Consider the following 144,179-nt stretch of genomic DNA (forward strand, 5'->3'; position numbering starts at 1 on the left):
ATTTTTGGTAGGGTTCTTTTAGATAAATGCTTACTACTTACAACATATAGGAAGAGGAAAAAAAAAACAAAAAAGTGATAAACATTATAAATAGTGTATTTCTTCACTTCCTTTAACCATCATTTGCATATTTGTGCCCAGTGTCCAATACTAAGTGTTGCTTTCACCACTCAAGTGACTCTTGGGACCTGTCCTGAGAGCTGTGGTTTCAGGCTGGATGCAATGAAGTCTTTCCAATTGTTATACAATTGACTGTGAGCTACTTAAATCTGCCACTTATTAAGAATGACTGGTTATGAATCATCCCAGTTCCCAAATATGATGATGAATTTGTGATTACTCTGCAACAGTTTTCAAAACAAGATCTCATACCTTTCATCAGGAAGAGGGAAAATGGTTTCATTTTCAACACAGGAATTTGTTTCCCTGGTTGAGACATAAAACATGTGTCTTAATGGTTCTGCAATGTGCTGGGATTTACTCTGAAAGGATAGTGATTCACGAAGAGATGGAGTCGGGTTTCACATCCTTTGAAGTCTAGGGTTGCCCAATTGCAGTCATGGAGCAACATGCAGCTGAGAATAAGAGCCAACTGTTCCTGAGTTTGTCTTTAACGGTTAAACATGCCTCATGTGGTGTGTCAAAAGCTTATAAATTCATAATTGGGGCAAGGCTGCTGTGGGTTTAGTTGCCAATAATGTGTTGATGTTGGGTTCAGAGTGCCCAATTAGGATGGAACATAAAGCAATGCATGGCAACGAATGAATATGAGATCACTCATGTTTCAGTGGAATTTTCTTTGAAGATCCACAAAACTGGAGAAATGGCTGCCCGGATAACGCTGACATCACCATGTGGCCATATTCAGAGGGCTGAAGAAGTCCTGACAAACTAAAGTGGGGTGCTTCTGAAGTTCCCTAAATAGGATTGGATAAAGTGTAGGGATAGAGAGATGGTCACATGCAGGATTCCTTCCCACCTCCTTCCTGTCATATCAGAATACTTGTTACTGTGGCTGAAGTGACATTTCCATCCAGAAGCCAGGATCTGGTTTAGCTGTGCTTGTCTTCCTTCCCGGAGCTGAGTCATGAATGGCAGTTTGGGATCCTCCAAAGTGAAAGGTGTCTTTTGTTCAGCCACTCGAGGCTGCTCTCTCACTGTGCTCAGTTACAGTTTAACTGGCATTTCCTTGTCAGTACTCTGTGCTGTTGTGTAAAGCAGATTCAAGCTATTCTATTTGCTTCTTCTTATTTGTCCACTCACACAGTCACTATTTATGATGATCCTTCTATGATGAAGGCACTATTTGAGATGCCTGAAAACACAAAAGTGAGCAAGATAAACGAGGTCCTTTTTCTATTCTATTCTTGTTGAGGAGCTAGATAAGTAGGCAAATGGACAAACTAATAAAATAATTTTAGACAGTGCTATGGGATATGAAGGGGCTAAGAAGGGATGATGGTGTAACATAATTTGTGAGAGTTGCGCGATGGCCACATTAGATGAGGTGGTTCTCTCTGAATATGTGAATTTTATCCTGAGATCTAAAGAATAAGAAAGAGTCAGCAATGGAATGATCTAGAGGAAGAGTGTTCTGGGTAAAGGACTCACAATTGGAAGAGTCCTCAGGCAGGGAAGAGTGTTCTGGGTAAAGGACTCACAATTGGAAGAAGTCCTCAGGCAGGGAAGAGCTTGGTTTATTAAAGAAACAACAAGAACATCAACAGAATCTGTGTGGCTCTGCTCCATGAGAAAGAGGGTGGGGGATAGGGGACTATGTCAGAAAGCAATGGGAGCTGGTTATGCGGGCCATGGTGAGAAGTTGGGATCTTGTTCAATCATAATCCACCCAACTGTGTTTTCACTCCCTATACTTCCACTCTTCCCTCCCTATACTTTCTCTCTTCCCTCCTTATCCATCTCCTTATCCATGGTTTATCACTAAAATCACTCCCTTGAAAATATCCTGTCCTTTGGTATGAGTTATCTATTGCTGTGTAACAAATTAAACAAAAAATTTAGCAGTTTAAAATAAGAAGAATTTGTTATCTCACACAGCATTTGTAGATCAAGAAACCAGGCTGGCTTAGTTGGGTGATTCTGCCTGTAGGTATCTCATGAGTATAGTTATCTAAAGATCATACTGGGGCTGGGGGGGTTCACTTCCAGGTTGACTCACTCACATGCCTGGAGAGTTAGCCCTGGTTTTTGGCAGGGAGCCTTAGTTCCTTGTCATGTGGGTCTTTCCATAGGACTTGTTGAGTGTCCTCATGGTATGGTGGCTGACTTTGCCCAGAGACAGTGAGCCAAGAAAAGGGAAGGTGAAAGTCACTATGTCTTTTAGGATCTAGTTTTGAAAGTCATATATCATTGTCTTCATAATATCTAAGTAGTCCTAAAGGCTATCCATACTCAGTGTGGGAGAGGAGAAAATCACACAAGGGCATGAATACCAGAAGACAAGGACCATGGCAGGTCATCTCGGAGGCTTGCTAACACACCCTATCACCCTCCTTTGTTCAAATCTTGCAAAACCTCAGCCCTGAGAAATCTAAAGCATGGCGCTAACATCTAACCCATTGAAAAGCATACCAACATGCTGAGTGAACTCATTTTAAGTTCATGACCACAGACATCAAATGAAACCTTAGTGCTGTCTGACTATCCTTCTACATGCCTCTAGGCAATTTATTCTTTTCCTAGGGTGACTTTCCCATATCTTCATCTCTTTTATACCTGGTCTCATTCTTGGCCAAAGTAAAATAGAAGCTATCAGAAGAACAATTCTACATACTTCCACCAACAAATTACCAACCCAGCTATACCCATATACTCTACCTTCTCACCTGTCACTACAGATGGTCAGCTTTTGCTTCTATGTATGTGTTTTAATGTATTAGTCCATTTTCACACTGCTGATAAAGACATACCTGAGACTGGGAAGAGAAAGAGGTTCAATGGACCCAGCAGTTCCACATGGCTGGGGAGGCCTCACAATCATGGCGGAAGGCAATGAGGAGCAAGTCACATCTTATGTGGATGGCAGCAGGCAAAGAGAGAGAGCTTGTGCGGGGAAACTCCCGTTTTTAAAACCATCAGATCTCATGAGACTTATTCACTATTGCAGGAATAGCACGAGAAAGACCTGCCCCCATAATTCAATTACTTCCCACTGGTTTCCTCCCACAACATGGAGGAATTGTGGGAGTTATAATTCAAGGTGAGATTTGGGTGGGGACATAGTCAAATCATATCAATTACTTTCATGGGGCTGCCATAACTAAATACTGCAAACTGGATGGCTTAGATCAACATAAATGTACTGTTTCCCAGTTCTGGAGGGTACAAGTCTAAAATCAAGGTGTCAGTAGGGCTATACTCCCTCTAAACACGCTAGGGCAGGATCTGTTCAGGTCTTTTTTCTGTTTTTTGGTGGCTTAGGCATTAACTGTCTTGCAAATGGCCATCTTCTCCCTGTGCTCATCCCATAGTCTTCCCTGTATGTGCGTCTGTCCTGGTATCCAGATTTCTCCTTTTATAAGGACTCTGATCGTATTGGATTAGGACTTACCCCAGTGACCTCCTTTTAACTTGATTACATCTGTAAAGTCTGTATTTCCAGATAAGGTCACATTCTGTGGGACTGGAGGTTAAGACCTCAACATTTTTTGTAAGGGGGAAGGTAGATGGGGGACACAATTCAACCCAAAAGCTTAGACTAATTTCCCATTTGTATGCTGAATCCCATTCCTTTCCACCAGCCAAATGGATCTTTCGGCAATTGTACCTGTTTCCCCCTGCATTATCTATTTTTCCCTTTCTATTGATCATTCCCATCATATAGAAGCAGGATCTAATAACCCCCATCATAAAAGCTAACCAACCAATCAAAGAAACAAAAAACTTGCTGATCCCACTTATCTTATTTACAGAACTCAAAAGAATTGTCTTTACTCTATGGCTCTACTCCTTCCCCTTTGCTTTCTCTGAAGCTCACTTCAATAAGGCTTTAACCTACCATGCCATCAACATCTCTTTGGTTATGGCCAAAAGCACTCTATATATTATCAAATTCAATGGGCAGCTCTCAAGTCTTGTCTTACTTGACCTGTCAACTGTGTCATTTGACACAGTAGGCCACTCCTTCCTTTTTGAACCCATTTCTTCACTTAATTTGAGGACAGCACTCTCTTTTGCTTCATCTCCCATCTCACTGGCCATTGCTTCTCAGGGTTTAGTCTTTGAAACTCGTCTCTAGATGCTCCATGCCTTGAGTGATGTCACCCAGCCTTGCGGCTGTATACCATCCATATCTACATACACTAACAATTCCTGACCTCTTTCTTTAATGCCAGGCTTGTATATTATGTTAATCCTTCCTCTCTACTCAAATGCCTGATAGACTTCTCAATATTTTATGCCCTAAACTGACCTCATGATGATCCTTCGTGCATATCCTAGTTCTTTTCTTGTCTTCCCTGTCTCAGAAAATGGCAAATTCATGATCCTAGTTGCTTAAGCTAAACCCTTGGCATCATCCTTAATTATCTGTCTCTTTTTCTCATGTCTCACATACAAGTATCAATGAATCCTCTTTGCTCTACTTCCCCAATACATCCCAAATTCAGGCATCTATCACCATCTTCATCATTGTCAATCTGGAGCAAGCCTTGATTCACCTTCGCCTGGACTATTATAATCATCCCCCAGTTAGTTTCCCTATCTCTATTCTTGCCCACCTCTAGTCCATTCCGGACCCAGCAACCAGAACATGTAACTCAAAATCCACCAATAGCTTCCCTTCTTGATAAGCATAAAATGCCAGCTCATTTCGTTGGCCTTCAAAGCTCCCCATGAGTGCATTCTTGGCCACCTCTGACAGAATCCTGTACCACTTATTCCTGTATTCCCTCCACTCCAGTCACGCGAGCATCCTGGTTCCTTTTTTACCCTGCCAACTGTGCTTTCTGCCTCATGGCCTTTGCATTCACTGTTCCTTTAATGAGGAATGCCCTTCTTTTAGGTATCCACATGGTTTGCTCCCTCATTTCATCCAGGTTTCTGCCCAAATGTCTCCTTGTCAGAGAGGACTTTCCTGCCCACTCTAGCTAAAATAGCAATCCCTGTCCACCAATATTCTCCATTTCCTTACCCACTTTCTATTTCTTCATAACGCTTATCACGGCTAGGAACATTTTATATTTATTTGTTTTTTTCCCTTACCTCTTTAAAGTATAAACTTCAAGAGAGCCACGACTTTGTTTACTGATGAACACTTCCTTAGCTCCTAGCATGGTATACAGCACATAGTAAGTGTTGAGCAAATATTTCTTTGTCAGTTAATGTGTTAACTCCCTGTTTCTCTCTCCTTCTTTCTCTTCCATTTTCATTCTCTTCCTTCCTATCCATTTTTACTTTTTCTCTTTCTTTTTCTTCACATTCCACTTCCATCTTCATTTTTGCTTCATTTTCAGTTTAATATCAGAAAAACAGATTGATTCAAAGACTTTCAAAAGGAGAAAATTCAATGTAATCCTTAAAATTGTTATGAAAATTGTTATAAAAATCAAAGCAGAACCACCCATAATTTGGTGGTTAATTTTCAAAATAAAAAGCAGCTGAAATTTTAGGGCTAATTGCAAAAATGAATAACTAGATTAATCCATCCCTGCATTGTTTTAACCTGAGTTTCTAAGACACTGACTTTTCAAATAAGCTAATATAAAAGAGGGGCTCCAAAAATTTACCCATACCTATGACAGAAAGTAGCTTGCCTTTCTGTGTATTATTTATGCTACATGGATTAAAAATTTTATAATAAACTTCTTAGTAAAGAAAGAAAATATCTCATTTTTCCTCTACACTTTTGACTTCTTCTTCTTTTTTTTTTTTTTAAAAAAAATTCCCATCTGCTTTAATGTTTTTCTTTGGTTAATATTTTGGGATTTGTTCAACAAACTTACTTCTTAATAATGCTTGATTAAGCCTTGTTTGCAAAATCAAATATCTACAGATGTGGGCAAGAAACACAATCAAGTAGGCTCAGGGTAAAAAAAAATGTCTACAGTTTAGGGGCCTGTGACAAACTGGAGACACATGCTTTGTGTAAAGGGAATACTATGAAAGTCAAAACAAATATGGGTGCAGTACAAATTTAGCTGGTAGTTTTTTGACCTCTGACTTAGGTGACTATTATAATAATCTGGTAGCTGCTAGTCCTTATATTCCTAGTAGCTAACTGTGGGAGGAAGTGCATGGTATCGAAGTTACAAAACAAATATTAGAGTAGGGAAAATCAAACTTCTATGAAAAATAAGTCAGCAAGTGAATACGTAAAATTGAGTGGGTATGTATGTGTATGTGTGTGTGCATCTTCAAAATAATAGTCAATTATTATGCAGTGATGTACTGTGGCTCTCTGGAAACATAAGAACCACATACAAAATATAATGGGATGAATCACAAAGTCGGTTGCAGGTAGACATATGCTTGGGTACAATTATTTTTAGGGTATTTTCTGCAAATAATGGAAGTTAAAAGGAGAAATCTAATCAAAACCAGAATCAGCTTCCAGACAGCCAACCCATCTCAGATGTGAGAACTTTTTGTTAGCTGGTTATACCATGCCTTCCACTCCGTGGTGAGATGATGAAGATGCCCCTGGGTGAACTGCACCCTGGTTTTCTTCCGTTTCGTATACTTCGTTCTTGCTTTGTGCATACCTGAAATCCATGCAGACTGGAACGCACTGTGCACAGTTGTGTGGTGACTGACGCCTGACCGCTTCATCATGTGTCTTAGTTCATCTGGGCTGCTGTAACAAAACGCCTTAGATTAGGTCATTTGTATATAACCAAGATTTATTGCTTATAGCTTAGGAGTCTGGGGAGTCCAAGATCAAGGCACCAACAAATCCAGTGTCCGCTGAGAGCTTGTTCCCTGCTTCAAAGATGCCCTCACATAGTGACGGGGGCAAGGGAGCCCCCTTGGGCTTCCTTCCATAAGGGCACTAATCCCATTCATGAGGGGTTATGACTCATGACTGAATCACTTCCCAAAAGTCCCATCTATTAACACTGTCACATTGGGTATTAGGCTCCAACATATGAATTTTGGGGGAAACCAACATTGAGACCACAGCGCCATGGAGCTGTGCTAAGTGAGAGAGCGGTTCCTGTATGCGGGGGTTTTCGTTAATGCAGTACCATTTAAAGTGAGGATTGCTTGTATCAGTAAATCAAGACAGCTTGTTTTTCCATACCTTTGAACTCAAACTTACCTAATGTTTGCTACTTTGATGTTTGTTTGTTTGTTTTCAGATACTCATTTAGGGACATAAATCATCATAGTTGTAAGCCCGTGCTCCAGGGTCAAAAAGAATATTGGGTTCAAAGACCAGGTCTGCCTCTTATTGCCTCTGTGACCTGTGAGACGTTTCTTAACCTCTCTAAGCCTCTGTCTCCTCATCTCAAAAATGGAGATAATCATACCTCACAGCTTTGATTAATGTGAAGATTAAAGTGAGATGCTGCTTATAAAAAACTTAGCCATAATAGGTAGCATAACAATTCTCAGTATATATTATCAATGACTCCCTTTGCTATTACTCCTTTTATTAGTAATACAGAGCACAGCTACTCCTTGAAGTGTTTCATAAAGTTTGGTGACACTCTTAACACTCCTGAGAGGTCAAGCATACAATTGGCTTAGGTTGGAGGAACAGTGAACTTGGTGGTCTTGTTGAGCCCTGGTCATGCATAACTAGGATGCCAGATGCTTCGACCTGTAATAAAAAATTCCCCTTGAGCTTGGTAGAATTTGGCAGGCTCACCGTTCATCCTTACATGAGCCGTGTGAGTCAAGCACTGGGCCAGCTCGGCAGAGGCATCGAAGTTCAATCACAGCGCAAAATCTAATCAATTCTCACAGTCAATGAATGAACTGATGATTCAGGTATTTATAGCAAAAGGTGTGAAGAGATTATTTGGAACATGGTGGAGGGTAAGAAACAGGTATAAATCTATTCCAGAATTTCATTTCTTGTGAGTCTTCTAGGAAATGAGATGAATGAACTTTTAAAGAACATTCATTATTCAGCTGAGATTTTTGAGCATCTACTATGTGCCGGGCATTAGGCTAGCTTCTAGCAAAGGAGCTGAGAACAAGACTATGTGAGCACCAGCTCTCACAGTGTTCAAAATTTATGTCAACATCTATGCTGAGTGTGTAGCCCTTATTACTCAGCTTGGCACTTTACCTTTCTCTAAGTTGTCAGAAACTACTAGAAATTTGAACGGTTTCCATCAATGTATTCAAATGAATTGCTTTAGTGGTGGGCAGAGGAAAGATCCTGTTTTTTCCTCCCCTAACACGCACATCCCATTAATCAACAGATTCCTTGTTATTTAATAATAAATAAAAATACATTAACTTGTTGAGGCAAACATGTTTCCCAAAGCCATTATTAAAACTGAATTACCAACAACATGGTTTGAACAGTAATATCATGACCACAAGTCATTTTTCTCAGTTGACTTTCTGACTGGTGATACAAAATCCATGGGAACTGTCTGAATTGCGAGGCAAATATTTTAGTAATGAGTCGATCCCCAAAACAATTTCAACACTGGAATGGAAATTTATACATTCCTTAAGCTTTGCTTCAAAGACAGGTAAAATTCCTTCTGAATTGGGTAAATGGAATGCATTCTATAAACTGTACCCTTTTGTTACAATGAACCCAATTGCTCCCGTCGTTCATAATCTGGCCCAGCAAGCCAATTCTTTGTTCCATTGCTAATCCATAGTGCAGATTTTAATCTCCAACAATTAGTAACCCATTCCTACATATCTTGGAAAGTTCATGACTGTCAGGGTAGGCAATTTTTACGTTGTGTATATAGGTCTCCAAAGAGACAATACATGTTTGTGGAATGAATACATGCTTTTAAAATTCCCATTTCAATAAGTGGAGTTTGCAGGATACTTTAACATAGCCCAGCTGAGAAAAATTTTAGTGAAAGAGGAATCTAGAATAGTAGTTTCCAACTGAGGGTGATATCATCCCCCAGGGGACATCTGACAATGTTTGGTGTCATCTTCGGTAGTCACATCTGAAAGAGGGTGCTATTGGAATCTAGTAGGTAGAGGCCAGGGATGCTGTGAAATATTCTACAGTGCACAGGACAGCTTTCCTACGATGAAAAATTATCTGGCCCTAAATGCCACTAGTGCTGAGGTTAAGACACCCTGATCTGGAGGGAATGCTTCTCTTTCTTTCATCTCTCTCACTGGGGAAGTCAGCTGTGTTGTGAGTAAGCTCCAGCAGCCCTATGGAGAGGTCCATGTGGTGAGGAACTAAGGCTCCCTGAACAGCAGTCAGCAACTTGTCTGTCACCTAAGTGAGGCATCTTGCAAGGGCATTTTCCAGCCTCGGTTGAGCTTTCAGATGAAAGCGGCTCACGCAGACACCTAGATGGCAACCTCATGAGAGATTCCCAGCCAGAACTAGCCAGCTAAGCCACACCCAAATTCCTGGCCCTCAGAAGTTGTAGACCAGTGGTCCCCAACCTTTTTGGCACCAGGGACTCGTTTCATAGAAGACAATTTTTCCACAAATGGTGGGGTGGTGGGGGATGGTTTTAGAATGAAACTGTTCACTTCAGATCATCAGGCATTAGTTAGGTTCTCATGAGGAGCAACAACCGAGATCCCTCACATGTGGAGTTCACAATAGGGTCCACACTCCCATGAGAATCTAATGCTGCCCCGATCTGACAGGAGGCGGCACTCAGGTGGTGATGCTCGCTTGCCTGCAGCTCATCTCCTGCCATGTGGCCGGTTCCTTACAGGCCACAGACTGGTACTGGTCTGTGCCCTGGGGGTTGGTGACCCCTGTTGTATGTGATACATTCTTCTAAGTCATAAAGTCGTTAGTAATTTCTTACGTAGCAGCAGAAAACTAATATAAGTACCTTACGTTGTATCTACACCGAATGGCTTCATTTTATTTTCCTGTATTCCGGTGAGTACAAGAAGAATGGTGAAGGATATGCTTTTTGATTTTGTGGAGAAATGAAGACTTGCAGAATAAAGCATCTTGCTTAGTTAATAGAGTCACAAGCCATTTGATGGAGTACCTGTTGAGAGTATAGCCTAAGGAAGCCTTGACTTTGAAGCCCAAATCTGCCACTTTCTAGCCAAGTAACATCTCTAAGCATTGATTTTTAAAATATGGGAACAACAGGAGCACCTGTTTGATACGGTTGCTATGGAAATTACAAGAGATAACAATGTAATGTGCTTAGCACAATGAGTGGCTGATGGTAAACGCTCTACAAATGTTCATTGAAGAAATAGTTGTTATGATTACATGAGTGAGTGAGTTTTTTTTTTTTCAACTCAAATCACTCTGTTTTTCTGTTTCACATCTTTGCCATTTAAAGGTTTGGGAATGAGTCTCAAAGCCCATGATTTGTGATCTTCTGGCATTTTGCTGAGGTTGGGATTAGAATTATTTAAGTTGCAAGGTGGCGTTTGGTGGAACTCAGCGATCTCCCAGCTGCCTGTGCAGCTGTCTCACCAGAGCCAGTGAGGCACTCATTCTGGGGGCAAAATTTAGCAGAGTGCCAAAAATCTCAGTACTGTTAGGGTAAATATTTTTATATAATATTTTAAAAATCCAATTGGCAAATGATGGCTAACCACCTGTTTTTGTAAATGAAGTTTTATTGGCAGTTCACTACTCACAGCTGTGAATTCAATAATTCACATCACGCTTTTTAAGATGATTATTTTCTTAAATTTATTTTTCGTTTATATTTACAGTGAAATTTTTGCCCTTAAGCAATATTCATGTGTGCAAGCAATTGTGAGGTTAATGGCACTTATCCCCTGGAATGGGTCTGTATGAATTTGGAAGCTGTGGCAACATGTTGCAGACAGCTTATCATGAACAGTTGTGGCTGGAACTGATAATGTCTTCTCTCATTGCCAGGCTCTTGATCCTTCCTAATTCATATGATTTGCATCCATAATTTTGGAACTAAAAATATGTCTTTTAAACAAGTAATATATAAAGAGAAATGTTCCAAATCCTATTTATATTTTAATTTATTATTTTTTATTTCCATAGGTTTTTGGGGAACAGGTGGTATTTGGTTACATGAGTAAGTTCTTTAATGGTGATTTTGGTGTACCCATCACCCAAGCCCTACTTTTAATTCTAAGGTGATAGAGATCCAGGATTAAAAAGAAGGATAAACAAAAAGAAAATAGAAGTAAAAAAAAATAGAAATCAAAGCATCAACTAATGATATGGAAAAAGAAAAGCCAAACCTTTGTTCTTTGAAAAAACTAAAAACAGGCTTTTGTTGAGATACAGACAGCAAAAAAAAAATCCTAAGAATAAAGCAAAAACTTCTACAATTATAGATGTTTTAAAAAATCGTAAGTGAATACAGTTAGCAACTATGTGCCAATAGGTTTATAAGTCTAAGTGAGATTGAGAATTTTCTAGAAAAAAATGTAAATTACTTACACTGACACAGAAAGTAGAAGAAAATCTAAATAAACCAGTAACCATGAAGGAACTGAAGTGGTGGCAAACATCTGCAGGCCTGTGCCAGCGCTGGCTCCATCGGTGGGGACCTGAGCTGGGTAGTCACATGGCGGCCCCATGCTTAGAAGTACCTTGCTCAGGGTTTAATTCTTTGCTGGCTTTGGGTTTAATTCTTTGCTGCTACTATCTTAAAATTCTTTTTCTCTTTCTTTCTTTTTTTTTTTTTTAGACAAGGTCTCACTCTTCCCACAGGCTAGAGTCCGGTGACATGATCACAGCTCACTGTAGCCTCAAACTCCTGGGCTCAAGTGTCACAGCTCACTGTAGCCTCAAACTCCTGGGCTCAAGTGATCCTCCTACCTCAGTCTCCCTAGTAGTTGCGACCACAGGTGTGCACCACCACACTTGGCTAATTTTTTTTTTGAAGTTTTTGTAGAGATGAAGTCTTGCCATGTTGCCCAGGGTGGTCTGGAATTCCTGGGCTAAGGTGATCCTCCAGCCTCAGCCTCCCAAAGTGCTGAGATTACAAGTGTGAGCCACCACACCTGGCCTTAAAATTATTAGTTTGTTATATTACCATATATAAATTATAATATATGTTACATTATCAACTGTTAATTATATTATGAAAATATAGTAACATATTATTAACTAATATATTAATATATATTATAGAATTAATTATAGTATATATTAATAAGAAGCCCTCCTTTTAATTTTGTGCTTGGCCCTGCAAATTATGTAGCCAGACCTGTACATACTGGTATACTTTTATAGGTGAGTTTTTCAACTAATTTTACAGTACTGATAATCTAAAAACTTTTGAAAATAGGAAAAGAAGGCAAATTACCCAGTTCAGTTTAGAAGATCATTGTAACAATTCCAAGATCTCTTGATGAAAGTCATTCAGAAATTTGGAGATAAAATGTTATTTCATTGGACCTGCCAAAATATGAATAACTGCCATAATCATTTATTACCTAAGAAGTTTGATATTGACCCTTACAGTTGAGAATTGTTGTGTCTTCAAACGAAGTTGTTTTCTAATTTTTTGTTTTTTCTGTTTCCAGCAAAAAGTATGCTAGAATAGCTTATCCTAAATTCATTCTAGGTTAGTTGATAAGTTAACTATTTTAAGCTCTTCCGGCATTTCTACACTCTTAAAGTCTTAATATGAATTTTTTTCCAGGTCACTCGCTAGTGAACCTTGGAAAGATTTGGCAAATTGACTTAATGTTTGTCCAAAGTCAGACTCAGCTTATTTTTCCGGAAGCTCTAAGTTAAAAAAAAAAAAAAGATGGAATTAGTGTTGGAAATCTTATTAAGAATACAGTGGAAGCATACTTGTTTTGTTCTTTTGTTCTGTTTCTATATTTCTGATCCAGCTACGTTGTTTCTCTATAAGGCGGGCAGATCATTTGAGGTCAGGAGTTGGAGACCAGCCTGGGTAACATAGCGAAACCCCATCTCTATTAAAAATACAAAAATTAGCTGGGTGTGGTGGCAAGCACCTGTAATCCCAGCTACTTGGGAGGCTGAGGCAGGAGAATCTCTTGTACCCGGGAGGCGGAGGTTGCAGTGAGCCAAGATCGTGCCACTGCACTCCAGCCTGGCTAATAGAGCCAGACTCTGTCTCAAAAAAAAAAAAAAAAAAAAAAGGGGGCTGCCCTCTGTTTCTTGCCACGAGGGCCTCCCCAACACAATTGCCTGCTTCATCAAAACAGATGACTATTACAATCCTTTCTCACGTAATCACCAAGTGACATCTCATCACCTTCGACATATTCTATTGGTTAGAATCAAGCCACAGGCTCCGCCACACTTAAAGGGAGGAATTTACACAAAGCTTTGTTTGCCTCATAAAATATCATTCACGTATTATTTTACTTAGGGATCATCTTTTAAAACTTGAACAAATTGATTTACAAGTAAATTTTGTAGTAGCACCAGAACTTTAGAAATAACTGGTATTAGCAGAAGATAATTGCAAACATACATATTACCAGCAATAAAAATTACTTGTCTGTGTACCTTGAAAATTCATCCTGTGTATAACTTGTGATTATACATAAGCATCCTTAATAAAATGCTGAAAAAAATCAATGTAATACACTTAATATAATGCCAATCACACAGTCAGCCCTTAATCAATGTAAGTTATTCTTATTACAGATCTATTAGGTTGGTGCAAAAGCGATTGTGGTTTTTGCCATTACTTTTGCACCATCCTACTACAAGTTTGGTCTCCAGAATATATTGTATATCGGATGAAACACAGGCTGAACATCCCTTTTCCGGCACCCTTGGCCTATTGATCATGATCTTCTTTCCTGGCATGCTTGGACTCAACTTCAGAATGTTTCTTGATACTGTGTTTCAGGCAACTGCCACCAATCAATTGGTGTTGGCACAATCCAGAGGACCGCTACCGGTCTCCAGTAGATTTCACCTGGTGTAGAGAGATCTGGGCCAATCATAACAGAAAAAAAGCATTAACAATACATAAAATGAAGGGGGAAAATTGATCTATTAAAAAGAAAACAAATGCAGATGAAAAAGCAAAGCATTTCTTTTTCAAGTATGTCATCAACTCTCAACTTCATATTTATTTTGTCTTCCTGATCTCTTTTCTCCCACAATATGGGACATCCTCATCACTTTACCTTTCTGCTCAATGTGTGCAAAATATATTGCACACCCAGTTTTATGAAAGCACAACAGATTCGGGAGGAGAAAGTTTCCTCTGTGCAAATCTTCTAATCAATTCTAAAGCATTGGTACTTGGGAGTTGATGCTACTTGAGAAGCTCAGGTGCAAGGCATCCTGATGACTAAGGGTTCTGCAAATATTTTATTGCTGATAAAGGAGGTTCTAGAGGACAAAACAATCATGGAGAAGCATAAGTGATATTAATCACTTATTAGGTCAACTTCCAACCCAGGAGATTAGGAAAAGCTCAACAAATTAGGCCAAATCATAAAATGGCACCTTGGCTTTCAACCAACAGCTTTCTCCTGAATACTTGCTGATAGATTCATTGACTGACCCATTTAGGTTCTTTGAGCACCAAGAAGTGCAGGGAAATGAGCAAGAACTATGAAGTCAGACAGACTGGGGTTTCAGTCCGAGCCTGCTTGCTGCATTTCCCTGAGCAAGATACTTAACTTCTCTAAGCCTAATTGAAAAATGAGAAGATTCCCAGAGATTTGGCAAGGCCATGGGAGAAATTGTTGGGACAGGTTATAGAAAAGGACTAAAATACTCAAAATAGATTAGTGGCCCTAATCAGATATTTGTGCATTTCAGCTTTTTAGAGAAATGCAATGAGATGCCCTAAAAACCAAAGGAAAAAAATTCATAGATTTCTAGAACGTGCAAAATAGACGTTGAAAATGAGGCGTGCCAGGTGCTATCAAGAGTAGAGGCTGAGTCAGGACTCAATGTTGGGGACCGAAGCTCAGGCCCTGCCCCAGAAAGGATTAGCTCCAGCTGATGGCTTTGTGGGCTCAGGGGCCACACAGACCAGGACCTCTGTTTTTTCACAGAAGCCAGAAATATGAGATGGTGCATCTCATCCCACAACTGTTAAATGTTAGTAAATCTTTAAATACCTGCTATTTACTGAGAATTCATCATGTACCAGACAGCTTCTAAGAGTTTTAGTGCATTGTTTCCATTGATTCTCTCAACAACTGTATGAAATATGTTTTGATCATTATTTCTGTTTCATAAATGAGAAAACTCAAGCACAGAGAGGTCAGAATCACTTCCCCAATGCCACACAGCAGAGGAGCTGGGATTTAAACCCAATCTATCTGCTTCCAGCACTCAGTTCTTTTTTTTTTCTTGAGACAGAGTTTTACTCTTGTTGCCAGGCTGGAGTGCAATGGAGGGATCTTGGCTCACTGCAACCTCTGACTCCTGGGTTCAAGCAATTCTCCTGCCTCAGCCTCCCGAGTAGCTGGGATTACAGGCACACACCACCATGTCCAGCTAATTTTTTTGTATTTTTAGTAGAGACAGGGTTTCACCATGTTGGCCAGGCTGGTCCCGAACTCTCGACCTCAGGTGATCCACCTGCTTTGGCCTCCCAAATTGCTGGGATTTCAGGCATGAGCCACTGTGCCCGGCCTGCACCCAGTTCTTAACCACCTCGATACACTGCCTATTTTTCTTTTCTTTTCTTTTTTTTTTTGAGATGGAGGCCTATTTTTCTTTTAAATTATTTTGACATAATTTCAGAAAAGTTACATGAACAGTACAAAGAATTCCCATATACCATTCACCCAGATTCTTCAAGCATTTGCATTTTACTACTTTGGTTTTGTCCTTCTTTTTCTCTCTTTCTACATACACAGACACACAGACACACACACACACACACACACACACACACACACACACACACGTCTTAACTCTGAATGCTGAGCTTGCCTAGAAGCAGTAACATCCCAGTAGCAACAAGCACCAGGAGCCAAAATCTCGATTTCTAAATGTTCTTTTCTACTGAAACAAATTAGGACTTCTTGAAGAAACAGATGATTCCACGGTGGGGCAGGTAAAGTACAAGATCAGCCTGGAATATTTTATTGTTCCAGAAAGCAGGAAGTGCTCAAAAATGGTAACAACATGTCAAAACAAACAAACAAACAAAAAACCAGCAACAATGCACAGGAACCTATTTAAAGAGGCTCCCATTAATCAAATCTGGGGCAATCTGAATATCAAAATGAATAATGACAGTGTAAAAATTATAACCCATTCAAAAACATAAGAATCTGCAAGCTCGCACTGACATAAATAGACATAAATTATAAATAATTAATTCTTCCTGACAGCACGACTGTAATCTCAGCACTTTGGGAGGCCGATGTGGGCAGATCACAAGGTCGAGAGATCGAGACCATCCTGGCCAACATGGTGAAACTCCCTACATAGCTCACCACAATAGCAAGTTTATATGCATTTCTGTGATTATTTGATTGACATTTCCTCCCCTTGTTCTTCCCCATCCTCCGTAGTAGGATACAGATGGCGTAAGAGCAGGGACATGTTTATTTTGGTTTGCCCCTGTACCCATGATGCTTGGCTTACAGATCTTCATAGGCACTCATTAAATATTTCCTTTTACCTGGTTGTCCTAGTTGTAATGTTTACAACCACCATTTATGGTAACCAATAAAGCTAGGCAAATTTCCCAGGACTCGTGCCAAGTTGTAAATCCTCCTCTCCAAGGTCTTCTAGATTACCAGGTCATACAGTGCCTGTCACAGGGTAGATGCTTAGTGACTCAGGGCAATTGTGATTGTCATCAGTAACACACGCTGCTCAGTGCTCGTAGCTTATTATGACACCTTTCTGGTCCCTATTCTGTCTCCCTCAAGGCTGACTCCATATTTTAGCTTTAACAAAATTTCCAGGGATATTTGTGGGAAACCAGTACACAATAATATATATGGAATTCAGTCCAGTTGGCTTTTGTGATGTCCAAATAATTTTTTTGAGAGAGAGGAAGGGAAAAATAAAAAGAGAGAAAGGAAAAAAAAATGAAGGAGGAAATGGAGAGATCAAAGGAATTCCTCAACGTTTGTAGCAGGGATTCTACAGACCAGGTACTGCTCCCCCGGAGAGTAGGAATTATTTATGGGGAAATTACTTACACAGGGGATGGAGTGAGGTTGCATTATATGCACACTTAACCCAGGCACATCCAACCATCCATGCTTGGAGTGGAAAGATGACTATGGAAGGATGTAGCCCAGGTGATTCCAACACCCTCACTCAATGAGAACAGCAAGATGAGAAACGAGATCCACCTCTTGCCTTATTTCTCATGCACATCTCAAAATGTGAGCTCCTGATGCCCTTGGTGTGGTTCTAGCATCTGAGGAAGTGCATTTTTCATGTGACATGGCCCCTAGACATAAGCCAACTACTTTAGGTTGTTTTCACCCACTAGAGCAGAAAGCTTTTCCAACACCGGAAGGAATCCTCTGTGGATTAAAACCCATTTATGCCTAGTGTTCCATTAGTGGAACGCTAAGCTTCTGGGAGTTATTGAAATCCCACTGCTTAAGGTCATCGCTAAGGTCTGATTTTTCACAAAAAAATTTGCAACCTCTGGCATAAATGGGTTAATGAGGGATGAAACTATGTGTTTACGGTATACTTTACAGATAATTGAAGGGATGTAAAGTTTACCGTAACTCTAAGAAATTTTTACTCTGGTTGACTTTCAAACCTAAATCCCCAGTGCGCTTTCTCGCTAATGAAACACCTGTGAGTTCCATACCCCTTAAACTTCATGCTGATATAGCAGGAAAAATCCTAGATTTTATTTTATTTTTTGATATTGAATTTCACTTTTTTGCCCAGGCTGAAGTGAAGTGGCATGATCTCGGCTCTCTGTAACCTCCGCCCCCCAGGTTCAAGCAATTCTCCTGCCTCAGCCTCCCAAGTAGCTGGGATTATAAGCACCTGCCACCATGCCCAGCTAATTTTTAGTACAGATGGGGTTTTGCCATGTTGGCCAGGCTGGTCTCGAACCCCTGACCTCAGGTGATCCATCGGCCTCGGCCTCCCAAAGTGCTGGAATTACAGGCATGAGCCACCGTGCCCAGCCAAAAAACCCCTAGATTTTAAAGTTGTTAACTTCACCAGGTTTTAATTCTAGAGGAGTCATTTCCCAACTGTGTGACATGGGGAGTTTACTTAACCTCTCTGAGCCTTAGCTATTCAATGGACGTTAACATATGCGATGCACAAGTGTTCTCATGAAGATCAGAAAATTTGAAATGTACGTAGCTCGGTGCTGAGCATAGAGCAGGGATGGTGTCCAAATTCTTATTTCCTCAATCAGAGAGGCAAAAGTCAAACAACTCCCTTTACAGGGGCAGAACCTGTCAAAAGAAATGTGCTGGGCCCAAATGGGAAAAATGAGACAATTACACCATCTGAAAATACAAACACGATCAGTTTTACCTACTTGTGGAGCAGAACCTAAGAGACTTATGGGAAATTAATTTTTTTTTAAGTGAAAGCAAGTTTATTAGGAAAGTAAAGGAATAAAGAATAGCTACTCCACAGGAAGAACAGTAGCATGGGCTGCTTGATTGAGTAGACTTGTAGTTATTTCTTGATGATATGCTAAACAAGGGGTGGGCTATTCATGAGTTTTCCAGGAAACAGGTGGGCAATTCCCGGAACTGAGGGTTCCTCCCCCTTTTAGACCATATAGGGGAACTTCCTGATGTTGCCATGGCATTTGTAAACTGTCCTGGCGCTGGTGGGAGTGCCTTTTAGCATGTTAATACAGGAAATTAATTTACTTTTCTGTTTAGAGTCTTCTTGGGACTGATGGAGAATCACCAGGACAATTACAAAATACAGTGGACTCCATCAACCCAATGGTCTAATCATGGGAGGTTTTACCCTAAATACTGGAAACTACAAATCCACAGATTAAATTTGATACATTTGGTTTGGTTCAAATCTAGTTGCCAAATAGTGATTTTTCTAATCCCATCAATTTTGTATACTTTTATTTAATTAATTTATTTTTTGAGACAGAGTCCTGCTCTGTCGCCAGGCTGGAGTGCAGTGGCATGATCTCGGCTCACTGCAACCTCCGCCTCCTGGGTTCAAGCAATTCTCCTGCCTCAGGAGAATCTGCCTTTCTCCTCCCAAGTAGCTGGGACTACAGGCGCGTGCCACCACGCCCAGCTAATTTTTTGTATTTTTAGTAGAGATGAGCAGTACATGACGTGCATCCCACAGGTCCGGGAACCAATCTATCTTTGTTGGAATCCTGGCTTCCCTACATACTAACTGTGATTCTAAGGAGATTACTGAGCACCTCTGTGCCTCAGTTTCCCCAGGTGTGAAATGGGAAGAATGATCACATCTACTTACAGGGCAGTGACAAGGATTTGTGAATTCATATGTAGCAAGTGCACAGAGGAGAGACTGGGGCAGCAAGATCAGTCAATAAATATTATTATCATCATGACCACATTGGCCATGTCAGTGTCGGCTCCAGGCAACCTGCTCAGGGAGGTGAGGGGCAGCAGACGTGGCCCTTGCTCCACCCTGTGCTCCTCACACCCATTTGCCGGTCTTTGTGCCCTTCGCCCAGGTTTTTCATGCTTTGCTCCTCATGGCTGGCACCTGCAGCCTTCTTCAAAGACTACCTTCTGGCTACTATAGCCATTTTGCCTGGACATGTAAAGTCTAGAAGTATCTTAGAGTTTATACCCCAAGGTGCAGCCTGAACTGAAGGAGTGTGGAAGCCCTGCTCCCTGGGCACAAGGAGAACAAACTGAGCTGCAATGTACACTCCAGAGCTCCCAGAGATCAGGCTGAGGCTGGAACTTCACTCAAAACCACACGCTTGTTTGGCTTCTTTCCCTTCCTCATCCTGCTGTCCCCACAGTCGCACAGGTCTCCTTGGGAATCACAACCCTAATGAATCCCGGTGCTGGGGACAGCCCCTGTGGGATCTAAGTCATCAAGGAAGATTTCCTTCAGGAAATGAAAGCTGGGTGGACGTAGATGGTGCGTAGGAGAAGAACAGGCAGAGAAAGAGCATGCCGGGAGGGAGACGGTGGGAAGAACCCTCTTGCTAGCATTTAAGGAACAGCAGAAACTGGCAGAAGCCACTGTGGCCTGGTTCCAGAGGCCTCTGGGGGTGGATGATGTGGGCTGAGGCCTGGGGGATCAGTGGGACCTCAGTTGATAGGGCCTGGAAGTGTGGATTGCAGAATCGGATCTTTACGTAAGAGCAATGGGAAGCCCCAGAGGCAGGATGAGGCATGATCAGGTTTGGGTTTGAAAAGACCAGTAAGGCAAGTGTGCAAAGAACAGAGGGGAAGGAAGCAAGAGAGGACTGAGATCAGCTGGGAGCTCCTGCAGAGACTAGAGATATTAGTGGTCCAGGCAAGAGATTGTCAGTATTGCTCCCAGCCACGGAAAATTTGGCTGTTGTAGGTCTTTCATTGTGAAATGTAAACTTATTCTTGGGAATTAAGTATTCAAACAGTGAATGTGGTAGGCAGGGGCTGAAATGGTTCGTAACCTCTACCTGACTGCCAAGTGCCAGCCTCCCTTTCATGTCATGAAAGATACAAGAGAGAACAGGCTCCCAGGCCGTTCTACCCCCCTTTCAATCACACAACCAGTGTGTGACTGATTGTGTGATTGGAAAGGGGGTAGAGATAGAAGTAACTGGACTTGGGAAATATTTAAGCAGCAACAAAATGGAAAGTTATTTTGCAATTACAAGAATAAACTTTCAGTAAAACTGCTATTAAAGTCTAGATTTATCTAAGGGTAAATTTTGTGATATAGGGCTTGTAGGCCATATGAGAAAATTTTCTACCAGTAAAATAAAGTTTGAATTTGTTTTTATTTTGTTGTAACAAAGGCAATAAAGAGGGGAAGTCTCTCAAATATTTAAAAACTTTTATTTTTACTTTCAGAGAATTTGAAGGTATACAGATGAAATCTGACAAGACGTGAATTTATAATTCTAAAAATAATTTCACAGCAGAGAGAAAGCATATACCTAGATATGTACATATTTATTACAATATAAAGACATAAATGTATATTTCTGAAATATTCTAAAAATATAATGTAGGAAGAAATATTTATCAAATACACAGAATTATATACAGTATGCATTTAGGAAAAGCAGTAGTAAAAATATGCACAAATAAACCATCTGTAAACACAATTTTTAAGTCTTATAAGTATTGCATGCATTTCTGTGCATTTTACATTTATGAAATCATATTTTTCCTAGGAGTTCAAATCACAAAACAAATGTTATATAACAGATCTCTAACTTTTGCATGCTTTACACTTGTCCCATTTAATAGACAGAAAAATTATGGCATGGGAAATCATTTTATAATATTAAAGTCACACTGAATGTTTTTAAGCTGTGACTAAACTTTGAAACATTGCCCTGCACCACAGATCCTAAATCAAGTACTGCAAATATTAAAAAAATGACTGAGGCAAATTACCATTAGAACCCACACACACATACACGGACACACACACACAGACACACACACACATGCATGTCTGTGCTTCATATGCACATACACAATTTAAAAATTATTGCTTCATCTTTACCCTAATGCCATAAAGGAATCACATTTAAAAAATAAACAATTTTAAGGTCCTCTAACAAAATAATGCCCCAGTGAATCACTAGTCTTATAAGTTGTTTGACTTCGTTAAAGTCCTTTTAAAAATAGAGGTGTTCTCTAGTTTCCCAATAATGTTTTTATTTCAATGCAGGAAGAACGCAATTTCATGGGAGGCCTGATAACTTTAACCATCATTTAGCTTGGCTTACATTATTAAGCAGGGACATTTTCCTAAGTAGTACATTAAGCAGAGCTACAGTAAATGGATTGTCAGTATTACTCCCAGCCCCAGAAAATTTAGCTGTTGTAGGTCATTCATTGTGAAATGTAAACTTATTCTTGGGAATTAAAGATTCAAACAGTGAATGTGGTAGGCAGGGCCTGAAACGGTTTGTAACCTCTACCTGACTGACAAGTGCCAGCCTCCCTTTCATGTCATGGAAGATGCAAGACAGAACAGGCTCCCAGGCCATTCTAAGCACCTGAAGATGGTGCTGACACAGGTGAAGTGTAAACCAGCAGTGAACCCTGTAGAATGCCTTGGATCCCAGCACTCAGTCCGCTTCCCTGAGTTGGATATGATGTTAGCAAATACCACCATCTAGAAAGACAGTACAGCTTCTGGAACAATTTTGCAGAAGAAAAAGTATCAACACCTGGGCCTAAATATTCTTTATAAGCTGTTGTATGGTGTGGTGTTTGAAGTTTGCTTTCCGGTAACGTAGAAGCCATAAGCACCATTCTTGCAGAAAAGTTGAAATGGCTGTTTTGGTCTTGGTAAAAAAAAAAAAAAAAAAAAAAAAAAAAAAAAAAAAAAAAAAAAGGTATACCCTAATTGTATATCAAAGAAGTGTATTTAAACAAGACAAATTATTAGCCAAAGAAAAAATGCTAAAACTTAAAAGGTGTGGCTTACTGTGATAAACATGCATGCTCTTTGCTGAAGGCTGGGGTGTCACAATGCAGCTAGAATACTTTCCTTACCCTACTTGATTCAGTTCTGTTGGTTGGGATGCTCAGAATTTGACAAATTTCATAATAGCATCAGACACTTGGTGGAGGAATAATAATGTATTCATTTGGGCCTTGTTCAGAAATTTCATCTGTAATTGCATGTTTCTCTAAATAATCTACCAATAAGCAAATGCTCCTTAACTTGCCATTGGCAAACAGCATTTTTTTCTAGGAAAATCCTAGAAGGTGCTGCTAAAAGAACACAATGATAGAATCCGGGTTTAAACACCGACATGTCAGCCTATAAAGCCATATGTTACAAATGTCTTATTTCCACCACCAGGGGTGGTGGCTCACACTTGCAATCCCAGCACTTTGGGAGGCCGAGGCGGGTGGATCACGAGGTCAGGAGTTCAAGACCAGTCTGGCCAACATAATGAAACCCCATCTCTACTAAAAATACAAAAAATTAGCTGGGTGTGGTGGTGTGCACCTGCCTGTAATCCCAGCTACTCGGGAGGCTGAGGCAGAAGAATCGCATGAACCCAGGAGGCGGAGGTTGCAGTGAGCTGAGATTGCACCATTGCACTCCAGCCCAGGTGACAGTGTGAGACACTGTCTCAAAAAAAAAAAAAAAAAAAAAAATTAGGGCCTTCTTAGGCTAACTTTTGATCACTTCAATAGTTTTGAATTCATTGTAATGTCTATTAGGAGAACATAACTAGACTTACTAACTCTTAATTTCATTAAGGAAATTATTACTCAGGACGAGGCCAACATATGCTATTTGGCTTATGTTATTTAAAGGAAATAACTCAGTAGTATTGAAATAAATAGCACCTGGTTGGTATATGGACATGGCAAAAGTTGTGGAGGGAACATGAGAACTCCTCTATTGTCAGAAAAAGTATTGAATGGCATACTGCAGAAAAAATATTCTATTGTGTTCAATACAGGCTGATAAATATATACATTTATATTACATGTGGTTGCATAACACAAACCTAGACCCTAGGGCTAAATACAGTCCACCGCTTGTTTTTTATAAAATTTATCAGAACACAGCCTTTGTAGGCAGAATAACAGATCTCCTAAAATGTGAATGCCCTAATCCCTGGAACACGTGAATATACTACCTTATATGAAAAAAAGGGCTTTCCAGATGAAATTAAATTTATGAACTTGGAGATGGGAGACATGATCCTGGATAATATCTTGTCAGACAGAAGCAATGTAAGAAGAAAGAGAGATTCAAAGTGTGAGAGGGACTCAACCAACCATTGTTACTGGCTTTCAGTTGGGGAAGGTTTCATGAGCCAAGGAATATGGGAAATCTCTCAAAGTTGAGGATCGCCTTCAGCTGACAGCAGCAAAAAAATAAAGACTTCAGTCCTGTAACCATGAAGAACTAAATTCTGCCAACAACCAAACTAGCAAGAGAATAGATCCTCCTCTAGAACCTCCAGAAAGAGCCCCGACAACACGATAATTTTAGCCTGGAAGAGCCTCATCAGACTTCTGACCTATAGAACTGTAAGATAATAGATGTGTGTCGTGTAACTCACTAAGTTTTAGTAATTTGCGGTGGCAGCAATAGAAAGCTAGGACATCAGCTCACTCATTAGTTTACAAATTGCCTGTGGCTGCTTTCATGTTCCAAGGTAGTATTAAGAGGATGTGACAAAGACTGTATGGTCCATAAAACCTAAAATATTTGCCAACTGGCCCTTTACGGAAAAAGTTTGCCAACCCTTACTATTCACATGCAAAAACCATGAACAGCTGCTAGCATTTACTGAACACTTAATTGATGCCAGGCTCAGGAATAACTACTTGGTATTCATATTAAATTTTTGTGATACACTCTCTTTGGGTCATCATTTTACAAATGAAAAAAAAAAAGGAAGTAGAGAGTTTAGGGAACTGCTCAAGGTCACCCAGCAAGTTAGAGGTGAGCTGGGATTCAAACCCCAGTCTGGCTGACTTCCCAGCATAGCTCATCCCTCGTCATTCTCACTACCTTGCAGAGGATAATGAACCGCCTAGATGCTCACCTGAGGCGTATTATCGCTGGCAAAACGCGATGGGGAGTTCCCGGCTGGGCACCAGGGTGCCTGAGTGTAGCATCTCAACAGGCTCATTGTCTGTGGCCTGGATGTCGTATTTGCGGACAATCTGTAATGCACACGCACACAAAAACAGAATTACCCCTCTCTTCTTCTGCCTTGTGAAACAGCACAGAACATAATTGCAGAAACCGGTAAAGGTTTTACCCAACAAAGAGCCAAATGCAGTTGAAGCTCTGCTAATCGGCGACCAATGCACATTCTTTTTCCAACGCCAAATGGAAGATGCGCAAAAGGATTAATTTTTTCCTTCTCCTGAAGCCAACGTTCAGGTCTAAACTGACTTGAATCTTCAAAATTGTCTTCACTGGATCCCAACACCTGGGTATTTAGCATGAGCACTGTCTAAACACATGCAGAGACACATAGTATTTAAAATAACCAGAAGAGACCTTTGAATGGCAAAATTGACACAAGTTGTCACCTTACAAATCAAAAGCCAAATCCACAAATTTATAATAATGATGGTTGCCAACATGCGCTGAGTGCTTAAAATGTGCCAGGTAATAAATAGGTAAAGGGCTTTAGAATTGTGCACCATACTCACAACCACCCTGCGCAGCAGATTCTGTTATTAAACCCCTTTTACAGACGAAGTTGAGGCTCACAGAGATTATGTAACTCACTCAAGACAACACAGATAAAAGATGAAACTGAATGCAGGTCTCTGTCTCCATAGCCGTGAATTCTAATTCTATACTATGCAACATGTCAACTATTCTCTACCATCTCTGCATTCCCAAAATGAATATTTTCCAGTACAAAGTCTAGGGAGATCTGGTGAATATTTGCAAAGTGTATCTTCCAAGGTTTTGTAAGGTATAGAATATACAAATTCTACTTACTCCTTTGGGTAAAGCATATTCACCCAGAACTGTTGCCTTGTCAAGAGTCCGAGTTGTAAATGGTACACTCGGCGTAAGCCTGAAAAGATAAAATCAAAGATGTAAAGGTGAGCACAGTCTAAGTTCTCTCTGAAGTGTCAATGGGAATGCAGATTGGATTAAATAAATGCTGCCCAAGTGCATACTCAAAGAGGCAGCATGATCACAGATCTTCCTAAAGAAGTTGTTTTTTTCTTCTCAATAATTGTATCTCTTGTTCCTCTCATCTTCTTGAGTTAGTTAAAACCCCAGTGCAAGGCTGTTTAGTAAACTGTTAACGTTGGTTTTCCCCCTTCATTCCAGACTAAAATGTGTATGTTTCCGTGCTAGCCCTTGAAGCGTGATGTTTGTTCTATGTTTCTCCAATCTACTCTTCACAAAGTTGACAGTATCCTTCTAATCCTAAAATGTTGTGAGTTTTGTTTTCCCAAAAGGATGTAAAAAGAATTTCCAAAAAATGTTTTATACCAGAGGCTCAAAAGCAAAGCTTTCTCTGTGTCCTATTATATAATAATATAGCTCTTTTGTGAGCCTCCATCTCATAACCTTCAATCATGCCCCTATCTTAATTAGTGCTTACAGCGTTCATTAGAGTAGCAAGATTATTGAATTAAAGGGGAGGGCACTGGCTTTCCAAGATTTAATAGAATTTGCCCAAATGATTTAGGAAATGAGTGCCAGAAAAGAAATATGGCTCCAAAGATTTTTTTGCAGTGTGATAATTGTTTCTAATTAGCTAGGGGAAGCCGCCCATGAGTAGGGGACCACTTGTTTTGTGTTTACGAGAACAGTGTTCTAACACATTTATATTGGCTCAGAGATAGGCTCTTACCTCATAGATTCTTTCAGACAGGCTTTTAAATACGGCATATTCCTCAAATCTTCTGCCCGTGGCACCTGATTCTCAGGTAATACACTTTGAATTTCCTTAAGAAGCTTTTGTTGCACTTGGGGATTACGGGATAAATTGTAGAGAATCCACATTAGACTGTTTGCTGTCTGCAAGCCAAATGGACATAAACTTGAGTTTTTGTAAATAACTGCATTAAACCACTATTAGCTGAAAAAAAGGTGATGCCCACCACCTTATTCTGCAAATGTATCAGTGAAGCTCTTTCACGCGTCCTTATAGCTACGCCTTTAGACAAATCCAATATATAAAAAAGCAGACTTATTTCATAAAACATATCAATTAAGGATATATTTTAAATTATTTACTGAGGGAATCAAAGTATAATCCTTTAATCAGCTGCTTTAGAACATTTAAATACAGTTTTTTTTTTTTTTTGAGATGGAGTCTCACTCTGTCACCCAGACTGGAGTGCAGTGGCACTATCTCGGCTCACTGCAACCTCCACCTCCTGGGTTCAAGCGATTCTCCTGCCTCAGCCTCCTGAGTAGCTGGGACTACAGGCATCCACCACCATGCCTGGCTAATTTTTGTATTTTTAGTAGAGATGGGGTTTCACCATGTTGGCTAGGCTGGTCTTAGACTCTTGACCTCAGGTGATCTGCCTGCCTCCAAAAGTGCTGGGATTACAGGCATGAGCCAACTGTGCCTGACCTAAAATACAGTTTGACGCAATAATTGTTCGAACACAAATGAGTACATGTAAAATTGGTGAAATGAGAATATTAGTGGGTTAAATCAATGCCAATTTTCAGATTGTGACAACGTTTTCTCGTTAGACAGGACATTACTATTAGTGGAAAACTGGGTAACGGATGCAAGGGATCCCTTTCTATTTTTTCTTAGAACTGAATGTGAATCTACAATGATCTCAAAATAAACATTTAATTAAAAGTTGCTTGATATAAAAAACATTCATATAAAAATGGAGTAAACAGAGAGGGATGGTGATCCTCAGGGTGTTGCTAATGAGAGGCTTTAAGAGAATGTTATAGTGGAAATGGACAATAAATGGCATTTCTGAAATTTAAAAGTTCCTTTGGCCACACCCTAAAAAGTCACCACAAAAATAAACAGGCACTACCTACACTGAGGGTTACAACCACATGTAAACAGCCCTCATACGAGGGTGCCAACACCAAAAATAAGAAATTCAAACATTGAGCTGAGTACTCCAGCTACAGTTTCTGACAAAGGCCCACACCCTTTTAAGTGGCATCTTTTATTTCCTCTGCACAGGCAATGACTAGAGAAAAAATATTGGTGGAAACAGCCAATGTAGCTTTAAGCTACATAATATTCACCACTAGTAGTCATATGTATTTATTTTTTAGGCCGTACTTTGCTAATTTAAGCCAAATATTTCCTGAAAATGATCATTGTGTCCACCTCCGCAGACATGAAGACGCTGTTGCTAAGTGCCATGTGCCACTCACACAAATGAGCACCAAGTGCAAGACCATTCAGAGATGATGGTTATTTTATTATTTTTGGAAGAAGATGCCTCCAAGGCAGTCTTCTTCATGTCAGAGGACTGGCAGCCTCGGCTGCAAATAAACTGTAGATGCCATTATTATAAGAGTCTAATTTACAAAACAGGAAGAGGGTGTAGCCATCAAATTAGATACACTTTCAAATGGTTCTGATTTTCCAAATGTGACTTTCAGAATAGCCAGGACCAAAAAAGAAACAGATTTAACCATATCAGTGAGTCCCTCACCGCAAGTACCAAATAGAGTTTCCAAAGGGCAGATGACTGTAGCTTTTACCAAAGCCACGTAAGGCAGTCTGAGCCTGTAGGGAAAACTGCAGGGGCTAAGCTGCAGCAGCTGATTTGAGGGGAAGTGGCCTGGAAAACCTCAGGGGCACAAACTATCCTTGATTGACCTCCATGGAACAGACCAAGCTCATTGACTGGCCTGCTGTACCCACTCTCTTGGCTAAGTCTATTCTCCATCCACCAGCCAGAGCCCACTTTTAAAAACATAAATGATCAGGTGATTCCCTTGCTTAAAATGCTGCAAGAGCTTCCCATCACAGGTGCAATCAAATCTAATGCCTTACCCAGGCTGGGCTCACAAGGCTCTGGCTAACATGGCCCATCCAATTCTCCAGTCTCAGCTCTGACCACATTTACTAGTTCTGTAGCTCCATCCCTCTTTCTGCCCCAGGGCCTTTGCATGGGCCGTTTCCTCTACCTGCAGCGCTCTTCCACGAGGTCTTTCTGTGGCTGGCTCTTCTCATTATTCCAGAGTCAGCTCCAGTACTGCTTTCTCAGAGAGGGCTTCCCTTTAATCATCTCCATCTCTCTATATTACACCATCCTGATGGCGTCCTCCACAATCCACACCACTATCTAAAGTGACCACATTTGTTTGTTTACATGGCTACTGTCTGTCTTCCCCACTTGCATACAAGTTCCATGAGAGTGGGAACCCTTGTCTCTGGTTCATGGTGGTCTCTCAAGAACCTGGAACAGTCCCAGGCATACAGTAGGCACTCAATAGTTCCTGAATTCCTTCATTTATTCAACAAGTATCTATCAGCCGCTACTAGATGCCAAGTACTGTTCTATGTCCTGGAAACACAGCAGTGGACAACTCTAAGCCATTGCCCTCAGAGAGGTCACGTTCCAGTTGAAAAAATAAAAGAATAATGGGTGACACTGTACTTTGATCACTGGAAGGAGCCACCCAGGGTAAGCAGTTCAACAGGAAAGTGAGCGAGGATGGATTCCCACTTTCAACCGCCTTGTGGAGCAGGAGGAGAAATGAGAACCTCGCTATCTCCTGATAGAGAAAACCCTACCTTTACTTCAGGCAAGAAACAGCACAGAAGGGGAAGCACATGGAAAATAAACAACTGCTTTACATTTTGCTTAGAGACTTTAAGGTGCATGAAATGTTGGACTTAGGAGGAGGTTAGCGTGCGCCACTCCCATCACAGCTCGAACTAGTATCCAAGTCAATTAAACCTACCTGAATGCCTATGGCAGGATTTGTTTGGGGTTGGTCTCACTTAGTATCTGCTATCTCCTAGGGAGTATCGGCCACATCAGAGACAGAATTTTGGTCTTTACAATGAGCTGTTTTGCTTCAGTTAAAATCCACTTGTCCCAGACTCTTTGGGACTTTGTTTACAATTCTAAGCAGATAAAAATATTATTGGCTTGAAAGAGAGTATGCCTTTTTTTTTTTTTTTTTTTTTTTTTTTTTTTTTTACAGTAAGTAACAGCCACAGTTAGGCACTTTGGGGTAACATGTGCAACTGAACAAAATACTTCCAATTTTGAAAAATCTGGATTCTGTATCTTGCCAGGGCAGAGAACTTTACTGCTCCTGAACTCCCGTAGCAGTTTGCATGGACATCATGGCACTCATCACATCCTACTCTGGCTTTTTGTCACTGGGGCACATGAAGTCTCCTCCTACCCAGAGTTTAAGCACAGAAGCCCGTGCATGGAGGCACCGTGGCGTCTGGTATGAGGCCGTGCGCTGAGGCACCGTGGCATAGATGCTGTGCGCGGAGGCACCGTGGCATCTAGTATGAGACTTTTCATTTTTGTGGAGTTGATGCTAGTGAATCCCAGTGAAATGAATGAGATGAATTACTATTTAAAATCTGTCATCTAAAAATGGTACAGACCGTTCATTTAGCAAACTCAAATCCAGCCCACCCTTACCGTTTCCACCGCAGCCAGCTGGAGCTCTGTGACAGCAGCATACAATTCTTTCTTTGAAAGCCGATTCTGGTGATAAATGTCACAAAGGAAATCTGCACTAGGCTGCTGAGAATACTTCTCTAACCGGTTGTCGATACAAGCTTTGACTATTAGAGCAGAGAAGAAAGAGAGGAAGTCAGCTGAAAATTGGGATGAGGAAAATCACAGAAGAAAACCTCAGTCCAAACTCCTTCTTGCAATATCTAAATAGTCTTTTCAGGAACACTGACAATTTGCTACACACACTAATTATATTATTGCCTTCTTGTCAAGTCGGCAAGGATTTTTCAATACCGACATGAGCAAGGCTTCTCAAACTTTAATGTGGATAGGAGTCACCTAGGCATCTTCTCAAAATGCAGAATCTGAATCAGGGCTTGGGTAGGCCTGGAACTCTGCATTCCTAATAAGCTTCTAGGTGATGCTGATGCCACTGGGCTGCAGGTCATAGTTTTGAGTAGTAAGAGTTTAGATCTTGGGAGAAAAAAGTGTAAAAGAAGGTAGGATTTGGGTTCACTTTCAGAATCCAACTTGGACCCAGATATTACTAAGCACACATACCCCACATACATACGCACAAGTAGAGTGTCCATCCATGTTGACAATAATGGTAAAAATTTCTAATATTTATAACATAAAATCTAGGCGTGTACCTCCCTCACTATTAAGCAAACAACCACCAGGCTCATTATATGGTAATAATCATGCTGATCACATATGGCACAGCAGTTAGAGTTCGAGTCCTGGAAGCTCCTTGTCTGGCTTCAAACCTTGGCTTTGCCATCACCTAGCATGCAATCTTGGGAACGTTGGCTAACTTCTATGTGTCTCAGGTACCCCTCTCAGGGCTAATAAAAGGACCTACCTTATAGGTGTGTTGTGAGGATTAACTAAATGTGTAAGTGAACAATGCCTAGCATCAAATATTCCCCTTCGTCATGTGGCAGAAATAGATCTAGTCCACGGAGATACTGTGATATGCCAGGTTTTTATGTTAACTGTAATCTGTAGTAGACCCAGAAACAGTTACATTGAGGTAGGTTCTCTTATTATTATTATTAATTATTAGTCCATTTTAGAGACAAGGCAACTGAGGATGAAAAGGTGATTGCACATTTGGCCAAGCCACCACAACCAGTGACAGAGCTGAACTTGAACTCAGGAGTCCCTGACTCTATAAATTTTACTTTTTTATTTTGAGATGGAGTCTCACTCTGCCTCCCAAGATGGAGTGCAGTGGCTCAGTCTTGGCTCACTGCAACCTCCGCCTCCCAGGTTCAAGCAATTCTCCTGCCTCAGCCTCCTGAGTAGCTGGGATTACAGGTGCCCACCACCACGCCCAGCTAATTTTTGTATTTGTAGTAGAGACTGGGTTTCACCGTGTTGACCGGGCTGATCTCAAACTCCTGGCCTCAAGTGATCTGCTCGCCTGGGCCACCCAAAGTGCTGGGATTACAGGGGTGAGCCACTGCACCTGGCCAGATTTTACTTTTAACCACTCTTAATTCCCAAAGAAGACTACAGAAAGCTTGTTACTTAGAATTTGTGTATGCTGGGGCAATCCCCAAAACACCTGTGTTTGCAAAACCTAAATGTGGTGATGAGGCTCAGGAGATCACTCCAGACCTCCTCTCTGAAGCTCCAGACACGGGGGTGCTGGGCTGGTTCTGGCTGGTTGTGAAGGGCGGCCCTTTACCTGATTTGAAAATGGTGTCCCAGGCCAGAGTGTGGTCCTGCCAGACCTTGGTGTTGAGGCTCTTGTGCAGCTCGACTGGAGTGACCATCATCCTCCCAAACGTGCTCATCATCTGAGAGAAATGCAAATGCCTTTTTATTCTGAATTCTCCTTCTCTCAAAGACAATGTTCGTTCTGGAAGAGGAACATTCTAAACCGCAGCACCCTGCACTTTTTAAAAGGCTGGAATTACAAGGACACCCCCGGCTCTCTCTGCACCGGTCCTGGGAGCAATGCCCGTACCCCACCTCCACCTCCTTTCAATATTGAAGGTAATGTGGGGGATGATTTTCCACTGGATGTGTTTGATAAAAATTGTAATCTTATGACCTAATTGTAAAAAAAAAAAAAAAAAGAGGAAAAACGATAACTTTCATATTCACTTCAATTTCTAATAATTTCCAAACTTCAGTGATTTCCAAACCAATTTCACAGCGTTTATCCTATCTACACGCCACCCAAACTATTCAAAAAGATAAAATCTGAAAAATTTTGGGCTCTTTTTAAAAAGTATTTTTAATCAACTGATCTTTAATTAAAATAGCTATTTTAACCTTGCCTAAACAAAGAAATAATGGATTTAATGTGCTTCTTTATGTTACGTGCATATATCCAGGGGTCCCCAACCCCCAGGCCGTGAACCAGTACTGGTCAGTGGCCTGTTAGGAACGGGGCCGCGCAGCAGGAGGTGATCAGCGGGCCAGCAGGTGTTACCACCTGAGCTCTGCCTCCTCTCAGATCAATGGCTGCATTAGATTCTTACAGGAGTGTGAACCCTATTGTGAATTGCCTATGCGAGGAATCTATGTTCCACACTCCTTATGAGAATCTAATGCCTGATGATCTGTCACTGTCTCCCATCACCCCCAGATGGGACTTTCGTGTTGCACGAAAACAAGCTCAGGGCTCCCACTGATTCTACATTATGGTGAGTATATAATAATAACAGAAATAAAGTGCACAGTAAACGTAATGCACTTAAATGATCCTCCCTCCCCTGCCCCACCACCCTGCCCTGTCCATGGAAAAATTGTCTTCCACGAAACTGGTCCCTGGTGCCAAAAAGGTTGGAGACAGCCGCATATATGCACATAAATATACTAAAATATATAATGCACATTAAAATGAACACTTAACTATTGAAATAAAATATGTGTGTATGCCATTTTTTGGGAATCACTGTGAAGTTCTGTAAAAATCGATCTGTAAAACATCAATCAAGAAAACTGCTTTCTTAAAGAGGCTGCTTACTGTTTTGATGGCCATGATGAAGTTCACAGCTTCATCCCCTGCATTCTTCTGGAGAAGCCCAAATCTCTTCTCATACAACACGAGGCAGATACCTGTCATTTAAAATAATCATCACTTTACACAAACAGCAATGCTGGAGTTGGAGTCTATGTTTAGCTGGTTATTAAAGACTCAATTCTATGCCTCTTAAAAGTGTGGGATTTTCTGAGAAAAGGCAACAGTCCAAGAATATTGAGGAAAAGCAGAGTCTGAGAGAAAGGGGACACCATCACTTTCTTTTTCTAGAAATTATCTCCAGGTCCAATGACTCATCACCTCAGAGTGTCATGATCAGAGATCCACTGTCCTGATCAAGTCACACAGGAGATCCAGGGGCCCTAGCAAAGGTGCTGCAGGGTCGGGTCTGCACTCTGCCTCTAACCCAGCTGTGTTTTTAGAGTCACTTATTGGATTCTATCTCCTGACATAATGAATTGGAAGCCATTCACCAGAGGAAGAGAAGGGAAGGGAATAATTATGTTCTAAACACCCATTACACGCCAGGTACTGGGCTAGCACTTCATATAGGGTTTTTTTTCCTTCCATTTCATCATTTTATTTAGAAGGAACCTTTTTACAAATAAAATTCTCAACTCTTCATTTCAAAACTTTTTACCTAGAGAAAAGTTGAAGGAATGGTAAAATGAATACCTGAATCCCCCGAACTCATCAACATCTTGCTGCCATTTCTTTCTCTTTGTGTGTATGTATGCATACAAGTGTATACGTGGTTGTGTGTGCTGAAGCATCTGAAAATAATTTTGAGCTCTCAGGTCACTTCACCGTTAAATACTTTAGCAGTAATGTCCTAAGAATAAAGCATTCTCCAACATAACCACAATGTCATTAACATCCCTAAGAACCTTAGCGACCATTCCATAAAAAATCTACTGTGTCCCATTTTAAAATGTTCCCCATTGTCCTAAAAATTATCTCTTGTAACCTTTTTTTTTTAAAAAAAGGACACAGGGCCGAGCGTGGTGGTTCACACCTGTAATCCCAACACTTCAGGAGGCTCGGGCAGGCAGACTGCTTGAGCCCAGGAGTTCGAGAATAGCCTGGGCAACATGGCAAAACGCTGTCTCTACAAAAAAATAAAAATAAAAAAATTATTCAGGCATGGCTACATGTGCCTGTAGTTCCAGCTACTCTGGAGGCTGAGGTGGGAAGATCTCTTGGGCCCAGGAGGCCGAGGTTGCAGTGGGCCGAGATCATACCACTGGCCACTGCACCCTAGCCTGAGTGACACAGTCTGGAAAAAAAAAATTATACAGGATTACTGCAACCAACTTTTTAGTGGTGGATAATTGGCTCTTGACTTATAAAGTAGGAGACTAGCATTAAAAAGGTAAACAAATGGCCTAAAATCATAAACCTGAGGAGTGAGAGTCAATTAGCTTAGTCAGCACCCACCCACAGCTTTTCCAACTACCTCCATGTTTTCCAAACTCTACTTATTTCTTCCCAGCCTTTCAAGGTTTCCCCGTATTTGTGTTCCACAGTGGTTGGCAGGTACACCACTGGGAATATGTGAGATAGCTCTGGATGGTACATGAACTTTAAAAATAATTAGTTACTCTGCTGGGCACAATGGCTCATGCTTGTAATCCCAGCACTCTCAGAGGTGGAGGTGGGAGCATCATCTGAGGTCAGGAGTTTGAGACCAACCGGTGGCAAAACCCCATCTCTACTTAAAAAACACAAAAGTTAGTCAGGCGTGGTATCGCACGCCTGCAATACCAGCACTTTGGGAGGCTGAGGTAAGTGGATCACCTGAGGTCAGCAGTTCGAGACCAGCCTGGGCAACATGGTGAAACCCCATCTGTACTAAAAAACACAAAAATCAGCCAGGCATGGTGGTGTGCACCTGTAGTCCCAGCTGCTCAGGATGCTGAGGCAGGAGAATCGCTTGAACCCAGGAGGTGGAGGTTGCAGTGAGCCGAGATCACGCCGCTGCACTCCAGCCTGGGGCAGAGTGAGAGTCTGTCTCAAATAAGTAATTAAAAAAAGTTACTTATATTTATCTATTTATGGCAATATTTCTGACCTTGAATTTATGGAAGTGTTATAGGTTTTCCTTCTATCCCTCCCATCAGCAGCCACAGTGATCCTCCCAGTAAATCTGCCCATATATCACACTGCTGCTGAATACATTCCCGCAGCTCCCGGTTACTTACAGGCTAAAATTCAAACTCCCGCTCATACAGCCCTCCATGAGCTGGCTGCTGGCCCTCTGCCAGCCTCTGTTACAGGATATGCTTGTCATTCCGCACTTCTTCTGCAGGGACACTCTCCTTCCTCCCTTTTCACCTGGTGAACTCCTACTCAACCATCAGGACTTAGCTGAGGGGCACCATCTCTGTGAAGCGACCCCTGGCCATGTCCGGCTTAGGTGGCCCTCTCAGATTCTCCCACAGCCCTGAATGTCCTCAGCCAGGCGCTGTCCCACCTGATCACAGCTGCCTGCTCTCCTCTTGCACCCCCATGGGCAGTGAGCTCTGCCCTTTATTTCCAGAGTAATCTTTGAAGAAAGCGGTCATGTCCTCCCTCCCTTACTTGCCCCATCTGAGTCAGATGAGAGGTAAAGTCTTGCCAGGACCTATGAGCTGTGCCCTGTTGGACACCTGCCTTCTTTTTGACCTCATCTCCTTTCACAGGCTCCCCTTCCTCCCAGCTTGTTCATCGTGATCCACTCACACCAGCAGCTTGAAGTTCCTCAAACTCGGCGCTCATGCTTCCACCTCCTGGCATTTGCACTTTCTTCTCTGCTGCCTGGAACAATCCTCCACAGGTACCCTCATGATTTGCTCCTTCCCTTCCTTTAGGACTTACCTCAAATGTCTTCTTACTAAAAAAGACTTGCCCCTCTTTCATTCTTTCATGTTATTTCTTTCTCTCTCTCTCTTTTCTTCTTTATTTCTTTTCTTTTTTCTTTCCTTTCTCTTTTTCTTTTCCTTCCCTCCTTCCTTCCTTCCTTCTCTCCCTCCTTCCTTCCTTCCCTCCCTCCCTTCTGCCTTCCCTCCCTCCCTCCCTCCCTCCTTCCTTCCTTCCCTCCCTCCCTCCCTTCTTCCTTCCTTCCTTCCTTCCTTCCTTCCTTCCTTCCTTCCTTCCTTTCTCTGTCTCTCTCTCTTTCTTGAGACGGGGTCTCACACTGTCACCCAGACTGCAATGCAGTGGTACAATCACGGCTCACTTTAGCTTCAGCGTCCCGGGGTCAAGCAATCCTCCCACCTCAGCCTCCCAAGTAGATGGGACTACAGGCATGTGCCACCAACCCTGACTAATTTTTGTATTTTTTGTAGAGACAAGGTTTTGCTGTGTTGCCCAAGCTGTTCTCAGATTCCTGGGCTGGCCTCAAGCGATCTGCCCACCTCAGCCTCCCAAAGTCCTGGGATTATAGGCATGTGCCACCATGCCTGCCTTTCATGTTCTTTCTTAACTCCCTTTCTCTTTTCCTTTACTCCTTGGAAGAGTATATTTTAAAATGTGTTTACTTGTTGACTGTCACCTTGTCTAGCATATAAGCTCCCCAAGGGTACAGGGGTTATGCGTTTCATTCATTGTCATATCCCTAGTACCTAGCACAGTGCCAGACACACAGCAAGTATTCAACAAATGTTTGTTGTATGACTCATTAACAATCCATAGTTCAAGGCATAACTTAAGCACCTAAAAGAAGCATTAAAAGGGCTGCTCTGGCCTTTCCCTAGGCAGCAATAATGCCTGTTTACAAAAGAGTTGTCAAAAGAGCCATGTTTTATCCGCAAAATCACCTGCAAAATCAGTGAGCAAGTCTGTGACGACAACTTACTTTCAAACGACCATTTGTTCAGTTCGCTGTACAAGTCTTCAACGTGGCCTCTTTCATCACAGAGCTCATCTATTCTGCCCATAAAATCGGCCAAGACCTTCAAAGAAAACAACCGCAAAAGACACATTTTAAAGCCGTTGAAGGAAAACAAAACTTTAAAGCTCACTGAGCTAACTTCAGGTCTTGCTACATCGCATATTCACTGGCCATAATGTTATTCATCCTGAAGTCACACTAATTATATATTCTCCCTGGGAACCCACCTTATCCCCTAATGACCTCGTCCTGGGTTATTTCCTGAGCTTTTCCTGAAGCCACCCTGAAGCTTAAGTTTCAGCTTTTGATCTAAAAATAATTCTGGCAATTTAAGAAAAGGAAAACATTTTTTTTTTCTAATCAGAATGGGGGAATAAAACCACAAAGGAATCAGCTAACTGTCCCTGTTGGCCCAGCATCTCAAGGATTGTGTTGCAGCAGCTATCCTGAGGTGTGCCCTTCCACATCTGGGCAAGCAAACGTCTCTTTATTGGTTGGTGGTTATGTTAAGCATGTTGAACTTGGAACCAGAAGATCTACCAATTCTGGACACAGCTCCTTCCCTAAGTAGTCTATGACCTTGGGATAGTCACATAAGACCTTTGGATGCCAGTTTCATAAACCAGAGTTTTCAATAACTAATGCCTCACATTTAATGAGGTCCATATGGTACCAAACACTGTACGAAGTGTATTGGTTGATCCTCTGACAACCAAGTAGTAGTAGGTACCGTCTCTACTCATTTCCCATGTAGTAGATGAGAAAGCTGAGGCTTAAAGAGGCCAAGTCACTCACTTATGCACACAGAGCTGATAAGTTGCCATCCTGGACCCTGCCGTGAGCTGGTGTGGCCATACAGCCCACATGTGTGGATTTAGTTTGCAAGTTTAATTTGCCCGCATAGCGCATTTAAAAGTTCTTTGAATTTGTTACCATTAAAAAAAACAAGAGGTTTCATATGAACATATGGATTTACCACTACTAGTTTAAAAATGTAAATAATAATTATGAGACTTGGTGACATGAGGTCTGCATTCTGACATGGCATTCGTTTGCTGGAACTGGGGCTGCTGTCCCTCCTGGGAGGGGCATGCACTATCACGTTTCCTGAAATTTTTACTGGGTCTGCCTTATTATTTTATATTAGTCATGTGAGCCCTGGAAGCTTCTGAGTTTGCAATCCTTCACCTATATGATCCCATCTGGGGACGCATCCAGTTCAAAATAAACATCCAAAGTGAACAGAAGTAAAAAGAGATTACTTTATGCTTAAAACTCCCTTTGACTCCGTGCTGGCTAAGGGATAATGTCCAAATACCTTAGTATAATACAAAAATATTGTTAAGACCTATCCAGTATCATTTCAGAGAAAGCCTCACATCAGCTACACTAAATGACCGATTCTCTGAACACACCACGTCATTTCATGCCTCCCTGTTTTCAGAAGGCTACTCTGTCTGCCTTAATGCCTTCCCCCACTTTCTCTGCTTTCAGACTCCTCCTGCAAAACCCAGCTCAAATATCACTACTTAAGAACTTTACAATGTTATCTCATTTAATTCTCACAGCAAACCCGTGGGGTGGGAACTGTTACTCCCATTTTGTAGATGGGGAAACTGAGGCTTAGGGAAGGTAAGTGGTATATAGCCAGGTCTCATAGCCAGGGAGTGGAAAGCTGGGGTTCAAATCCAGGGCTGTAGAATACCAAAGTCCACACTCTCCATTGCTCCCTCATTGTGATATGACTTTAAAAGAGGGTGGAGGAGGGAGAAATAAGGGTTTGGTGGGGAGGAGGCTGTAGGAAGGAATGGAGAGAAAGAGAAGACCCCCACTTTGAATCACCCGAATTGCATTCTTTTTTCCTTTGTTCTTTGTAGCTGTGACTTGAAGCTCCACCAATATCCCTATGTCCCCACGAGCCCCAGGAAAGCTGGCCCCAGCCTGCAGACCTCATTGATTTTGTTGTCCAGCTTCATCACTTCCCCTGGTTTCATTAGTTTCTTTTGAAAGGCACTCCGGACCCGCTGCCAGTCTTCCCCTTCCCTGTGAGAGAAGCAGGAATACATTTAGAGCACACTGAAAAGAAAAGAAGGAGATGCAGAAATACTCCAGCTGCAACTTCAGGAACCATAAAATCAAACAAACACTGAGAATCATGCCAAGAAATAGCCAGAGAATATTAGCATCAGAATATTTGGGATAAAATAGTGATCATCTTTTGACAATAGTTTGACAATAGGATGAAAAAGCACCTTTCCTCCTAGTCAAAGATTGCACCAAAAAGTTGAAGTCCAGATAATTTGGGTTCAGGGATTTTGAGGTGTCCTTGCAGGGAGTGGGGCTGGGAGGCCTGGGGACAATTCCTAGCGGTAAAAGGGGGCATGTGAACACCCCATCACCAGCAACTCAGATCTGTTTGAGGGAAGAATCTTGTCTTCTTTCAACTCATTGGTGTGGGCTTCATATTTACAAAATATCTCAGATTTAGAATTTTGCCATCGCCTCCAAATAATAACATACAGTCAGAGAGTCACTGGAGTAATAAAAAGCCTTTTGCGATCGTGCACTTGTAGGCACCTGCCCCATAGCAGACCATACAGCCTGTGAAGCACCGTGAATTAATAGGGTTTTTAATTCCAGTCATTATATCCTGGAAAATATAACGATTAGGCATTACAGTTTGGGGGTAAATAAAGGTGCTAACTTGTTAAATGCTAACAACTAAAAAGCAGAAGAATCACATCCCATAGTAGCATTTGTCGACCTAAAACACAACTTTGATATCCCTCCTTATTCCACCTTTACAAGTAGAAATAAGGCATGTCCCCCAATCCTCTGCAGAAAATGTCACTGTAAAAAGCCAAAGAGGCTAACTCCTCGCTTTTGAGCTTACAAGGTGTTTCAGGGAGTTTTAAGGGATAATTTTGTTTGTATAAGATGTTTGCCTGGTACGCTGACTTCAGAACCTCATCCTGCCCAAGAGTCTGAACACCACAGTTGGTACAACCCTGTTTTGGCGTTTCTTTGATGGGAGGGTGTGGCCCTGCCCTGTTGCCAGAGAGAACGCAGGTGCTGGGTGCACAGCACGGCTTTTCCGTGGACCGACTCTAATCTGTACAAGAGCTCAGGGTTGCGATGGCACGGGAGAGGGGCTTTGGTATCCGCCCTACGTAAGAAGCTTCCAACCCCAGGGAACTCTAACTCCGCCTCTTCACAATTTCCAGGCGCCGTCAGGCTCATCAGGTCTGGCCGCATGCCCAGGTCCCTCGGATTGGACTCACAGGATCAGCAGCCCGTAGCCTTCTTTGCGGTAGTCGCGATAGGCCTTCCACGGTTTGATCTCCAGCCGCTGCGGGTACGCGCTCTCGGTGCGGTACAGCGCTTCCAGCAGGCATGGCGAGCCCAGGTGCACCGACTCAAAGGAACCCAACTTCATGCGGAAAATCTTGCCATACTTCTTGTGGTACTCCACCTGCAGCCGGCCGGGCACAGCGCGGTGTCAGCGCGCATCCTCCGCCGTGCCCGAAGCGCTTTCCCTCCTCCCGCCTCCTTCCTCCTAGGGGACCGGGGACCCTCCCTGCCCAGACGCCGAAGCGCACCATGCGCCCGAGGCGCGCATGTCGGGGAGGGTTTGGAGCGCCACTGGGAGGGCGGAAGAGGGAGGAGAGAGTCAGGGGCGCGAAAAGGGGTTTACCAGGGTGTCGTGCTGTTTCTTGAGACCCCCTTTCCAGAGAATCTGCAGCAGGCTGCCCAGCAGTGGCCAGCTGGTGGGGCCCGGCAGGGCGGCCGCGTTCTGAGTCTCGCCACCAGCTGTCAGCGGGCAGACTGGCACCTCTCGCGGCTGAGGGGACGTGTACGCCGTAGATGTCACCAGTCTCGGGGGCTGCCTCGGACTGCGCAGCTGCTGCAGGAAGGCGGCAAGCGAGCGGCTCTTGCTGATGGGGGAGCTCATGGCAGCGGGGGACACCGGAGCGCGGGAAGGCAGGAGGATGGGGTGGGGCGAGGTTGGTACGAGGTGCTAGTGGGAGTCGGGGCTTAACGATTCTGGGAAAAGGAAGCAAAGAGGGCCAGCTGGTGTGATGGAGCGGGGTGAGGCGGGACAGGCAGCAGAAAGGACCTCGGCGAGGATGCTCGACGCTGCACCACGCGACAGCCTCAGAGCATTGGTGCCTCCTTGCACTGGCCGCAGGGGCTGGAAGAGGGTGGCCGGTGTCTGGGGACCTCTTGAAAAGGGAAAGCTGGGAGTCCTCCTGTTGGTCCGCAAGGCTGACCTCTAGGGTCTGGCTGGAGCCACGGGGAGGTGTCAAGGAGGGTAGATGAGATGCTGCTGGCGCTGCGTTTCCTCCTGTCCCTCTCCATGTTCCTATGCCCAGGGACCATGCATTTATGGAGACAGAGCATGCCCTGGGTGGCCAATGAGCACGCAGAGGAGGGCGGAGTGGCCCCCGGCTGGCCAGACTCCGAGGGACGCGGGACCCAGGGGAGGGGGGGTGGAAGGAGGATGGAGTCAGCGAGGTGAGCGAGGGCGTCCGGGCCTGGGGTGACCGGGGCTATGTTCGCTGGGCGCGGGAGGTGGGGTGGGGGCGGCAGACTCCACCCCGGAGATAACCCCCAGGAAGTCATGCGAAGCCCGGAGTTCACCGGGTGTGCTTCGAACGCGCCTCCCCGCCCTCCCCCGGCGGGCAGGAGCCGGCAGCGGCGGCCGTGGTTGCCGCCCGGCGCTTGCACAATCGCGATGCCGGGCGGGCGAGGTCCCCGAGTGCGGGCCCAGAAAAGCTGCCGGCGTCTGCCAGGGCCCCGGGGAGCCCGGGCGCCTCCCGGGGAGCCAGATACCCCCAGCCTGGACTGAAGTGATTTTTTTTTTTTTTTTGCCTTTTTTTTTTTGGAGGAAGTTTGGCTTTCTGCGCCTCCCAGGGTGGGGAGGATTTGAGTCTTACTGAAATGCACCAGAAGAGGAGACTTTCTTAACTTGAGCAAGAAGGGGAGTTTGTAGAATTTCCTTCCTGCTGTTTCATGTTTGGTTGTTTTGCAGATTAAATGAATTAATGCACGTAAAGCGGCAACAACGAAGCCTTGTCTATAGTCAACAGTCAATAAAAGTTAGTTGCTGTTGTTACTTCTTTAGGAAGTTAGGAAATGCGCCTTGAGAGCGTGGCTTGCACCAACGATGCTTGAATTCAGGCTGGGCCACCTCCCCTATGTCCACTGCCCGCCTCTGTTCTTCTACACCGACTACCTTGTGCAAAGGAGGGGCACACAGAGCTTGAAACCACCGCCCCCAGTACTCCCCCTCTCCCCCAAGGTGCGTCCTAGGCAGGTCCAGTGACAAACATACACAATTTCTAGAGTTACCGCGGCTGGCAAGAGTAGAACTCGCTTTGCTAATTCAGGAACGGAAGTTGGAGATTTTTGTTGATTGTTTTAAAGTGGCTCGAATCCTTTCAACCTGATCCAATACAAAACTACCACCAGCCAGGGAGGAGGGGAGGGACATTCTGTTTCCTCGCCCTGCTTTTCAATTACGTGTCTCAGTCATTTTTGCCCCAAGTGTTGGCAAATCCTTCCCTGGTAAATTCTTTTGTAAGCCTCTAGTTTGTTTCTTAAAAATCTTTTGCAGTCCAACTTAAGCTTTAACACCATCATTTCTGATTTGTCTGGAGGGGCTAATGACTGTTTATGTTAATAAAAATAATAGCTATTGATATATACTAAACTTTATGAATCTTGTACATATTTATATATACATTGTATGGTATATATGTTACAGCATACACTATAGATTATGTTATATGCAATACACACTAAATATACATAATATAGTATAGATTGCATACAGTATGTAGATTCCATATGTTATATAATATTCTCATGAAAGCTTTCTAGGGCTTATGATAAGTCAGGCACTGAGCTAGACATTTTACATCATTTTTTCCGTTTAGTTCTCATCTCAGCCCAATGTCAATAAAATGAAATAAAATAAAAAACAAAAAAAAATCAAAGACAAACAAAAAAACCCTTGACTCTTACAGAGCTAAGTAATTTGCCCAATGTCACAGACGTTACCATTGGCTCAGGTGGGATTCAGACCCAATATTTTCTGATTCTAGGCTGGGCCCTAAATAGTACACCCATATACATCATGCTATGTTATGTCACTTTTTCTTAAACCAGAGTGTCTCAGAATATTGGAAGTATTTCTTAAATGAGAATTATCACCAAGAGGAAAGTGGGGGGGATCAGAATGCCTACCATGTCAGTATGTGTGGGGCAGTGTGAGGCAAACGTTTTATGTGCTGACGGTGGTGAAAAAGAATAGCTCTGGCTGAGTGTAGTGGCTCACGCCTGTAATCCCAGCACTTTGGGAGGCCGAGGTGGGCGGATCACCTGAGGTTGGGAGTTCGAGACCAGCCTGGCCAACATGGTGAAAGCCCATCTCTACCAAAAATACAAAAATTAGCCGGGTGTGGTGGTGCATGCCTGTAATCCCAGCTACTCAGGAGGCTGAGGCAGGAGAATCGCTTGAACTCGGGAGGCGGAGGTTACAGTGAGCCGAGATCGCCCCACTGCACTCCAGCCTGGGCGACAGAGTAAGACTCTGTCAAAAAAAAAAAAAAAAAAATAGCTCTAAACAGAAGGTCTATGTTTTTCACTACTGAGTACCTTGATTCTGGTGAGGTGCTTGGACACAGTGAATGGTCTATTGTTATTTCAACTATTGAGTAATTTTCCCAATTATTCTTTCTTTTCCTTCTCTTTTGGCAGATATGCACAAGGAGAAGAGGAAATAATTTCAGACTTGCTAGGTTTTTCTAAGAGTTTCATGCTATATAGCTTTATATACTCTAAATAGATATTTAAATATATGGGCAATCATTAGTTACATGATAGCTAAAAAGAAAATTCCTGTTTCAGGGATATTGGTTTCTCATGTTCAGTGGAGAAAATCCCCAGTAATTTTTAGACCGGATTGCAGAGGAAAGCAAGACTAGTTCTTTGAAACTTCATTGACCCCAATACATACCTGTCCTTGAGAAGTATGATTAAATTCAAAATGACTATTTTTGATCCCGCTTCCAGGAATTCACTATTCCTCATCTGTCCTCATCCTTCACTCACTACTTAGCCTCTATGAGTCATCCGGATAGGGATCTTGTCAGGAATTACTAATGAGAGATCTTGAAATGCCTCATAAATGCCTGCCATCATTACTGAGACAGGCTCAGGCCCTCTGTTTTGCTCTGGGAAATCTTACCAAGTCCTGGAATGGATAATTAGACTTCAGCCCTCATACCAAGGGACCACCCATGACAACATGTGTGTGTGAGTTCACACACCTGTGTACACATGTATAATGAGGGTGGGGTGGAGGAGCCTGTAGGAGTTCAAGGGCTGGTTTCTCTGCACTGGAAAATACAAAACACTTTCAAGTATATGCAATAGTAATATAGTTTTGTGCTTAAAACTGCTTAGGCCTGGCATGATGGCTCACGCCTGTAATTCCAGCAATTTGGAAGGGTGAGGCAGGCAGATCACTTGAGGTCAGGAGTTCAAGACCAGCCTGGCCAACATGGTGAAACCCTATCTCTACTAAAAAATACAAAAATTAGCCAGATGTTGTGGCAGATGCCTGTAATCCCAGCTACACGGGAGGCTAAGGCAGGAGGATTGCTTGAACCCGGGAGGTGAAGGTTGCAGTGAGCTGAGATCATGCCACTGCACTCCATCCTGGGCGACAGAGCAAGACTCCATCTCAAAAAAACAAACACAACAAACTTTGCCTAAACTGGGGCGTGAGTACTAGATCCACTTTCCGTTGCGGAAACCTGGAGGACTTACTTGCCGCATTTGTTAAATGGACAGTGTTGGTTCCAACCTCACGGTAAAGTTCAAGCTTCATGGAAACAGGAGTAGTAACAATAGCCAATTTCACGGGGCTCCTGTGAGAACACTGCAAATAAAATTCCTACCACAGTAAAGTGCCCAGCAAATATGACCTTGTAGCATTACTGTATTGCATGCCTTGGTTTTTTCAAAGTCCATAGAAGGGAGGCAATTTAGATGTCTCTGACTCAAGAAACTGTATACTTGAATAAAGCCAAAGGAAGATTAGCAATGAAATGCTGGTGAATTCAAATCCCAGCTCAGCCACTGAGCAGCTAGAAAAACCAGGGACAATTTACTTGTCTCTCTCTCAGCCTTAGTTTCCTCTTCTCAAAAGTGGCGATCAGGACGGGTGCAGTGGCTCACACCTGTAATCCCAGCACTTTGGGAGGCCAAGGCAGGCGGATCACCTGAGGTCAGAGTTCGAGACCAACCTGGCCAACATGGCAAACTCCTGTCTCTACTAAAAATACAAAAATTAGCTGGGCATGGTGGTGGGTGCCTGTAATTCCAGCTGCTTGGTAGGCTGAAGCAGGAGAATCACTTGAACCTGGGAGGTCGAGGTTGCAGTGAGCCGAGATAGCGCCACTGCACTCTAGTCTGGGCGACAGAGTGAGACTCCATCTCAAAAAAAAAAAAAAAATGGTGATCATGGTAGTAGTTCCCACTCCATAGGGTTTTTCTGAGGATGACAAAGCACTGAAAGTCCCTAGCACATGTGCTCACTGTTAATGTCATTAAGAACTACAGGAACTGGGCTGTCAAATAATTAAGGTCATAATCTTTATTACATGTGTCTTGGAGTTCTTTGCCCAATTAGACAAACCTTCTTGAAATTATAGGCATTGTTTTTTTGTCTTTGTTTTTGTTTCTCCTAAAGCAGATGACACAGTGCTGTTTATGTTGGCCAGCACCCAATAAGCAAATAATGGGAAATTGATTATTGATTATTTCCTCATTCCCAAGTGAAAAGGAGAAAGGTTAGTATCAATGTATTCTTTGTTTTCTGAGGAAATCGTTGGGAATCCTGGAGGGCTTTATGTGTGGGTCATATAGAAAATAGTTCTGTATGACAAAAACGATAGTTTTGGTCTCAAAAGCTTGGGCTGAAACCATGGCTCCACCACTCATTAGCTGTGTGATCTTGGGCAAGTTATTTAACTTCTCTGAGTCTAGTTTCCTTAATGGTAAAATTGGAGTTTACTATACCTGTGTCTCAGGAAGGTCAAGATAAATACTAAAAATATTAGACAAAACACGATTGTCTTCACTAAAATCTGTTTGGCCTCTGTACTTGCTTGATAATTTCTGAGTAGAATTCAGTCATGTTGGTAAATTAAAGTTATATCACAGGTATGGAAAAATGGACCTTAAGTGCTTTAAAATGCAGTTCCGGGTGGGGCGGGGTGGGGGGAACTTTTCAACAGATTTATCACTGAAAGAGCTGCTTTATTGCAAAGGAGATGAGAAATACAGTATGCACACTCAATCATTCCACCATTACTACAAATTATAACTTATTAAGGAACTACTATGTGTGTGGCAGACATTGTATTGTCTCCACCCACACAATAGCGCTGTAAGGTAGGTTTTGTTATTTTCCATTTTATAATGACAAAACCTCACTTTCTTACAGAGTTTAAGCCAGACCTGGGTTGAATCTGCCCTGTTACATATTACCATTGTTTCCTTGTCCTCATCTATAAAATAGAAATCATAACAGTGTCTCTCACATATTATTATAGTATTATAATTATAATAATATTATATAGTTACTGCCCTGTAACTTAAAGTCTAGCTTGCTTCAAGATGCCAGCTTCCTGAGGACAGGAAGACTGTCTGTCTTACCCTCTGCTGTATTCCTAGCACCTATAGCTATGCCCAGATCAGTTTAGGTATACCCAAGAAATGTTTGTCAAATAATACTATTGCAAAAATAACAGCGATTAAGTGCCTTACTTGTTGTAACTGTACTTGTTCAATTGAGTCTATCTTTCTGTTAAACTTAGCTCCTGGTAAAAAGGTGTGTCTAGTTGCAAATCTTATATATAAAGAAACATTTTCTTTTGTTTTTTTCCTATTTTCAAAATATCTAGTAAAATAGAGATCTGTGTGAGACAGATGTGCACTCTTTAACAGGTTATCTCCACATGAAAACAGAGAATTTATTAAATGAATTAATATGTGTAAAATATTTGGGAAGATATAGATGTAGTATAACTACTGATTTAAGAGTCAAGTGAAGCCAGCTAATGAAAAAATCCATTGATTTTTTTAAATGTTCCAATGGTGCCATACATGTTTCATAATTCAGTTTTAAAATTACATCATCACATAGATACCTATTTTATCCTTTCTTGCATGATATGACTTGGCTAATACCATCAGAGTGAAAATTGGGGAAATTCCATGACAGGATTATTATTGTTGATTAATTTGGACCCAAAGTATAGTTTGCTCTGCTCCTATATGTCAAAATCCTGCCTCCACATACCATCTTATTGGTGTTGACTTGGACAGCATTCTGCAGCATGATTGAGCTTAGGATGCATTTTTGCCAGAGCTTTAATATGAACCAACAAGCATACACCTTGATAGGAAATTGGCACCTAAAGGCACCTGGTGGAAAGTACCTCTGTGGTTAGATGAGTAAACTCCAGCAGTGAATAGGGATATCCGGTTTTTTGTTTATGAACATAAAGTGGCAAACAAAACAATTACAAGCCAAGAAAAGTCTGGAAGTGTCCTTTCATCTTTGAGAAAAAAAAAATCAGTTAGCAGAGTACTTACGCAGTCTTTGTGCAGTAGCAATTGCCAAACACCCCTCACAATCCAGATTTTATTACTTGATTTTTCACCAACAGAGAACAGCGATGTAACCTCCTTCTGATTTTTGTGCCATATGAAACAGTGGTGTTTACAGTATTGAGGAGGAAGTTTCTCAGAGTTCAGTCCTATTGCAGCTTGCATGGAATAATTTGGGATCTTACTTGTTTATGTGAATATTCACAGATTCCTTTAGAATAATGGGACTTTCCATTGAAAAAAATGTAATGTGAATTTCCAGTGATTTATTGATTTGTTTTATACTCTGTCCAGTTAGAATTCTTTGGAAGTGGAATCAGTCCAGAGACGGTTATTGAGCATCTACTATGTGCCAGGCACCATTCCTAGCACTAGGGATACAGTGATGGGCAAAGCAGACCAGGCACCTAGCTTTTTGGAGCTCAAATTCTACTGGGGAAGACAGATCACACACATGTAAACAAAGAAATAGTATAATTTCAGATAGGCATAAAACTAACATTTGAGCTCAGACTTAAATTGCGGGAAATGGTCAGCTTCACTAACGCCTGGAGGAAAAGAGGCAGGGGGCCTCTCTCAGCATCTTGAGCTCAAGGTGTAAAGAGAACCACGAAGAGAATAGCACACAGGATGCTGATCAGATGCATAAATATATTTAATATTTATTCTAAAGACAAAGAGGTCATATTCCCTACTCCCATCTCTAAATCTAATTATCAAATGGCTCCTGGTTGGCATGCTTTCATATTGCAGAGGTGTTTTATTTTTTCAAGATCATTTTGTTTAGTGGCACAGGTGTGAAAGTTAAGAGTCTAAATAGACATGAAGCTCTTAAAATAAGAAATAAACTGAATAACGTCATTAGGATTACCTTCTTTATTTCCACCAGTTCACAGGTGCAACAAGGTTCTATGGGCTAAGCATAAGAAGAATGTAAATGTTGGTCAATTTCTCAAACACTGCAGATTACATTTAGAAGTTATTTGAAGGCCATTTGATCAGCCAAACACAGCACAGACACCCTTGAGCACCTGCAAGGTTAGAAGCACATGGCTAGCCTCTGTTCTTGTCCCTGAGGAATCTACTTGCTCTCAAATCATGTGTTTAAAATGAAACAGAGCTGGAGTCTGTGTGATGAACTTCCTTGGGTTTTACCTGCCCAGCAACCAAGATCTTGTCTTCTGATTGCTGAGTGGTTCACATAGGCTAATCTCACCCTACAAGGCAAAGCCCATGATTTAGGACCAATCCACACATTCCTTCCTCTTGGCTAAAGTTGAGTGCATCCACCTGGGATGAACTCATGTTCCAGGTTAGTCAGATCAGAGTGAATGTGGAGACTTTTGCTGGAGCAACTAGGAAACAGAAGACTCTTTCCCCTGGGAAGGTTACTTGAGGCCCTTGATTTGCTGGGGCCACCAAGTAGAGAAGGCTGGCCTCACGGCAAAGCCAGCACAAAGGAGAGCAAAACTAAAAGAGGAGATGGAGGACAGGGAAGAGAAGGGAATGTCAGATCCTCATGCCATCGTTCAGGGCCATTCATCCATCTCTGGATTTCCTGTACATGAGCCAACAAATTCCTCATGTTGCTTATTCCACTTTGATCTGAGTTTCTCCTCTTGCGATTTGAAGAATACTGACTGATATAGTCATTCTAACCTATATATTGCTATTTGGATTTTATTTATTTTTAATGATAAGAAACATCATCCGGGACTAGGAAAGGGTATAATCTTTCTGGCCTCAAGCAATTTAATGGAGCATAATTATGCATGGACCTAGCTAGAGATCCCAGTCCTGAAATCAACAGTATTTTATTTCTTTATTTTTGTTCATTTTACATAGATGTTCTATCCAGTATGCTTTTCAAAAATATATTTAATTGTTGGTTTGGAGGCATAATGTGGTGGCTACACACGTGGGCTCCAGATTAGGTTGCCACCTTCATTTTTTCACTTTTCAGCTGTGTGAGCCTCTCTGAAGATTCTTTTTTAAATTGGGGGAAGCAATATTTACCTCGTAGCGTTATTGTAAGGATTAAGTAGGATAATATAAGTCAGTTACTTAGCACAGTGCTGGCAGAGGGTAGGCTCTTATTTAAATTAGCTCTTATTATTATTCAATTGATAATATATGGCCCATCTGATGTCACGTGCTTTAATCTGGTATTATTTGTGTTTATCACATATGCTTCCTTCACAAATCAACCACAAGCTATCTGTTACTTTGTCTTTCCCTTTAGGTATCTCTATTGGAGATGAACGCATGTTCAATACACGTGGCCTGCCTGAGTCATTAGCAAAGTGTCCAACAACTCTGAGGTACTGAAAAATGAAATGACTAGTTAATGTAGATTGAGAGTCCACATGCCAGTCACATCTCGTCTCACTTAAATCTCCCACCAAACTTCTAAAAAAGATGCAGCCGAGATCATGAAACTCAGGAGGACACCAAGTCACACAGCACTCAGTTGTGATTTGAACCCCCGGGGATCCCTGACTCCTGAGCCATCACCCTTGTTCACATTGAGACTGCCTGTATCCCTGCCTTTCCACAAAGAATATTCATAACTTGTAGGGCTTAAAATGCGCGCCCATGACTTGGATATGAAAAAGAATAACTATTTTCTATGACTGGCTTCATCTGGCTGTGTAACCCCTATTCCTGTTGTGCCACCCTTGGGTAAATACCTTGGAGTAGAATAGCTGGCTCCTCTTGTGGTTGGGTGTTTAGCTGTTTAAGAAACTCTTGAGCTGTTTCCCAATGTGATTGTACCTTTTCACATTCCTACCAGCAGCATAGGAAAGTTCTGATCCCTCTACATCCTCCCCAACACTCCTTGTGATCTTCTAAATTTTAGCCATTCTATTAGGTGCAGAGTTCTATTTATTGAGTCAGTTTTTATGTTGTGATTTTTCAGGAAATCTGTCCATTTTTTTCTAAGACATTGAATCATTGACATATAATTGCTTATCATATGTCTTTATTATCTTTTTAATGTCTGTTAAAGCTGTAATTATATCCCCTCTGTTATTCCTGATATTGTTTTTGTTTGTATGTGTTTCTCTTTTCTTTTTTTCTTTCATTAGTCTTACCTTGGGTTTATCTATTATAGTCATCTTTTCAAAGATCCGACTTTATGAAATTTCTCTTTGTTTACTATTTCATAGATTTTTGCTATGATATTTATTACTTCACTTGTTCATTCTGTTTTGCTCTTAAGCTCCCAATATCTGGACACTGTTATGGATATCTTATCTTGTATGGTTATTGATTTCCAATTTAATTCCAGTGTAACTGGAGAACATACTCTTAAAGCTTTTAATCTTTTAAAATATATTGAGACTTATTTTTTCGATCCAGCACTTAGTTTATCTGGGGGAATATGCCACTGAGCACTGAAAATGAAAATGTATTTTGCAGTTGTTGAGTGTAGTGTTCTACAATTATCAACTGGGTTGTTTTCCATTTATTCCTTCTGTTGTTGTTGGTACTACTGCTGTTAGAATATTGCTCTATTCTTGCCTTTTTGGAGGGGGTTAATCAAATCTTTAAGCATTCCATTTTATTTATTTGATTGTCTTCTTTGCTATAACTCTTATTTGTTTATTTTTGGTTGTCTAGGGCAAATAATTTGCATTCAGAATGTATCAAAGTCCATTTAGAGTCAAAAGATGTCATGGCCTTCAACAGTACAATTCTAGTTATGCATCCCATTTTTTTGTGTGTTCTTGTTATTATATCCTTTACTTCTACTTACGTTATAGATTCCAGCTTACAATGCTGTGAATTTTGCTTTAGTCCTTTTAAGAAAATTACAGGAATTACAGGAAGCATAACTTTTTATGTTTAGCCATTTATTGAACCTTTCTGGTGCTGCTCCCTCCCACTGAAGATCCACTTGATCTTTCTTTCAGCCAGAAGAACATCTGTTAGCCTTTCTGGGACTCTCGTCTGCTTTTTCACTTAATCCAGCAGTTTGGGAACAGCATCAGGCCTCTTGTTTTGTTTCCAGTTGCATCCTCTTAACAGCACGCTCTAAGGGTGCTTTATCCAATATTGTAAAAGGAAACTAAAGCAAGATTTGTTTTGAGGATTGCTTGGTGCCCCTTTAAAAAAATTAGACACCAACCCAGGAAAAGAGTTGGAAAAAAGTACCCCAAAATTTTCCCATTTACCTAGGCTGTCTTTAAGACCAATATCAGTCACCAGCAATTACCTTTTGTTCCCAGACAGGAAAATTGAATGACTGCATCAACGCTAAAAAGCTTGGATTGAATCAGACACTTTCCTCAGAAGTGAAAAATGCCTGACCACAAGCCCTAGTTAATTTAAGGCCACTTAGATGGCGACTCCAGGAGAATTCCAACTCAGTGCCCCAAGATTTCTCAGGGACTTGGATTTCTCCCTAACCTACTGGAAAAGAATTTGTCATCAGCAAAGCTCTTCCGTAGAGAAACTTGAGATAAAATGGGTCTTTCAACAGGGCTGTGATTGTGTGAAGGGATATAAACTGGCAAGAATTGTGCTCCTCATTCTTGATGGAAGGTTAACATGATTAGGATCTCCAGAAGTCTCATATAGCAAGATTAAATTCTATTTTGCATACTGAAGTCTCAGATACTCAAATTTCCACTAGCATGTTAGATTCTCAGTGTGCTCCCTTTATGTGGGAAATCTGTAACAACCACAAGGCACACTCAATCCTTCCTCAGGCATAGGCACACCCAGACCCACCCACATGCGCACACACCCATACGTCCACACGTGCACCCAGGCACCCGTGCTGCATGCCCTCACATGCACAGCCCCACATGCAAGCACACCTCCATGCAACTTTCCTCACCAACACGAACATGCACCCACATTACACACCCATATCTATTCCCCCACATGCACCTCTTCCCACAGACACATCTTCCACACATGCATGCCCCCCGCACTTGTGATTTAATGGCACATATGATTCAGAATGTCTGTGAAGCCATTTCCAACCTGTTTTTGTAATAACCTGTGCTTCTCAGTCCAAAAGATAGTGGAACGTATGTTTCCAGGAAAATATGAAACAGGAATTTCTCAATCTCCTAGCAGCATCCCCACCCTGCTGTACTAATATTAGTCCATGTTGCCAATAGCAGCAGCCCATGTCAGACTGGCTGCCTCTCCTCCCCACCTAATCCCCACTTTTCTTGTTTGTAATTGAAGAACAACCGACTGTATCTCATGCTCGGGCTGACCAATGAGTAAGCAAAAGTGTTATGCGGGGAGACAGCCTTCTAATTCTGCAGACATTATTAAAATAATCCAACACAGGTACCCGTGCAATCAATTTTCAGTTTCTAGGATGAGAGATATGTCACCTTGCCTTCAAAAGGCCAAACCTGGCTCGCTTCATTGGCTCCCTTCTCAATGTCTGATACAGGACCCAAAAAGGTCTATGCATCCTGTGGCAAGAAGGTGGCATCCTCACAATCTGGGACCTGACTCTGGTGAAAAGTGTTGTTTAGGGAACAGATGCTTGATCTTTTTACTTTCGCTGCTCGCCACCCTTTAAGAGGAAAATCTTCCCCAAATCTCTCTTCAAATCAAATGCCGGATGTCAATGGTTCTAAACTAAAGCTGAGCCCCTAGAATCACCTGGGCAGTGTTTTGTTTTATTAATGCTGATTTCTAGCCCCTACCTGAGACCTACTCCATGAGACTGTCTGGAGTCTCTATGAGCCAGAATTTGGTTAAAGTTACCTGGGAAATCGAGGGGAAGCCAGGTTTGGGAATCACTGGCCAATATGGTGATGCCTGTCTAGAGCCTGGACTTCACAACCCAGTGATGTCAACCACACTTATTCCACCCATCGTGCCTCGAGATGTGGGTCCACGTGCAGGGGGGGCCTCTGTGCATGGTGGTCAGAGAGCTCGCCATCCCTCTTTGTGTGCTCTTACCCAGCTCTCCAGGCAGTCAAGGGCTAAAGGGAGAGGTAGGTGGGAGCTCCCTTGAGCAGAGGGGCCTTTGTAGGGTGATGGAGGCTCAAGAGGGAATTTCCTGCCCTGTTCTGGAGCTTGGGCCCCCAGTCCTGCCTGAAGTCCCAGGGTCCACAGTGGCACAGATAGAGACAGCTTTCCGGACCTTGGAGAAGAATCTCAGTAATAACCGGGGGCAGGGCGGGGTGCTAATTACCAAAGGACACTCACTCCCTACAGAGTTCTCCTCCCGAACACAACTTGATGGAAGGTAAACACCCACACAGGACATTTAAATAATGCCCAAGCCGGAATGCGTTGATAACCAGTGGCGTGGACATTCGGCAGCTTTCCATTTCCAGAACATACTCGACTGTGGAGAAAAGACGATGGTAGCTACCTGAGGGCCTTAGCATTTGAGCCCTGGTAGGTGAGGGAATCTGTCAGAGTGAATAATAAACTCAGTACTCCCAAAGACCACAGCCTCCCTTAATGGTGTACTCCATAAACCCTCCTGATTTTTTTGCAAGAATTCCACTTGCTCTCTAGTTCTGCTACTTACATTTTCCATAGGTAGTGGTTAAGACCAGAATGAGAGAAACCTGCTTTTAAGGTATGAGACTGGGCAAGTGAGCCCATCTTTCTTAGACACAATTTTGGCTTCTGTGAAATGGCTGTACTTACTTCATAGAATTGCTTCAGGAATTAAATAAGATCATGAATATAAAGCATGAATATACAGCATCAATAAATATTGGCACATAAATATCAGTAAATTACTAATGGTAAATTACTAAAAATTAAATTAACTGAAGCCAGAGAAAAGGGAATTCCTTAGTTTCATAAGAAATGTTTATGGTAGATGTTTTGAGAAGGTTAATTTGTGGTGGAAATTTTGGCCAGGTGGCATTTTTATATGTATAATTTTATACCATAATTATATGTATATGTCTTTAGAACCCTCCATCATGAGAGAAGAAGAGAAGATTACTTTTGTGTGTGTGTGTGTGTGTGTGTGTGTGTGTGACAGAGTCTCACTCTGTTGCCGAGGCTGGAGTGCAGTGGTGCAATCTCGGCTCACTGCAGCCTCTGCCTCCCGGGTTCAAGTGATTCTCGTGCCTCAGCCTCCCGAGTAGCTGGGATTACAGGCGTGCGCCACAAAGCCTAGCTAATTTTTATATTTTTAGTAGAGACAGGGTTTCACTATGTTGGCCAGGCTGTTCTTGAACTCCTTGCCTCATGCAGTCCTCCCGCCTCGGCTTCCCAAAGTGCTGGGATTACAGGCGTGAGCCACCGCGCCCAGCCTAAAAGATTACTGAAGGGAATATTTATATAATATCTTGAAAAGCATGCACCTAGAAGCAACTTCCAAGGGTCACAGCCACCTGGTTAGCTTTAGAGAAAAAAGTGCCTAAGGTGTTACATTTTCAAGGATGTTTGAAGAATGTGAGTGGAATTTTCTATGCAGTTTCACAGGGAGAGCAATTATTTGGGTGTCCTTCAGAATTCAACACTACATCTCTCTCAGTCCATCCTAATTTAAGGCACTTTCCCTGCTGCATAACTTCATTCATGTTAGTTCTGCTTCTAGTGGAAATGGGGAATTCATATATAATAGTATTTCTAATGTTTAGGTTTAATTTTTTAAAGTTGTGAATTTCCAAGCTCTCACCATCTCCTTAGATCTTCACAAGTCATGACATATATACCAGGTTGACCACCATTTTACAAATAAGAAAATTCTGAGAGCAGAGAATTTAAATCCTGTCTTTATTCAGCTCTTACCATAATCCCCCATTTTCCATCTTGAGTATAGTGTCTTTCCATACCTTTGTTGATTATTGAGTTTTCCTTACATTTAGATGACAAATACGACTCCAAAATACACATTTATCTTGAGTCCTTCGCTGACCAACATTTGAACCTACAGTATTTAGAGAAATCCTAAAACAGACATTTGCACTAATTCCAGAAGCTGAAGGGGCTCAAAACTCCGGGCTCTCAGCTCTCCAGTGGCTAGAGATCATGTGACTAACCTCAGCCAATCCCATGCTCTGTCTGGAGGTGTTCAGTGTGCAAAGAAACATTGCAGACTTCAGATACATTTGGTGGCAGCAGCCACAGAATTCAGCGTCCAATGCCAGCAGTCTGTTATTGCTTGTAATAGTGTCCATGAATATGAATCAAACCAGACTTTCCCTTTGGTATAATTTTGGCCACAGTTTGGCTGCCTAATTTCCCTAGATGCCTGCTTATTTATTCAGGCCTGGTTGTCCAGCCTTCTTATCAATTCTACGGACTCCCCAATATCCATCAACAAATTCCATTGCTGCATAACCACGAAAGACATCTGTTCTTCATAAACAAGAAATGCGGCCATCGCAACCACATGATAAATAAAAGAGGCGGTATTCTTCCCAGATGTTTCAGGGCATCTTCTCTTAAACCTTCAGAGGGTCCTGAGCTGCTCATTTCCGGGACTTGCTGAGCCCTGACAGTAAACAGACTTTTAACAAAGACTCGCTAAATGTTCAGATTTTTTTTTTTTAAATTAATAAGAGAATGGTCCATTTTCTTTTCAAATCTTAACACAGAGCTGGCAGGATGTCCCCCATAGAGTTCAGAGTCAGAAGTTGTTTTTGATGCGCCGACATTCCGTTTGTGATAGTCTTGCCTCTATCCGGCACTTCTTAGGCCTCATCTCCTTGGCCTGGTTTGTGCAGTGGTTAAAAGGGGTTGATTTAATCCAGACCACCTGAGTTTAAATCTAACTTTCCAGCTTTCTGGCTACACAACCTTGGGCAAATTGCTCAGTATCTCTGTGTCTGTTTCTTCATCTATAAAATATATAGATTTTGATAATACCTACATCCTAAGGCTATGAAAATGGTTAAATGAGTTAATTCATATAAAGCATGTAGAACAGTGCCTGGCTGGTAGTAAATACACTGTAAATGTCGTCTATTAACATATTATCCTCACCTCTGATGCATACTTGCTCACTTACCTTTTCTTTTCTCAAAACCACCTCTCATAAAATAATCTGAAATTCCTTATTGATCTCATTCAAAATCTGTTTCTCTCACAGGCGTATCCTCAAATGAAGCCTTGTCTCTGTGAAATTCCTGGTAAGAGAAGTTGAGGCATCAATAGTGGATCAGGAGGTATTTTTAGGGGAAGAGGAGTCTCAGTATTCATGGAACTCAATGAGACCTCCACCTACACAAGGCCAAGGCTGCATATGGATGTAGAGAAATAAAACTCAGATGTTGAAAAGTATCTGAAGAGATGATAGCAAAGGGAAATTATCTTTTATCTTTCAGATAAATCGTCATTTTATGGAATGCCACAGGAAGAAGTTTTCTTTACAAGTTCTGAAGACTTGTGATGAATGAGTCCATAGTTTCACCTTTGAAAATGTCCCTGGGAGTGTCAACCCCATCACTTTTACTTATATTACACTCATAATCAGTTCATCTCGCCAAGAAAAATAATATTATCCTCATGCCCAAACTTGTGACTTGATTTGAAAACCAGTAAATCAGAAATAAAACTTCCCATGTGTTTTTTTCCTACATGAATCCAAGTGACTCAGATATTGTGTTATTCAATAAGACTATTACCATGACTCAGGTAAAAGGGCCGTTTATATTTTCTGAAGTCTCAAGTCTAGGGTCCAAAATAAAACTAGCATCTTTTATAGAATAATTTTTCTCTAAAATGAAATGTGTATGTCACCTGGTTGTCAAAATCCTTATTTAAATCTTTAAGGAGAAAAGCAATGGTTTGGAGAGTGGACTTAAGCAATTGAATCTTGGATTCAAATCATAGCTCCAGATTGTATCAGCCTCTATAACTAAGAGCAGGTGGCATTACCTTTCCCAGTCTTGGCTTTCTTATTGGTGAAAGAAAAAAAAGAGAATATTACCAGTCTTGAAATGTTGTTGCGTGTATTCCTACTTAGCAGGGTGCCTGGCACATATATGCAGGTAATATAAGGCTCTGCTTCGCTTCTGGCCAAAACTTCCTGGCACAGGAGGACATGGTTCTCAGATGTGAGAACATGTTCTGTCTTCTGCAGGAAACCAGAAGGGGTTCTCCCTTCTTTGATTGCAGGAGGAAAGAATTCTAATGGAATCCATATGTTCTTTGGCCCCATTTAAAACTCCACACTCTGGAAAAGTAGATGGTGTCCTGGAGTGAATCCCAAAGTCAGGCCCACTGGAAAGGGTCACTGGGCTTTCTCCTGCTTCAGTGGCCTGGGATTTTAAAAGTTGGAAAAGTTTATCCATACAACTTTATTGGAAATGATTGTTTTTTATTCTATTCTTGCCCTTTTATGGTATAAAGTCTTTGCTTTTATGTTGTTAATTTTAGATTTAGGCTTCTTTGATTTCATTCACTTCCTTAACAAAGTAAAAAGTTGGCAACTCTTTGAAGTTGCTGCAACCATATTCCCAACTACAGCATCCTTCTATGAGCCTCTGCTCTCTTAATGGGTATAGCCCAAGGGCTAGAAATAGACCAATTCTTGGCCAGGCGCGGTGGCTCACGCCTGTAATCCCAGCATTTTGGGAGGCCAAGGTGGGTAGATCACGAGGTCAGGCGTTGGACACCAGCCTGACCAACATAGTGAAACCCCGTCTCTACTAAAAATACAAAAATTAGCTGGGCGTGGTGGCACATGCCTGTAATCCCAGCTACCTGGGAGGCTGAGGCAGGAGAATTGCTTCAACCTGGAAGGTGGAGGTTGCAGTGAGCTGAGACTGCGCCACTGCACTCCAGCTCCGGCAACAGTGCGAGACTCTGTCTCAGAAAAAAAAAAATAGACCAATTCTTTTTCTCTAATCAGGTAAAATGAACAAGGATATTTTATTTTAATTTTTTAAAGACAAAGTCTTGCTCTGTTGCCCAGGCTGCAGTGCAGTGGCATGATCATAGCTCACTGCAGCCTCGAACACCTGAGTTCAAGCAATTCTCCTGCCTCAGCCAACGGAGTAGCTGGGACTATAGGGGCGTGCCACCATGCTTGCTAATTTTAAAAATATATGTATTTTTGGTAGAGATGGTGTTTCCCTATGTTGCCGATGTTGGTCTTGAACTCTTGGCCTAAGCAATCCCTCCCACCTTGGCCTCCCAAAGCGCTGAGATTCCAGACGTGAGCCACCATGTTTGGCCCCAGGAAATTTATAACTAGGACAATAAATGAAGGCACAAGAGACCAATCCCAGTTGTTCTATCCTCTACTATTCTGTCAACCAACTTTCAAGAAACTAACATTCGTGACATTTATAAGATGGTGGCCTCTGCTGCATGCCAATCTTGTGAAGTACACACAGGGGCATGCCAGGTATAAGACAGTAATTACAGTCTCCAACACAGAACTTCCCGGAATGGAATCACGGCTCAAAGAATCCCACAAGGAAAGACAAGCAAGTGAGCGTGAAAAGCCAGATGTGAAAGGCAGCAGAAATGCTTCACGTGAAGTAAGTAACTTATGGAAGCTCTAGAAAAGCAGGAAGGGATTAAACATGCATTGATTACGATATGCTAAATGGGCTGGGCGTGGTGGCTCACGCCTGTAATCCCAGCACTTTGGGAGGCCAAGGCGGGCAGGTCACGAGGTCAGGAGATCGAGACCATCCTGGCTAACACAGTGAAACCCCATCTCTACTGAAAATACAAAAAATCAGCCTTTTACTCCTAAGCACTGATTTGGGATTTGAGAAAAATTTTACAAAAAATCAGACTTTTACTCCTAAGCACTGATTTGGGATTTGAGAAAAATCCAGCTCATCCGTCTGATCTGGCCTCTTGATCTCAGAAGCTAGGGGAGACCATTTTTGCTCCACACATAACTAAAGCCAATAGAGGAAGGTGGTTTGCAGAGGTAAAGAGGATTGAAGCAGTTGAGCAGACAGCACAGAGGAGAAATGAGGCAAAGGTCTGATGTCCTAATGGTTTCCATCTGCAATCTCTTCCAAAGGCACTTTCTGATCAAGTAGCAATTTGGACTTTTTTTAGTTGTAAGCAACAGAAACTGGCCCGGCTATCCTCATCCATAAAGATTGTATTGCATTCAAAGGCTTGCAAAAGTGTGGCTAGATGATCAAGCTTGGGGTGTGGGGAGGATTCCAAAACGGAAACCCACCACTGATGCATGGCCAGAACCCCCCACCAGAGGATCCTGCTGTGAAGAATTAAGAGCCGTGGATCCATCGACGCCAGGTCATCTACCCACCCTCTGGCTGCTGGCAGTGGGAAGAGCGAGTTGGTGCCCTTCCACTTCTGTAGTTGATACTGGGGTCCTGATTGCTACCGGGGTGCTCTGGTTATATATCACACTCCAGACTTGGTGGTGTGAAACAATAACAGTCTTTTATTATTATCATACCTCATCATGCTGGGAGATGACTCTCATCTCCTCACTGAGGTTTCCTGTGCAGTTGCAGAGAGTTGGTGACCGGGGCTAGATTCACCTTAAGTCTTCCTCACTCAAGTCTGGCAGTTGATACTGGCTGAGAGCTGGGGTCTCAGCAGGGACCATTGATTGGAACACTGCTGGGTGCCTGGACTTCCTTGCAGCACAAAAGGTGGGCACCAAGGGTTAATGCCCCCAGAGAGAACAAGGTAAAACTAGATTACCTCTTCTAGCCCAACCTTGGAAGTCATATGGCAACTTCTGCTTCTGCTGCACTTTTTTGGTTAGAGGGGACTCACCAGATAAGTCCATATTCAAAGGAAGGGAAGTAGGCTTTTGATGGGAGGATATCAAAGAATTTGCAGAAATGTTTTAAAAGTACAATTGCCTCAACACGAAGGAATCTACTTGATTTCCTAAAACTAGAATCCTGGTTGCTAAAGGTTCCATAAGACACCCCATATATTGCTTAGCAAATCACCATTCATTGTTTAAAGTAGTTCAAATTAGTTTCAATTTCTTGCAGGCAAAGACACCCAACGGAAGCATTGGATTCCAAGACATTGAATTCCTTGAAAGGAGAGATTTAAAAGTACCTAGAATACAACCTTCCATATGACATTTATTAAAATTGGACAACTATACTTTGAGAAAATGATTGATATGAATTACAGTGTGATTGACCTATGGTCTCAGATCCAAACCGTAAACCCTACACATTCCCACGGCTAATCGTTTTAGGAATAGACCAATCCCCAGATAGTAAGTGAAGACTCAATGGATTTTGGAAGTCAGTTTGGCACAAAGACCCTGGAACAGCTTCCGGGGCTAGAGGTGGAGTTTCCTGTTGCTGAGGTGGAAGATCACGAGACAATCAAGAAACATGCCTCTTCCATGGCTTGAGGTCAAGTCTAAGCTTGCTCAGTATCTGTTACTCTCTGATTGAACTTCCCTTTAATTCTCCCATCAGCCAAGCTTTGTCTCTGAGGTCTTATAGGAAGTTTTTGGCAAAGTGGCAGAGGTGGTGAAGGACATCATGAAAAACCTGGAGCCAATGAAGCAGAAAGACTTATTCTGGAATACATGGTGTGGCATCCTAGAAAACTCTAGATATGACAGGTAAAAACCTGTGGAGGGAAGAGCGCGTTAACATTCAACATTGAAGTAAGTTAACCTCAACGAATGGTTGTTTGGTTGACAAAAAATAGACCCAAACAGAGTGATATTCAGCCAGTATCATTCAAATACCTGTGGGTTATCTGAACAACATTCTTGCTTTCAATTTCTTAATGCTCAAATTGCTTAGACATTTTTTCTTTCCCAAACAGGTGGGTAAATCTAACTTTTTTGGTGTCTCTCTTGGACATCCCAGTTAATGCTGATAGTTAAATTTATACTAGACAATCCCATAGGAAGCTGCCCCTCAGAGATCCGCCTGCTTCCTGGAGACACTTCTGACATTCTTCAAAATTGCCAGATAACATTTGAATAGCTCTGCGTTAGAATAGCCAATAACCCCTGCATTAGAATAGCCAATGTAATCACTGATTCTTCAGCTGCACTCCAGAGCCTTAGGGAATAAGTTGCATGAAAAATTTTATGTGTATATAATATATAATTATATATATATCATCTACATATATTTATATAATATATAATTATTATTTTATCTACATATATTTATATAATATAAATATATAAACATTAGTTTATATAGTTATAGAGAACAGAGGGCATAGCATGGGTGAGTGCCCCCAGAGAGAATAAGGATGGAACAAATATATAATAAATATCTATATTTATATATATAAACAAATGGAACAAATATATATAAATATTATATGTGTATATGTATATATAATAAATATATATTTTAGATATTTATGTATACATTACATATATAAATATATATATACATATAGTGAATCAAACTCGCTATAGCGAGTGCTCATGCTGTGAAAGATATCTGGGAAAGAGACTGATGGAGGGAACCGTATACACCCCAGGCTAGACTCTAAGCTTTTTGAGTGTGGGTGTCATATCTGTTTTGTTTGCCAGTGTATGCCCAGAACCTAGCACAGTAAGTGACACCTAGATGACAGGACGGACTTTGCAGGCATGCAGCCCGTGTGGTCACACAGGGTCCTGCACTCAGAAGATCCCTGCACATGACTCAGTGCTCTACTGTTGCCATCCTGAAATTGTTAATAGTGTTTGAACAAGAGGCCTTGGGTTTTCGTTCTGCACTGGGCCTCACAGTCTGTGGTTGCTCCTGATGACATTCAATAACTATGTGTTGCATGAATGAGTCAGAGGCCAAGGCCAGGATTATGTTCCTACCCTACCCTTAAACTCTGGGTCAAGGTGAGAGTGTTCCTTTACCGGAATCGAAGGTTCGTCTCTCTTGCTCTCATTTGCTGTTTTCAGGCTGATTTTTCCAGCAATGAGTAACAGCAGGGGCCATCCGTTTACTTCAAGGGAAAACTCTCCTCCCCATGTGCAGCTGGTCTGACCCGGTTCTGCAGCAGGACAATTTGCCAAGACTTTGATGCAGAAAATTCCCTTAAGGGGACTTATTTGGTCGTAAGTATCGTGTGTGAAAGACATCAATATTTAAGTCCTGGTTGGGCTTCATCAGATTCAACCCTGTTCTTGTCCAGTTTTATCAAAATGTATAAAGTCTAATCTTAGGGAACAAATGTGCAGTGATGCTAATGAATTTTAATAGCATTGGACGTCTTTGATGCCTTGTCTTATGTCCTCCTGACCTATCTTGTTGCTCTGGCATTAAGTTGACAAACAGCTGTGGCCAGGTGAACCTGACCTCAGTAGTACCTCATGTCCTGGGGCTTTTCTACTGGCCACAGGCAGCACCTGCAGCCATCTAGCGCAAGACCAAACCTGAAAGTGCAGGAGAGGTAACACCTACCGGGGCAACCCTTGGCTGAATGGGGCTGGGTGGATAAATGCTGTCTCTGTAGTGAGGACAGTTCTGAGGGACAGGTGCTGGAGACCAGAGGGTTTGCAGGAGGAGCAAGCTCCAGCGGCCCACAGGGTCATCAGCCCAGTGGCAGCCCTTGGAACAGCTTCCTATCTTCACCTTTTTCACGTTTCCTCCAGCTTCCCCAGATCCCTTCCCACCATGAACTCCCTGCAGCAAGCCCTCGTCTCAGGCTCTGTCCAGACGTTAATGTAGCCGTGACGCATCAGTGAGCACTCTTTTGATTTTAAGTGACAGATAACTAAACCAAACTTTCCTAAGCAAATGAATTCAATGACTCAAGTCATTGAAAAGTTCAAGGGGACAGCTAGCTGAGCTCTCAGTGTGACTAGGGGAATGCTTTCTATCAGGCCCTGTTTTATCTCTCCCTGTTCCTCAGTTTCACTTCTGTGTTGGTTCCGTTTTTAAATGAGTTCGCTCCTGATATGGCAAGATACCAGCCACTATGCCAGAACTGCCATTTCTACAGCTTCACAGCAAATAGGAAGAGAGGGCTTCTGGCTCCCATTGGAATCAGAAGTTGAGGCTCTGATTGGCCTCAGTTTGGTTCTGTGCTTATTCCTGAACAGTCATGTGACCATGAGTTGCTGAATGGCTGACGGCTGTTCTCAGGCTCCACCACTAAGGTGGTATGACAGTCCACCCAGATCACATGGACTGATAGGGAGGAAGGGGAGGGTCCTCACATTGAAATCAGGGCTATTGCCAGAAGAGCACGAAATGGGTGTCGGGAGGCAAGCACCACATGTTCAGGAGAACTAATTCTTCTTGGGCAGCCAATCAAATGTGGAGTCTGATAAATACAATTTTGCTTCCCATTCCCCATCAGCAAAGAGATTATTACAAAATAAAGTCTGTAATGATGAGTTACAGTTGGATATAAACCTATTAAAATAATGCATTATATAGATTAATTCCCTATGTATGCATTATTCAAGTGCTTTTAATACAGTTCCCCCCCTTTGGGGAGTGGGATCTTAAAATAAAAAGGAGAAAAGTTTTCATTGCTATGTTGTCCTATATATCTTGTCAAATTATGCAAAAAATACATGTAGACTTGTTTCACAAACATAACTAGATAGCATAATTACTTGGGTGGTACTAAAATTTGTTTGAACAAAGTTAGTTCTAAAGGAAGTGAGGCAGGATTCTTTTTGAGAAGTATAATATTTAATTTTTATGGGTATGGGAAAATACAGTGTAGATGAGAATAACTACGATTTGTATCCTTATTTTATCAGATAACAGTTATATAAGGTATAGAAACTTAGAGGCATTACCCAATTGTCCTGAGCCTCCTTTCACCACCTACAAAATGAAAATTATACCTATAGTTTGAACTGAATTAATTTGCAAAATTAATTTAAGAACCCAAAGTATATATTAAATGCTTAAGAGAAATACAGCCTCTTTTTAAGGCCATTGACAATTTAGGGACTGCCCCTCCTCCTCATGTCTTCGCAGACAGCTTTTCCGGAGCTTAGCAAGTGGTAGCTCGCAAAGTACTGAAATCTTCTCCTAGGATCCATGTCCTACACTGCTACAAGAATCACTGATTACATTGGCAATTCAACATTTATTAGGTCAAATGGAATCCATCGTAGCCAGGACCTCAGCTCTCCTTCAGTATGCTCAGATAACACCTGACCGAATATGGGAAGAGGCTCATTGTGTAAACACAAACGTGGAAGTGCCTTTTATTAAAACAAGATTTTACCTGTAGAAAGATTTGAGCATTCAATTTGCCTCGAGGTAGCATCTTTACCTGGAAATGAAATCTCATTCTGTTATTGGAGCCAATGTGTTTATGTCACCATTGGATGCAGGAACAACTTAAAAAATAATAGTATACATATGTTATGATTAACTCTAAACTTTTGTTTACTTTAAGGATAAGCTAAAAAAACTCACTATTGTCAAAAATAGCTTCTGTAATTTGTTCTTTTCACAAGAAGTAAAATTCTTGTGTTATTTTTTATTCTCTGTACCTTGCGAATAACTCATAACTTAGGAGTTCCCAAGTTATGTTCATTCCTCCATTGCAATCTCTGTCCCACCCTTCCCTTTCTTTCCATTTCCGTTGCAATGTAATGTAAGGTTAAGAGCATGGAATGCAAGAGGTGCCAGTTTCAACTCTAGCTCTACTGTTTCTAGCTCTGTGTCCTCGAGCACATTATGTCCCGTACTCTTGCCTCAGTTATACCATCTGTGTGTAATAATGATAATACTACCTCCTTTATAGGGTTGGTTAACTAATGGTCTGTTTTATAAAGGTCTAAAAACATTGTATACGTTGAAGGGCTTTTAAAAATGCTGTACTTTTAGCCAGGTAAAAATTCGGTTAAGAATTCAAACTAGCAAAAGATGATTCTACTTTGGCCCAAAGGCAGTGGTTTCCTGGGTTTGTGTCATCTTGCTTTGCAGCGTGTAGACAATTCTTCAGGAGTTGCAGAGAGAAAAATAACATGCCAGATTTTGGGGTCACAGTGCCATCTGCTGAAGAAAGGAGTGTTGCTCGAACAATGAGTCCACATGATCACAATTTGCGTAAGTACTAGGCCTAGCCAAAAAACAAAACAAAACAAAACAAAAAGAATGCAATAAGTTATGGACTCTTGTACATTGTAGTGGAGTGAATTCCTCAACAGCTTACGCTGTATTATATATTACTGTATTAATCTCTAAATACATTATCACTTATTTATTCATGCATTGATTTATTCATTAGTTAACATTTGTTAAGCACCTACTTTCCTGTTGGTGCCGCAACAACAGAGATGAAGAAAACAGGCATGATCTGTTTCCTTTGGTGCTCTCAGTTTAACAGGGACACAGAATTCAAAAGGGAATATACCAGGGAGGCGTAGAAAGCTGCTTTAGGGGGCAGCGGATGCTGCTCTTGTCTGGGAGATGGGTGCGTTTGAGGAAAGCTTGTGTCTTAGTCAGTCTATGCTGCTACAACTAAAGTCCTGAGTCTAGGTAATTTATAAACAATAGAGATTTATTCCTGACAGTTCTGGAGGCTGGAAAATCCAAGATCAAGGCACCTGTAGGTTTAATGGCTGGTGAGAGGTCCAGTCTCTCCTTCTAAGATGCCAACTTGTTGCTGTGTCCTCTGCAGGGCAGAATGCTATGTCCTTACATGGTAGAAGAACAGAAGAGAATGAACCTTGATATGGTTTGGCTGTGTCCTCACCCAAAATCTCATCTTGAATTGTAATCCCCATAATCTCCATGTGTCAAGGGAAAGACCAGGTGGAGATAATTGAATCAAGGGGGCGGTTTCGCCTACTCTGTTTTCGTGATAGTGAGTGAGTTCTCACGAGGTCTGATGGTTTTGTGTTTGGTAGTTCTTCCTGCATTTATTCTTGATCTTGCCGCCCTGTTAAGAAGGTGCCTTGCTTTCCCTTCACCTCCCGCCATGATTGTAAGGTTCCTGAGGCCTCCCCAGCCATGTGGAACTGCGAGTCAATTAAACCTCTTTCCTTTCTAAATTACCCAGTGTTGGGCAGTTCTTTATAGCAGTGGGAGAATGGACCAACACAAACTCGTTCCCTCAAGCCCTTCTATAAGAGACCCAATCCCATTCTTGAGGGCTCTGTCCTCAGACTTAAAGACCCCCGCCTCATTGTAAAACCACATTGGCCATTAAATTTCAACTACGAACTCTGGAGGACACATTCAAATCATAGCAGCTTCCTTGATGGGAGTAACATAGACGCTGAGTCTTAAGGATAGGCAGACGGTAGAATGCAGCTGGCTGAACAATAGGAGAAAGGCATCATAGGCAGCAGGAAAAGCAAGTGCAAAGGCCCTGAGGCAGGAGGGAGCGTGTAGCATTCACAGAATGGAGGCCCAAGAGGGTGAAGCACAGTGAGTGAGGGGAAAGATGGTCCAAAACAAGGTCAGGGAGGGAGGCTAGGCCCTGGTAAGAAATTTAAGTGCAATGGGAAAACAATGAAACATTTCAAACAGCGTTATGGAAAAACCATTTGCAAAATTGTTTAGCTAAATACAAACTGACAGTACTTAACATTACCCAGCACAGTAAGATTCAAAAGAAGTGCAAAATATTCGGAAGGTGGATTTGAATGATTTAAGTCTGGGGAACACTGTCATGTTCCTCGGGTGCCCTCTGCAGGCGCCAAACCAAATTGCTGCGTGATCCTGGGGATTTGCTCCTTCTTGCCTCTCACTCCTCATGGCCAGCATGGAAGAGGAATCTGATCAAGGTTTCCTTTTTAAATCTTAGAACCAGGAGCCTGGAGCAGGTGTTGCAGGTTTTGGAGGGCACCCAGGTGCGTACTGCCAGGAAATGATGTGATAACCTCATTCTCGCTTTGTGACAAAATCTAAATTAAACTGGGACATGTCTGGACAATTTTGTAGCTTACATACCAATTCAAACAGGTTTTTTTTTTCTCTTCATTTTCCAGTCAATATACTGACCATTTCTGTCCTTATATCTTCCTCACGGAGTGTTCCTGATGGTAGTCACACAGTCTTTTATTATAATTTTATGAGTTCTTGTTGGAGCGATTAATAGCATTTATACTAATAAAACTTTCTAACATACTGTATAATTTACTTATATGTTTTGGTTATGATCTTTTTCCTATCAATAGAATGTAAGCTACATGAGGACAAAGAGTTTTGTCTGTTTTTTCAGTGTTATGCCCTCAATGCTGAGCACCTGCCCTTCTTGGTCCAAGCAACATCCCACTGATTCCACAGTCCTCAGGGACCACTCCAGCAAGATTCAAGCTCTTTCTCCCCTGGACTCGCCCCAGGGTTGCAGCTTCTGGTGCTGTGACTTTGGTCATATGTTTGCCAACCATAAGCTTCATGATGCCAAGCACCTTGTCTGCTTTATTTTTCTGCTTGCAATAGCACCTAGCATGGTAGAAATTTCAAACAAACACACGCATAAATGCTCTCATTTAGGTATGTTAAAACAGAAGGCTGGGAGTTACAAGTTCATATACCTGGAGGGCCTCACAGGTGAGCACATGGATGGGCAGGTGCCCTACATGTACCTGTGTGCGCTCTGTGAGTGGGGGGGTCTGCCAGGCCCAGGAGAGAGCCTGCTGGCCGAATGTGCCAGGCCAAAGCAGCACCAGCAGCTGCCCATCAGGCAGAAACACAGGTGCAATGTCACCAGGATGCTGATTGTACCAGCTCAAGCAAAACTAAAAATCTCAAATATTGGTTCCACTAAAGAAAAATACCATATGGGTCAAAGAAAACATAGCCTGGATCCAGTCAGTGGGAGGCCAGTTTTCAACCTGGCATAAGGGAAAGTCTTTCCAAATGGTCATTGTTGATTCTCCTCCCTGACCTGCAGGATCCACATGCTTCCACTTGTACCCCATGCTTCTCCCCGGAGAGCCAGGGACAGTCCCCAGCTGGAGAAAGGACCAGAAACAAAGGTCGGAAATGCTCCACATCAGGAAATGAGAAGATGCTCAGCAGACTTGAAAGTCCCTGTACCATGCGGACTTGCAGAACGAGTTTTTCTGCTAGGAGAGAGATTAGCTCAAAGGATAGCAAGGTCTGGGGAGAGGAGAGGGACAAGAATGATGAGAAATAGAATGAGAAGGAAAACCTCTAAAGCAAGGGGAAGATAGGGGCATCAGAGGGAGCTGAGTCAGCACCAAGACTGCCAGGAGCCGCCACTGTCCTCTGTCCAGATTCAATGACACTGCCCTGTGCCCGCAGACTCTCTGCCCAGTGCCTTTTCTCTCTGCTTTTGTATGGTCTGTGTGGGGAACTAATGCATGGAGAAGCGTGCACCATCTCATGATAATGATGGAGCAGCCAAAGCCTCATAGAGCATCCGATTGGAGCCATGGCTTCTTTGAGCCCAGCCAAAGGGATCCAGCCCCTACCTCCATATCACCTGTTAGAGGAGACAGTGCCCCCTAGCCCTTCTGTCTCTGGAGCCCCTGTCTCCTGGTGCAATTTCTCAGCTCAGTGACTAGCTAACCAGGCACTTGGACATTAAGGAAGCATGGTGATGAATAAGTGGGCCCTGCATGAGGCAGGCTTCTCAGGGTTTCTTGGCAGCACATGTATTAGCATTTGGACCAATCTGATTTTATTTTATTATTGTTATTTACATTTATGTATTTATTTTTAATGTTGTGGGTACACAGTAGGCATAAATATTTATGGGGTACCTGAGATATTTTGATATGGGCATACAATGTGTAATAATCACATCAGGGGCCGGGTACCGTGGCTCACACCTGTAATCCCAGCACTTTGGGAGGCCAAGGCAGATGGATCAGCTGAGGTTGGAGTTTGAGACCAGCCTGACCAACATGGCAAAACCCCGCCTCTACTAAAAATACAAAATTCACTGGGTGTGGTGGCGCAAGCCTGTAATCTCAACTACTCGGGAGGCTGAGGCAGGAGAATCCCTTGAACCCGGGAGGTGGAGGTTGTGGTGAGCCAAGATCACGCCATTGCACTCCAGCCTGAGCAACAAGAGCAAAACTCTGTCTCAAAAAAAAAAAAAAAAATCACATCAGGGTAAATAGTGCATCCATCACCTCAGGCATTTATCCTTTGTGTTACAAACAACTCGGTTACACTCTTTTAGTTATTTTAAAATGTACAATAAATTATTGTTGACTGTAGTCACCCTGTTGTGCTATCAAATATTAGATCTCATTCATTCTAGATGACTAATTTTTATACCCATTAACCATTCCCACTTCCCCGTCCCCTAGTACCCTTTTCAGCCTCTGGTAACCATCCTACTCTCCATTTCCATGGGTTCAGTTGTTTTAAGGCTTTTAGCTCCCACAAATCAGTGAGAACACGCAACATCTGTCTTTTTGTGCCTAGCTTATTTCACCTAACATAATGTCTTCCAGTTTTATCCATGTTATAGCAAATGACAGGCTCTCATTCTTTCTTTTTTTTATGGCTGAATAGTACTCCGTTGTGTATAGGTGCCACATTTTCTTTTGTATTTTCATTTTACTTTAAGTTCTGGGATACATGTGCAGAACGTGCAGGTTTGTTACATAGGTATATGTGCCATGGTGGTTTGCTGCACCCATCAACCTTCATCTAGGTTTTAAGCCCTGCATGCATTAGGTATTTGTTCTAATGCTATCCCTCCCCTTGCCCCCTACCCCTGACAGGCCCTGGTGTGTGATGTTCCCCTCTCTGTGTCCATGTGTTCTCATTGTTCAACTCCCACTTACGAGTGAGAATGTGTGGCATTTTGTTTTCTGTTCCTGTGTTACTTTGCTGAGAATTATGGCTTCCAGTTTAATCCATGTCCCTGCAAAGGACATGATCTCATTCTTTTTTATGGCTGCATAGTATTTCATGGTGTGTATGTGCCACATTTTCTTTATCCAGTCTATCATTGATGGGCATTTGGGTTGGTTCCAAGTCTTTGCTATTGTAAATTGTGCTGCAATAAACATATCTGTGCATGTGTCTTTATAGTAGAATGATTTATAATCCTTTGAGTATATACCCAGTAATGGGATTGCTGGGTCAAATGGTATTTCTGGTTCTAGATCCTTCAGGAATCACCACACTTTCTTCCATAATGGTTGAACTAATTTACACTCCCACCAACTCTTTATCCATTCGTCTGTTGATGGACACTTAGGTTGTTTCTGAATCTTGGCTATTGTGAATAGCGCTGCAATAAACATGGGAATGCAGACATCTCTTCGATATACTGATTTCCTTATTGGGGGTTATATACCTAGCAGTGCAATTGCTGGATTATGTGGTAGCTCTATTTTTAGTTTTTTGAGGAAGCTCTCTACTGTTCTTTGCAGTGGTTGTACTAATTTACATTCCCACCAACAGCGTATGAGGGTTCCCTTTTCTCCACATCCTCTCTGGCATTTGTTATTGTCTGTCTTTTGGAAAAAGCAATTTTTAGCTGGGATGAGCTGATATCTCATTGGAGTTTGGATTTGCATTTCTCTGATGTTCAGTGATGTCGAGCACCTTTTCATATCTCCATTTGCCATTTGTATGCCTGCTTTAGAAGAATGTCTATTCAGATCTTTTGCCCATTTTTAAACTGGACTATTAGTTTTTTTCCTATTGAGTTGTTTGTGCTCCTCATATACTCTGGCTGTTAATCCCTTTTTTCTTGCCTTATTTCTTAATTAAATATTAAACTAAATATTTAGTTTGCAAATATTTTCTCTCATTCTGTGGTTTGTCCAATGTAATTTTAAAGTCCTAAAAGAATTTAATTCACTGACTCTTCAGTATGTTATAACCTGAACTTCTTGGCTGATTTTATGGGCCTCAGTGTTAGACAGCACCTAAGGATGTGTCATGTTAAAGCCTCTTGGTTTAACCTGTCTTTGTTCTCACCTGCCATTGGCCACCTGCTCCACCCCAGCAGCTCCCACAGTGACCAGCTCCACACCGGCCATGGTGTGCAGACTTGCAGGGCTGCCTCTCCGTCCAGTTGGCTCGTGCTTACAGCCTCACACCTTGTTCCTCCACCTGGGGGCTTCCCTGTGGAAGGCTGAGGTGAGAAAAATTATGGGAGCCTCAATGAGCAACCTGGAAGTGTCTGGGAGTGAGGTCCCCGTGGGGCCAGCCTTTGAATGGGAGGCAGGAACTGGCAAATAAGAGTTCTCCCCAGCTGAACTCTCCTGTGTTCTGGTTAACACAGCCTCTTACAGGACAGTCCCCAGAGAGGGAGCAACCAGTCGTGCTTGATACCAAGCAAAGGTCGGCTTGGTGAGGCCTCCTGGTATGGGCTCTGCTGCCTTCCCTGACCTGCTTCATTCCGCTTTTTCCTCGCTCTGGCTGCCCTGGGATTGTACTCCTTAATGAAGAAGCAGTATCTAGGCCTTTGCCTTGGGGTCTGCTTTAAAGATTCCGGCTGGGATGGCTTCTAACCATTGTCATTCTTCTCCCCCAGGATGCTTTCCAATTTCTACACATCTGAAATGGATGCTACAGTCTCAAAAGGCAGCACTAATCATGGCCATGGGGGTAGTTAGCAGTAATACCAAGCCAGGGGAGTTCTTGAAGAGGAGATTTGAAAGATCATAACTTGGGCAGTGGAATTTCAGACGCAACTGGGCTGAACTGAGAAAGTAATCATAGCTAACATTTCCTGAGAGCTTACAATGCATTTTATTTGCACGTATTATCTCTTCTACTCTTTGCAACAAGCCTATTAGAGACACATTATTATTTTTGCCATGAAAGTAACTTGTCTAACATCAAAATTAGAAAGTGGTGCAGGTATGATTTGAACGCAGGCAGTCTGGCTCCAGTAAGCCCTTTATTGAGTCTTAAACACTTTACTCATGCAAGTCAGGTGACAGGAGCTGCAATGTCCACTATGAGCTGCCCACTCGGGGACACATCTGACTTTATACATGACTTGTGGTGATGGGTAAAGCCTGGTGCTTAGGAGAGTGGTCTCTGGAGCCAGGTTCACCAAGAGTTCGAACCCAGGCTCTGGTACTTCCTGGCTGCTGGAGCCTTGGCCAAGTAGCTTTGTCCTCCTGAAACTCTATTTCCTCTCCTGTAAAATGATCGATAACAATATTGTGTGGTATGGTGAGGATTAAAACATTTAGCAAGGTGCAGGCCACATAGTATGTACCCTGTCAGTTTTGTATGTTACTGTTACTATTGCATTAGTCCGTTTTCACATTGCTGATAAAGACATACCCAAGACTGGGTAATTTATAAAGAAAAAGAGATTTGATGGACTCACAGTTCCACGTGGCTGGGGAGGCCTCACCATCATGGTGGAAGGCAAAAGGCGCATCTTACGTGGTGGCCGACAGGAGAGAATGAGACGAGAGAAAGGGGAAACCCCTTATAAAACCATCGGATCTCATGAGACTTATTCACTACCATGAGAACAGAATAGAGGAAACCGCCCCCATGATTCAATTATCTCCCACCAGGTCCCTCCCACAACACATGGAAATTATGGGAGCTACCATTCAAGAGGAGATTTGGGTGGGAACACAGCCAAACCATATGAACTCTCATTATTATTATACTTCAGCAAAAGGCAAAGGTTAACGTAGGTGAGAGTTTAGGTCCCTTCTGGTCCTAAGATCTATGCACCTGAGGATTGAAGTGCTTCTCTCTCTCAAAGCCCCTATGCTACTTTCGGTCCCCACCATACAATTACATTTCCTCAAAATTCCTGCTCCGCTGTTCCTCAGCTTTCAACTCAGCCATTTCTCAATAAAGCTTTGAAAAAGTCAGAATTCTTTCTCTCTTTCTCTCTCTCCCTCCCCCAGTTTGGCCTCACCAAGTTCTAAAACATGCCCAGATCTGGCCCCTGCCTTGCACCCCAGCCTCGCTCCATGCTGCTCTGTCCTTTCTACCATGTCTCACCAGGCTCTTTCCCTCTCAGCCCTCCACCCCTGGGGTCCACTTTCGTCTCCTCTCCCCATGCTGAGGCCTCCCATTTTCTCTTAGCTTAGAGGCCAGCTCCAGAGCTGGCCCCCACCCCTCCCCTCTGTGCTCTGCCTCAGCACCTCATTTATCTCCTTCATGCACTTGGTACCATTTGTGACAATTTTGCCCTTTATTTCTGTCTCCCTCTCCACCATTTGTTTCTTGCAGTGCTTTTACATTGAGCTCTGGAATAAACAGATATCACTGATGGAGCATCTCCTATGTGCCAGACCCGGTGCTAAGATTTAACCCTGGAAAAACATCTTTATTCAACAAATACTTTTTTGAGCACATATGAGCTACACACTGGAAAGTCCCAATACTAAGGGCCTGGAGAGCCCAGAATAGGCAGGAGAACAGGCGATGCCCGTGGCGGGCTAGGTGGTTCGGTGGGGAGGGCACAGGGTGCTATAAGGTCTCATTCCCCTCATTTAACCAAAGAGGAAATTGGGACTTTGAGAAAGGAGGAGGCTTGTCAGGGGCAGTTCTCAAGCTGTGGCCCATGAACCTCGGGGGTCCCTGAGACCTTTTCAGGGATCCATGAGGGCCTCCCTTTCCCAACTACATGATTTGTATGAGGCTGGGGTTTTTCATACCTACAACTAGGCAACTAAACAGTGTATTTGGAGAGACTGAATGCAGAAGTAGACATGAGAATGTAACCTTCCATTAAGCCTGATATTAAAGAGATCAGTGAAAATGTAAAATGATGACAATCTTCTCAATTTATTTTTGTCTTAGAAAATATAGTTATTTTTAAAGTGTGATTTTTATTACCATGGAATGGAGTTTTATATTATTTTAAATGAATTAATAAATACATTTTAAAAATTCTGCTTTAATTTCTAATACAGCAAATATCGATAAATAACCCACATAAACAAAAGTTCTTTGGAGTCCTCAGTAATTTCCAGGAGTATAAAGAGGTCCTAAGGCAAAAAAAAAAAAAAAAATTACTAATTGGGAGACACAAGTGTCAGAATATACAGTAATTGTTCAGTAATATTGCTGTAAATTAATTAATAGGATTGCCTAGTCACAACAGCAAAGGCATGGAATCAACCCAGATGCCCATCAGTGGTGGATAGGATAAAGAAAATGTGGTCCATATACACCATGGAATACTATGCAGCCATAAAAAAGAACAAAATCATGTCCTTTGCAGCAACATGGATGCAGCTGGACATCATTATCCTAAGTGAATTAACACAGAAACAGAAAACCAACCACTCATGTTCCCACTTATGAGTGACAGCTAAACACTGGGTACTCGTGGACATAAAGGTGGGAACAATAAATGCTACGGATTCCAAAAACGGGGAAGGAGGCAGGGGAAAGGGGTTGAAAAATTACCTGTGGGGTACTATGTTCACTACTTGGGCAACGGGATCATTAGAAACCCAAACCTTAGCACCATGCAGTATATCCATGTAATAAACCGGCACACATACCCCCCGAATTTAAATTAAAAAAAAATTACATTAAAAGATAGGAGTACCTCCTTTACACCACCTGAATTATCATGGCACATAAATCTCACACCCTATTTGCCAAGGCCATTCGTTCCTAGCTGTTTTACAGGTAGGTTAGCTTTCTCAATGCAAGTCTGTGGGACGGATGGAGAAAAATTCCCCGAGCCCTTTGATCCTGCCCCAGCTGGGCCCCGCCGCGCTGAGCCTTGGGCGCGCCCCCTGCTGCCCGCGGCCGGAGCCGTTCGCCACACCCCCGTGTTTATGTCGGTCCACGGGGGTTGCCTGTCCCTTTAATTGGCATGTACCAAGTCCTTCCAGGTCACATTTCCTCCCTACGTCCCAGCCGTTTGGACTCACTGGCCAAAAGTCCAAGAGGACGGAATGTGGAGACAGTGTTGTATTTTTGCGGGGAGTTCTAGGCCGACCGGGAGCGAGAGAACGCTCGGGGGCGAAGCGCGCCATTGCGGCCCTCCCCGCCGCCTGCGGTAGTCCAGTCCCAAGATGGCGGCCACCATGAAGAAGGCGGTGAGTGGGGAGCTCGGGGCTCTGGATGCTCGGGCGGCGCCGGATCTCGGCCGCTGGGGCCCGGGCGCGGGATGCTGGGGGTGCGCAGCTCCGAAGCCCGGCGTGGGACCCGAGGCCGAGGCCGAGGCCCTGAGAGCGGTCCCGCGGCAAGGCCTGCTCGCGCCTGGCGCCCTGAGCGTTTTCCTAGGCACCTGGCCAGCCGAGGCGGGGCGCCGGGGCTGGGGCCGGGAGCCTCGAAGGACGCAGGTCCGCCTCCCGCGATGCCGAGGGTGCCCCCGGGGAGTCTGAGGAACCTGCAGCCCCGGCCTCGCCCCTGAGGTGTGGGAAGCCGAAGGTCCCGTTGAGTGTGGTTGGCCTTGACTCGGGCGTTGCACCGGCATGATCGCATTAGCCTCACTGGTTATGGGTAGCTGCTGCTGGGAGCGTGGTTACGGGTGAGGAAACTGAGGCCCAGAGATGGGGAGTCACCTGCCCGAGGTTACGCAGCTCATAACGGGGACAGCAGGTTCCTGCATCCCCAGATTAGCAGGCCCCAGAGACCCTGTGTCCAACCTGGAGCTGCCCATTTCCACGCTTGATGCCCCTGAGTCCTTCAGGCTAAAACCAGTATTTATTGAGAATGGAAGATGTGCCGGGCCCAGCAGCCGGCCGTTTATCTGTTATCCTCCCCGCAACTCAGCAAGTGCAATGGGTTCCTCTCCACTTTGCAGGTAGAGAAACTTAGACACAGAGCAGTTAGAGGCCCTAAAGTGACTCAGCTAGTAAGAAGCAGAGCTGGAGTTCAAACTCAGGTTTGTTTTTGTTTTTCTCAAAGCACGCCTGTGTAACCACTAAGCCGGCTAAACTTCCATGTGGGGTTTTTAATCCCGTGAGCCTTCCCAGATGTGTAAAGATAGTCAGATAGAAGAAAAAGAAAATTGGAGAGGGGGAAGGAGATAACGGCTGATAATTTGGGGAGCTTTACAGTGTGCTAGGTACAGCTGTAAGTTGTTTTGCGTGTATTGTTTATTTTATGTTCTTTGAGGGAGATACTGTTTTTATCCTTATTTAACAATGAGAAAACAGGCGCGGAGGCAAAGCTAGCATTTAAACACAGGCATTCTGACTCCGGAGTCTGTGTTTTAAACTGCTATAGGGGGTCTTTGATGAGAATCTCTTGGCTGGAGGGATTTGCGTTCATTCCACTTTTAAGACCACATTAGAACTTCTTTGCTTTGCCCCTATCCAGTACCACATAGTCTATGCCATCTGTGCCTGGTGTAGGGTGACCCATTGCCCCCTTTTATATGAAATTGAGGGACTGCCAAAAATGGGAAAGCCCCAGCCAACTCAGGATGTGTTGCTCACCCTACTATTCTGCCATCCAAAAATTCTTACTGTGTCCCAGAGTAGGGTCTAGGGCCATGGTGATTCAAAAAAGTATGAAACTTTGTGAGATTCACTTCACCTCTAGTTTGTTAAATTGGGCCCTCTGGTGTTAGGTATGGCCTTTAATTCCTTGGAAGATACTAGTTGTGGTTCACTCCGTTTTATAGGTATGGAAACTGAAGTGCAGAGAGGTGAAGTAAATGGTAGAAGAGGAAATGGCAGAAGAATGATTTGAACCTTGGATTTTGATTGCAAAATTTCTAATTACCAACTTTTTTTTTCCTTTCATTGATTCAGTAAATTTTCGGGGGCACGTAATATGGCGTAGTCTCAGTTTTAAGTGGAGACAACTGTGGTGACCAGTGAGAAAGCTCTTCTCCCCTTAATCTCATAGCCCCAAAGAACGTATGTTCCAGGGCAGAGCAGGCATTACTCAGATAGTCAGACAGAAAACTAGTTTCTCTGATGAGAACTGTGAAGGAAAAGTGCTTATGAAATGAGGGCCAAAATGAGGTCTGTTTTGAGATCAGAGAAGACTTTCCTGGGAAAGTGCCATTTAAGTTGAGATCTGTGAGATTATGTAAGGAAAGGAAGGGAGAGTTGGATAGGGAGCGAAGCATTCTAGAGAGGAGTATCTGCAGAGACTCTGAGTGCATTTAATACAAGGAAGGCCCGATGGCAGATAATCAGGGGAAGAGAGTTTGAGCCATGATGGGAAAAGAACTTATAGAGGGGTAGGTGGTGGCCAAAATATAAAGGAGCTTCTTTAACTTTGGAGGCTTTAAGAGTCACATGATAGATGCAGTGTCCTCCTGTAGATGTTTCCAGTGTTAGGAACAATTCCCGATAGATTAGCTTGCATGTACACTTTTCCCCTTTGCCCTCACTAGGAGAAAACATATGTGTATGCCAGTGAGTGAGAGTGAAACAGAGAGAGATAGCCCTTTGAGTTTAATTAAAAGCAAATCGTACAATCTGGAGTACTTTACGTTTGTAACACATCGTATCTCTCAACTGGTCATGACTTTGCTGGGGAGAGTGTTTAGATGAGATGATTCAGTCCTCTCCTCTCTAGAGTTCTGCCTTCTAAGATCCAGTTCTTGACCATAAGGAGATCTGCACTTTGATTTCTGTTCATTATCCTATATACAAATGTCCTTTCCTCAGAGAGGCTACCTTTGACCTTTATCTAAAGAAGCCTCCTTCACTCCCCAGGCCCCCAAAACTTTCTACTCCTAAGCTGTTTTATTTTCATCATCACGTTTGTCACCATTGAACATTATCTTGTTCATCTTGTTTTTTGCTCTCTTCCTCCACCAGGATGTATGCTTGCCATTTGTATTCATGAAAGTGGGATAGTGGCTCTCTTGTCACAGTGCATGGCGTATAGGAAACAGTAATTGTTAAATAAACTACTGCATGGATGAAAGTTGAATACAAAAATTAGCTGGGCATGATGGCGTTTGCCTATAATCCCAGCTACTCGGGAGGCTGAGGCACGAGAATCGCTTGAACCTGGGAGGCAGAGGTCGCAGTGAGCCAAGATCACACCACTGCACTCCAGCCTGGCGATAGAGCAAGACTCGTCTCAAAAACAAAAAAACAAACAAAGAAGGTTGAATACAAATACAAAGCAAAAGTTTACATCATACAGACTTGGTAGATATGTTTTTAAAAGTAAAAATAAAAGACTGAAATTGGCCAGAATTTATTTCTAGGGACCCAGCTGTCAGTGCAGACTCCGTGTAATACCTAGACTTGGTGTGAGGCATGACTGAGTATGGTTCAGTTTCCTCCTCTAATCCCGTAAGATATTAGTTCTCAAGAAAAGAGCCCAGGGAATTTTAATTTTTACTTTGGATCCCGAGCAGGCATATTTCTCTTTGGCCTAGCAGAATTTCTTTCTAGATCTGGATCTGTTCTTTGTAATGATTTTTGATAAACAATATTCAGGATGTAAAATGCTTAGCTATCATTTGACTGACTCCATCATCAGGCTTTCTCCTACATGTTCATTTTATCAACCCTATAAGGTAGGAACTAGCCTCTCCATTTTACAGATGAGAAACCTGAGGTGGTTCCAAAGAATTGGGTAATTTGCCCAAGGTTCCTGTTTGCTTGGATTGGATTGCAGCCTGACTCTTCCCACCACTCTGTGTGCTGCCTCAGATACTATAGGATATGAGTTCTTCCTAGAGTTCTTCTGACTTTGAGAGTAGCTACAGCTGGTTTCCCTGAAGGCAGGAGTTCCTAACCTTTTGGGGTTGTGGATCCCTTTGAGAATCTGGTGAAAGCTATGAAGACCTTCCAGAAGGATGCACATACTATACATGCCATTTTGCATACAGTCTCTGGGTATATCGACCTGTCAATGTCCATTGACCACCCCCACCCCCCAGTTAAGAATTACCCACTTCTGGCTGGGCGTGGTGGCTCAAGCCTGTAATCCCAGCACTTTGGGAGGCCGAGGCTGGTGGATCACCTGAGGTTAGGAGTTCAAGACCAGCCTGGCCAACATGGTGAAACCCCTTCTCTACTAAAAATACGAAAATTAGCCGGACATGGTGGCATGTGCATGTAATCTCAGCTACTTGGGAGGCTGAGGCAGGAGAATGGCTTGAACCCGGGAAGTGGAGGTTGCAGTGAGCCAAGATCATGCTACTGCACTTCAGCCTGGGCGACAGAGTGAGACTCTGTCTCACCAAAAAAAAAAAAAAATTACCCACTTCTTGCCAAAATGCAGCTTCAAGAAATGTAGGAATGTTCTAGGACAGTGAGACTAAAACAGAAGCCTCTGTTAGCCATCAAAGGCACTGACATCTTACTGTCTGCTGTAAATGGCACTCCACTGGGCGGCATGCAGTATATTTGACTCACACATCAACTTTAGCCCTTAACCCCAGTGGGAAAACCACTGTAAAGATCTGGATACCAGGGGCCACATGTGTGCTGATGCCTGTGGTTTGGTGGGGCTACAACAGGAAATTCCTGCTTTGGAAAGACAGAAAGCAGATAGCCAAATTCTCTCTACCACATTTTGGAAACTATGTGTTTGAGTCTGATCAAGCATGATTTAGATTCAAATTCAGAAACCATGTATTAGCCTTAGTTATGTGCCAGGCAGTCCTGCACTGGATCCGTTCATGTGAATGGCTCTGTTGAGCCCTCACCAAGACAAATACATCTATAAATGCCTGTTGGGGGTTCAATATTTAAACAAAATGGCATATACTCTTCAGGCAAACAGGAACTCTTCAGAATTCTCTGCTGTCTATTTGCGTAGGGAATTGACAGTTCTCACTTAGGCAAAATGACTTGTGTGCCAAGATATAGACTTTGGTTTCTTGAGCGTAGCTCAGTGTTCCCCAACTTCCATATTCATCAAAATTATGCATACGGTTGAACACTCAAAGCTAGACATAGTGTGATGTAAAGGATTTTTTCAGGCTATCTTCTGGGTTGTTGAGGTGGGGCATAATGCATGTGAAATTGTTTCTTGGAATGAGAGCCTAACAAAGGGGAGGACTGTGTTATATTCCGACCACTGAGCTCTGTATTGCTTGACACTGCCTTTCAACCTCTGAGAAATAAAAGTTCACATACCTTAAGTCGATGGTCATGAGAGACCAGGTCAGGGATGGAGTGTGAATGTTGTGAGCTCATTACTGTTACTGCAAAAGAGCCAAAAGTAGTGTTTCAGTATGAACTATTTTTATACACACACAAATATCTTTTCTTCTTTAAACTAGAATCAGGTGCTCTGGTTTTCATTTTATAAATGGAAGGGAAACCCTAAGGAGAGTCTGGTTTTATGTTTTAGCTTTATTTTTTAAAAATATATGGTACCTCCTTGAGAATCTGATGAAAGCAGACATCCTGCTGCCTCTTCCAGATGTGCCTAAGCCTGTGTACACACTCACACACACACGTGCACACTCACAGAGACGCACGTTCACATTCAGTTACCGAGAACTCATGGACCTGTCTGACCTCTGAAGCCAGTCTGCCTGGGTTGAAATCAAGTTCCACCACCTACTGGCTCTGTGGCTTTGGCCATATTATATAAAGTGTACCTCAGTTTCTCAATCTGTAAAATAGTGCTGGTGATCCTCCCTAATAAGATGGATTGCAGGATTAGCAGAGATAATAAAGTACTTAGGAAGTTTTGGCACATAGTAAATTCAATCAGTGTTAGCTATTTTTTTATTATTTCATTGGTACTTTATGTTATCCAAGTACTCTTTATTTGCAAATTTGTAAATTTAATCACATTAAATATTAATTTTTAAATACTAAACATTCAATTTTCATCATTTTTTAGTAAAGTAGACCTTATTAAGACATTTAAACAGGTCCTACATTATAAACATAATTTTTGCTGTGAATGGAATAGAGCCACTGAAATGTACAGTGACCCTTTAGCCAGTAAGCTCATGCAAGTTTTAGCTCTAAGAAAAAAAAAACACTACTCTGAGACATTTACCAATATATTTGACCATGTAACTTTTTGTTTCCTGGGTCATCTTAATGAAAGAATGCTCCAACTTGAGAAATTCTGCTCTGTGCCAAAAGTTGGCTTTTTTTCTTTCCTTTTAAAAGGACTTATTAATTGTTCTTTATGTTTGCAATATGTTTATAGCTTAGGAATTATTTTATGGAGTATCAGAAAAGGTTATAGATTTACAAACAAACCTTAAGCTTGTGGAGCAAAAAATAAGGCATTTGTTATGTTCTGTACTTCTTGTGATTCTTGACTATATGAGTGCAAATGGCTTATTGAGTTATTGTTGAGAAATATAAAAAGCTAACTGATAACTTCTCCGTTAAAATTTTACAAAAACTTAAACACTTCTTTCAGGCTGCAGAAGATGTCAATGTTACTTTCGAAGATCAACAAAAGATAAACAAATTTGCACGGAATACAAGTAGAATCACAGAGCTGAAGGAAGAAATAGAAGTAAAAAAGGTATTGAAAATAATTATTAGAAGAATAAAATTTTTTTATACTATAGCTACTAAAACTGAACTCAGTTAACAAGTGAATATATATTTCTCTGGGCTGTTTGTTGCAGATGAATGACGCGATCCACTCTAGTTAAGCAGAAAGTCATTTTTTTTTTAAGGGATATGCGATAACTTACAGAGTTGTTGAGGAGCTTGAGTCTAGACCGAGGTTCCAGGAACAAGTCTCGGAGAACTTGGCTGGCGGTGGAACAGCTGTTGCCTCCACTGATCCCAGAGTCAGCTGTCTTCCCAATGAGGAAGCCACCCTTGCAGACTTAGGAACACCAAGCTGCTGCTGCCAGTGCCACCTACCCCAGTAAATCTGGGGCCTGTGTCCAGCCGTCCCCCTTGAGTTGAAATCCAGCTCAAATGCATTTGATTGGTGGAATTGAAGTTATTATCACTTATGCATGCTGGCAGAACTTTCATTACCCGCATGATTTACTTACACCCTATCAGCAAGCAAGGCTGAGAAATGTAGGCTGGTTTTTTTGGTTTTGTTTTTGTAGGAAGGCAGAATTCACAAAGTCAAAAATTGTTAAAATAGAAGAAATTTTGAGTGACCATGTGCCTGCTGTCCACCACAGGGCGCTTATTGTCCAGAGGACAAAGCTTTAGGTAGCTCTAAGTGCTTGCTTGTGAAATGTCTTCTAAAAAGTTACAAATTAAGGTCTTATTCTAATGTGGTAATAATACCTTTGTGAGAGGGTCCCTCAGAGAGTTGCTGTCCCCAAATTACAATTGGCCTTTAGCTTCTATCAGAGAACTTTGAGTACATTTTCTTTGCCATTTTGCATTTATAGAAACAACTCCAAAACCTAGAAGATGCTTGTGATGACATCATGCTTGCAGATGATGATTGCTTAATGATACCTTATCAAATTGGTGATGTCTTCATTAGCCATTCTCAAGAAGAAACGCAAGAAATGTTAGAAGAAGCAAAGGTATGTTAAAGGTTAATTCTGAAATTAGAATTTATATCACTATAAAGAACATGTAATTATAGATGTAGGGAAATAGTAGATGCTAGCTATAGCTAATATTTACTGCCTTGTTATGTCCCAGGCATGCTCCGAATGCTTTGCCAGCAGGATTTTGTTGAATCATAACGATGACCTGTTATCCCAATTTAGGGACAAAGAATAGAGGCTTAGAGAGGTTATGGGATTTATTCAAAGTGACACATAGACAGTGGTCTTCTGACTCCAGAACCTTGCTCAAAACTAAAAGTATTTAGAAGGTATAGCATATATTGAAGCAGAAAAGAAAAATCCCCTGTAATTCTGCTATGCAGAGGTAACCATTCATAGTGAACATTTTCCTGTATTTCTTTTATGTTCTCTCTGCCTCTCTCCGTGTAGTTTGCTTCCCAGTTGGGACAATTAATGTTCCAGGAGGAGCATTTTTGCTGGTTTCATTGAATGTTTGTTTGTCCAGCAGATACTCATTGGAAGCCTGCTCTGAGCCTGGCACACAGGCCTTTAAAAACATCGTTTTTGAAGACTGTTTAATATCATGTTGATGGTTATCAATTGGGGTCACGGGTCTTATTGTTAGCATTAATTTGTTTCCAATATTTTGCTGTACTAATGTTACTGTGAGCATTCTTCTACATAAATCTTTGTTCACATTTAGAAAATTGTTTTGAGGAAATAATTAGAGAAATATAATTACTGGGTCAGTCAGCATATGAGTTCTCTGATAATATCTGAGACATTTGATACATGGTATGAAATTTTCAGTTCACATGCCTTCTTACTATTTGGGAGGGACAGCCACGTTGTTTGTCTATGAGAAGCAGATGGCAATTAAACCTTTCCTAATGCTTTTGCTAATTAACCTGATTGCTTAAAATGATAGTCTCTCTTCAAATGTCATAAAAAGCAAAACTTCGTATGAATGAAACCCACATTTAGTAAGTCTTCAGAAGAACTATCACTCCTGGGTCTTTCCATGCATAAATCTTATATGTCTCCCTTATGTTTAAATCTTTTCTTCTTGGTCAAATTTTGTGATTTTTGTTCTTTTTATTTGTTTAACCATTTAAAAAACATTTTTATTGGAAGTATTCCCAGATAGCTTATGGTTTTTGTGGCTATTGTGAATCCCCTGCCCCATACACAGATAGCTACTGAACTTTTATTTTATTTTATTTATTTATTTATTTATTTATTTTTTGAGATGGAGTCTTGCCCTGTCGCCCAGGCTGGAGTGCAATGGCGCAATCTCGGCTCACTGCAACGTCTGCCTCCTGGGTTCAAACAATTCTCCTGCCTCAGCCTCCCGAGTAGCTGGGATTACAGGCGCCCACCACCACGCCCAGCTAATTTTTGTACTTTTGGTAGAGACAGGGTTTCACCATGTTGGGCAGACTGGTCTCGAACTCCTGACCTCGTGCTCGTGATCCACCCGCCTCAGCCTCCCAAAGTGCTGGGATTACAGGCGTGAGCCACCACACCCGGCTGAACCTTTCTTTTTTTACTCATTCTAGAATTCTAGAATGAATGGAGTGCTTACTCTGTATCAGGTTCTGCCATGTACTAGGGATAATTGGGGACAACAAAACCTGCCTGGCCCCTGCCTGCATGGAGCATATAGTCTAGATGGAAAGAAAAAAAAGTAAACAAAACTGATAATGAGTAGAAAGTGATATGAGGATAGAGGTGGCTTTAAGAACACAGGAAGAGGAATCTACACTAGTCTGGACATCAAGGGTCAGGGAAGGGCTCCCAGGGAAAGTGATGGGATAACAGCTGAGGAATAAGTGGCTATTAGCCAGAAAGGGGCGGCGGGGGGCGGGGGGTTCTAGTCGTGAGAAGCAACATGTGTGAACGGCCATAGGATGACGGTGGTGCAAACATAGACCTGCAAGAAGATGTATTTGCTGGAGATTGGGAGCACCTGAAATTGTGGCCACATCTTGGAGAACTCCAGTCAGTTGAGTTGAAGAAATTGTACTTTGTCTTAGCAGGGGTCAGCAAACTTTCTGTGAAGGGCCAGAAGTAAATACGTTAGGTTTTGTGGGCTGCACAGCCTCTGCCATAATTACTATGAAAGCAAGATGAGTGAATCTGCGTGGCTGTCTTCCAATAAAACTTGACAAAAACAAGCTTCAGGCTAGATTGGGCCTGTGGGCTATAGTTTGCCCACTCCCGTCCCAGAGCAAAGAGGAGCCTTCAGAGATTTTTGGAAAAGAGAGAGATGATTGGACTTGCGATATTAAAATGACTTTCTAGTGTCTTATTTTACTTATTAACCAGGTTTTCTCGGTATAGAAATTTAGAATTTATCCCTTTCTAGTAGCCATATGTCTTATTTTTGTTTCTTGTTTTGTAACAGTGATTCTCAAACTTAGCATGCGTGAGAATCACAGTCACCACAGGGCTTGTTAAAAATCCAGGTTGCTGGGCCCGACCCAAAGACGATCTTTCAGGTGGGCTGAGGTAGGGCCCCAGAATGTGTATTTCTAACAAGTTCCCAGGTGATTTTGTCCCTGACACTGGTCTCGGGGCCACCGTTTGAGAACCATTGGCTAGATTTCTAAAACGGCAACACTGTCAGTATTAGATATTCTTTGGTTTCTAATGTTAGTGGGTATTTGGTTTGTGTGATTTCATATTTTTTTGTCATGTTTAGGAAAAAAAATTGTTTTGATCCTAGCCAGGAAGGAACTTAATGGCTTTTTTTTTTTTTTTTAAAACAAAGAGTATATGTTAAAATTTATTTAATCTATTAATGAGGGAAGCATTAACATTACAAAACTGGTTTTAGAATTGAAGAGGCTAAGTATCTATAGATAGGTAGGTAGAAAGAATTGTCCTTTGGAATTGTATTTTCTTTTTTTTAATTATAAATTGACAATTTATAATTGTATAAATTTATGGTGTAAAACGGGATGTTATAATTTATTAATACAATATGGAATAATTAAATCAAGATAGTTAACATGTCTATCACCTCAAATACTTAGAAAATATCTGAGTTTTCACTGGGCAAAGCTGCTCTTTCTTACAAATGAGGCACTTTTTACCACTCTTTTCCAAAGTTTAGCTCCAGAGGCCTCAAAGTTAGTGAAAATTTCTGCCAGATTTGGATCATAAGTTGTTCTTCTTAATTATTGGTGGTTGGTGGTGTGAGTTTCTATCATTTCCTGTAGTCTCATAGTTATTTTTGTTGTTGGAAAAAGCTGGGTTAGAAGCCAGCAGGCCCAGGATAAACTATTTATAGAAGTCTTTGTATTTGGTTCTTTGTTAGGAAATAATTTAGACAGTAATTTTTTACTATTTTTTAGATCAGCAGAAACTGAGAAAACAAACTTGATTTATTCTGTGATAAGCAGATATGGACCATGAATTAAAAATGCCCACATTCAGACATTTAGATCTAATTATCAGTGTTACTTAGCTGCCTGTCCAAGTTTAGAAGGTTCTTGACCTAAAATTCTTCCCAAATATTATTTCAGACACAGATGCTCAGAAATCATCCTATTGAATAGAATTAATTTAAAATATTTTTTTTCCAGAAAAATTTGCAAGAAGAAATTGACGCCTTAGAATCCAGAGTGGAATCAATTCAGCGAGTGTTAGCAGATTTGAAAGTTCAGTTGTATGCAAAATTCGGGAGCAACATAAACCTTGAAGCTGATGAAAGTTAAACATTTTATAATACTTTTTTTATTTGTTTAATAAACTTGAATATTGTTTAAAATGATAATTTTCCTTCTTCAAATGACATGGAAAGCAAAACTTTCTTTTTTAAAAATTTTCATTTATTTAATGGAAACTTGCCCATTTTCACATGTCTGCTTATTTATTTTATATTTTTAAAAGAAGACAGTATTCACCTATGTATTTTGCATAACGATTATATCAAGTCTAGGGGCTTCATGTCATGTTATTAAAATCAGTTAAGCAATCTTTTATGTTTCTATATTATTTAGAATATTTGTTGTTGCAATTTTCACATAAGAAAATTTAACAGTTGTGTCATGTTGTTTCTGTCTGATTTTAATTGCTGTCTAATGACGGGGAAAGCACGATGAAAAGATGTACAATCCTGCATCCTTGCTTATTTCACAACTAAAGCTTTGTCATAGACTTCAAAATATATATGTATATATTTTATTTAAATATATGTTACATATTATATTTAAACATACATATTTAACATTTTTTACATATCTATCAATATCAGAGATTTGGGTAAAAGAATGGGTAATGTTTAAACATGTGGAGGCATGTGGAGCTTTATACAAACAGGGCAGAACCACAGAAGAACGTTTTAGAAACCAAGAGATGTGCAGAAAGAAATGTTTAGTGTTTTTTCGTTTTAAATTTTAGATTTTATTTTAGTGCTTTGTAATTAATTGGGGTTTATATTGATAAAGATGTGGAAGTTAAACAGCTATGTATGTAAAAGTAAGGCTTATTTCTTAAATAAAGGATGCATTTCTTCCCACTCCCCCACAAAAGACAAACATTTTGGGATTTGGGAGACCTAAATGTATTAACTTTCCAGCAGATGGCACTGATGTGCCAAATGTGAATGGAAGGATCCTAACACAACAATGAGATTGTTAGGATTAAATATACATAATTTTAGAGGAAATATTTTTAATTTTTAAGGCTAAACTGCATATGTATTTTTTGGTTCAGTGTTTATAAACATGAATTCAGGCTTAAAGATAGATGATTATATAATTTCTAAAATTCTTAATACTATAAAGGCAGTTTTTTCTTTTCTTTTTTTTTTTTGAGATGGCATCTCACTCTGTTGTCTAGGCTGGAGTGCAGTGGTGCGATCTCGGCTCACCGCAACCTCCACTTCCTGGGTTCAAGCGATTCTGCCACCTTAGCTTCCAGAGTAGCTGGGATTACAGGGACTTGTCACCACTCCCAAATAATTGTATTTTTAGTAGAGACATGGTTTCACCATGTTGGCCAGGATGGTCTCCATCTCTTGATCTTGTGATCTGCCCGCCTCGGCTTCCCAAAGTGCTGGGATTACAGGCGAGCCATTGTGCCCGGCCAAAGGCAAATTTTTAAATTGCTGCAAAAATCTTCCCAAATAGTGATATTCCAGTTCTGGAAAATGACTCTTACCAAAAAAATGCAAGGATATTTTTTTCTTGCATCCATTTGGTTAATGTTCAGTTAGAGGATTGAGGCTGGGGAGGTAGTCAATCAAGTTGCAGCAGGAAATAAGATCAGAATAATTTGAGGAAACTCTCACCAAAGTTAACAATGGTGCCGGGTGACCACTAGGGTCCTTTTGGACCCTCAAAGGCCAGGGGAGAGAGCAACTGCCCACTTCACTCCCTGACCAGGGAAAGTTGCTTTTCATCTGGGGAGGAACACAGCCAGCCTGTGTCATACCTGCAGTGGTAGAGCCAGGGGACTAGACATCCTGACCTCATTCTCCCTCCAAAATCCACCTGTGTCCCACCATTGGCCAAACCCAACCAGAATCCGGAGGTGGTCCATAGAAGTCAGTCGCCTGCAGGGCCTGGGAGGGGTGGGGAATGGATAGGTCTGGGGATCCCCCAGTGGAAGATCTAGCATAGGAGGGCGACTAAAGTTTAGCCCTTTAGAAATGTTAACAACGAACACTCGCCTGACATGGGCCAAGAGACTGAACTATGTAATTCACTGGGACTTCAAATTTTGTCCTGCATATTATCAAGAAAACCTAATACAAAAACCCAAATATCTAACATCAGTGGGATGGAAGCGTGTGATGTTGCTAACTTCATTTTCTTAACTTACCTGTGACATTTTAGAACATTACAAATATTTGATTCCCATTTTAAGTTCATTTCTAAAGCCTTTGCTTATTTTTGTGAATAGTAACTTCCCTGGGCTAGCTGAAGACTGGGGAACAGCACGCGGTGCATCTGAAGGGAAAGGAAGAAATGTCAGCTTCAGCCAGTAGTTGCGACAGAGGGAAGTTTTGATCTGGATTTGTCACTAACTTCTTTTTTTTTTTTAAGCAGGAATCTTGATTTGCATGTGCAATCACTCTTTTTAGACTGGGCCACTATTTGTTTTTTAAAGCAGTGCAGGCTACACAACAGATAATTGCACAACAGATCTGGCCCTGAGACTGCCAGGTTGCAAAGTCAGGTGCATAATATGATACGTCATGTGCAGGCTTTTCACAGGAAGTGGTAGTAGAAGTCTTCTGAGCAGCTATGCTTTGCTGCTGACTGTAATGTTTCATTATCTCTCACATCCATTAATTTCTTTCCATCTCCACAACTACTGTGATCCTTGTCCAAGCCTTGTGAGCTCTAGTCAAAAGCATGGCTAAGTAAGGGAGCAAGGGGATGGAAAAGCCATTTGAGGTAGGGTTTCGACAGGGGGTCTCTAAAGGGTTTTGAATAGAAAGGAGCAGTACTTTTTAATAATTTGGCAGTTGTTAGGTGGGCTTTACTGTAGAAAGATGGAGGTAGAAATACTGGATGTTATTGTACCTTTTCTGGTGAGCCGAATCAGTTGGCTGAAGAAAAGATACACCAGGACTTAGAGAAGGGGTGAAATGAACAAATTTTGTCAATGATTGGAGAAACGAAGGTGAAGCTAGAAGGAGAAACCCAAAGAGAAGTTGGTTTTGAGCACAGGCCAGTACAGCTTGCAACAGGTTTTCTTTGGCTTCTATAGTTTAACAAAGAAAAAAAAAACCCTGAATTTGTTGCCACAATCAAATCCAGAGATCTCACATAAAAATGCACGGTTTGGCAACATTGAAACCATATTTCTAAAAGGCAGTCTTCAGCTGCTCATGCGTTAGACAAAGCAGGCTGTCTCCAGTTCACCCCAGTCCCCACCTAGCCCACTACCCTCATTTATATTACCTGCGTGGTGCCTGTCTGTATTTGCTTTGTAATCTCTGGATGCCTGCTGGTAGTGTAAGCAGAGGCAGGAAAGAAAGAAGTGTCTGGTTTGCAGGAAGCAGGGCAGAGGAGGGGGAGGGTGAGAGAAGGGCACGAGCTTGGCATCAGCACTTGGACTTCCCAGGGCATCAGCCACGTGGAGACATGTAATTGGCAACCGGAAAAGTGTGTTGAAGTTTAGGATATGCGGGACTAGGGAGGTATATTTGAGAACCCTTTTCATCCTACAGAAGGGCTTAACATTTAACGCACATAAAAATCACCCGGGGATTTTGTGACACTGCAGACTCTGGCTCCGTGTGGGCTCGGGCTGAGATGCTGCCTTTCTAACAAGCTCCCAGGTGACGCTGCTGCTGCTGAGCCCTGGTGCCATGCATTGGACAGCTAAGGTAGCTTGCCACGAAGAAGAGGACGTGGGGAAAATGCAGGTGGGAGGAAAAAGAAACAGCAAAGGAGACAGAAGCTGCAACGGTAATGGGAGATCCGCAAGAGTGTGGAATCCCAGAAGCCATGATGAGAATGCTGAAAGGAGGAGGGAGTGTGATCAACAGCAAATAGTACAGTGGCGAAGCCAATAAGAGCCGAGAAGATGGAGCTCTATTTGATGACTAAGAAGGCCCTTATTTCCTTCAAAAGAGTTAACCCACCCCTACTCCTTACACACAAACTGGAGCTCCAAACACCCTAGACCCCCTGACCCGAGGCCCCCACACCTGAGCCCCATACCCTTGAACCCCACACACACCTGAGCCCCACACACACCTGAGCCCCACACACACCTGAGCCCCACACACACCTGAGCCCCCCACACACCTAAGCCTCACACAAAGCTGAGTTCCCATAACCCTGAGCCCCGAAACCTAAGTTTCCCCACCCCTAAGACCCCCACATTTGAGCCCCACACACCCGAGTCCTACATATAACTGAGTCCCCATACACCTGAGGCCCCCAGACTGGAGCCCCCATATACTCAAGCCCTCCCACACACGAACTCCCCACAGAGCTGAGTCTCCATGTACCTGATCTCCCCACACCTGAGCTCCCATATACCTGAACCCTACACACACCTGAGACCCCCATACCTCAGCCCCTCCCACATCTGAGCCCACACACACCTGAGTTCCACACACACCTGAGGAATCAGCTCCCTCCCGTCAGGCACCAGTGATTCTCGGGGGTGATAATTGTGTGGTTTGAAAAAGCCTGAACACATTAGGTGCTGAGGATCAAAAATACATGAACAATTCTCTAGTTCAGCGTTTCTCCAGGTGTGAACATGGAACCAACATCACCTGGGAACTTGTTAGAAATGCCAAGTTTTTCACAGGACTAAACCCTGAAAAAAAATTCCCCCACTGGGCAATGATATTGAGCAACATAATGGTCATTGCCTTCAAAGATGACTTCATAGCAACTCTGCAGACAGGGCCCAGGGTTTTAACAAGCACTCCAGGTGATTCTGACTCAGCGAAAGAGCTGGTGGGGTTCAAATCATTCCATCTTTCTGGGATTGGAGGGCGTGGGGGTGGTGTTGGGGGAAGAGACTGGAGCACCAACTGAGAATTCTTAATGCAGATTATAGTGCTGGAGAGGGTAACAAAAGAGGGCAGCATCAAAGAGATTGACCCATCCAGTTTAGGGATCGAGGGTAGCTAGAAGCATTCCGGTTGCTGGTAGTAAACAGATTATAAAAGATTAAGCAGTAGGTGGTGTGAGACTTGGAGGCAGCAAGTGAAAAGTATTTTTACAAGAAAGTTAACAGTGGTGGGAAAGAGGCAGAGCATCACTTAATGTCACTGTGGTGCAGATGGAAAGGCTTTTTTTTTTTTTTTGGACTAGGGAACACATGAATACACACAGTAGATGAGAAGGAGCCAGGAAAGAAGATGATGGAAAAGTCAACGGACAAGAGGTAATAGTTGGAGCACATCTGTGAAAGAAAGGGGTGCTGTAGTGCTTATACAAACGGTAGACTGGGAAAACACAGAATTAGGTGTATATGTTACAAAAACTCCTAAGGAATAAATGGTAGAGAAAAAAATTTAGAATAGTGATGAACTGTAGGAGGAAGATATAGTTGGGGTAGGCAAAAACAGGAGGAGGCTTCAATAATCTTTATGTTCTATTTCTTAAGTTGGGTCATGGGTCCATAGTTATTGGTAGTCAATATGTTTATTATTAATTATTTTATGTACATGAAATTCTTCACAATAACAAGTTTTTTTATAAAGTTCTGTTGTGGCACAAACAAACTAGGAAAAATGTGCATTACTGTGGCATTGTTATTGATATTTCTGTATTGCATTCAACTACTTTTTTGTCATTTGACATAAAATGGATCATGGTGACTCTCCAGTTTTGTTTTGTTTTTTTCTTATAGAGACAGAGTCTTGCTCTGTCACCCAGGCTGGAGTGCAGAGGCATGATGTTGGCTCAGTGCCAACCTCCGCCGCCCGGGTTCAAGTGATTCTGTTGCCTCAGCCTCCCGAATAGCTGGGACTACGGGCCCATGCCACCATGTCCTGCTAACTTTTTTGTATTTTTAGTAGAGATGGGGTCTCGCCATGTTGGCCAGGCTGGTCTCAAACTCCTGACCTCAGGTGATCTGCCCACTTCGGCCTCCGAAAGTGCTGGGATTACAGGTGTGAGCCACGGCGCCCAGCTGACTCTCCAGTTTTAAAAGTAGAAAATCAGCAACAACCAAAAAGTTAAAAGTTGGCTTACAGATTTGGTATAGAAAATTGTTTGTGCAACAGTCATTAGCATCCGTTTGTATGTAGAAATTTCTGGTAACTAAGTTCTTTGATCCTCCATTCTGGTATCTAGGAATAACTCTAGTGATGGCGACGTTAACAATTAGCTTTGAGTGCTTATTGTAGGCTGTCAGTCTTCTGAATTTTTTTTATATATTCCTTCCTCACAAGAGCCCTTTAAAGTAGATTCTTTACCATCCCTCATTGTGCAGAAGTAGAGGAAGGTTTAGAGACGTTAACCTGCCCCAAGTTTTGCAGCTTACTTAGCAAATGGGTGGTTAATGAATGCACAAGTTGTACTTTTGAAATTTATTTTGTTAGATGATTTTATTTGTGTTCTGTTACTTATCCAAAGGAATTTCAGATCGGTTCTCATATAGACATATAAAAGTATATGTGTGTATATATAAAAATGTAAATATAGCATTAATAGATTAGGAAAAAAGAAAGGGAGAATAAGTTGGTCACAGAGTCCACCTTTCAGATTGATGTACTCTGAACCTCTATGTAGCTAAGACAGAGAAGGAAAAATGATGAGTAATACCACATTGGAAAGGGTGTTATATATGAATATCTCAGGAGACAAAACATCTTTCAGAGGTCTAAACCTTAAAAAAAATTTTCCCTCATTAGGCATTGACTTTGAGCAATGTATCAGATGCTAACTTTAACAAAGACTTCAAAGCAAAGGCAAGAGCAAAATTCATATGGCCAATTCTTGTAGCAATTAAACAGTTAACCTAAATCCAAGGGAAATAATTTAGAAAGAGGCCGATAATACGCAGCCAACATCCACAGATGTACCCTGAGCTAGGCATTAGATATCTTATGTACCCTGAGCTAGGCATTAGGTAAGTATTCACATACATTAATCATTACAAGGTACAAACTAGTATTATCATCATGTCCATTTACAGATGAGGAAACAGAAGCCCAGACCAAAGTTCCAAGGCCCCTAAGTGAGGAGCCAGAACTCAAACCCAAACAGTGGGGCTTCCAATCTGTCCTCCCAACCATTCTATTGCAATATTGAAGAATCTTCTTACAATCTTCCCAGATCCAAGGACAGTCCATAGGTCACTTCAAACTCAGAATTTCTCTTCAAATAGGAATTAGAGAGCAGAATAATGATGGCCTTTGTCTATGAATTAAATTAAAAGACCTTCTTCCTAGGAACCCATTTTAATTCAGTCCTATAAGATAGCAAAGGTATCAGATTATACCCACAGAACACCTGGAATTCTGAACTTGACCACTGTGCACAATAATATTGGGGGCCAGGCTTGGTGAGCCACCATACACCATATGGAGTATGGAGGCTAGGGGTGGGTAGATCACTTGAGTTTAGGAGCTCAAGACCAGCCTGGGCAACATGGTGAAGACTTATCTGTACAAAAAACACAAAAATTAGCTGGATGTGTGGTACATGCCTGTGGTCCCAGCTACTAGGAAGACTGAGGCAGGAGGACTGATTGAGCCCAGGAGGTCGAAGCTGCAGTGAGCCACGATCATGCCATTGCACTCAGCCTGGGTGACAGAGCAAGACCCTGTTTCAAAAAATAAAAATTATAAAAGGAAAGGAAAGGAAGAAAGAAAAGTATTGGGGAGGGATAGGTTCTATTGGGAAGGGACAATGAACACCACAGCCATAAATTCTGATTAATTTTGTAATAATACCTCTGACATTCACAATCTTATTGTAACTTGGAGTAACGCTGGAATTATTGGTAGAGTTCGATAAAACCTATAGTAACACAGATGAGCAAGTGTACTAGAAAACTGAATTAAACTTTTCTCAGGGTGTGATACTGATGGAAAATAATTGACCTGAAGAGGACTTGCAGTTAATTAATAATCTATTAATAATTGTTTTAAATCATTTGACTCAAACTTATAAAGTCCAAATTATAGTAGCTGATAGTGGCATAAGAACTGCTACACTCATGCAAAAATATGAAACTTATGTCCAAGAATCTTGGTCTGCTTCACCTCTCCCATCCTTGTCGCTACCACCTTGGGCTAAGAGGCAGTGAGTGTTTATTTGGACTATTGCTGGTGTCTTCTGATGGGTCTCCCAGCCTCCATTCTTACTCACACACGTCCCCTTCAATCCATTTTTGTAGCCAGATAATCTTTCTCAGACTGCAAATCTAATTATGTTACTCTTTCTTTGATAACCACCTCCTCCCCCCTCCCCCCAAAAAAATTAATGTTCTCCCCCTTGGTGAGAGTAGTGAAAATGAAAACACCTGACACAGCCTGCTTGGTCTGAACCCTATCTACTTTTCCACTTCCCCTTTGCTCTCCACACCAACCACACCAGCCTTATGCCAGTTCCCCAGGTTTATTATGCACCCTTTGGTCATAGAACCTGCATCCTTACCAGGTCAAAGCCCCAGATATACTTTCATAGTTCCACATGCTTCTCCTTTGTTGCAAGAACAGCTATTACATTTATATTGATCATTGCAAATTATTGACTTGTCTTCCTCATTAGACTGAAATCAGGAACCATGATAATGCTTTGCTTATTCCCATCTTCCCAGCCCCTGCCTACCATGAAATCAAGCACACGACAGTGCTCAATCTACACTGGAATCCAACAGTTCTGCTTGATATGGTTTGGCTTTGTGTCCCCACCCAAATCTCATGTTGAATCGTAATTCCGAACGTTGGGGGAGGGATAGGGTAGAAGGTGATTGGATCATGGGGGCAGATTTCCCTCTTGCTGTTCTTGTGATAGTGAGTTCTCGTGAAATCTGATGGTTTCAAAGTGTGTTGCACTTCCCCCTTTGCTGTCTGTCTCTCCTAGTCACCCATGGTAAGATGTGCTTACTTCCTCTTCGCCTTCTGCCATGATTGTAAGTTTCCTGAGGCCTCCAGGTCATGCTTCCTGTTAAGCCTGCAGAACTGTGAGTCAATTAAACCTCTTTTCTTCATAAATGACTGAGTCTCAGGTAGTCCTTTATAGCAGTGTGAGAATAGACTAATATACTGCTCCTAGATGTGTACCTAATAGACATGAAAACTTGTGTCCATCAAAATACGTATTAAAGAATGCTCATGCAATAGTCCTGGTTTACCCTAGGGGGATAATGTGCCCAGGCCATGCTTGAAACCATGGATGGTACTCTATATATATACCATTTTTTCATATATATATATATCTCCATACCTATGATAAAGCTTAATTTACAAATTAACACAGTAAGAGATTAATAAAATAGAACAATTATAAAAACATACTGCAATAAAATTTATGTGAATCTGATCTCTTTGTCTAAAATAATATTTTATTGTGCTGTACTACGGGTAACTGAAATCTCACAATGTGAAACTGCAGATAAGTGGGGACTTACTTGGGTAGTTTTATTCTGAACAGCCAGAACCTGGAAACAATAATATTATCAACAGGAGAATGGACACATACATTGTGGTCTAGTCATACAATGGAATACAACACAGCAGTGAAAAAGAACATCTCATTATGACTGCAAAAAAAAAAAAAAAGCCTGAATCTTACAGACATATTGTTGAGTAAAAAAGCCAGACACAAAATAGTACATTCTGTATTATTCCACTTATATGAAGTTTAGAAACAGTGGAGGGTAGGGAAAGGTCACCGCTTAGTGAAGGCTAATAGTAACAACTATTTATATGGAACATTTACAAAATCACCAGCACTGTGCAGAGAATTTGACATGATCCTAACTAAGTCACCTCCCCAGAGCTTACCCTGGATTTTTTTATTATCCCCATTTTTTAGATTAAGAACTAAGGCTGTGAGCAGGGAAATACCTTGCCCAAGGCTACATTGCTGGTAAGTGCAACTCTGCACAATCTCACGGTATCCTGACAATTACTGTTAGTCATTTCTTACAGTGCTGCACAAGACACGTCTGTCATTGTTTTGCCAGAGGACTGTGTGAGATAAGATGCTGAGCATTCCCCCACAAGGCCTAAGACATAGTAATGACTCAATAAATATCATCTATTATGATCAGTCCCATGAAAATAAAAATAGAGGCTCCACGAGGTGGCTCAAGGCCATATAGCTAAGTGGCATTGCATTTGTGCAGTTTTGATTGTGAGTTCTATTGTTCAAATTGATTCTAAGTGACTTACATAGTTACTCTAAATGCAGCACCACGCTATGATTTTCATGGGTGTTGAGTATTTTTGCCTGCCTGAGCCCCTTCTTTCATAAGCCAAATATTAAAAAGCATATTTTATGACTGCCTTGGGACAGGCAAATGTAACCCAGGCTGGATTATATTCACCCTACTTTCTGATTTTAAAAGAAACTAAACATTTTCATAGGCCCTTAAGGTGCCATGGGCCCTAGGCATTCTGCCTCCTGTGCCTAACAGGGAAGTAGGCCCTGCCTCAATGCAGATGAGATTGTCACGTGCTGGGTGAGGATGGTGGGTTTCTTCTGGGGAGTGGAAGAGGCTGTGGTTGAAAAAGACAACTGAAGATGAATTCTTTGTTGATGAGATTATATTTGTCTTGTTCTTTTTTAAAAAATAGCCATACATAAATGATTTAGCCAAAGGCATGAAATGTCATTTGGGTTCAAGTGATTGTGAAGCGTTTTTGATTTAACAAAAAATCATAAAATGATCCAGAAAAAATAGGAGACTGCAATTCATAGAAATGCTATTTTGTGCGATTTTATCTGATTTGGAATGGGGTTGAGGAGAAGTAATTGATGAAATGTTATGAAATGCTAGAATTTAAATAGGCCTGATGTAAATAATGAAGCATGCTTTCAGGCTTTCAAAATACACAATTCTAGTCTCAGTTTAAAAAGTGGTCAGTTGGAGCCAATCTAAACATATATAGAGACTGATAGCAGCAACCATGGCATAGAATACATGTTTCCTTCAAAGTTTTAAATTACCTGTTTGCCTAGAGTCTGAACCCTGCTAGAAGGCCTTTGAAAAAGCATTGAAGGGGGAGAAAAATCCCTCAAACAACTTACATAGTATTTGTCCATGGGATTTGAATGGCTCTTAGCTAGTAACTGGTGTTTGCAATCTTTTATGGAGGTCTTTAAAAGCAAACAAACACATAAGAACAGGGGACTGAAGTAGTATACTGAACACATTCTGAATGTTATGGAGGACACAACAGGATACTTACACATCTTCATTTTGTGCACTTAACCATGACTGCGTGCTGCACAAGACAATGGGTAAGTGTAACATATGAGTTAATTTTGGCATTATGGCTGCTATTAATGCAAAACCAGGACAACACAAAGACAATATCACACCTTTCCATTCTGTCAAGAATGGTGGGTGCAAGTGCTCTCAGGACCCAGTAATAGAAGAGCAGATGAATGTAAAACCAACAGGAAAGCCATCATCAGTGCAAAGAAAATGGGTGCAGAGATAATTTTTTTTTTTTTTTTGAGATGGAGTCTCACTCTGTCACCCAGCTGGAGTGCAGTGGCGTGATCTTGGCTGACTGCAGCCTCCGACTCCCTGGTTCAAGTGATTCTCCTGCCTCAACCTCCTGAGTAGCTGGGATTACAGGTGTGTGCCATCATGCCCAGCTAATTTTTGTATTTTTAGTAGAGATGGAATTTCACCGTGTTGGCCAGAATGGTTTTGATCTCCTGACCTCGTGATCCAGCCTGCCTCGGCCTCCCAAAGTGCTGGGATTATAGGTGTGAGCCACCGTTCCCAGCCCAAATGAGATAATCTTACTCTGACCCCAGGTGTGTTCAGACCAGAAGAGCTACGGCTGGATCTCACCCAGATGTCTCTGATGACTGTGGGGCTCACATCAGTGAATGAGGCAGGGTGGGCTGGTCACAGCTATCTTGCTTAGAGGGAGCAGAACTCTCTAGGTGACCACAGTTTTATACCCACCCTGATTGTCTCAACAATGAAGTCGCTGTGGCTTTTATGGAAGAGCAATTTCTAGGTTGTCTTTCATTTTATGTTGATATCATGGTTTTTAGAGTACTTGGCAGTGGGGGAGACGGTGATGACAGGCAAAGATGTGTCGTACAAGAGGAGGAAACAGCCCTGTGGCTTCAGCCAGCTGTTGCCATGGTGGAATGTGGGCAAGACTGGCCAAGCTTTCTGACTGTCCAAGAAAAGCCAGTAATCTGAAATTCTTTTGTGTGAAATCTCCCAATTTCTAAATGTTGCTGAATCATTCAAAGATTTAAAAGACATTAAGAAGAACATGACAATGAGGAAAAAATGACAAACATCAGCAAACCCCAGTTCCCAGACTGCCAATTCATAACCCAGTTCACAGACCACCAACTCACAGGGGAATCTGAGCCTTTGTAGAAACCAGTGAGGGTTGAACAAAGCCCTTTAATAAATAGTAAAAAGGAAAATCTCATCTTTCCTTTGGAATTTTAACCAAACAACACTATTTAACAATGTGTTCTCTATCTTCAACCTATAGGAAGAAACCCTTTCCTTAACCTACACAAAAAGTAAATAAATCTACGGCAAGGATTTTTTTTTTTTTTTTTTTTTACAACATCAATGAATGGTTTAAATGTGATTTTTTTAGTTTATGTCTTTCCCAGTTGCTATCATGGGTTAAAAGAGATTGCAGAATATTGCACAAAAGGAAAGAAATATGAAGTTGCTTCAAAAGATGAAAAAACAGTAATGGGCAGATTTAAAAAAAAATTGTCAAGAAAATATCCAAACAAACTTAAATGTCACCAGAGAGTTTGCCAATAAGTCCATAAAGCAAAAAGATTATTAACCTCAAGACAGAGCTACTGTTGGGATCACAGGAAAACCATCAGCTGTGCACCATTTTTATTGACACTTCAGGGTAAACTAATAAAACTCCCCATTTCAATTAAATTTTGGAAACTCATGTTCCCTTTTTCTTAAATGCTGTAAACCAGCTTATAACCACACAGCCCCTTTTTTCTAAAATCTCCTCTTGGCTGAGGACGTGGAGCCAATGGCACATTCTAGCATTTTTCTTACTATGGCTTTCCTGGACACAGGCGGCTATAAGACGTGATGTTAATGAAAGGGGGAATTGTAACTATATGGTTTTCATTTTTGCAGGTGAGCTTGTTGAGCCATTTTGAAATCAAGTGCTCCTTTAGGGTGTGCTTAGTGTTCCTTTTCAGGGGTTCCTGGAATCATGTCCGAGCTGAAACAGATCTTGGGGAATTTTATTACAGATTTTACAGACTGGAGAATTGAGGCCCAGAATGTCTAACCCTGCCAGAGCCAAAGAGCAAGAAGGAGTCAACTTCAATTCCATGTCTTTGGTAGGCATCCTTCTAAATTGACTCCCACTTACCCCTGCCTCCTGGTATTCATGGCTCTGTGTAGTCTTCTTCCTTTGAACGTGGGCTGGACCTAGTGACATGCTTCTGATGAATGGAACACAGCAGAAGTGATGGATGTCACTTCTGTGTAAGTCACAAAAGACTGTGGCTGCCATCATGCTTGCCTTCGCTTTTTCTGACACACATACTCTCTCTCTCTCTCTGGCTCTTCTCACATGCTTGCTCTAATAAAGCCAGCTGGAGAGGCCCATGGGACAAGGAACTGAGGGAGGCCATCCACCATTGCAATGAAGGAACAGAGGCCCTCAGCCCAGTCACCCTGGAGGGACTGAATTCCAACAACAACTATGAGTGAGCCCAGAATTGGAGCCTTCAGATGAGACCACAACCCTGGCTAACACCTTGATTGCAGCTTTGTGAGAGATCCTAAGCCAGAGGCCCCCAGCTAAGTGATACATGGATTTCTGACCCACAGAAACTGTAAGTTACTCTATTTCCATAGTTTGGGGAAATTTGATACACAGCAATAGATAGCTACCACGATGTCCAGGGCTCTTGACTCTAAGGCCGGCATTCTTTGTTTCATTGGCTGCCTTTATATTCTTTGTAGATATCTGCATCCTATTAGTGATCACTGGCAGAACAATGTACTAGTTAATGTCCAGGATATAAAGATAAGAGTGGCAGAGTCCTTAGTATCACTGCATTTTGCTTTAGGACTAGAACTATATTTTATTTTTATTTATATATATATATATATATATATATATATATTTATTTAAGTTCTAGGGTACACATGCACAACGTGCAGGTTTGTTACATATGTATACATGTGCCATGTTGGTGTGCTGCACCCATTAACTCGTCATTTACATTAGGTATATCTCCTAATGCTATCCCTCCCCTCTCCCCCCACCCCACAACAGGCCCCGGTGTGTGATGTTCCCCTTCCTGTGTCCAAGTGTTCTCATTGTTCAGTTCCCACCTATGAGTGAGAACATGCGGTGTTTGGTTTCTTGTCCTTGTGATAGTTTGCTGAGAATGATGGCTTCCAGCTTCATCCATGTCCCTACAAAGGACATGAACTCATCATTTTTTATGGCTGCATAGTATTCCATGGTGTATATGTGCCATATTTTCTTTATCCAGTGTATCATTGATGGGCATTTGGGTTGGTTCCAAGTCTTTGATATTGTGAACAGTGTTGCAATAAACATACATGTGAATGTGTCTTTATAGTATAATGATTTATAATCCTTTGGGTATACACCCAGTAATGGGATTCCTGGGTCAAATGGTATTTCTAGTTCTAGATCCCTGAGGAATCACCACACTGTCTTCCACAATGGTTGAACTAGTTTACAGTCCCACCAACAGTGTAAAAGTGTTCCTATTTCTCCCCATCCTCTCCAGCACCTGTTGTTTCCTGACTTTTTAATGATTGCCATTCTAACTGGTGTGAGATGATATCTCATTGTGGTTTGGATTTGCATTTCTCTGATGGCCAGTGATGATGAGCATTTTCTCAGGTGTCTGTTGGCTGCATAAATGCCTTCTCTTGAGAAGTGTCTGTTCATATCCTTTGCCCACTTGTTGATGGGGTTGTTTGTTTTTTTCTTGTAAATTTGTTTGAGTTCTTTGTAGATTCTGGATATTAGCCCTTTGTCAGATGAGTAGATTGCAAAAATTTTCTCCATTCTGTAGGTTGCCTGTTCACTCTGATGGTAGCTTCTTTTGCTGTGCAGAAGCTCTTTAGTTTAATTAGATCCCATTTGTCAATTTTGGCTTTTGTTGCCCTTGCTTTTGGTGTTTTAGACATGAAGTCCTTGCCCATGCCTATGTCCTGAATGGTATTGCCTAGGTTTTCTTCTAGGGTTTTTATGGCTTTAGGTCTAACATTTAAGTCTTTAATCCATCTTGAATTAATTTTTGTATAAGGTGTAAGGAAGGGATCCAGTTTCAGCTTTGTACATATGGCTAGAACTAAATTTTAAACTGGCCATCTTAATGGGATACAACAGGGCTTCCAAATAAGACTAGTTTCCTTATTGGGAAAATGAATATGACAATGCCTGTATCATTGTTCTATTGTAAGAAATAAGAAATGCTTACACACACACAATGCTCTCTGTGTGCTGAGCTCTACACAAAGCACTTTATTAATATTAACTCATTTAATTCTCATAATTTTATGATGAAGACAGTAGCATCACCCTTCATTTTACAGACAGGGAAATTGAGGCATATAGATTTTTTAAAAGATTACACTGGTGAAAGGGGCAGAAAAAAGATTCACACCTGAGGCGATCGTTGAGTTCTAGAGTCTGTGTTTTAACAATTTTACTTTCTTGCTTTTAGAACAATGAAGAACAATGGAACAACATATATAATATCTTAGCACAGTACTCAATACATATTAAGTGCTCAATATGTGGCTGCTATTATTATTATTAAAGATACACTTCCATTGTGGCATTGGCTGGCAATGGCAGATCCTGCATATAACAAAGATTTTATGAGGTTTTGATGAAAGCTGACCTGAAGCACTCAAATTCTTTAGGATATCTGTCAAGTGAAAATGCCAGCATTTAAAAATGCTTGGATCTAAAGATATCAGGATACTTTCTATTGAATGTGATCTAAAGCAAACAAACAGCTAGCCAAAAATTTCTCCTCTGTCTTGCTTAGGCTAAGAAGCAAATGTATTGTCACGCATAACTGAACATTCAGAGGCAGGATTGGCTTCAGGCAGGCTGGATTCAGGCTCATACAATGTCATCTGGATTTATTCCTCCTGCCATCTGCTATGCTAGCTTCATCCTAAGACTACATTCAATAGTGCCCAGCATCTCCAATCCACGCCCTTCTGTCATCATGGAGAGATGATTCAGTAGCTCCATCTTTATATGTTTCCAAGTTTGGGCCACATGAAAGAATGAAAACCTTGTAGAGCTTAAAAAATTAAAGATTCATTCTGATTGGACTGGCTTAGTCACATGCCCATTTCTGATTCATATCAGAGAGATATGGTGGTTTGAGACCAGGTCATGTGCTCTTCTCTCGGAGGTGTAAGTGGAGTCACATCCTGACCCATGAACTAGAGCAGAATGGGCTACTATCCGAGAAAGTGGGAACTGATGTCAGGGGCTCACTGCAAAATGTTGAAGCCTTAACATATCTACATGTTTGATGTCTAGTTCTTTATAGAGAGTAAATATATGAGTCTTCCATCATTTTGATTCTTGCTTTTGTCTTGTGTACTCTTTTGATCATTATTTTTCATAGTCTGCTTTCTTATATAACTCAACATTTACAATAAGGTATCCTAGCAAGCACTTTTTAAAAACATATATAACTGCAAAAAAAGAATGGACCACTTTTCTGGGACTGTGCCTATTGAAGAAATGTGGGCTTTATTATTATCTCTTAGTTTTTTGTGTAACCTTTTAAAGTGCTTTATAGCTCTCTCTCCTCCTATATTTATCTTTCATTTGAAACAAGTGAAAAACGGGATCAATTCTTGGCATCAGAAGGAAATGAATACCTAGCAAAACTGCATCACTTTGGAAACCAGTGCAATGAATAACTACCCTTAAGCTTTCAACAACACAATTTATAGTTGAATTCTTTATACGGCTGACATGTCTTGGACGTCACACAAGGGATTCAGTTACATCTTGTATTAGTTATCTATGGCTGTGTAACAAATCACCCCAAAATTTAGCAGCTAGAAACAACACACATTTATTGTCTCACAATTTCCGTAGGTGAAGAATCTGGGAGCAGCTCAGCTGGATAGCTCTGGCTCAGAGTCTCTCACAAGACTGTACTCAAGGTGTCAGACGGGGCAGAGTCATCTCAAGGCTCAGCTGCGGGAAGGTCTGCTTCGCAGCTCACATATGTGGCCATTGTCAGATCTCAGAAGCTCTGCTTCCAAGCTTACTCACATGGGGCTCTCCACTGGTCTGTTTCACGACGTGGCACGTGGCTTCCCCTAGAGCAAGCAATGCATGAGAGAGTGAAAGAGAGCACCCAACAGGGAAGCACAAGTTTTCTGTAACTTCATTTTGAAAATGACATCCCATCACTTCTGCCATGTTCTCTTCCTAGAAGCAAGCTGATAAGTCCAGCCCACAGTCACGCGGAGGGGATTACCCAAAGGAAGGAATACCAGGAGACTAGAAGGCAGGACATTGAGGACCACCTTGAGAGCCTGCCCACTACACCTCTATACTCAGAGGACTGTGTTACAGGACAGTTTAATCTCTAGGCAAACACAGAACCAATAAGACTATAAAGCAAATAGTTTTACAAGATCCCAGTGTGGTCTGTATAGGCATTTATTTTTCAAAATTTGATTGATTTTTTTTCTCTTTAGCTGACAACATTGATTTTATTTGAGGGAGAAAAAAACCCACCAACTTAATTATTGATTTCATTTGAAAAGACTTTTTAACATTTGGAGACTTCTGGATATACTTTGAGAGTAAAAAAAAGAAACAGAACTGAAGATTCACCTACTAAAGAAATGGCTCTTGGCCGGGTGTGGTGGCTCACGCCTGTAATCCCAGCACTTTGGGAGGCTGAGGTGGGTGGATCACCTGAGGTTGGGAGTTCGAGACCAGTCTGACCAACATGGAGAAACCCCATCTCTACTAAAAATATAAAATTAGCCAAATGTGTTAGCTGGCGCCTGTAATCCCAGCTACTCAGGAGGCTGAGGCAGGAGAATCACTTGAACCCGGGAGATGGAGGTTGCAGTGAGCTGAGATCACGCCATTGCACTCCAGCTTGGACAACAAGAGCGAAACTCTGGCTAAAAGAAGAAATGGCTCTTAATTTTACAAGGTCTGCTTTACAGCTTTGTACGTATAAAGCATATTGACACATTGAAAGGAAACAATTGGGAAATAGTGAATTAAGAAAGGCTGTGTGGCTAAAGAAAAGATCACGTTTAATTTGATAGAAAATGGACTTATAGAGATGAAAAATGCTGTAGAAATGGACCGAGACAAGGCAACCCAACCATTTTTCACTTTTACATGTGAGTATGGTTTTGATTCTATTCAAACTCTGGCTTTTCTAGAAAAAAAAAAAAGAGTAACTGGCTAGAAAGTTATTCATTTCCCTTTATGCTTGGGAATGAAATAAAATGTGTTCCTCTTTTTGAAGTTGTGCGTGCTTTCCTTTCCGTCGAGGTTACTTATGAGGCACATGGAAATAAGGGAATCAATTTCTTCCTCTTCTTGTGCTACAAACCTTTATAAAGGTTGCTATAAATGTCATAACTGCCTTGTTTCCTGAAAAGTAATTTCCCTGTCATTCCGATCTGTTCCTTTGAGATACCATATTATTGGTCTATGATGATTTCTTTAAAGTGCGTCAAAGTATGTGGTTTAGTGTATTTTTCTTATTTCACTGCCTTACAGTGAATTTCTCACTCACTTCAAGGCTTGCTCCTAAGTCACCAATTATTCATAAAGGATTGCTTGATTTTATCCTCCTAATGAAATGAATTAAGGTTGAAGAAAAGCCCTTAACAGAGCATAAAATGCCAAAAAGACCTTAGGAAATTATAAGTCCTTCCAGCTAAAATGTGAATTTAACTACAAGAAGAGGAAGAAGCAGGAGAAAGAACATGCTTAGAAATGGTGGCATGATGAGTCCTATAGAGGTGGACAGAGGGGAAAGGAAGAGTCATAGTTCAGCATTTATGGCTTCCGTATTGTCAATATCCATCAGATGCATTAAAAACAATCCTAGAAACGAACAGAAAGGCCAGGAATGCAACAGCAATCACAGTGATGGTCCTAAAGCATCTAAACCTCCTCTGACCGCACAGTGTCTCTGATACCATGAAGAGTAGAAGGACAGATGAGCATGAGGGTAAATATACATATGGAAAATGTTTGTTTTTACTTGTACACCAAGAAATCACTGGCTCAAGCTCACAAAATGCAATCATATTTTATTACATTTTCCAGTTATTCAAGACTCAACTATACCAGAAAACATCTTAAAAAACACTTTTAAACAGGATGTGAATGCTTTGTATTACACAGCTTAATGTAATTGATTTAGAGTCCATGAGGAAAACCAATTTTCCTTTTTTTTTTGTGAGACATATTGATTTAAGGGAAAAAGCAGTAATTGATTGTATCTTTGGAGATCAAAGGTGAGTTGATGAGAGAGGAAACTGGAAAGGAGAGAGAAAAAGACATAGATAGAAAGAGATAAAATGAGGTCTGAATATAAACATCTATTTCTGAGATTTAACTTATTATCACTAAGTTTTCATTTTCCCCAAATATTTCTCTTCAAGGAACAGAAATCATTCGGATTCAGATCTGTGTGCATGCAAAGAATCTGTATGTGTGCTCTTTGGCTGAGCCCATTTGTAAAATAAACAAGAAACATAGAGCTGTTAAGAAATAAGATGAGCCAGGACTTACAGGCACAGATGTACCCTCATCTTTTGGATATTTATACTGAGTTTTCTTAAGCACTCAAAACTTTGGAAGGATTTTAAGATGCTTCATAGAGTCATTTGTCTAATTGGATATCTAGGAGAGCAATATCTAGGAAGAATGCACTCATTTCAGAAAACGAAAAGTTATTTGTAATTATAATAGCGGGCTTTTCTGCCTCTTTTTGGAACTGGTAGTGAGCATGCTGGCTCAGTTCCTCACCCTATGCCTCCTTTTCTTGCTTTTAAATCTTCTCCATTATCTCCTTTATTATCTGCTATTTATTTTACTGAAGGTAATCACTGCTTTATTAATCACTGCTTGAGTAACCACAGTGGGACTTGAAATGAGCTTGTTTGGATTGTAAAAGTCACAAATGCTGGTGGACCTCTTGAAATTTCCCTTTTTCCCTTCACTTTTATGAGAACTTCCACGTGTAGAAATGTCATGGGCGACCAGAGGTGGTTTAGTGTTTCTGAAGCTTGGAGAAAGGGAATTTGAAGATACTTTTCAGGTAGCATACACGTGGTGTGTCACGGTAAACCATAAGAAATTCTCATTGCTTACATGAAAGAGACTTGGTTTGCTTCAAGAGCAAAACAATAAAAATGGTTTTTGAAACAAAAGTAATTTAGGCATCCAGTTTGTTTTTCGGAAATAAAAACTCAAATGTGAATTCATTTTGAAGCTGGTAATTACATTTTGTTTCTAATGTAGTTGTAAGAAAGACTTATAAAAACTGGATTTCAAATAGCTTTTGCAAAATAACCTTTGCGTTTAGTTAAATAATCAGGGCCAGGCGTGGTGGCTCACGCCTGTAATCCCAGCACTTTGGGAGACTGAGGCGGGTGGATCACCTGAGGTCAGGAGTTCGAGACTAGATGGAGAAACCCCATCTCTACTAAAAATACAAAATTAGCCGGGCGTGGTGGTGCATGCCTGTAATCCCAGCTACTCAGAAGGCTGAGGCAGGAGAATTGCTTGAACCTGGGAGGCAGAGGTTGCAGTGAGCAAGATCACGCCATTGCACTCCAGCCTGGGCAACAAGAGCGAAACTCCGTCTCAAAAAAAAAAAAAAAAAAATCAGAAGGGAATTTCAATTTTCCTTGAAATACTACTAGATCTTAGAAAGTAGGGGCGTTATCACCGCAAAAACATGCCAAATTGTAAGGACCATCGATGCTAAGAAGAGACTGCATCAACTAACGAGCAAAATAACCAGCTAACATCATAATGACAGGATCAAGTTCACACATAACAATATTAATCTTAACTGTAAATGTGCTAAATGCTCCAATTAAAAGACACAGACTGGCAAATTGGATAAAGAGTCAAGACCCATCAGTGTGCTGTATTCAGGAAACCCATCTCATGTGCAGAGACACACATAGGCTCAAAATAAAGGGATGGAGGAAGATCTACCAAGCAAATGGAAAACAAAAAAAGGCAGGGGTTGCAGTACTAGTCTCTGATAAAACAGACGTTAAACCAACAAAGATCAAAAGAGACAAAGAAGGCCATTGGATAATGGTAAAGGGATCAATTCAACAAGAAGAACTAACTATCTTAAATATATATGCACCCAATATGGGAGCACCCAGATTCATAAAGCAAGTCCTTAGAGAACTACAAAGCGACTTAGACTCCCACACAATAATAATGGGAGACTTTAACACCCCACTGTCAACATTAGACAGATCAACGAGACAGAAAGTTAACAAGGATATCCAGGAATTGAACTCAGCTCTGCACCAAGCAGACCTAATAGACATCTACAGAACTCTCCACCCCAAATCAACAGAATACACATTCTTCTCAGCACCACACTGCACTTACTCCAAAATTGACCACATAGTTGGAAGTAAAGCACTCCTCAGCAAATGTGAAAGAACAGAAATTATAACAAACTATCTCTGAGACCACAGTGCAATCAAACTAGAACTCAGGATTAAGAAACTCACTCAAAACTGCTCCACTACATGGAAACTGAACAACCTGCTCCTGAGTGACTACTGGGTAAATAACAAAATGAAGGCAGAAATAAAGATGTTCTTTGAAACCAACGAGAACAAAGACACAACATACCAGAATCTCTGGGACACATTTAAAGCAGTGTGTAGAAGGAAATTTATAGCACTAAATGCCCACAAGAGAAAGCAGGAAAGATCTAAAATTGACACCCTAACATCACAATTAAAAGAACTAGAGAAGCAAGAGCAAACACATTGAAAAGCTAGCGGAAGGCAACATATAACTAAGATCAGAGCAGAACTGAAGGAAATAGAGGCACAAAAAGCCCTTCAAAAAATCAATGAATCCAGGAGGTGGTTTTTTGAAAAGATCAACAAAATTGATAGACCGCTAGCAAGACTAATAAAGAGGAAAAGAGAGAAGAATCAAATAGATGCAATAAAAGATGGTAAGGGGGATATCACCACCGATCCCACAGAAATACAAACTACCATCAGAGAATACTACAAACACCTCTTCGCAAATAAGCTAGAGAATCTAGAAGAAATGGATAAATGCCTCGACACATACACTCTCCCAAGACTAAACCAGGAAGAAGTTGAATCTCTGAATAGACCAATAACAGGCTCTGAAATTGAGGCAATAATTAATAGCTTACCAACCAAAAAAAAAGTCCAGGACCAGATGGATTCACAGCTGAATTCTACCAGAAGTACAAGGAGGAACTGGTACCATTCCTTCTGAAACTATTCCAATCAATAGAAAAGAGGGAATCCTCCCTAACTCATTTTATAAGGCCAGCATCATCCTGATACTAAAGCCTGGCAGAGACACAACAAAAAAAGAGAATTTTAGACCAATATCCCTGATGAACATCGATGCAAAAATCCTCAATAAAATACTGGCAAACCGAATCCAGCAGCACATCAAAAAGCTTATCCACCATGATCAAGTGGGCTTCATCCCTGGGATGCAAGGCTGGTTCAACATATGCAAATCAATAAATGTCATCCAGCATATGAACAGAAGCAACGACAAAAAACACATGATTATCTCAATAGATGCAGAAAAGACCTTTGACAAAATTCAACAACCCTTCATGCTAAAAACTCTCAATAAATTAGGTATTGATGGGACATATCTCAAAATAATAAGAGCTATTTATGACAAACCCACAGCCAATGTCATACTGAATGGGCGAAAACTGGAAGTATTCCCTTTGAAAACTGACACAAGACAGGGATGCCTTCTCTCGCCACTCCTATTCAACATAGTGTTGGAAGTTCTGGCCAGGGCAATCAGGCATAAGAAAGAAATAAAGGGTATTCAATTAGGAAAAGAGGAAGTCAAATTGTCCCTGTTTGCAGAGACATGATTGTATGTCTAGAAAACCCCATTGTCTCAGCCCAAAATCTCCTTAAGCTGATAAGCAACTTCAGCAAAGCCTCAGGATACAGAATCAATGTGCAAAAATCACAAGCATTCTTATACACCAATAACAGACAAACAGAGAGCCAAATCATGAGTGAACTCCCATTCACAATTGCTTCAAAGAGAATAAAATACCTAGGAATCCAACTTACAAGGGATGTGAAGGACCTCTTCAAGGAGAACTACAAACCACTGCTCACCGAAATAAAAGAGGATACAAACAAATGGAAGGATATTCCATGCTCATGGATAGGAAGAATCAATATCCTGAAAGTGGCCATATGCCCAAAGTAATTTATAGATTCAATGCCATCCCCATCAAGCTACCAATGACTTTCTTCACAGAATTGGAAAAAACTAAAGTTCATATGGAACCAAAAAAGAGCCTGCATTGCCAAGTCAAAAGAACAAAGCTGGAGGCATCATGCTACCCGACTTCAAACTATACTACAAGGCTACAGTAACCAAAACAGCATGGTACTGGTACCAAAACAGAGATATAGGCCAATGGAACAGAACAGAGCCCTCAGAAATAATACCACACATCGACAACTATCTGATCTTTGACAAACCAGACAAAAACAAGATATTGGGAAAGGATTCCCTATTTAACAAATGGTGCTGGGAAAACTGGCTAGCCATATGTAGAAAGCTGAAACTGGATCCCTTCCTTATTCCTTATACAAAAATTAATTCAAGATGGATTAAAGACTTAAATGTTAGACCTAAAACCATAAAAACCCTAGAAGAAAACCTAGGCAATACCATTCAGGACATAGGCATGGGTAAGGACTTCATGTCCAAAACACCAAAAGCAAGGGCAACAAAAACCAAAATTGACAAATGGGATCTAATTAAACTAAAGCGCTTCTGCACAGCACAAGAAACTACCATCAGAGTGAACAGGCAACCTACAGAATGGGAGGGAATTTTTGCAATCTACTCATCTGACAAAGGGCTAACATACAGAATCTACAAAGAACACAAACAAATTTACAAGAAAACAACAACCCCATCAAAAAGCGGGCAAAGGGTATGAACAGACATTCTCAAAAGAAGACATTTATGCAGCCAACAGACACCTGAAAAAATGCTCATCATCACTGGCCATCAGAGAAATGCAAATCCAAACCACAATGAGATACCATCTCACACCAGTTAGAATGGCAATCATTGAAAAGTCAGGAAACAACAGGTGCTGGAGAGGATGGGGAGAAATAGGAACGCGTTTACACTGTTGGTGGGACTGTAAACCATTGTGGAAGACAGTGTGGTGATTCCTCAGGGATCTAGAACTAGAAATACCATTTGACCCAGCCATCCCATTACTGGGTATATGCCCAAACGATTATAAATCATGCTGCTATAAAGACACATGCACTCGTATGTTTATTGCGGCACCATTCACAATAGCAAGGACCTGGAACCAACCCAAATGTCCAACAATGATAGACTGGATTAAGAAAATGTGGCACATATACACCATGGAATACTATGCAGCCATAAAAAATGATGAGTTCATGTCCTTTGTAGGGACATGGATGAAGCTGGAAACCATCATTCTCAGCAAACTATCGCAAGGACAAAAAACCAAACATCTCATGTTCTCACTCATAGGTGGGAATTGAACAATGAGAACACATGGATACAGGAAGGGGGACATCACACACCGGGGCCTGTTGTGGGGTGGGGGGAGAGGGGAGGGATAGCATTAGGAGATATACCTAATGTAAATGACAAGTTAATGGGTGCAGCACACCAACATGGCACATGTATACATACGTAACAACCTGCATGTTGTGCACATGTACCCTAAAACTTAAAGTATAATAATAAAAAGAAAAAGAAAGTAGGGGCATTATGAATCTACACAGGTGATAATATTTCATAGACACACACACACACAGAACATCATGTAAAAACTGGTGAAATCTGAATAAAGCCAATATTTGAGTTAATACTATAATACCAGTGTCAATTTCCTGGTTTGACACTGTACTCCATTTATGTAAAATACGTCATTATATGGGGAAGCTGACTGAAGGGTACACACACGGTAACTCTCTGATTTTCTGCAACTTCTTGAGAATTCAAATTTGAGAAAAATGAAGATCAGGAACGTAAGAAGAAACTGAAGTTATTTAGAGCTATGTCTTGATGCTTCTTTTCTCATTTCTTTCATACACACTTCGCCTAGGAGCTTTAAATACCATATAGATGCTGACACACCCAATTTATATCTCCTGGGTGTATCTCTCTTCTGAGTTCCAAGGTCATACCTAATTGCCTGTTTGACATCTTCTCTTAGTACTATCACAGGCATCTCAAAAGTTTTAAATCCAAGAGTGAGTTTTTAAAAAATTTCAGTAGTTTTGGGGAGTACAAGTGATTTTTGGTTACATGGATAAGTTTTAGTGGTGTTTCTAAGATTTTAATGTACTCGTCACTGTACCCAATATGTTGCCTGTTATCCCTCACCCCCACAACTCTCCCCCACAACAGGTCCCCAAAGTCCATTATATCATTCTTATGCCTTTGTGTCCTCATAGCTTAGCTACCACTTATGAGAAAATACAATGTTTGATTTTCCATTGCTGAGTTACTTCACTTAGAATAATGACCTCCAGCATCATCCAAGTTGCATTCCTTTTTATGGCTGAGTAGTATTCCATGGTGTATATATACCACATCTTCTTTACCCACTCATTGGTTGATGGGCATTTAGGTTGGTTCCATATTTTTGCAATTGCAAATTGTGCTGCAATAAACGTGAATGTGCATATGTCTTTTTAATATCATGACTTATTTTTCTTTGGGTAGGTACCCAGTAGTGGGATTACTGGATCTAATGGTAGTTCTACTTTTAGTTTTTCAAGGATTCCTGTGAGTGAGTTTTTGAGCAAGTTCCCTAACCCCAGATTTCAGCTGCACGTTGTACTTATTCAGGTTAAGCCTGGAAATGATCCCATCTCTAACCAGCCTCTGCTCCCAACATCCAGTCTACCACCAAACCCAGGCAATTTTACCCTCAAAGAACCGTTGGAAACTCCTAATGTATTTTTCTTACAGTTTTCATTATGGAAAATAGTAAGCATTTACAGAATAAAGATAATACCATAATGAATCCCTGTGTAGCTATCACCCAGCCTCCAAAATATTATATTCAACTCATGTCCAGTTTTATTTTCTCTCCTCTCCATTTCCTCCACTTCAGTGTATTTTGAAGCCTATCTCAAGTATCATATTATTTCTGCTGTAAATATTTCAACATACTTTTCTAAAAAATACAATATTCCTTACTTGAAAATTATAATTTCTTAATATTATCAAATATCTAGTCATAGTGCACATTTGTATGATTAGCTTATGATTTTTACAGTATGTTTTTTCAAATCAAACAGTTTCATACATAGCAATTGGTGGATATGTTTCTTATCCTTTTTAATCATCTCATTTTTTTCTTATTTGTTTATTGAATAAACTAGGTCATCTATCTGTTAGAATTTCCAGCCCTCTGCATCTTTATGATTTCATCTGTGTGGCTGACGTAGAGATGTACCACCCAGATCCCACTTCAGGAAGGTCTTGTTGCACAGTTGCTGGGAATGTGAGCAGCAGACAGATTCCCTCTTCCAGCTTTCAGTTCCTTCATTATCTTACTTAGTCATACGGAGCTTCTTTGTTTTCTTTTTTCTTCTTTTTTTGAGACGGAGTATCACTCTGTTGCCCAGGCTGGAGTGCAGTGGTGTGATCTCAGCTCACTGCAAGCTCTGCCTTCCCAGGTTCAAGCGATTCTCCTGCCTCAGCCTCCTGAGTAGCTGGGATTACAGGTGGCACCACCATGCCCAGCTAATTTTTGTATTTTTAGTAGAGACAGGGTTTCACAGTGTTGGCCGGGCTGGTCTCAAAATCCTGACCTCAGGTGATCCACCCACCTCGGCCTCCCAAAGTGCTGGGATTACAGACTTGAGCCACCACTCCTGGCCAGAGCTTCTTTGTTTTCTAGCATATCAAGGTAATTCAGGATAGTCTTGTACATTTCTGCCTTAATCCTAGAATTATCTATTTTCTTTTAAGGATTTCTAACTCCTTATAATAGGAAATTATCTTTAGGGATCATAATCTGGACACAAGGAGTGTTCTTTATTTTCTACGCTGAAAACAGTGATCAGAGCCGGGAAATTTAAAAATAGGACTACAAGATTATCACTTAAACTTATGGAGGCTGAGATGTGTTAAGTTCTGCTGTCTGCAAGTTGGAGACCCAGGAAAGCCAGTGGTATGGTTTGAAGGCCTGAGAGCCAGTGAACTGATGGTATAGACTCTAGTCTGGGTCTGAAGGCCTCAGAACCAAGAGTGCTGAAGGCAGGAGAAGATCAATGTTCCAGCTCAAGCAGGCAGGCAGAGAGCAAATTCAAGCTTCCTCCACCTTTTGTTCTATTCAGAGCCTGAATGGATTGGATCATGCCCACCCATGTTAGAGGGGGCATCTGCCTTACTTAGTCCACCATCTAAATGCTAATCTCTTCTGGAAACACCCTCACAGAGATCACAAGAAATAATGTTTAACCAGCTATCTGGGTAACCTGTGGCCTAGTCAAGTTGACACATAAAATTAAGCATCACAGTATGGTCTTTAAATCAGCAATGGCTTCACCTGGGAGCTTGTTAGAAACTCAGATTTTCAGACCCACCTTCAGACCTATTGAATCAGAATTTGAATTTCAATAAGTTTGAGAAGCACTGCTTTAATTTAACCCATTTTATTCTTTCTCACACACGTGTAGAATTTTTCATCCGTATTCATTCTTTGACACCTTTTCTCCTTCTGTCATGATAGCAAACATTGATTGTGCCAACAGATCAATGTGCAATTGTGCCAATTTGCACAGACACTGCGTAGAGTGCTTTTGAAATTATTTAATACTCAAAGACCCTTTAAAGAAGATCTGATTATTATCTCCATTTTTCAGGAGAAGGAACAGAGGCTTAGGATAGTCAAGTAACCTGCCCAAGTTACACAGCAGTGGTAAATCCAGGACTGAAAAATAGCTGGTCCGATTCATACATTGTGTTTAACTACTTTGCCATATTAACTCCCTGGGATCTTTCTAATCCTTCAATATTTCCATAAAATTCTGTCTTCTTCAGCCCCTTTGCTGAACTCTTGCAGTTATTCCATTGCTTCTCAGAAGTTGATAAATTATCCTGTCTTCATTAATGAGTCAATTGTTCTTTCTCTAATACCCCACACTTGATCATTAAGGAATGCTATGTCTGACCTTCAAAATATTCCTCGAGTGTGAGCACTGCTCATTGTTTAGTCCACTGCCACCCAGTTAAAGCACCATTGTCTCTTGCCTGGAACATAACATACTCCTCTAATTGCCTCCCGTTCTTGCTTGTCTACAGTGTGTCAAGAACAGCCATGGTGGTCTCCTGTTCAAAATCTTTCAATGGCTTCTAACTGCGCTTCTAGTGAAATCCAAACTAATTACCAAGGCTTATAAGGCTCTGTATTACAGGTCAGAAAACAATGGACTAAGGGCCCAATATGGCCTGCCACTGATTTGAAAAATAAAGCTTTACTGTAACCCAGCCATATCCATTTGTTTACATATGATTTGTGGCTGGCTTTTCCTTTACTATGGTGGCATTGAGTAGTTGTGACTGAGACTGTGGGGCCCACAAAGCCTAAAATATTTCCTATCTAACCCTTTACAGAGAAAATTTATTAATCCACATTTTAGATGGTCTGGCCCTGCCTACCTTTCGGACTTCATCTCCTAGCTCTCTCCCTTGTGTGCCCTCTGCCCTGGCCACAAAGCCTCCTTGCTCTTCCTTGAACATGCCAAGCTTGCTTCTGCCACAGGATTTCAACACAAAATATTTACTTTGCCTAGAATGTTTTTATCTCTAAGATCCACATATCTCCCTCCCTAGCTTCATCCAAGTTCTGCTCAAATGTCACTTCAGCATGGCCTTCCCTGACCACCCTCCCTAACATCCCCCCACCCCTATTCCATCACCTTCCACTCCTTGCCCTGCTTTATTCTTCACGGCTTTTATCACCATCCTGCATCCATCTGTTTGTCTGTTTGTTAATTTATTGTCTCTCTTCTTCCACTAAAACCTAAGCTCCATGGAATCAAGGATCTTAATTGTTTGGTTCTCTCTTGTATCTCTAGCAGTCTTAGACCACATAGGTGCTTAGTTTATTTGTTAAACAAACTAACTTCCTAACTAGCTATTATGTGTGGCAGGTGCTGTGCTAGATACTAGGTATACAGAGGTGAACTCTTGTTTATGGCTCTCCAGGGCCCACATGGGACCTGGACGTGGTTCTGGAAAGTGATCATCTTGAGCTTCGTGTGGCAATTCCTCAAAGACCTAGAACCAGAAATACCATTTGGCCTAGCAATCCCATTACTGTGTACATACCCAAAGGAATATAAATCATTCTGTTATAAAGCTACATGCACACGTATGTTCATTGCAGCACTATTCACAATAGCAAAGACTCGGAATCAACTCAAATGCTCATCAATGATAGACTGGATAAAGAAAATGTGGTACATATACACCATGGAATACTATGCAGCCATGAAAAGGAACAAGATCATGTCCTTTTTGGGGACTTGGATGGAGCTGGAAGCCATTATCCTCAGCAAACTAATGCAGGAACAGAAACCAAACACTGCATGTTCTTATAAGTGGGAGCTGAACAATGAGAACACATGGACACAGGGAGGGGAACAACACACACTGGGGCCTGTTGGGTTCGGGGCGTGAGCAGGGGGAGGGTAAGCATCAGGATAAATAGCTAATGCATGCGGGGCTTAATACCTAAGTGATGGGTTCATAGGTGCAGCAAAGCACCATGGCACACGTTTACCTGTGTAACAAACCTGCACATCCTGCACATGTATCCCGGAACTTAAGAAAAAAAGAGATACTGCAAAAGTCATCAGGAGCCAGCACACCTGCCAGGTGAAACCAGGTGTTCTAAGGCAGGGCATCTATATTTTTGGATTTCAGAGAATTAGGTTTTTTTCTCTGCATTTTCTTCTTACTACTGGAGAATGACATAAGGCTGCCAACTTAATTATTTTGTCATATTGGATATTTCAAGTAATAAATCTGCTGTCTGCAAAAAGACACCTTCAAGATAGGTGAAAACATTTAAATATGAACTGGATATTAGATAATGCAATGGAATTATTAATACTTAGTGTGACAATGGAAATATGATTATATCTGAAAATGTCAGTTTTGCTTAGAGATGTATATTGGAGTACACAGGGATGAAATGGCATGAAGCGTGGGATTGGCTTTCAAATAACTGGGCACAGCAATGAAGTGTGGAAGGTAGTAGTGTTACCCCATTTTACAGAAAAGGAGAGGGAATCTTTTTTTTTTTTTTTTTTTAATTTTATTTTTATTTTTTTATTTTTTTATTTTTTATTTTTTTTTTTTATTGATCATTCTTGGGTGTTTCTCGCAGAGGGGGATTTGGCAGGGTCATAGGACAATAGTGGAGGGAAGGTCAGCAGATAAACAAGTGAACAAAGGTCTCTGGTTTTCCTAGGCAGAGGACCCTGCGGCCTTCCGCAGTGTTTGTGTCCCTGGGTACTTGAGATTAGGGAGTGGTGATGACTCTTAACGAGCATGCTGCCTTCAAGCATCTGTTTAACAAAGCACATCTTGCACCGCCCTTAATCCATTTAACCCTGAGTGGACACAGCACATGTTTCAGAGAGCACAGGGTTGGGGATAAGGTCACAGATCAACAGGATCCCAAGGCAGAAGAATTTTTCTTAGTACAGAACAAAATGAAAAGTCTCCCATGTCTACTTCTATCCACACAGACCCGGCAACCATCTGATTTCTCAATTTTTTCCCCACCCTTCCCGCCTTTCTATTCCACAAAACCGCCATTGTCATCATGGCCCATCCCCAATGAGCCGCTGGGCACACCTCCCAGACGGGGTCGTGGCCGGGCAGAGGGGCTCCTCACTTCCCAGTAGGGGCGGCCGGGCAGAAGCGCCCCTCACCTCCCGGATGGGGCGGCTGGCCGGGCGGGGGGCTGACCCCCCGACCATCCTCCCGGACGGGGCGGCTGGCCAGGCAGAGGGGCTCCTCACTTCCCAGTAGGGGCGGCCGGGCAGAGGCGCCCCTCACCTCCCGGACGGGGCGGCCAGCCGGGCGGGGGGCTGACCCCCCCACCTCCCTCCCGGACAGGGCGGCTGGCCGGGCAGAGGGGCTCCTCACTTCCCAGTAGGGGCGGCCGGGCAGAGGCGCCCCTCACCTCCCGGACGGGGCGGCTGGCCAGGCGGGGGGCTGATCCCCCCACCTCCCTCCCGGACGGGGCGGCTGGTCGGGCGGGGGGCTGACCCCCCCCACCTCCCTCCCGGACAGGGCGGCTAGCCGGGCGGGGGGCTGACCCCCCCACCTCCCTCCCGGATGGGGCGGCTGGCCAGGCGGGGGGCTGACCCCCCACCTCGAGAGGGAATCTTTTGATGAACTTGCCACTCATCAAGATTACACAACTAGTAAGAGGTGGAGCTAAGAGTTGAACTCAGACAATATGAACCTAAAAACCAGTGTTACTAAATGAGTCACTCCAATGAAGAACTTTAACTGGAAATTTGGTGTCCTACGGAGAGGCCGTAGCATGCAAAGATGCCAGCTGTCCTCATTGATACTTCTACCTACCCTTCCATCTGTGCTCCTGCCTCCATTCCCACCCTCAGATAAGGAAACTCAGGACCTCTAGACATGTCAAGAACATACTTGAGTTGAGAGACAGCTCTCCATATAGACAGCTCTCCATATAGACACCAAAGTTTGTAGCCAGATTTTTTTTTTTCATTTTTTTAATCTTTCATCTCCATGGTGTTCAATGAACCCGGAACATAAACAGACAGATGGTCTGAGTGGGCGGGCATTTTCACTTAATGCTAACACAGTTGCCATCAATCCCACCTCTTAAACTAATACCACCTCCCTCTTAAATTAATGACGTCACAGGTATGCAGCTCCCTGCAGACCTTGGCAATCACATGGGAATCTTTTTGGCACTTCTGAGAGATAAGATCTATGGAAAAAAGTCTCAGAATCTGCAAATCTTTTCCAGAGAAACCTTATCCTGTTAAGAACTCTTGGACTGATAGTCTCTTGATAACTGACAGTGAAATAACACTAATAATAACAACTAAAATGTACCGTGCATTTATTAGTATCAGGTACCATGCTGAGTACAAGGATTTTCACTCCATTCTCATCACCACTCTGCTTAGTGAGTACCTTGTGGCTGTTTTGGAGGTGGGAAAACTTATAACCAGCTAACGTTTTTACTTATGAATTCTCTTACCTCAAATATTTACGAAGCATCTTCCATACTTAAGGCACATTATGTACAACTTATTACAGACTTTCAAGGAGCTTTTAGCCTTAAAAATGGGAGAAATTAACAGCAACAATAACACTTACGGAGTTTTTACCATGTGTCAGATGCTGCGCCTTTCGATCTTTGGTTGTTTAATGATTTCAACAGTCTCTGATATGGATTCTCTTTTCTGCCCCATATTTTAGAAACAGGGAAACTGGAGCATAGATAGGTTAAGTGACATGCCTCAAGTCACACATGTACTAAACGGTTAGAGCTCAGATTTGAACCCCAGAAGCCTGTCTGTTGACCTGCATGCCTAGCCACCATGCCATACTGGTCTTCCTTATTTAAAATGTACACATCCCCCCACCCATCCCCCCACCAACACACACTAAAAATAACCAGTAATGTGAAATCAGCTTAGAATAAATTCTATTCACTTTTTTTTTTTTTTTTTTTTTTGAGATGGAGTCTCCCTCTGTCACCCAGGCTGGAGTGCAGTGGCGCGATCTCGGCTCACTGCAAGCTCCGCCTCCCGGGTTCACGCCATTCTCCTGCCTCAGCCTCCCGAGTAGCTGGGACTACAGGCGCCCGCCACCGCACCAGGCTAATTTTTTGTATTTTTAGTAGAGACGGGGTTTCACCGTGTTAGCCAGGATGGTCTCGATCTCCTGACCTCGTGATCCGCCCACCTTGGCCTCCCTATTTACTTTTTTCTACATTCAATGAGAGCGTCAACATCTCTAGGCAAGAAGTCTCATTCATATTTCTGTCCCCAGGACCCCAGACCAGTGACTCAGTGGGTAGTGGTGTTGATTTTGTACCCCAGGGAACATTTGGTAATGTCTGCAGACCTTTCTAGTTGCCACAACGTGGGGCGGGGTGTGCTACTGGCTTCTAGTGGGTAATAACAAGGATGCTGCTACCCCTGCAGAACACACAAGAGAGTCCCTGACATCAGAGAATTCCCCAGCCCCAAATCGGTGATGCCAAGGCTGAGACCCTGCCTGAGTATAATGACTAACAAAGTTAAGTGTTCAATATATAGTTTTTTGGGTAAATTTCAAGTCGTATACCAACAACCTCCACCAAACGACAATCCCTAAAAGATAACGTTTGCTTATCTTTCAAAACCCAGCTCAAGCAGCACCACCTCCTAGAAGCCTTTCTGACACCATCAGACAGCATTTTTTTTTTCTTTTTAAAAATCCTAGTAAAATATTGGCTTATTTTACTTTCTCTTCACCCTTTTCCTAGTCAGCTCTGCTCAGGGAATGCAAATGTCAGCCTAAGGATGACACTATTAGGCCAAAAGTATGTTTCTTCAAAAGCAATGTGAAACATTTCAAAGTTAAAAAAAAAAAAAAAAAAGGAAAAACCTGTGAATTTTCCATGGCTTTGTAGCTGGGATTTAAATCCTAAGTTTCCAGTCACAAGCAATTATCCAGCTTTTAATGAAATGCAAGCCTTCTATCTAGTTGCTAAATCTCCTGAGATGGTTTCTGGTTTCTTCAGTTCTCAGTAGAAATTCTTTTTTTTTTTTATAGACAGGTTTATTGAGGTACAATTTACATACAGTAAAATTCACTCTTGTTAAGTGGATAGTTCTATTTGTTTTGACAAATGTACAGTGGTGTAAACATCACAAAAACAAACTAAGCACACACAAAGTGTTAATAGTAAATGTTTTACATTTTACCACATTTATTTATTTGTTTGTTTGTTTATTTATTTGAGACGGAGTCTTGCTGTATCACCCAGGCTGGAGTGCGATGGTGCAATCTCGGCCCACTGCAACCTCCACCTCCCAGGTTCAAGTGATTCTCCTGCCTCAGCCTCCCGAGTAGCTGGGATTACAGGTTCATACCACCAGGCCCGGCTAATTTTTGTTTTTTTAGTAGAGACGATGTTTCACCATGTTGGCCAGCCTGGTCTCAAACTCCTGACCTCAAGCGATCTGTTTGCCCCGGCCTCTCAAAGTGCTGAGATTACAGGCGTGAGCCACTGTGCCTGGCCTAATTTTTATTTTTATTTTTTTTTTTCAAGAAGCCTGTCTTGCTTTTGTAAGTATTTTCTATCTGGTCTATCAAGACATAATTTACATATAATAAAATTTACCCTTTGCAGTTCTGAGAGTTTTGATAAGTGTATACAATCATATAATCACTACCACCTTCATGATGAAGAACATTTCTATCACCTCTAAACATTTTCTCATACCCAGGTGCAGTTAAGCCCCTTCCCTCTTCACACGAGGGGAAGAGGCAAGGGCCCTGAGAACACCTGAGAGCACCTGACGGGTGGGTTTCTGAGCTGGTACTTTTGCTTTTTCCAGAATGTTATAGAAATGGAATCATATAACGGTGTGTGGTATTTCATGCCTAACTTCTTTTGCTTCACGTAATGCCTCTGAGTTTCATCTATGTTGTTGGAGGTATCCATAGTTTGTTCTTTTTATTGCTTTTTATTCCATTGTATGGATGTAGCACAGCTTCTTTAATTCATGAGTCGATAGGTATTTGGTTTGCTTCCAGTTTTTGGAGATGATGGAGATTATGAATAAATCTGCTCTAAGTATTTGCATACATGGTTTCATTGGGACATAAATTTTTGTTTTTCCTGGATAATAGGAGTGAGATTGTTGGGTCTATGGTAAGTACATCTTTAACTTTTATAAGAAGCTACCAAACTGTTTTCCAAAGTGCTTGTGCTGTTTCACCATCCCATTAGCAATGGATGACAGTCCCAGCCACTTCACCTCTCTGCCACCACTTAAAATTGTCAGTGGTGGCCAGACATAGTGACTCATGCTGGTAATCTCAGCACTTTGGGAGGCTGAGACGGGAGGATCACTTGAGTCCAGGAGTTCAAGACCAGCCTGGACAGTACAGTGAGACCTTGTCTGTACAAAAAAAAAAAAAAAAAATTAGCCGGGCATGGTGGTGCATGCCTATAGTCTCAGCTACTCAGGAGGCTGAGGTGAGAGGATCATTTGAGCCTGGGAGGAGGACACTGCCATGAGCCAAGACTGTACCACTGCACTCCAGCCTGAGCAACAGAGCAAGACCTTATCTCAAAAAAAAAAAAAAAATTGCCATTTTCATTTCCCTGATGACTAATGATGTCAAGCATTTTTAATGTGCTTATTTGCCATCCATATATCTTCAGTGGTTATGCGCTTATTGAAATCTTTTGCTCACGTTTTAATTTGGCTGTTTTCTGTGAGTTTTGAGAGTTCTCGATATATTTTAGATACAAGCCCATTATTAGATTTGTAATTTGCAAATATTTTCTCCTAGCTGTGGCTTGTCTTTTCATTCTCTTAACATTCTTTCAAAGAGCAGAAGCCTATAATTTTGATGAAGTCCAAGTTATCAATTTTTTCTTTTATAATTTGTACTTTTTGTGTTTTACATAAGAAATAATTGTCTAGTACCAGGTCATAAAGATTTTTTTTCTCCTAAGTTCCCTTTTAGCAGTTTTGTTTTTTTTTAGATTTTACATTTAGAGCTATGATTCATGTTGAGTTTTGTGCATAGTTTGAGGTATAAGTCAAGGTCTCTTATTTTTGTATATGATGACCGACTGTTCCAACAGAATTTGTTAAAAAGACAATTGTAAGTTGCAGGGCCCGCTCAAACCGAGTAACCATTGCTTAAGTTGTTTTGGATAGCACAGGGCCAAAATTGCAAGTCATATAGCCCAGACATGCCAATGAAAAACAGCTTTAACCTCTTAGTATCACCAGCCAGGCAGGCTGGCTGCATTGGCAGCACCTGGGACTAGTTAGGAACGTCATAGAGCTTGACCCACCTCCAGATCAGGGAGACAAATTTCAGCGTTGCCTCTACCTCCTTGCCAGTCAACTTGCAGTGAAGCTTTTTCTTGTCTCAAAAGCTGGTGCCATAATAGGGGCTTCTCTGCACGCCAGGTATGAATTGACTGCTCAATAACATAATCATTATTCATTAAATTACCTTTGCACCATTATCAAAAGTTAACTGACAATATGTATGCAGATTTATTTTTATTCTGTATTCTGTTTATGGCAGCTTTGTATCTACTTTCTTGAGCAAACACATGTACCAAACACAGTTAACAGCACTTTACAAATAATAACTCATTTAGTACTCATTACAACCCTCATGGCATCTGCTTCTAATGGTTCTATTTTCTTGGCAAGGAACCTGAGGCACGGAGAGGCTAAGTAGATTTCCTAGGGTCACACAGCCTGTAATTGATGGCACTTAGCTTCTATTTTCTTCTCTCATTGTAAATCATCCTTTAGTATAATTGTGGATTTGGTTGTCTGAATTTTTCACTAGTTGGTAAGCTGTTTGAGGGTAGAGATTGCGTCTTTAAGCTTTGTGGCCTAAGCACTTAGCTAATGCCAGCCTTGGAGAACATGCTCCATGAAGGTGTATAAATGAACGAATGAATGAATGGGCAAATGCACAAAGTATGGACGAAATGAGTGCTCTGAAGGTTGTGCTCTTTGGAACCTCTGCCACTGGCATCATTTCCCAAGTGAAAAAAAAAATGGCTGCCAACAACGCAGACAAAAAGCTAAGTGAAAATGAATACAGGATCTGTCTCTAATAAAAACAGAAAAAGAATTATGCTTAGAAATATTCATCACTGGTGCACGATGATCCAGATTTCAACAGATCAACCTTGATATGCTGATAAGAGACTATTTGTGGAAAGACTGAACCTTGGAGGCCACACTGCAGGGCTCCACCGGAGATATGACAATTGCCAACATCTGTATGGGAATTAAGGGATGGAGACATGAGGTTAATTGCCAGGGCTTTAAGAGGCAGGAGAGGAGGAGGTGGAAGAATTATAAGAATCATGGTGCTGTTAGTGGGAACAGCCAAGGCTCTGGAGTTGGCAAAGAAGATTAAGCTGCGGGTGACAGGCAGGTGGAGGGAAACCCAGCACATCCCACTGGCTCAAGGTGACCTTTCTTTCTTTTCTTTTCCTTTTATGATTAAAGGACAATCATGCTTGTGGTTACAACTGTCAACAGAAAAGGAGGGTAGAAATTAAAAAGTCTCCAAACTTCCTTGGTTCCCCTGAGAGAGTTCATAAGATTGACTTTGATTCCAGACATTTTTCTGGATACATACAGTGATCTATCATAAATATCTAACTAGCAGGCAAATTTTTGTGTTTCCCTCACCTCAGGGAGTCCTCTTACTTCCAAGTCTTTCCAAAGTTTCTCATATTCCAGAAAACATATTTTCTAATTTTATTTTTATTTTTTGCACAACGAACAGCTCTTTGTTGCTTACTTTAGCTGCAGATTAGAATCATCTGAAGATTTTTGTTTTATTTATAAATGATGACTGCAGAAGCCTCAGTCCCAGAGAATCTGATAGCTTTGTTTTTGGGTATGGCCTAGATATTGGCGTGTTCCCCACATGATTCTACTATGCAGCCAGATGGAAGTACAACTGATTCTCAAGTCAAGTTGCACCAGAATTACTTTATTTCCCTTAACTATGGTTATTAGCCAAGCCCCTGATTAGAGAGTCTGATTCAGTCCTTTTGGAATGGGGTCAGGGCAGTGGTATTTTTTTTTCTCTGTTCCCCAGGTGCAGCTATGGTTGACTCACTGCTGCCTGAAGCTTTTGCAATCCATGCTAATGGGAGATGTGTTGGAGGGGAACCTTATGCAATGTGTAGAAAAGGAGGCAAAGACGTTGAACCCAGACCTGGTCATTCTCAGCAGGAGTTCACAATTGCAATTTGTGGATGCTGTAAGCATCTCTGTGATGGTCAGGAGTATCTACCTGCAAGATAAAGGAAAAAGAATTTTACTAATGTTACATGATTGGCTACTTGATGCAGGATCTTACCTGGAGGAACATCATTCATTTAAATAAAAATGAAAACAATCTGCTGTGAATCACTGTGTTCAATCAGTGCTTCTCAAACATGAATGTGCACAGGAATCATCAGGGGATCTTGTAACGATGCAGGTTTTGATTTGGTGGATCTGGGTTGGGGCCTGAGATGCTGCCTTTCTAATAAGCTCCTGGGGAATTGTCTCGGGATGACAATTTGAGTGGCAGGGTATCAGTTCACTCAAAATGTGGTTCTGATGTGAGAAGCTTGAATATAGTTATTTTATGCAGTAAGAGAGTGAATCATATTTCAAATTGACTTTATTCTCTATGTATGATTTTAAATGGATGTATAGCTAACATAAGAAATGAACATAGTGAACCATTCAATTGTACAGTTTATATATACCATTTGGCCCAAATGCTTTTTTACTTACTTTTAAAATCTTTTCATTAAGAATAAAGTTTTGCTTTGAGGGTGGGATGGTTGGTAATTTTGTATTCTGGCACATATACAATCCTTTAGGGATTAGCGTTCATAAACATAGATAGTTCTCTGAAAGCATTGAACAGGTGGTAGAATGAAGTAGGAAGCCGGTGACTGAGAAAAATCTAGGCTGGTTAGCAGATGCCTTCGCTTGGAAAATAGGGATAATATTCATACCTACCTCATAAAGTTGCTGTAGAAATAAAATGGGGGGATACATATGCAAAGCATATAGCATAGTGTCTGCTCCATAAAAGGGACTCCATAAGCTATGCCAGTTTTATCACTATGTTACCAGTCCTTCAGGAGGTTATGGGATGCTTAGAAGTGTATTTGGACCCTTTCAAAACAAAATAGATGAGTACATGTTTTTCTTCATTAACACCTACGCATTTATAATTTTATGTAAATTCATGCATACTAACATGTCATGCATGCCTTTCTTTAGTTTAGTCTTTTTATTTTACTTTGTTGCTTGGGTCCTCCATCCTCACATATCAGCGGCCCGCCTATGTTAACCTGGGTTCATATCTAGTATGTACTTTTAACATTTATTATTATTTTATTATTTTTTCTAGTGTATATTTTTAAAACAAAAAACCCTACACAAATATGCAAAGTATAAAATTTGCCAAGTTTTTACATGTATATACACCTATGAATGAATCACCAAAATCAAGAAAATGGAATTATTTTTCACTCCCCAAAGTTTCCTCATGCACCTTTGTAACGCCTCCCTATCATCCCTTCTCACCCTCTTACAGGTCCCAGGAAACACTGATCTGCTTTCTGTCACCAAAGAGCATTTTGCATTTTCCAGGATTTTATAAAATTTTATAAAATGACTCATAGTATGTAATGATTTTTGCCAGGCTTATTTCATTTAGCATAATTATGTTGAAAGCTATTCATGTCATGATCATGGATTTAGATAGACCTTTCTTCTTTACATATATAGGCATTTAATACTATAAATTTTCCTCTAAATATTGGTTTAGCAAAATCCCACAAATGCATTTTGTTGTGTTTTCATTTTCATTCAGTTCAAAATATTACTTTCCATTTTGATTTTTTTTCCTTTGGTGTTATTAAATTTTCAAATATTTGTGAATTTTCCAGAAATCATTTTGATTTCTAATTTAATTCCATTATGATCAGAAAAGAATGTTTTGTATGAATGAAACCCTTTTAAATTTGTTGAGCCTTGTTTTGTAGCTCAGAATATGTCTACCATGGTAAGTTTTCAATGTGTACTCTGTTGTTGTTGGATGCAGTGTTTTAAAAAAAACATCAGTTAGATCAAGTTGGTTGATTGTCTTCAAATCTTCTGTATTCTCACTGATTTTCTATATACTTGTTCTAGCAATCATTGAGAAGGATATTGATATCTTTGACTAATTGTAGATTTCAATTTTCTGATAATTTTTATCAGTTATTACTTCATGTATTTTGAAGCTCTGATATTGGGTATACAAATATTTAGAATTGTTATGTCCTTTAGATGAACTGGCCCTTTTATCATAATGAAATGATCTTCTTTATTCTTAGTAGTATTCTTTACTCTGATTTAGCTATTTCAACTTTCTTTTCACTTGTGTTAGCATGGTATGTTTTTTTCTATCCTTTTTAATGTATTTGTGTCATTATGTTTAAAGTACATTTCTTGTAGGGGGCATATATTTGAGTGTTGACTTTTAAATCTAATGTAACAATCTGCTTTTTAATTGGACTATTTAGACTGATTGCATTTAATGTGATTATTGATGTGATTAAGTTAAATCTATTATCTTGCTATTTGCTTTCCATTGTACCATCTATTCCTTGTTCCCTTTTGCTTTTTCCCTGCCTTCTTTTGGATTAATTGTATATTTTATATACTTTCACTTGTCTTCTTTATTGTTTCATTGACCATGATATTTTTTGTTATTTTAGTGGTCATTTTAGAGTTTACAATTCACATTTTTCACTTATCACAGTGTACTTTCAGGTGATGAAGTATACTTTACATGTAGTGTGAGATCTTTACAATAGTCTACTTCTATTTCTCCCCACCTGACTTTTATGATATTGTTATCATGCATGTAATGTATACATATATTATAAAAACTAGAGATATATACACAAACACACACATATAGTGTGTAGAGCTATATATGCTTATAAATAATGTTTATAAAATATAATGAAATATATAAATATAAAATATTGCATTATTTTTGTTTAAATTATAAATATTTTATGCTTAGTAATTTTTATTTTATTGCATGCCAGATATTGTGCAATATCTCTTTTTGGGTAGTGAATATTTTTGTTTTCAACAAAAATTCTCAAGCTTTGTTCTAGGACACAGTTATTTATACTAGTTACCCTTTATCTGCAGTTTTGCCTTTTATGGTTTCAGTTATCTACAGTACAGTACAGTGATCTCTTTGTATCTGTGGGGGATTGGATCCAGGACCCCCAAAAGATAACAAAACCCATGGATGCTCAAGTCTCCCATATAACTTGGCCTAGTATTTGCATATAACTTATGTACATCTTCCTTTATACCTTATCTCTAGATTACTTATAATACATAGTATAATGTAAATGCAATGTAAAGGTTGTTATATGATATTGTTTTTCCATTTGTATTTTTTATTGTTGCTTTTCATTTTTTTAAATTTATTTTTTGCATATTTTAAATTTGCAGTTCACTGAATCTGTGTATATGGAACCTGTAGCTACAGAGGTCTGACTGTACAAGAAATTTTGAGAGAAGGGGAGAGAGAGTGTATTCACATAACTTTTATTACAGTGTATTGTTCTATTTTATTATTAGTTATTGTTGTTAAGCTCTTACTGTACCTAATTTATAAATTAAATTTTATCACTGGCATATATTTATAGAAAAAAATTCTATATAGAGTTTTATACCATCCCCAGTTTCAGGCATCCACTGGGGGTCTTAGAACATATTCTTTGCAGGTGGGAGAATTCCTGTCCTGGAAAGCAGTAGGATTCCTGCAGATTTCGCTTTTCAGATCTGTTAGCCTGGAGAAGTTATCCGTTTTGGGCTCATTCTTTCCCATTTCTGAGACAAGACCCTCTGTGCACTCTATCGCACGCCCCATGAATCATGAGGTTTCCCATTTTTTTCTGGTGGCAATAGAGACTATTCCCCAGCCCCGCATGAGTGCTGAGAACAGTAATCTTTAATGTTCTTAGATGATTTTCTCTTTGGCCTCAGGTAGTTTCCTAACATGTGTGAACTGATTTTTTTTTTTAATAAATGAATATTTGAGGGAAACCCTCAGCAGGTCTTCCAAGTTCTTTTTCTGTGCATCTTTCTCTTCTGAGAAAGCTACTGTGTCCTCTGAGCTTTAGCCACCTTGGTCTCCCCAAGTATCCTTAACTCAGGGAGTCTGCCTGGCTCCCGTAGGCGCCTCAGGTACCAGGGCCTGGCCAGTCTCTCAAGGCAGTTAGCTAGAACTATAGTGTGCCTCACCTTGCTTGTTTTCCATCTCTCAGGACCATTGTCTTTTGTTGTCTTATATCCATTATCTTGAAAAGTATTGTTTCATATATTATGTCCTACATTATTATTTTTTTGGTTGTTTTGGGCAGGAATGTAAATTTAGTTCCTGGTACTCTATCTTGATTGGAAGTAGAATTACAGTTCCTTCATGCTCATGTCTACATCCTCGTATAACTACATACATTCATGTATACACACATGCACACATATATAAATGAACATTTAATTATCTCATTCTACTAAAATGGAATTGTATACACATATTGCATCTTAATTTTCTTACCCATAGATGCCTTGAACCCTGTCCTCCACATCAATGGGTATAATTATAATTCAATCACTTTAATGTCCATATAATATTTTGTAATATGGATGTGACATAATTTTAAAAAACCATCTACTTATGGACACTTCCTTTGTTTCTAATATTTGACACTTTTAACAATGTAGTAATGCCTCTCTCCTTCTCTCTCTCTCTCTCTATATATATATATTTAAACCATAGCATCTTAATTCAACCTAAACCAGAAATAAGATTGGTAAACAACTATTTTGACATGAAGATACTGTTTTTATTTTTTTAAACAAAATTTTTTAGATCATAATTGTAGTGATCATGATGATGATAAGCATGTATAGAACCTATGTCCAAGTGCTTTGCATGTATTAACTAATCTAATGCTAACCAACACCTTTGAAATTCTATAAGGTATTATCACTATTTTACAAAAAAGAAACTGAGTCAGTAAAAGGTTAAACCAACTGCCCAAAGTCAGACAGCCAGTAAGTAGGGGAGGTGGGTTTTGAAGCCAATCTAGCTGCAGACTTTGAAGCATAGTAGCATTTTCATGTTGTTGTCTGAACTGTAAGTTGTTTGATTTTACTTAATAATATACCTTGGACATGTTTTCATATTAGCACTTACAGATTATCTCATTCTATCTTTTAGCTGTATTTGAATATACCAGAATTTATTTCCCTAGTCTTTTATTGTTGGACATTAAATTGTTTACAGTGTTCTGCTTTTATACACAATTTTGCAATCAACATCCCTGAATATATATATGTTAGTTTATCCTTGGGAATTTGTGTATCTGATGAATAAATTTCTAGCAATAGTTTATTCATCAAAGAGTATGTGCCTGTATATTTTTAGCAGGTGCTCACCGCCTTCTCACTCACACAGATGAAATCTATTAAGTTTATAAATGTAAACTTTCAATAACAGTGTGACTATGGGACAGTGATATTTAAGGGATATTTTAAAGGGTGGTGTAGACATGATTCACATGTTATTTCACAATGACATGTCATTGTTTTCCTTCTTCTTTTCAGCTTCTTCTCTTTCATATTTCAGTATGAAATAGAAAATCCAACAACCCTGTTTCCATTGAAAATTGCCAAATAAATCATCAGATCTTTCTTTTTAGAGGCGTTGCCTTCACTATCTGGATGTAATAATTATAACAACTGGGAACCTGATTCGGGCTGTTGGCTTCTCCCGACATGTTCAGTCATAATGGGGAAACTAAGAACATTTTCTATTTCCTTCCAGCATACAGCAGTATTAAGAATCCTAGGAAACTGACAACTTCCCACTTCTATAGCATCTGAAATACAACCCAAAAGAAACTGAGCTCAGATGTGGCCTCAGGGTTGGACATTTGAAATGGCAATGCATGGGTCTTGGCTCACAGCTCTCAGAATCCCAGCTTTGTATGTGTTTCCCTTGGACAATGTATGTGCTTAGTAGATGAGGAGGAAACCGCATGCTTCTCTCCAGCTCGGCGGAGAAAAATATTTCTTCTCTTTTTCCTTCTAATGATTTCATTAGTCATATTGTTTACATTTTACTGAAAAAAATTATATCCCCCCTTTAAAATACTTGAGCATTGGGCAGTTCATGTAAATAATAAATCTGCCTAAGTTTACAAATTCTTGACTAGAAATAATAAACCTGGGCGATAATAGTAACCATAGAATTGAACAGCTTTTCCCAGAGGGGCACTCAGTGGGGAAATTTGGTAATTATAGTTAGCAAATGGCCCTTTGGCAACAGAATGTCTTTTTTAAAAGCTCAACAAAAATAATTCTGGGGAAAATAAAAAGGCATAATCTGTGAAATGCTGAATGTAAACTATACCGCATGACCTAATTAAGAGGACTGCTATGGAGGATTTTTCCAAAATACTCAATAAAATGAGCCTTATTATGGCAGTTTGGGGGAAAGTAAGCCTATTTGTTTCGGAGGTGCAAATGCCAGATAATATAATATTAAAAGAAGATAGATTCAAAAGCAAAAGAGATTACTGTGAAGAGCAGATAAATGAAGTGTAAGCACATTTAGTGTTAAAGACAATTTTTTTTTCACTGCTACAATATCTGGTACTGCAGACACATGGAAATTTAAAGGTTTTTCCCCCACAGTGGAAACGTTATGCTTAGATTGCATGTTGCTCATCTAATATCCTTGATATGAGCTTTAATAATATTGAAAGACTTGCTATTCAGCTGCCTAACAGTTCTAAAGTGGATATCTGGCCTAGCCACCAGATTGAAGAATGTGAAAGAGCTTATTCAGCCACGTTAATGAACAAAGTCAATGACTACTCCGTTACTTCCTGTCAGTTCACTCATCCCTCCATCCCTCCTCCTGTCTACGTTTTCATTAAAATGTTGATTGAATATTCCCTACGTCTCTGGCACTGCTCAAAGTGCTGGAGCTACAGCAGGGAACAAAATAAACAAGGTTCTGTTCATATGGAACTTACATTTTAGTGGATGTTGGGTTGGAGAAATATGACAAATAAAGATAAATAAGAACATAATTTATCAGGTAAGAGTAGATGATAATTAGGAAGATAAAGCCTGTGAAAGAAATAAAGCATGATGGAGGGGTGTGTGTGTATGTGTGCGCGCGCATGCATGTGTGCTACTTTAACAGGAGCAAGAACAAAGTTAAGGAATAAAGAAAAAACCTTAAGGCTATCTTGGAGGAAGATCACTGGAGATGGTGCACAGGCCCTGAGGTGGGAATGGCTTGGGATATCCAAGAGTAACAAGGAGGCCAGCTGGACTGATGCATAGTTTTCAAGGAGTAGAGCCATAGGAATTATGAGCAGAGACATGTCTACAAGCATGATTATGTACTTGGGGCCTTACAGGCAATGGTTGGGCAGCCAATAGAGAGTTTTGAGTATTTTAGTGGCTTGATCTGATTTATGTTTTAAAATACATTTGGCCATCCATATCTGTGCATTCCACACCCATGGATTCTGCCAAGAGAGGACTGAAAAATATTCCAGGAAAAAAATTCCACAAGTTCCAAAAAGTGAAACTTGAACTTGTCACAAGGGTAAAGTATTGTGCAGGTCTTGTGTTAGGTATTATAAGTAATTTAAAGGATATGGGAGGATGTGTGTAGGTTATATGCAAATGCTATGCCATTTTATATAAGGGACTTGAGCATCTTGGGATTTTGGTATATGCCAGGATGTGGGGATTGGAACCAATCTCTCATCAATAATGAGGAACAACTATACTCCCTCTGGCACTTATTGGAGTGACGGTGATATTCTATACCTTGATTGCCATGGTAGTTACACAACTGTGTGTGTTTGTCAAAACTTATAGAAATGTACACCTGGAAGGGTAAATTTTACTGGAGATAAATTATAGCTCAATAAGCCTGAATTTTAAAACGTTCTTTATATCTGCTGTGTAGATGATACAGGGGCCAGAATGAATAAAGACAGACTAATTAGGAGGCTATAGCAAAAAATCAGGCGAAATACAATGATAGTTTTAACTAGGTTGGTAGCAGAGATTTTGGTGAGAAATATCACGGTTTAGGGTAATTTTAAAAAATACAACCACTGAAACTTAGTGATAAGTATAAATTCTTCTCTTACTTCCCACTCGTCCAAATCTCAGCAAATGCTGCCACCACAAACCAGTTAACTCAAGCCGTAATCCAACGAACATCTTTGATTAATGCATCAGTCAATTCTGTAGGCTCTTCTTCCAAAACATGGCTTGAATTCTTCCATTTTTATTTATGCTAACCATACCTTGATAGCATCTCTATCTTTGGAAGATGGGATAGCAAATCCCATCATTTCTTGCTAAAACAATTGCAGTATCTTAGTATCTTGTCTTTGAATTTATTCTCCTAATCCATTGAAATATATTCTCAGTATGGAAGTTCAAAGTAATCATTTTGAAACTTTTATGTAACAAATCTTTATTGAGTACCTACTATTTGCTTGGGTAATTTAGAACCTGGAGGGAATAAAACAGACCAAAATCTATTGAACATGAGCCTGTTTAAGTGGGTTTATGAATTAAAATGCCAGGTTAACCCTTATAAAATGAGCAAGTGGCTTAGATATATTCCTGCAAACAGGCCGGGCGTGGTGGCTCACCCCTGTAATCCCAGCACTTTGGGAGGTCAAGACGGGTGAATCACTTGAGGTCAGGAGTTTGAGACCAGCCTGGCCAACATGGTGAAACCCTGCCTCTACCAAAAATACAAAAATTAGCCAGGCATGGTCGTGTGCACCTGTAGTCCAGCTACATGGGAGGCTGAGCCAGGAGAATCACTTGAACCCAGGAGGCGGAGGTTGTAGTGAGCCGAGATTGCACCACTGCACTACAGCCTGGGTGACAGAATGAGACCCTGTTTAAAAAAAAAAAAATTCCTCCAAACAAACTATGGATTGAAGAAAACACCAATGAAAGCACAGAAGTATTTCATCAAAAATTATCCATAACTGGTCAGAGAGACCAAAAGTTAAGTTTCATTAAGTGTGATCAGTAATGCCCTTTTTATGTTTGGAACTGTTTCACACATTACAGACATTAAAACAGGAAGTGAAATAAATAACTCAGACTGAGACCTTGGAATAGCTTTATCATAAAATATGAAACCACAAGCTTCAAAAAAAATGAAAGCATATTTATTCGAACTTTGCTTTTACCAAAAATGATTTATCTTCCATCTCATCTTTTTATAATTTATTTGTGAGTATTTTATAAAATATAGAATGTTAGTATAATAAAACATACAATTTATAAATTAAAAAACAGCCTTGAATTGGGGATGGACATTTGAAATTTTCTTATTAATGGAATGTACAATCAAAAATGTTTGTAGACTACAAATTTAAATACTTGGTATTACACAAATGTAATATCACTTTTCAAAGTGTTTATTTTTTAAAAATAAAACATCTTTTTTTAATCCCTTTGAATTTTTACATTTAGAAACCATCCATTGCCTCTACCAGAGAGCTGGGACGATGTGGTTTGCATGTTGAGATCAAGAATCCAGGAGAACCAGCCAAGGTGTCTGCAGAATCTACCAGCTCTAAATTGTTGGAAATGCTGGTGGAATTGAAATCCCCTTAGTGAGATGCAGCAACTTTCATCTGAGACATATGCTGTAATTAGCAGTTTCTTAATTACCGAGTGCTTGAAGTATGTCATACTGGGAAGGGGTGGCGGGAAAATGCTGCTGCGCTTGAAGACACAAGGTGACCACGTTCTCTCAACCAGCTTGAGACCCCAGGTTCACTCTTACTGCAGCACAAACACACTGTGGCCAAGAGAAGACCATTCAAAGGTACCCCACTGCTTCCTATTTAGAGGGGGAAAAAGGACGTCATATATCCCTGCTCATGATGGCATAATTTGGTGTTAAAGTCAGTTGTGATGGCAAAGTAAAGTTTTGGTTTGTTTGGTGAGAAAACTGAGTTCACCCTCTTGCCACCCTCTTATCTGTTTGAGCCAGAAACGATCCCATCTACCAAGTGCTGTCTGAGAGCCAGGGTCCATGCCCAACAATTTTCATGCATCGATACCTTTCATCTCATGAAGCGGGCACTACTCTGATATGCCTTTGCTAGGTAAGGAAGCTGAAATTCAAGGAGATTTTGTTCCTTGTTAGTGACAACATCAAGGCAAAGTGGCTCTAGAGCCTGCCTGCTTAGTCACAACTGTGCCTTGTCACTCTACTGCTTTGAACCAGGCAGCTATTGTGCCGGTGGCATATATACAAGGAGGCTGAGGGACAGAGCAAATATTCAGGACAAGAGTGAGTCATGCTGAGGGATTGTGGCAAGAAGAAGGCTGGCTGTGGGTAGGGGAGGGCCTTGGGCCTGGGGAGAACAGAAATTCTATTGAATTTCTAACTAAGTGCTGGGCAGAGTAGCTCTTCTTCCTTACCTCCTTATGAAATCATCAGTCAAATACACTCATTTCTTGTTAAAGCATTGCGAGTTGCATCCCTTTGCAGAGATGTGTTTAACTCTTGAGCCACGCTTCCAATTGGGCTTGGGGCAGAAAAGGAAAGTCCCCAGATGCTGTCCTGTTATACCTGCTTGGCTTGTTTTAGAACAAGAGTCTTTCAAGTCCTGGGACTAATTTATTGGCTTCGGTTACAGGGGAGCTGCAGCTTAGGCTGCCTGGCTTTTGTAGGACCACAAAGAGGAATCTCTGAGATGCTTTGTTTCTTCTAGAATAAGATCCAGTACTAAAGGGGAAACGTGCTTCTGTAACTTGGTCAAGGTTTACAAAGAGAAACACCCTGTCCCTCTCTGCATGAATTTCCATTGGCCTTCTATGGAATTTATGGCTTTTGTAGGAAGGGCAAAATCTGGCAGTGGGAGGAAATTCATTAGTGGTATCACTCTTATGGTTAGGATTCCATGACCTTGAGGCACATAAATCTGGAAAATGGCCTCAGTGGGCATCCAGTGCCCTGATAAATAGACACAACACTGTGAGCCAAGATTTGTAGTCTATGGAATCTCCTTTTCTATATGAGGAGATGTGCATCCTGCATCTCAGGCACTTATATTATCCAGAGCTGCAGAAACAAGGTTATCAGTTTATTGGTTCACTTACACACCTTCCTTGCTTCCTTTCAGCTTCCTCACCCAGCCTTGCAATCTCAGCTACTAATGTCATCCAAGCTAATTTTCAGAGCCGGGTTGGCAGAGTTGGCATGTAATGGATGGACATTTTGATCTTGGCCAGCACGTTTCTAAGTAGGAAGTAGTGTCCATCCATTAGGGGTGTCAAGAGTTTCATCTCTCAAAAACAGCCCTTTTTGTGGTAATGGATAGCTGCTCTGACAGCTTCAGAGGACTGAATTAGGATGTGTGTTCTGCAGATATCAGGAAAAGAAACAGGAATAAAACACAATTATACTCAAACCTATAACTTTTGCCCGCCTTGAATACATTTAGTTGCTCACCCCCAAGGCTGGAGGATACCTAATAAAGAGACATTTTCTGGTTAACTGACAATGTTTTCCTTTTTTTTCTTTTTTCTTGTCTTTTCCAGCAGAAGTCTCTTGTTTCTGCCAAGAACTCTGAAAAGTTAAAAATATTTATCCTGCTTGCAAGCTAACAACTTAGCCTGCTGTAGTTTCTTAGATGCAGGCAGAAAACATGCAACTCCTGGGTCAGAGACAAAAGGCTTGTATTACTCAAGGCACAGCAGGCAGCATGATCATTGTGTTTGCTGCAGGTGCCCTCTCTCCAAGTTCCCTGGGAGTGATGGGAAGCAGCCTGGGTAGATGCTGCAGCCTCAGGAGGTTTGGAGCACAGCTGAGTTTAAGAAATCCCAAACTTGTAAAGAGGGCAGTCTAACCTTTGCCTAGAGAGAGACATTATCTTATAGTGGTCAGGAAACAAACCTGCCCTCTGCCCCAAGGGAGCTACTATCTCTATCTTCCAAGGCCTTTCACTATACAAACATCCGAAAAATCGTCTGAAACAAAAGCTACTACAGAATGTGCAGAAATGTAGGAAACTCATAGAGAAGTACCTCCTGGTAATTGCAGGAAAGAATTTGGCAAAACTGGTTCACTGATACTACATTACTTACATTTTAAATATGAAATACTGGCAGTTATTTTCAACTAAAGGCAAATATAAAAACACTGTCATTGGCTCAAATAATAGCAAACAAAGAGTAGCATGGGATTTTGCCTAAAGAGTACAATCTGGAATAATATATTGTCATTATATTTAACATCCCTTCAATTAAAATACCAATTAAAATATGATTTATTTCAAGTAAATGTCCTACTTATTTTTAATTACACTATGCTTTGTTAGTCACTGTATTTATGTTGGAAACAAGATCATTAAAGAATTATTTGTCTTATACATTGTTAAATAAGGCAAAGCCCCAACTCACAATTTTCTCTAATTTGAGAAGAAGTGGGAGAAAAGAAAACAATGGGATATTTTATCGTCTGGAAAGTGGAGGTTCATCTAAGATATGGCTATTTGCATTGCTCCCATTTTTGTGAACTGCTGCTTCATTTTTACAAAAGAAAAAGAAACATTTTATGAAGAGATTAACAAAAGGCACCACTTCACTCTCTTACCACTTAAGATTCATCTCCATGCCTTTTCCTGTATTGGATATTGTAATTATGTGATTCTTTCAAGCTGATCAGCATAGCATGCAAGAAGTGCCAGTTCTCTCAAATATCTCTAGAACTATATTCATAACCATGATTCTTTTCTTGTTTTTTAAATTCTTTTTTTAATGGCTATAAATTAATCTCAGTAATAATTGTTATTTGAGGGTTCCATCGCATGTATTGACGTAGTCACATTTCCAAAATCTTTTAATACAAATTTCCGAAATGTACATAACTTACTAAATCCTGGGCTTATTTTACCACCATGCTGTCTCCTTTTTCAAGGATAAATGCATAGTTCCATGTGCTCCTTTGAAGCACTGACCAAGGAGTTTTCTTCCTGTCCTGAAATCATCAACAAATATTCTTCCAGCAGTTTTTCTCCCCTTGATATTTTATTTCTCTCTGTGGAGATTTTAAAGAAAAGAGGGATAAAAAAATCTTTGGAAGGGTATGTTGAGATTTTCTCTTCAATTATATTTAAGTTGGGATGTTTGATGCCAATACGACAGCTAAAATGGCAACTGACAGTAATATTTGTTAGGGCTAAATCTACTCTGAATCACCATAATATATAAAACTACAGGACCTCAAGAAGAGCAAACCACCAAGATGCTGGGCAAAAATCCCCAACACTTGTGATAGTTTGCTGAGCATGATGGTTTCCAGTTTCATCCATGTCCCTACAAAGGACATGAACTCATCATTTTTTATGGCTGCATAGTATTCCATGGTGTATATGTGCCACATTTTCTTAATCCAGTCTATCATTGTTGGACATTTGGGTTGGTTCCAAGTCTTTGCTGCTGTGAATAGTGCTGCAACACATGGACACAGGAAGGGGAACATCACACACTGGGGACTGTTGTGGGGTCAGGGGAGGGGGAGGGATAGCATTAGGAGATATACCTAATGCTAAATGACGAGTTAATGGGTGCAGCCCACCAACATGGCACATGTATGCATATGTAACAAACCTGCACGTTGTGCACATGTACCGTAAAACTTAAAGTATAATAATAATAAAATTAAAAAAAAAGTCCCCAACACTGGGCTTCTGGTCTCCCTAACATTTATCATTCAAGTTAACAACTTGGAGGCTCCCCTTCTCATGCCCTCAGTTTTGCTTCCACATATTTTTTATTCATTGAGCAATGTAATTGAGAATTCCAAGCTATGATGAGCGAATCACCAACCATATAAACTCAAGATTGAATTACTAAAATGATCATCACCATCATTAGGCTCCTATTGCATAGAAAAATGATAGGCACATACTTTTAACTATTTTTCAATAGTTCTAATTATTTTCTTGAGATAGTTCTTTTTATAAAAAAGAAAAGATGGAGATTGTGGATTCAGTTGCTTCAGGACTTTAAAAAACCTATTACCTTGTTTTTCTAAAAAAAGGTGTCACTTTTTGCTTTTTTCATCCCACAGTGATTGTGCAGAGAACTCTAAAATGCCACTAGCAAGGGTAGTAGGAATTAGACAAGCTGCTCCCCCATGGTAATTGTCAAATCATCTTACTTATACTAAAGTAATGATATGTCCATGTCTACTCATCCAGTCTCGCTGCCTAGGTGGACAACCATCCAGGAAGAAATAGACCCAGAACATAACAACCCTCTCTCACAACTTGGAGGCCTGGTGAGTGATGGCAGCTGATACAGCCATGCATCAGCCTAGCACATCTTGCCACATAAGCTGGATGTGAAAACAACAGCATCAGAAAAGACAGTCCAGCTCTTGTGAGTCATTTTCCTGATTGATCTAATTTACCTTGAAGGTTAATGTATTCTAAACTAATTCAGAGATTAATAACCACTTAAAGATATATGAAAGACATTTCGCTCTCTGTGAGCAGTGTGTCATAACCTCATTTATTGCCTCTTCAATGACTTTGGGAATTATTTGATGAGATTTAAAGGGAAATTTGATTGTAGGATATGGAGAGTGACAGGTGCAATACATACAGGGCTTTGGAAATTATTCTTGTTAATAATAAAAACAAGCATGTAATTTGATTTTCCATAATGTGATCTTCAAAAGCAAATATTTATTTTCAAGCTGGAAATCATTTTTATCTATTGAATGAGATAATTGAATATGCTATTTTGCTAAAAAGGAAAGATTGCTTTTAACATAAAAAGTGACACACATGTTTTTATTACACTCCATATATTTAATCACAATGAACGGCCAATTGCTGAGGGAGCCTTATGTGTGGATATCTTAAATAGAGGTTCATAAAGAATGTTTCTGCTACTTGTTTTCAATCAACTGAAATGTATTCATTAGTAGAATGTGGTTAAACTCATTTGAGCATGCTTAAAGATGGGGTATCCAACCCAACAAATGGGAAAATCATCCCAACAAACCTCTTTCTCTTCCCCTTCTAGTGTTTTCCTCTCAAATTTTTATTTACTTTATTTTTTTTGATCTACTTTTCTATTTAACTCTACCTCCAATTTCCAAGTTCAAAGTGATCACTGATAGGTAGTAAATGTGATTGCACTAGCAGGAAAAGAAGTGTTATGATTTATAGGTATTGGAGTGATATGGAGTAAAAATGTGGTATTTCTCTCACCTCCGCTTTGAGCTATGATCATAGTTATTTGAAGAGAACAGTTGAATTTAGGCTTTTGAACAAATAATCACGATCATGATTTTTACCCTCACCTCTACCTCACTATATAGGAGGAATTTACTAAGCACCTTCTCTGCCTTATCTTCCTTGTTATGTATATCACTCCCATGAGAAAGGTGACCTTATTATTCCCAATATGCAGAATGGGGAGCTGATTTTCTTCCTATTTACCTGCAATTTTGCCTGAAGTCCAAGAAGTGCTATGTACCCTCATTTTTTTCCCCTCAATTCAAACAAGTGAGTTGTTCGAGAATCATTGATCGTATGGGTATCTCTATAAGAAGAAGTCTACTGTATGTCCTGGGAGGATACTGCTTAGGCTGTAAAACTTTTGATTTTGTGCCTCTACTTATCTAAAGAGGGTAGTGAAGAGATTGGAAAAAAACTCATGGGCTGAGACTGGGGGTGGCCTGCAATTCCAGTGCATGATGCAACAAAGATGTGGGAGTTTCTCACATGTCCTTAAGAAGTAAGGAAGCCAGCTGTGCACTTTTCCACTGATATCTTCCTGTGAGGGCTGCCGACTAGAAAAAGAATCTGTGGGAAGTGGTAGGTGGCATAAGTGTTGTGAAAAGACCCCACAGACCTTTGCAAAGCACCCAGACCTGAGAGCCATTCAAATGCTGCCACACAGAGGGCGTTGACAGCCAGTGAAGAGTAGTAAGAGAAGCAGCCACCACAGAGCGGAGCATGGAGACTGTCTATCCAGCAAGGAGACATTTCCCTCTTAATCCTTGTCCTACATCCCAACAACCCAACAACCCAACAACAGAAACGTTCCAGCCAAGGAGGTGCATAAGAAGCTATTCATGCCCTTCTCACCACTGCAAGCACCTTTGCCCACATGTCTGGCAAGCACTAGGGTAGGTGAACTAGGTAGGTGAGACGGCAGTGAGCTATGATTGTATCATTGCAATCATTGTACGACCTGGGTGATGAAGCGAGACACCATCTTTGGAAAAAAAATTTTTTTGAATTTATGAAAAACTATTACGGGATTTGGAAAGAGGGTTTCAACCACTCAGAAGAAAATAGTTTATTTATACCCCTCAAGGAGTTGACTCCACTATAAATATAAAATACTATATAAATTTAAAGATTATTTACCTCTCAACTAAAATGTTTATTGGGTATAAAAAAGTGCCAGGTTGCATACTGTCTCTTTGATACAATATACAAAAGAACATGTATTCAATATATTCAAATTATGAAACATAGCAATAAAATGAACAACTTTGACCTCACCACCCAACTTAAGAAATATGCTAATTTTATTTTTTTTGAGACGGAGTCTCGTTCTGTTGCCCAGGCGGGAGTGCAGTGGCTCTATCTCGGCTCACTGCAAGCTCCGCCTCCCAGCTTCACGCCATTTTCCTGCCTCAGCCTCCCGAGTAGCTGGGACTACAGGTGCCCGCCACCACGCCCAGCTAATTTTTTTTGTATTTTTAGTAGAGACGGGGTTTCACCGTGTTAGCCAGGATGGTCTCGATCCCCTGACCTCGTGATCCTCCTGTCTCGGCCTCCCAAAGTGCTGGGATTACAGGTGTGAGCCACCGCGCCCGGCTGAAATATGGTATTTTTAAAAAAAAATTTATTTTAAGTTCTGGGGTACATGTGCAGGATGTGCAGGTTTGTTGCATAGGTAAACATGTGCCATGGTGGTTTGCTGCACCCATCAACCCATCACCTAGGTATTGAGCCCAGCATGCATTAGCTATTTTTCCTAATGCTCTCCCTTCCCCCACCCCACCCCCTGACAGGCCCCAGTGTGTGTTATTCACCCACCCATGTCCATGTGTTCTCACTGTTTGGCTCCCACTTACAAGTGAGAACGTGGTGTTTGGTTTTCTGTTCCTGCCTTAGTTTGCTGAGGATAATGGCTTCTGCCTCCATCTATGTCCCTGCAAAGGACATGATCTCATTCCTTTTTATGGCTGCATAGTGTTCCATGGTGTATATGGACCACATTTCCTTTACCCAGTTGATTGCTGATGAGCATTTAGGTTGATTTCATGTCTTTGCTATTGTGAATAGTGCTGTAATGAACATACGCATGCACGTATCTTTATAATAGAATGATTTATATTTCTTTGGGTATATACCCACTAATGGGATTGCTGGGTCAAATGGTATTTCTGATTCTAGATCTTTGAGGAGCGAATAGGCAACCTACAGAATGGGAGAAAATTTTTGCAATCTATCCATCTGACAAAGGTCTAATATCCAGAATCTACAAGGAAATTAAACAAATTTAGAAGAAAAATGAAGCCCATTAAAAAGTAGGCAAAGGACACGAACAGATACTTCTCAAAAGAAGACATTCATGCAGCCAACAAACATATGAAGAAAAGCTCAATATTACTGGTCATTAGAGCAATGCAAATCAAAACCACAATGAGATACCATCTCATGCCAGTGAGAATGGTGACTACTAAAAAGTCAAGAAACAACTGATGCTGGTGAGGTTGTGGAGAAACAGGAACACTTTTTCATTGTTGGTGGGAATGTAAGTTAGTTCAACACTGTTTAATATGTATTCTTAATGATACAATTATTAAGTTTCTGTGTGCCTCTCTTTGACCTCACTTTCTTTGCCTAATTAATTTATAATTATTTCCCATTATCTGGAGTACTGTGCATGTCCCCTACCATCTAGCTCATTGGCTAGCACAGTGCAGGTACACAAACGTTTGATGAATATCCTTATGAGGGATGCAGATAACAATGATGAAGACCATGACAATAATTGCCTTTATGGAGCATATTCCATGGGCCAGGCTCTGTCTTTTTCTCTGTTTATAATCAACACAAATATTCTGCAAGGTATTTTATAATATTGCTATGTTACAGCTGAAGACACCAAAGCAATCACAAGCATAGTCGTTTGCTAAAGCCACACACAGTCACTAAATGGCCAGACCAGAATTGAAGCCAACTCTTTCAAGTGACAGAGCTTTTTCTCTTTTCGTTGTGCTAACTTAACTCAGTCTCTTACTTCTCAGTGTCTGTTACAGGATCAGGCCTGGAGTTTGTTATATAATTGATACCTGGAGATGCCTCGGTGGTCTATGGATTGGCACAATTGTGGCATTGCCTTCCCATGAATTCAAGGCTATTGCTGTCTTTGAACTGATATAAACTGTATTTTTAATTGGTAACTAGTAAAAAAGGATTTGAAGGAAAAGTTCCTTCAGGAAGTTAAACCTGGTTATTTATCTGCCACTTTTGTTGTATAACCATGGAATGTACAATGGCAGTTATGCTAAGTAAGTGATTTATCTCCACAAGTTATTGATTTTCTCATGAGTCAAGAAGGGTGGAACTGAGCGGAGCTATGAGTGATTTATGGAGAGGTATCAATAAAGGATACCAATAAGAAGGTGTCTCCATAGTCAGGCCCATTTTATGTTTCCTTTTTGCCACATTGAACCCAAATAAATGTCCTAAATCTATCACCTGATGTGGGTACCATGCCCCAGCCAACTGTTTAGAAGCGTAGGTTTAATCATCAACAAGAAAAATTTATCTTGATAAGATCCTTTAAATTGTACTTGTCACCAGAAAAGTGTTCTTTAAAAATGCTACAAGGTTTCATATCTCTTCTTTCACAATGAATTATGAGCTCAATTTCTTTTAAGCTTGAACCTTTTTAATTGGAAATTCTTGTTGCAGGATTTTTAACATTGGCAGGGTATTCTAATATCTTGCTTCATCTCCTTGAATCTTTGTTGGTTATCTGTGTGTGTGTGTGTGTGTGTGTGTGTGTGTACCTATATATGATTATGTTGATTGTGTATGTATCTATCTGTCTATAACTAAACAAATAAGAGTGTTAACTGTGAGAATTTTGTTTTTGTAACAATAATTAGTTTGCTAAATGGCTTAGTTGGGGCGAATGACTTAAGGAAAAAGAAGTCCCATCCCATGGAAACTAGATGCAGTTCATTTATTTGAGGGAGATATTTTAGTATGGGTTGGGAGTCCC

At 41.1% G+C, this 144,179-nt stretch overlaps 2 protein-coding genes and 3 long non-coding RNA genes across 17 annotated transcripts, besides 9 other annotated features; 3 read left to right on the forward strand and 2 right to left on the reverse strand.

Annotated features, from left to right (window-relative positions):
• Positions 6,509-7,708: an enhancer, noted in NCBI's record as "CDK7 strongly-dependent group 2 enhancer chr20:52755491-52756690 (GRCh37/hg19 assembly coordinates)". NCBI's record gives its function as "activates an origin of replication core promoter dependent on BRD2, BRD4, P300/CBP, MED14 and CDK7 cofactors, with strong dependence on CDK7, by STARR-seq in HCT116 cells {active_cell/tissue: HCT116}" and the evidence as "EXISTENCE:reporter gene assay evidence [ECO:0000049][PMID:35650434]".
• CYP24A1 (cytochrome P450 family 24 subfamily A member 1) lies at positions 11,095-41,543 on the reverse strand. Of its 9 annotated transcripts, none has more exons than XM_017027692.3 (12): positions 40,879-41,543; positions 40,466-40,656; positions 39,134-39,227; positions 37,149-37,245; positions 33,299-33,390; positions 32,009-32,120; positions 30,274-30,419; positions 26,514-26,680; positions 25,643-25,721; positions 24,945-25,142; positions 24,726-24,846; positions 11,095-14,024 (listed from the first exon to the last, which is right to left on the reverse strand). In XM_017027692.3, the coding sequence occupies exons 1-11, from the start codon at positions 41,134-41,136 to the stop codon at positions 24,736-24,738; spliced, it is 1,545 nt and encodes a 514-aa protein (XP_016883181.1). In that variant the 5' UTR covers positions 41,137-41,543; the 3' UTR covers positions 11,095-14,024; positions 24,726-24,735. The 9 variants fall into 9 exon arrangements, with proteins under 9 accessions (XP_016883181.1, XP_047295894.1, NP_000773.2 ...); NM_000782.5 differs by lacking the exon at positions 11,095-14,024 and adding an exon at positions 21,003-22,318; NM_001424340.1 differs by lacking the exon at positions 11,095-14,024 and adding an exon at positions 21,003-22,338.
• Positions 41,173-41,766: an enhancer, noted in NCBI's record as "H3K27ac-H3K4me1 hESC enhancer chr20:52790155-52790748 (GRCh37/hg19 assembly coordinates)". NCBI's record gives its function as "activates a minimal SCP1, AML or CMV promoter by ChIP-STARR-seq in naive H9 embryonic stem cells {active_cell/tissue: H9 hESC(naive)}" and the evidence as "EXISTENCE:reporter gene assay evidence [ECO:0000049][PMID:30033119]".
• Positions 45,851-57,409, forward strand: LOC105372675 (uncharacterized). Its single transcript, XR_936882.4, has 4 exons — positions 45,851-46,045; positions 50,113-50,191; positions 56,917-56,956; positions 57,152-57,409. It is a non-coding gene; the product is annotated as an uncharacterized LOC105372675 (long non-coding RNA).
• Positions 72,964-73,193: an enhancer, noted in NCBI's record as "active region_18140". NCBI's record gives its function as "activates an Ori minimal core promoter by ATAC-STARR-seq in GM12878 lymphoblastoid cells {active_cell/tissue: GM12878}" and the evidence as "EXISTENCE:reporter gene assay evidence [ECO:0000049][PMID:35858748]".
• Positions 74,503-75,598, reverse strand: LOC124904937 (uncharacterized). 2 transcript variants are annotated; one of them, XR_007067669.1, is made up of 2 exons: positions 75,514-75,598; positions 74,503-74,613 (listed from the first exon to the last, which is right to left on the reverse strand). It is a non-coding gene; the product is annotated as an uncharacterized LOC124904937 (long non-coding RNA). The 2 variants fall into 2 exon arrangements; XR_007067668.1 differs by lacking the exon at positions 75,514-75,598 and adding an exon at positions 75,183-75,365.
• Positions 75,041-75,858: an enhancer, noted in NCBI's record as "NANOG-H3K27ac-H3K4me1 hESC enhancer chr20:52824023-52824840 (GRCh37/hg19 assembly coordinates)". NCBI's record gives its function as "activates a minimal SCP1, AML or CMV promoter by ChIP-STARR-seq in naive H9 embryonic stem cells {active_cell/tissue: H9 hESC(naive)}" and the evidence as "EXISTENCE:reporter gene assay evidence [ECO:0000049][PMID:30033119]".
• Positions 75,041-76,675: a biological region, named in NCBI's record as "NANOG-H3K27ac-H3K4me1 hESC enhancers GRCh37_chr20:52824023-52824840 and GRCh37_chr20:52824841-52825657".
• Positions 75,399-75,718: an enhancer, noted in NCBI's record as "active region_18141". NCBI's record gives its function as "activates an Ori minimal core promoter by ATAC-STARR-seq in GM12878 lymphoblastoid cells {active_cell/tissue: GM12878}" and the evidence as "EXISTENCE:reporter gene assay evidence [ECO:0000049][PMID:35858748]".
• On the forward strand, positions 75,644-87,518 carry PFDN4 (prefoldin subunit 4). 4 transcript variants are annotated; one of them, XM_047440198.1, is made up of 4 exons: positions 75,644-75,927; positions 81,908-82,015; positions 82,857-82,997; positions 86,576-87,518. In XM_047440198.1, exons 1-4 carry the CDS (start codon positions 75,658-75,660, stop codon positions 86,705-86,707), a joined length of 651 nt encoding a protein of 216 aa, XP_047296154.1. In that variant the 5' UTR covers positions 75,644-75,657; the 3' UTR covers positions 86,708-87,518. The 4 variants fall into 4 exon arrangements, with proteins under 4 accessions (XP_047296154.1, NP_002614.2, XP_047296155.1 ...); NM_002623.4 differs by having other exon boundaries at positions 75,644-75,681; XM_017027879.2 differs by lacking the exon at positions 75,644-75,927 and adding an exon at positions 75,959-76,472.
• Positions 75,709-75,978: a silencer, noted in NCBI's record as "silent region_13054". NCBI's record gives its function as "represses an Ori minimal core promoter by ATAC-STARR-seq in GM12878 lymphoblastoid cells {active_cell/tissue: GM12878}" and the evidence as "EXISTENCE:reporter gene assay evidence [ECO:0000049][PMID:35858748]".
• Positions 75,859-76,675: an enhancer, noted in NCBI's record as "NANOG-H3K27ac-H3K4me1 hESC enhancer chr20:52824841-52825657 (GRCh37/hg19 assembly coordinates)". NCBI's record gives its function as "activates a minimal SCP1, AML or CMV promoter by ChIP-STARR-seq in naive H9 embryonic stem cells {active_cell/tissue: H9 hESC(naive)}" and the evidence as "EXISTENCE:reporter gene assay evidence [ECO:0000049][PMID:30033119]".
• Positions 94,982-95,031: a silencer, noted in NCBI's record as "silent region_13055". NCBI's record gives its function as "represses an Ori minimal core promoter by ATAC-STARR-seq in GM12878 lymphoblastoid cells {active_cell/tissue: GM12878}" and the evidence as "EXISTENCE:reporter gene assay evidence [ECO:0000049][PMID:35858748]".
• LOC107985385 (uncharacterized) lies at positions 96,462-100,468 on the forward strand. Its single transcript, XR_001754721.2, has 3 exons — positions 96,462-96,517; positions 99,878-99,967; positions 100,222-100,468. It is a non-coding gene; the product is annotated as an uncharacterized LOC107985385 (long non-coding RNA).
• Positions 100,469-144,179: the final 43,711 nt, after the last annotated feature.

The sequence above is a fragment of the Homo sapiens genome, chromosome 20 (assembly GCF_000001405.40).
Source record: "Homo sapiens chromosome 20, GRCh38.p14 Primary Assembly".
Taxonomy (NCBI): Eukaryota; Metazoa; Chordata; class Mammalia; order Primates; family Hominidae; genus Homo; species Homo sapiens.

Excerpts from the sequence above, each read along its gene's own strand:
- PFDN4 (XM_047440198.1), top strand. The coding sequence starts at position 75,658 with ATGGCGGCCACCATGAAGAAGGCGGTGAGTGGGGAGCTCGGGGCTCTG. Across the intron at positions 75,928-81,907 it reads GGGAGCCTCGAAGGACGCAG|GCTGCAGAAGATGTCAATGT; the intron begins GTCCGCCTCCCG and ends CACTTCTTTCAG. Across the intron at positions 82,998-86,575 it reads AAATGTTAGAAGAAGCAAAG|AAAAATTTGCAAGAAGAAAT; the intron begins GTATGTTAAAGG and ends TTTTTTTTCCAG.
- CYP24A1 (XM_017027692.3), bottom strand. The coding sequence starts at position 41,136 with ATGAGCTCCCCCATCAGCAAGAGCCGCTCGCTTGCCGCCTTCCTGCAG. Across the intron at positions 40,657-40,878 it reads AGAAACAGCACGACACCCTG|GTGGAGTACCACAAGAAGTA; the intron begins GTAAACCCCTTT and ends GGCCGGCTGCAG. Across the intron at positions 33,391-37,148 it reads GAACAAATGGTCGTTTGAAA|GTATCTGCCTCGTGTTGTAT; the intron begins GTAAGTTGTCGT and ends TTTAAATGACAG.